Consider the following 144,179-nt stretch of genomic DNA (forward strand, 5'->3'; position numbering starts at 1 on the left):
AATGTATTCCAGAATTTATTTGTTCCTGGTAGATAGAACAGTTTTATCAAATGTCCAATCAACTAATATTGGGCTTTTGACTTGGTCAGATCACGCTCCAATTGACCTCATGATTTCTGACAGGTTTAACACATCTCAGGGTTCTGCCTGGAGACTGAACTCCTTTCTTTTAAAATCCTCCTCCCTTCAGGCCTCTGTATTAATCTAAAAAAATTATTTCAGGGAATTTCCTATAAACACGGTCTCTTCTCCGGAGGACCTTTGGTGTGCTCATAAAGCTTATGTCAGAGGGTTATTTATTCAGGCGGCTTCTAGAGCGAAAAAAGAACGAAATAAGACTTTGCATTCTCTTCTGGCTAAGATCAAAATTACAGCTCCTTGTATAACCTTAAAGATGACACCTCCCTTCCTGTCATTACTAAGGACACAGTTAGTGCCTTTTTGGAAAACCTGGATCTTCCTACTCTGTCGGACTCCCAACTGTCCCAGTTAAATGCACCTATTTCCCTAGATTAAATTCACAGAACCATTCTTCAATCTAAACCTAATAAATCGCCAGGTCCAGATGGCTTGCCTAATGAATATTATAAATCCTTTACTGAAAGTTTACTCCCTCATTTACAAAATACTTTTAGGGGCATAACATATAAATTACGGCCTCTTCCAGAGTTATTACAGGCTACTATAGTTACTTTACCTAAACCAGGTAAAACACCAGACACACCTGCTAATTTTCGCCCCATATCTCTATTCAATTGTAATATAAAGTTTTATGCTAAAATTTTAGCGATTAGACTGAAGGAGTGTTTCCCTTCTTTGATTGCATTGGATCAGGTGGGATTTGTGAAGGGTCGGCAGGCAAGTGAAGGAACGAGACGAATTTTGGATCTCATACAAATAGCTAACAAATCTCTGAATCCCTCTGTCTTTATTTCCCTGGATGCTGAAAATGCATTCAACAGGGTTAATTGGAAGTATTTGGAGGGTATATTGGACAAATTTGGGTTTACCTCCTTCATAAAAAATGCTGTCCTTGCTCTGTATTCCTTGCCATCGGCTAGGGTCCTTTCCTCGGGATTTCTTTCACAACCCTTCAAGATAACAAACGGTACACGTCAGGGCTGTCCTTTATCCCCTCTCATATTTGTTTTGTGCATGGAACCTTGGCTGAAATGATTCGGAATTCCCCGAAAGTGACAGGTATTACAGTAGGTCAATCAGAACATAAAATTGGACTATACGTAGATGATGTTATCTTGTCCTGTACTTTGTCTGAGAAGTCATTAGCTGAGATTCTATACACAGTCTCCTAATTTCCTCTATCTCATATTATAAGCTTAATGTCTCCAAGTCCCTGATGCTAGCTCTTAATGCTGATCCACTGCTTAAATCTCAGCTATCAACTCATAACTTGGCCTGGGCTACCTCGGGTCTCCATTATTTTAGGAATACTCCCTCCCAGGTACTATCCGAAAACTATACGGAGCTTTTAGCCTGTCTACGGTCAGAATGTGAGAGATTGGGTAAATTCAATTTATCATGGATTGCTAGGATTAATTTCAAAATTAAAGGTCAAAATGCTGTTGCTCCCCAGATACCTCTATCTATGTAGAACCATACTTTTCCTCATACTTACACATCACCTCACAGATACATAAATTGTTTCTTAGTTTTGTATGGAACCATAAACGGGCAAGGGTAACGAAACACACATGCTTTTTCGGGATGGGGGTTGCAGACGTAGTGGCGTATAATATTGCGTCCATTATGGATCAACTACATCCTTTATAGTGCTCACAGTCTACTGCTAAGTGGTCCCAATTAGAAAATGAGGTGTTACCTAATTTCCGGATGAAGTCGGTATTGACGGCTGTGTATATGGGAGTTCAAATGCCGACATTGCCTTTACAATCCATGATTGATGCATTGAAGACTTGGAAACTATATGCCTGTAGATTTAATTGGGTGTGCATTCCCTTGGAACATATTCCTATATAGACTATCTCCCTCCTGTCCCCTCATATACCTGTAGCTCCCTGGCATAGGGCAGGACTAGGGTCTTTCTCAGATTTCTATGAAGGTGAGTCTATCCGATCCTATGCAATGTTGGCTGAACGTTATGATTTATTGGGGATTCTTCATTTTCGTTATTTTCAAATAAGACATTTATTACAATCATTGTCATTCCCTCCGAAACTGCTTTCTTTTTCTGCATTTTATACATTTTTTATTTCATTAGCTTGATTTTCAGAAAGGCCTTTCCTGTATTTGTTCTTTTGCTGTCTAAAGGAATGGAGGATAAAACCCCTTATATGGTAAAGTGGGAAAGAGAGCTGGGGGTATCTTTTTTCAGTGGATGAATGGGCTAAGGCATCTAAATGGATTTTTAAGCATACTAAGTGTATTAATCATTTAGAACTCACTCTTAAAATCCACCTCAGATGGTATTTGACTCCAGCCCGTGTATCACAGCTTTTTGAAGGAGCGTCTAATATTTGTTGGAGGGGTTGCGGTAATCTTGGCTCTGCTCTTCATATGTGGTGGTCCTGCCCGACCGTAGTTCCTTTGTGGACAAAAGTGTTTCATTTGATTTCTGAAATTGCTGGTATTCCAGTACCTAGTAGCCCGGAAATGGCAGTTCTAGACCTAGGTCTAGAGAATATCCCCTCTGTATTTAGGACGGTTGCTCATCATATTTTATTGTCAACCAGAATTTCAATTGCTAGATCTTGGAAATCTCCCAGCTCTCCACTCATTTCTGAGGTTCTGAGACGAGTTAATAGTAATTATCACCATGAAACTTTGCTTATTTACTCTGTTGGGGGACATGAGAGAGTTGTGAACTCCTCGCGGCCTTGGAGTACCTCCCAGTATCTTCTTTAAATATCTGTCATTGTCTTTCATAGATTTGTCTACAAATTTTTTGCTTTGTACATTGGCACAGAACATCACGAATACCATTTCACTAAAGTAATCTGTTTTGTCTTCGTTGATCTCGCATTGTTTAGAGGTCATCGGTTTGTACCTTTTGATTGTAAAAACTTTGGAAAATCAATAAAAATGTATTGTTTAAAAAAAAATTAATAAAAGGTGGCTCCACAAAGTATTGACTTTCAGGGGGTGAATACCTTTGCACATTTTTATGTATTTTCTGTATAAATTATTATTTGTGTCTCAGTAGAAAATACGTTGCACCTTCAAAGTGGTAGGCATGTTATGTAAATCAAATGGTACAAACCACCCAAAAATAAAAATCTATTTTAATTTAAGGTTGTAATGCAACAAAACAAGAAAAATACCAAAGTGGAGGGGGTAAATACTTTTGCACGCCACTGTATGTCATTTTGCCATAAATTCTAAGTAGCAAACAAACAATACTGGATTATGCTCAGGGAGAGTATTTTGTTCCAAGAAATAGACTCTGTTCAGGTTGGGTTAGCCAACATACACCAATGACATGCGCAGGAAGTCAAAACTTTTAGCAGGCCCTTTATTCTAATGGCTAGGCTTCCAAGTAGAACTGTTAGAGCAAACAATATACACTCCCATGCCAGGTTACTATACGCATCACATACATTTATGTTGTACAGGCTTAGCCAGAAAAACTGGTGATCAAGAGGAACAATAAAATCAGATACGAAAAAGGACTCTGTGAGATAACAAGTCATATGCATTTAAATTGAATTGAGCCAAATGATTACAATAAAATCCTGTCTATTTAGGGAAATCCAGGAGACTTTTTCAAATAAAAGTTCACAAAATATACATTTGCAATCATATGTATTATATTTTTTGTACAGTCATGTATTACAAAATCCCAATTTTATTATAAAAGTTCTTTAAATATTTCTTGCAGTAGGTTTGTAATCTAAATGCAAATATAAATTTTACCAAAATATGTTACAATAAGGCTACATTTAGAGAATGGTATCTAATATATATAATCCAATATAACACTGCAAAACATACATAAATACATTTTCAAAATATCCTAAAAAGCTGCATATAAGGCACATGGCAGTATTTACATGTGGGTGATGTCAAGGCTATGTTTTAAATATGGTTTTAAATAAATGTTGTATACTGGAGGTATGGCTAAAATATAGTGATCTATCCACTGCATCCAAATATATAAAATATAAGTTGACCAATATAGAAAATGTATGTTATTGCTTGTTGGAGAATTATTAATATATACGTACATAAATCTATCTCTATATATCTAGGGGGGAGGGAGAGCAGTCTACCTTGACAAAATCCAATATATTAATTATTATATTTATTGTCTGCAAATAAGCTTTTCCAAGTATTTTTCACACTCAAAAGATTCCTCTTTGTTAGGAAGGCAAAAGTTGCACTATAAAATAGCCCCTAACACAGAATATATTGCACTCCTAGTTTGTTGAATTTATGAGGGGGGTGCCCCGTCTCTTCCTCCCTACTCCCAACCCCTTACTATTGATTTACTGTTCGCCTTGTATACACCATCTTGGTGTACATATAATTTATTTATTAACATGTTTGGTGGCAGGGAATAGAAAAACTCTTTTTTTGGGTCCTAAACTTGCGCCATTTACCGTGTGGTATAAATAACAACAACTTTATTCAGCGGGTCGTTACGATTGCGACTATATCAAATTTACATAGTTTTCTTATGTTTTACTACTTTTACACAGTAGAATTTTTTATTTATTATTAACTTTATTAAACTTCTTTTTTTTTTTTTTCCTTTTATTCCCACTAGGGGACTTCACTATGCGATCGTCTGATCACTTTTATAATACACTGCAATACTGTATTGCAGTGTGTTATTGCCTGTCAGTGTAAAACTGACAGGCATCTGTTAGGCCATACCTCTGGCATGGCCAAACAGGCATTCACTAGAGGCAGATCTGGGGGCCTTTGTTAGGCCCCCGGCTGCCATAGAAACAATCGGCACCCTGCGATCGATTCACTGGTATGCTGATGGGGTGATTGAGGGCGCACCCTCCCTCTAAAACCACTGAGATGCGGTGGTCACTATTGAGAGGTTAAAGGCGCCCGCTCGAGCAGGTCTGCTGGAAGCCCTCCGCTACAGGGGCAGGAAGCTTTAACTGCTACCGGCGGCGCTGCTTTATTCAGATAAAAACGCTACTGCATCAGAATAAGCACCGTGAAAAGGGGTATTGGCGGTCACTAACGGGTTACAAATCGTTTCCCTATATGTTTGTTTTGAATGTTCTATCTGTTGCCGTTTTAGAAGACAAAACTCAATATAAATTGTAAGCTTGTTTTAGCAGGCTTACTTTCTTATTGTGTTGTGTCAGCTATAGGCAGTTATCACTCTATAGTGCAATGAGAAATGGTAATACTATAATAATAATAATTAATATTCTGAATTGCCAGGTCTCTCTTTCATGGTGAGTTCAGACAAGATGGAAAAAAATCCCCAGCAGATTTTGCTGCAAAACCGGCAACAAGTCTGTGGCAAACTCTGCATATGTTATTCATGCAGATTTTGCTGTGGATTTACCACGGAATTCACCTTTTAATATTGCAAAGGGTAAAGTCCACAGTGAAAATCTGCAGCAAGTCTGTAACATAATAAGCAGGCTGCAGATTTGTAGCCCCACAGTAATCCCTCAATTCCGTGGTGGAAAAATCTGCTACATGTGAATTGAGCTTCAAAAACCCCATTTGCACGTTTGTACTGCAGTTTGTTGAGAATTTTCGGTGCAGAATCCACAACAAATCCGCCTTTTTGTAGGAAGTTGGCAAACCATTCTAACCACCTTAGTGAATGATGTTGGTACTAGAAATATAATGTTCTTTCTGCATACTATGGGCGCATGTTAAACATGTTCAAAATAAAAATTCATAAGAGCATAACCACCTCTCATGGGTCAAACTCAGGCCACTGACTAAATGGTTTTGTATTGCAAAGACACGCTTAGTATACAAGTCATCCATGACCGACGAAACTATTAGTGATTTTGTTTGCATCTGATATTATGACAATGCTGAATGCAGCCTCACAATTCATCTCTCAACCTCTGACAATAAGCATTAGATGCTGATCCTAAGCGTACATGTGCCGTTACCTCATATTAATAATAGGTTTTAGATTGCCTTCTCTATCCAGCAATATCACCAACAATGGAGTGAGTGTATAGAAGCTGCCAGCAGTGTTATCAAGCTAGCTGCTACTCTGTTAGTTTTTTAACTCTTATATCATATTTGTTTTCACCTGTGACCTAATATTATACAAGGAAAGATGTGCTGCAGCAGTCCTGTCACCTAATATTATTGTCAACTATCAGGAGTGTAATGAATATTTAATAATAAGATTTCCACTAGCTTCTAATGTGATTTTACTCCCTAGCAAACTCTTGGTTGTAGCTTTATACCCAGAACTTACACATAGTAGTCACGAAATATTGCAGAACACTGAATATTGATAGAGGTTCATTAACGTCATCCATATGTATATAATACCAAAGACATGGCAGTCATTTAGAGTACACCGCGAATAAGCAATGGCCTCTGTACAGTCCAAAGTACTTGATTGAGATTCTTCTTGTCGTTCATTAACAAAAAAAAACCTTATAATTTCACCTGCATTATTATATTATTACATTGCTTCTTTACAGCATATATTCTTACACTGACATCTATCCCAAGAGGAGCTCAGAATCTAATTTTACTTTAACTCTTTCACACAAACACGGTAAGGACAGACAAACAACAAATGCGACCCATATACTTGTTAAATAGAAAATTCCTAAAATATTGTTAATGGGGAATGTTATGTGCGGTGATGGAGTCCATTATTTTCTCACTTTCATTGTATAAGACATATCTTTCCTGAATCATTCCCTTGTCCATCTTTTAAGTTATGTTATGCTGGTCTATTTAATTTCAGGCAGAGATTCATAACACAATATATATGACTTAAAAGTATTCTTTAACTTCAGGTCAAATAAACTTTTACTATTACAGTGTTAATAAGGCACGTCCGTTCATGAAAATACATTGTTCACATATGTTCTATATCTCATATGTAGGAGCCAGTGTAGAGACCCGCTAAGTATCGGTGGCAGACCCAGAATTTGAATGGTGCCATGGCCGCAACTTTCGATTGCCAGGAGTTATATAGCCGAACCGGTGGCAGCCCCAGCTTAATTTTAAATAGGTTATCTAATGAAGACAACCCCTATTTAACTATATTTGTACCTTGTTAAATCAGTGCACTCCCGTCGTTTCTAATCCTGATTTTGCATGGAACGCAAGGCCGCGAGCTCTCTATTGCTTGTAGGTTTCAGCTGTAGTAAGTCATTTTTGATCAGGAGTTATAAAGCTTAATAGCATATATGTGCAGTTAAAAGTATACAGTGCAGCAATGAATAGTGTATACAGGAATGTCATCTCACAGTGAAGTGCATATTATACACATAAAAGATCAATATTGCGCTGACAAAGACGTATATTCTGGATCCAAAGTGGAGATCAACAAAACGCTGTTTCTTGTTATTGATTCATACCTGAATGGTAATATACAAAGAGCTAAAACACCACGCAACCTTCAAATCCCATTTTGATGTTTCTCAGATCATTTTGGCAACTGATGCAAAATCTTACAGCTTCTAAAATTGTAAAACGGTCTTGCTGCAATTGTCTGCATGTTCCGTATTGCTGGGTTATTTGTGGTAAAACACTTTAGTTTTAATGTAGAAGTGAAGATTTTCTGTGGAATGTTCTTTTCCTCTTGAGTAATCTCAAATTTAGGACACTTTATTCTTCATACTTTGCTCTAGGACTCTGGCGTAAGGGGTGTATGATCTTTGAGGAGGTCCTTTGGTGTTAGGTTCTATGCTGTTTGCTTGACAATCATCAATCCTATTAAAAGGGAGAAAACGGTTGTTATATAAAAATTGTATAATAGTTACTAACGAAAACCTTTACCACCAGTCTTGTTACTTGTTTTCAAAAGAAGAGAATGAGTCCGACTGTGATCGCTGTTATGAAAAAATAATTTGCATCATACTGATCCTTGTAATAACATTATTTTGTAACATAATACAATATCATAAGAATTGTTCACAGTCAAACTAATCAGATTGCAAATTATGCAAAAAATTGCAAAATTATTCTATGGCTGTCTTCTAAGAAAATTAATTTCCATATGTCCTATTAAAGCATATGCACGTCATAAAGTGAGATCCCGCCTTGAGATCCACCTCTATGGGCCAGAGCGGATAGCTGCTAACAAAGAATGTCTTTCACTCTGGTGGACCCACACTTCTTTGCATTACATGGATTGCCATTCATCTGAAGCTGGATCATCTCCGATCAGTTGATCACAAATCAGCTCAATTTACAAAAGGAGTTGAGACAGCCCCTTTTAATTCTCATTTAAATCCGCTTTTGATTTAACAGCAGGGGTGCACTTATGTGGGGTTTCTTAGTACCTGTACCCCCTAGCAGTAAATCCAGTAAAATATAAATTCTTATTGCCACTCACTGCATATGAATTTATTATTGAGTTCAGTAAGAGCTGTAAAAATCCCTCTGCACTATGGATGTTAGAAGGGAACCAGGGGATTTGAAGTTCTTTAGAAAAAATCAAAAACAGAGCCTCAACTATTAAAAGAATTCTGGACCTATTTATTAAATTAAATAAAATTATAGGTACACTTTTCTGTCCGAGACCACCACTAACCCTTGCACCATCCTAAACAATATAATGTTATATAAAAATATGATTACAATAAATGGTTAAGTGTTAGACACTAAAGCACAATAAAAATTGTATAATAGTTACTAACGAAAACCTTTACCACCAGTCTTGTTACTTGTTTTCAAAAGAAGAGAATGAGTCCGACTGTGATCGCTGTTATGAAAAAATAATTTGCATCATACTGATCCTTGTAATAACATTATTTTGTAACATAATACAATATCATAAGAATTGTTCACAGTCAAACTAATCAGATTGCAAATTATGCAAAAAATTGCAAAATTATTCTATGGCTGTCTTCTAAGAAAATTAATTTCCATATGTCCTATTAAAGCATATGCACGTCATAAAGTGAGATCCCGCCTTGAGATCCACCTCTATGGGCCAGAGCGGATAGCTGCTAACAAAGAATGTCTTTCACTCTGGTGGACCCACACTTCTTTGCATTACATGGATTGCCATTCATCTGAAGCTGGATCATCTCCGATCAGTTGATCACAAATCAGCTCAATTTACAAAAGGAGTTGAGACAGCCCCTTTTAATTCTCATTTAAATCCGCTTTTGATTTAACAGCAGGGGTGCACTTATGTGGGGTTTCTTAGTACCTGTACCCCCTAGCAGTAAATCCAGTAAAATATAAATTCTTATTGCCACTCACTGCATATGAATTTATTATTGAGTTCAGTAAGAGCTGTAAAAATCCCTCTGCACTATGGATGTTAGAAGGGAACCAGGGGATTTGAAGTTCTTTAGAAAAAATCAAAAACAGAGCCTCAACTATTAAAAGAATTCTGGACCTATTTATTAAATTAAATAAAATTATAGGTACACTTTTCTGTCCGAGACCACCACTAACCCTTGCACCATCCTAAACAATATAATGTTATATAAAAATATGATTACAATAAATGGTTAAGTGTTAGACACTAAAGCACGATAGACATCTAGGGATATTAGATATTAACCCATAAGCACCATGTATAATGTATATCAATATTAACCCCTTTTTCACCTTAGACCACCAGATGTATCAGGTATTAACTGCTAAACCAATGTAAATCACCAGGAGTATGACATGAATACTGTTACTAACCCCCAAAACCACCCCATGTAAAAGTGTATTATGTAATTTACGTAAAAAATTGGAAAAGTCCACATAATTGAATGCATTTTGTTGTCTCAGTTGTGGGCACGAACTTGGAAACCCCACTTTAAAAATCCTGTGTTTGCCCCACATAGCCCATAGTGGATGGCTCCTCTTTGGAGCCATGGTAATGGCTAGCTATTATTCAAGAGCCTCAGTAATATTAGAAAATATTTCCAATAACATAGCGCCCACTTAGTAGTTACTGCTACAACATTGTCCAAACAAATGTGGCTGCCACAGTGCCCTGATAAAACAGCATATTAATCTCCTCCAGGACAAGATCTCGCGCTTGTTCCCATGAGGTTGGATAGTAACAAGCTGAATAAAAGAGGCCTACAAGCTGAATGTGGCTCTCGAGCTACATCGTGACCAACCTGGTCATAGACTATGGCAGATACATAGAAACTTGGGAAAATAATAATTTGTAGCCTCATAATAGTTGAACTAGCACCGTCTATTCATCTTTTATTATATAGCCCTAAAAAGTGTACACAATATTGCATTTCAGTGCAATCGATTAGAAGTGTCCATTATTACCAAGTAGAATCTGATATATTGTACATAATCTGCATTATAAATTACACACTTACTCAGTAGTGTTTAGACTTGTTGGTGAATCCGAGGGAAAACTGGGAAGAGAAAATACACAACACTGTTAAATGATCAGGTTTTTCCACACATTAACCTTTTTCCATTACCAAATACAACTTCAACAACGAGTTTAGACAATCTGAGTAAAGAAACACATGTTGAGCAGTTTTGGGCTTTGGGTGGGACCATTGTATGCTTTGTTAACGTTGCTTACTACAGTGGAGAGAACAGGATGTTGATCTTACTACACAATACCCAGGGGTCCTTAGAACAAAAGGTTACCAAATGCACGGTTACACTAAATTGCTCAAAGGTACAGTACATTATACCAGTTTTATGGACACATGGAACTATATTTTTATATCTGACTATAACAGTACTGCTATTCACAGGGAAAGCTGTGTACATGGTAATAAAGAACATTTGAAGTTACATTCATATACCATATCGTCATTGTTCTTCAACAGAATAAGCATTTTTACTTCTGTGCAAATATTGAACAGGTGATAAGTTAACACAACACAAAACGATCAGTCGTATTAAAACCTCTGACTGGGGAAGTGAATAACTTTGGTTATTTTGTTATAATGGCATCTGTTAAGGCATGGGATATATCAGGCACCAAGTGAACAGTCAATTCTTGAAGATGATGTGTTGGAAGCAGGAAAAATTATCATGCGTGAGGATCTGACTGATTTTGACTAGGCCCAAATAGTGATGTTTAGACGACTGAGTTACATCATCTCCAAATGAACAGATCTTGTGGGGTGTTCCTGGTATGCAGTACCTACCAAAGTTTGTCCAAGGAAGGACAACCAGTGACAGGGACAAAAGCGCCTGAGGATCATTGATGCACGTGGGGAGCAAAGGCCAGACTGTACGATTCCACAGAGGAGCTTCTATAGCACGAATTGCTAAAAACTTTACTACTTGCTATGCTAGAACGGTGTCAGGACAACAGTACACAGCAACCTAAACATTATTGCAGACCAAGTACACCCCTTCATGATCTAAACATTGTTGGAGACCAACTATACCCCTTCATGACAATGGTGTTCCCTACTGGCAATGGCATCTATCTGTAGGATAATGTGCCATGCCACACTGCAAAAATTGTTCAAGAAAAATTTAAGGAATATGACTGAGTTCAAGGTGTTTTGAGTTTCCCGCCAAATTCCACAGATCTCAATCTGATCAAGCATCTGTGGATGTGCTGGATAAACAAGTCCGATCCATAGAGGATCCACCTCGCAACATACAGGACTTAAATGATCTGCAGGATACCTTCAGAGGTTTTGTGGAGTCCATGCCAAGTCCATTTTGGCAGTCACATGGGGGACCTACACAATATAGGGCAGGTGGTTTAATGATATGTCTGATTGATGTATACATACCTGTAATGCAATCTACATTAGATGCCCACCTTAAATGTTTACTCAGTGTTTCCTAGGCAGCTGGTATAGTGTGCAGTTCTTACCTGCCTACCTCTGGATTGTAGTTATACAGTTTCTTACTGGACTGAGTAATTGCCAATACTATCCGTGGTTGTTGGGGCTGCACTTTTTCCCTGAGTAACAAGGGGGAAAGAGGGTCAAATCAGTAGCATTAGGGTTACAACATTTGAAAAATCCAGCTGCAGGATAGGTAAAAGATAAATGCCCAAAAAGTTTATATAATGATGATGTTTAGAAAGCCTAATAGAAATGTTAGTTATTACCAAGTAGAATAGTCACAGTACTGTTTTAGTCATTGTTAATACCCAAACTATACAGTATGAATACCTGTCACAAATCTCTGATTTCCTATAACTTAAAGGGTAACTAAATGTTTGACAAACTTCTAACATGGCATAGTGACATGTCAGAAGTTTTGATTGGTGGGAGTCCGAGTACTGAGACCCCCACCAATGGTTCAAACTAAGTGTCAGAATCGCTCATATGAGCGCTCAGCCGCTTTGTGTTTGTTCGGCTTTTTCTGGAAATCAATGTATCGGAGTACGGGCTCCATAGAAAGTCTATTAGCCCGTACTCCGATACATCGGCTTTATGGAAAAAGCCGAACAGACACGAAAGCGGCTGAACTCTCACATGACCGCGTCTGCCGCTTCGTTTGAGTGATTGGTGGGGGTCTCAGTGCTCCGACCCCCACCAATCAAAACTTCTGACATGTCACTTTGACGTTCATTTGTTTGTCAAACGTTTAGTTACACTTTAATATAAGTCTGGCATTGCAGATGTGTGCATGTGTAGTCCTACAACCAAGAGCTTTGTTATGCATGCTTTCCCAATTTTGTTATGTTCAGCAAGCGGTTATAAATAAATATATGCTGAAACTAGGAGTGGCATTTAGAAATGTTTACTAGCATAATATTGATTGTAATAAGCAAGACACAAGTTTATGGAAAGGAATGCAATAAAAATAGAATAAACACTTCACAGCTCTATGAAAGCCAGTACATCCGGTTTATGATACTCTTTGAGTTTTTTCATTCTTCTTGAAGATTGCTTATAATGCATGTCATGTTCTGCACAAAAATTCAATCTACGCCAATGGAAAAAAACCAAAGCGGCGTGTCTAAAAGTAAATGTTGTTCTACATATCAACACTCTGTCATGTTCTAGGTACCTAGATACTAGTGTATTGTCAAACTATAGGTCAGTGGTCTCCAACCATTGGCTCTCCAGCTGTCCGTGAATGCTGGGAGTTGTAGGATTTCAACAGCTGTAGAGCCACAGGTTGGAGACATAGGCTATATCTAAATGTAACTACCTAGAAGTGCTGTCTTCATGTTATTGCTCTAGTGAGGCATTCTGAAATAGGGCCATTTCGTGACCCTACAAGAGAACAAATCATTTACTCTATTTAACAGAAAAACAAGCACATTTAGGATGATTTAATGTCAGTTCTATGACTGGCAGCTCTTCCTACTAGAAACGTGCTACTGTTTAAAGTGCTAAATAGCTCCCATTCTAACTCCTTAAACGCAAGGTGAAAACACCCTGTTGCAAATGTAACCATACGTAAAGGGTATCTATCCTCAGAGAACAACCAATTGTGGTGTTTGGTTGCTTTTTTCCATGTTTACTATATTTAAAAAAAATTCTAAAAAAGTGCAGTTTTCACTTATTACAAAAGGCTGACACTTCCTGTGCTTGTGCCGTGTACACGGAGAGCAGGGCCCTGCAGTTATCTTATTTCATCAGAACAAGATAACCATGAACTGTAACACCTATATTATAAAGCTAGTGGCAGATAACAGAGGATCACACAATTGGAAATAGCAGATAGACAGCTCAGCATCTACTCTACCTTTCCCCTCCCTGAACAGTGATCTCTGCAGGTTACACAGCATGCTCACAACACTCCTATAGAAGAGCTATTTTCTTACTGAGGTTTCTTAATTCCAAAACTGCAATAACCCTTTCCCTGCCAAGGACGTACGAAGAGCAGGGGGTAAGTCTAAGCATGTGACTAATGCAGGTTAGTGATGTATAACATAGTAATACAAAGCTTACTCAGCCATCACTCAACTATAAGCAAATACAGACATAGGACTTTGGTCGATTACACAGGATAAAAGACAAGAAGAAGAAAGAGAGTAGAAGGGGAGGGGGAACACTGAGCCCACCAGCACCAAGCCCATGCAGTTCGCTAGTAAGGGTAACAACTTTGCTGAGGAACGGGGAAAAGAGCAGGTTGAGCAAAAGGTGTATTACTGACATAGTCCGCCCATGGGGACAATATAGATTGGAACTTGTCTACCTTATCCTGGAGTATGGTTGTCAAGAGATGACTTCTTCCATAACATTGCATTTGTTTTTTTCACAGGCAAGAAGACAGAGGAAATTAAAACATGGAAATGGTGGGCTATATTGGATTTTTTTTATTATTAAGAAAGGCCTCCCAGGGATTATCTTTTTCCAAAAATGGGGAAGTATGCACATCCCAAAACTTTCACGCTCTAGGACATTGCCACTATATATGAAGCATGTCCCCCGGTACCTGGCATCCTCGAAAGCAGTTACCCTGGTACTGCTATACGAGCAGGGGTCAGTACCACCTTGTAAGGACCTTGAAATTGTTTTTTAAGCATCAGACTTTTCAGCATTCCTCTAGCGCTAGAAGACCAAATTTGTGAGCACTCGGCTTCAGATAACCCTGTGCCCAAGTTGGCCTCCCACTTGCACACATACAGAAAATGGCATCTAGACTGGGCTTGGGAAAGACAAGTACAGGGGGATTCAAAAAGGATGGTGCAAAAATAAAGGCCTGTAGTTAAAGTAACATCAGTGGTAAATCGACAGTGACTGAAAATCAAAGTAAAACTGGCATAGTAACCAATCACAGCACAGCATTCACTTTCAAGAGGCAAATTTGAAATGTGCTTACATAGTGTGACATAAGATGGCGACATTGAAGCAAGAAAAAGCTTTTTGCGTGTTGGAATTTGTAAGAACGGAGTCTGTTGTTACAGTACAGCGAAACTTTGAGAATAAATTTGGTAAATGTGCTCCACATAGAAACTGCATTTTGCGTTGGGTGAATCAATTCGAAAATCACTAGGTGTTTATGTCATGGGAAAGAGTCCGGGCCGCCCCAAAGACTTCAGAAGAGACAGTGAACAGGATTCGAGCTGTGTACGAACGTAGTTCTAGAAAGTCGACCAGGCTGACTAGTATGGAACTACAGGTGCCACACACTACGGTATGGCGTATCTTGTAATCTGCATGGCTTACATGCAGACGTATTTATATCTTCAGGAGCTGAAATTAGATGACTAACCGATACACCGTGACTTTTGCATTCACTTGCGGGGCCGATTGGAAGAGGATGAGTTTGCTGACAGGCTGGTGTTCCGCGGTGAGAATAACTTTCACCTTAGCTGGATGGTCAAATTGCCACAACATTAGAATTTGAGGTTCAAATAAAAACATGTGCTCTTGTCGAGGACCCTAAGTAAACGTGTTCTGTGCAATGAGCAGGCAGAAAGTCTACGGTCCCTTCTCTGTTGCCGAGGATACGGTCACTGGTCACTCCTACCTGGACATGTTAAAGGAATGTCTTATTCCAGAGATAGACTACGTTTGGCAGGTTTTCCTCTATCAGCAGGATGGTGCACCTCCACATTTTCATTTGGACGTAGTGTGCTTACCCATATTTCCGTAGTGTAGTGGTGACCCAGAGGATAAGGTAGCGCCCCGACGCGCGTTTCGCGTGTAGCTTTTTCAAAAACGCGCGTCGGGGCGCTACCTTATCCTCTGGGTCACCACTACACTACGGAAATATGGGTAAGCACACTACGGAGGCTATGTTAGGTTATTTAGACATTATCCACGTTGTTTATGCTTATTTGGTATAGACTTCAACTACATTGCTTGTTGTACCTGACAGATAGTTTCTGTATCTGCATACCTGCTGGCTTAAAATATATATGGATGTACTCTTTGGTATAATATACAGTGTTTACCTATATCTGATATGCTGTGATCCAGTTAAAAAGATTTGTTTTAGATTCTCATGTTTTTGATTTTGCAATAAAGATTTTCTATTTTTCAAACTTTTTTGATATTTATGGACTTCTTGTTTCTCTTGTTTATATACTAATGATTTGGAGTCTTTATCTTGTATAAAGTGGGTGGTTGCTACTCTTGTTTCCCACCCTTACATTTATGTGTCCTGTGAGACTGTTCTGTTTAATTAAGGACTCCGTGTACCCCCCCCCCCCCCCAGCTTCAGGATCTGAATGATCTGAGACAAGGCATCACTGAAACAGTGGAGTCTATATTCGGGGAAATGCCGGCACGCGTCTGGACAGAACTGGACTACCGCCTAGACATCTGCTGTGTTACTAATGGAAATCACTTTGAACATTTGTACTGTATAGAGAAAACTTGGATAGATAGTGTATCTTTTCATGTTAATAAATTTGTGTTATGTTCTCTCGATTATGAATACCTAGGCTATAATTTTGTACCATCCTTTTTGAATCATCCTGTATACAGGAGCATGATGGTGCCAGGGCAGTGACAGTTCTGACAACAACTCTGCTCAAAGATAGAAAGTGATTAATCTGCAAGTATTAGAATAGTTCTCCAACTGGCAGGGAAAACTTATCTTGGCAGGGAAGGGTTTGATTCCCAATATAGTGAAGAAATTATGCACTTTCATGAGTCCCGCTTTTAAACCGAGCTTGGAACAGCTGAGGGGACCCAAGTCCCGGGGGGAAAGTACATTGCCAAAGAGTGGAGCCAGTAGTAGGAATGGAGAAATTCGTTTAGCCCAGTACTTCACGGAGTCCCAGATTCAAAGAAAGTGAGTCAAGACTGGGTTGATAATGAAAGACCACTGAGAGGGTAGAAGCCAGCTGGGCTGCTTGATATTTCATCACACTGGTAACTCTCAACCCACATGATAGACTTAGATACAGGGCACCACCATTAAGTATCCGTGTACTTACCCTCAAGGGCAAATTTGGCATTTATGGGGTCCTAAGCAAAGTTATGTCAGAGGGTTCTAATCAAAGGCACCTATAAAGAGTTCCCCACACAGTGCCCCCTGTATATAGTGTCACACCCTACCGTATGGTGTCACACACACGGTCCCCCTGTAGATATTGCCACACACAGTGCCCCCTGTAGATAGTACTCTATGACTAATAGGGCTGCAGAGTCTCGCGGCCTCCTCATGCAGTGACATCATCGCGCCGGCATGCACAGGGTTCCTGTCCCAGCATCTTATAAGCTGCAGGCCTAACGTGGCTTGTAGCCTGGTGAATAATGTAGCAGGGAGCTAATAGTTTCCTGCTCCACCGGGCCAAAATCACTGTTTAATGCAAAGTTGCCAGAAGGCTGTTGCGTGTACAAATTATTAAGTTGTATTTTTATTCAAGGCATGCTATGTGTGCTCCAAATTGTTTTTGATTTTAGTAGCTGTTTAATAGTTGTTTGTGGTGTACATTATATATTTTAATTTCATTTTTGGATGACAGACAAATATTGCATGGCCACTGTTTCAGTGTTTGTGAGAGCACAAGCACTTGTTGATGTGGATGTTTGCGATGTGATTTTTGCATACCTTGATCTATTTTTTTTACATTGTTTTTGTGTGTAAACCTCCTACAAATAACTAATAATTTGTCACAAAGTTACATAAAGGTGGACATGGCTGCAATCGTCAGGCTGACTGCTTTCAGGAAATATATAGGGTTTGGGGTGATTTACTTTTAAAGGTGTGTAATTCCTGTATTTCATAAATTGTTACTTTTAAAAAAAAATTCCATCTTAAAACCAGATTTTTGGATTTGGTGGTTTTATGAAATTATGGGCATGTTGATATCCTAAGTGGCATGTAGGAAATCTGCACATTCTTAACCTTTTTAGGATGTGTCGCGTGTCTTATTTTCTGCTTGGGTCGTACTTTTAGCCACAAATATACATTTTAAAGGAAAAATTACACCTTGATGCAAAACTGCATGTGCCTGTGTATATAAAGTGCTGATTGGCATTTTGACAAGGTGCCAGGTGTCTATTTTCACAAATTATTTGGGTATGGGGTGTTAGTTGTATTTTTTTATTTTGTCATTTAGGTTTTATTTGTCAAAAGTGAAAACAATTGTCCTGGCGACTAGAAGTGCAAAATGTCCAAAAACCTCTGGCAGCGAAAAAAGGTAAAAGCAAATCTCTGAAACTTCCTGTTGCAGCAATTCAAGCAAGATGGCTGCCTTCATAAAAAAAGAAAAGAAAAACATATACAATAATAAAAAAAAAAGGTTTTAGCATATATTTTTTAATGGAAAATAGTAAGTTGATACATTCCATTTAAAAAGGACCTGTCACCTCTCCTGACATGCCTGTTTTAGTAAATACTTGTATTCCCCATGAAATACCAGGTCTTCTTTGAAGGGGATGTACAACAGTAAATAAAAGGTTCTTTTTTTTTTTTTTCCTAAAGAAATAGCTTAACTATTCTTCATGAGCTGTATCTGGTATTGGAGCTTAGCTCTATAGTTCTTGTAAGGTACTTACATTTGTGGGGGTTCACAGGAGGTTGAAGCATCCTTGGTTTCTGGGCCTTCCTTTGGTTGGTTTTTCATCAGATATTCCATTTTGTCTTGTAATTCATTATTCTACAATAGAATACAAATTATTCAGACACCCTTATACTGTTTTCATTCTTTCTAGCAAATAGAGATCAACACAGTCAAGTGTGCTAGACACCCCATAAAAATCTAGGACTTTTGGGGTTTTGCAGAACTGAAATAAACACCATCTAATATGCAGAATTCTCTAGTAATGATATAGATTGTAGGAAACAAAAATGAGGCACCTTTCAAAGGTAAAATACCACTTCACTGTTTTCTTACCATAACCTAACACGGCAATATAATAGTCTATGTCACCCCTTCACATGTAGCAGACATACTCCTACAGAATGTCATTATATTTGTCTATCTCCCACAATCATCGGTAAAAGACACACTATTATATGGGACAGAGAGGAATATAATGTACCTAGCTACTAAAAACTTGGAGAATATTTAACCCTTTAGTGACCATCCTATTGTGGGCCTTAATGACCAAGCAAATATTTTTTTTTCAACATTTTTGGTCGTCCCATTTCAAAAGCCATAATTTTTTTTTTCCATATACATAGCCATGTGGGGGGACAAGTTATATTTTTTTTAATGCCACCATCTTGCGGTACATATAATTTATTGATTAACTTTTTGGGGGTTAATGGAAAAAAACCTGAAATTTCAATGGGGTCCATCGAGCGCAATAGATCAGTCATGCCATTATTTTTCTTAATCTGCTCTCTATTGGCTGTCTATTGAGGGCCATGATTAACACAAGTATATTTAGTACAGTATTACCAATAACTGGATTGTGCGCTAGATCTTTCAGGATATATTGAGACAGAGATTTGCAAATACGTTCATATAAAAAAATCTAAAGAATATGTAAAATATCAGAACTCTACATTAGAAGAGGAATAGTGGTGTATTTTTGTATAGTTTTCAACAACAACATTATAGTTCAGAACATTTTTACATGTAGATATCCTCTAAACAATTACATTAATCTGATATTCAGAAAACCCAGTGAAGGTCCACTAAATAGGAAAATAATAAACTTTAGAACATACTCATCATATTCTAATCCGTCTCCCACTGCCACCTTACATCATCCTTGCCACATACCAATGATTGCGTCTTGGTGCAATGACATGCTGTCTTTAATGGCGACATGTGATTGCAATGGCCAAACGCTTCCATGAAGCATTCTGTCCCTATGTAACAATATGTCATTATGGACTCAGAAGGGCGTAAAACTTCATAGCTCCGGGACCAATAGAAGGGATCATGACAGAATTAGGTATTTCTCCTTTGTCATAGTGCCAGGCAGTAGTTATTTCCTTTCATCTCACTCTTCTTGCCAGGTCATCCAAAGTGGACTACTGAACAGGTGGAAACAGTAAGTATACGGGAAAGCAAATTAAAGTATAAAATATATTTTTAAATCTTTTGGCCATCCTGCAACATGAGTAAGATTAAGAATGAAGGGGCATGTATATAAATAGTTTATTCTAAATTAATGCATCTGGCCCAGTCTTTAAGCACTTAAGGCTTCCTGCCATACAAGTACGTCATAGCGATTGTGCAGCACAACGACCCGGCTATGAAACCTCAGATCCCGGCAGTTAACCCTTTAGATGCCATAGTCCATAGCGAGTGCGGCATCTAAGGAGCTTCATATAGGGAGAGGTCTCCCTTTGTCTGCCGCAGGCGATAAGTTACCATGCAACCAGGGGCCTAACAAAGGCTCCTAGGTCTGCCATAGGTATCTGTCTAATAGTCCATGCCAAAGGCAATAATCTGTGGGGAAATCTGTAAGCAAGTGTTAAATTTCCCTGCAGCACTATTAACGTAGAAATTAAGGATTGCACAGTGCCCATTCAAATCAATAAGTTGTCTATGCAAGACAGGACAGGTCCTCCAGAGCAAGATAAATTCTTTGTAACCGTTGACCACTCTGGCCAAGAGGATCCTGAACAGAGCACCCACTCTATTTACTCAGAAATCTCTAAAAGGGTATATGAAAATAGGCTTTCTAAAACGTACAACCCCTTTAAGGTTTGACATTTTGTTAATATGTGTTTATGTAATCTAAAAAGCTATTTTCTTACCTCTCCTTCCAAAATTGCTATTCTTTCTAGAAGCTGTTGAATAAGTAAATCCTTGTAGTGGACCTTTTTCCTTAAAAGCTCAATCTAAAATAAAAATAAAAAACAGAGAAGAATGAGAATAGATTTAGATAACATCTGGTAGTTAAAGGGTTATTCCTATCTCATATATTTATGACATATCCACCGGATGCGTGGCCACCTCTCCACATAGTCTCCAGCTGGAATCAGCATCCGCCTCACCAGGTGAGATGAGGACGGGTGACCCCCTGCTCTCAATATAGGTTTCGGTGCCAAAGCTAGAACTCGTATCTACCAGACATTTATTGCATATCCTCTAGATATCTCATAAATGTCTGAGATGGGAATAACCCTTTTAAACAATCGAACTCCTTGTTTGATTTAGAAAACATTGGATTTTGATGTCAGTACACGTTATAAAAAAGTATTTACTAACCCAGTGAAACAAAATTATAGTACCTACAGTGTGTGTGTGTGTGTGTGTGTGTGTGTGTGTGTGTGTGTGTGTGTATAATTGTGTGTGTGTGTGTATATATATATATATATATATATATATAGCACAAGAAGAGCAGCACTTCAATCGGCTTAGTCAAAAAATATAAATATCTATTCACCCATAGTGAGAGGGCAACGTTTCGACTCTACCATAGTCATTTTCAAGTTTTCGACTAACCCTATTGGAGTTCCGGTCTTCTGGTGCCATATTTTGTAAAAAGTCCGGCTTTCGAGGTCAACTTGGTGAGTGGAGCACCCTAACATTGGATCTGCAATCCTTTGCACATTCTAAATCCAGAGGCATTTATATGGAGTCGGTCCCCTTTGCAGCTAAAACAGTTTCCACTCTTGGGAGTGTGTGTGTGGGAATATTTGCCAATTCATCCTGAAGGGCATTTGTGAGGTCAAACACTGATGTTGGACAAGGGGGCCTGGCTCGCAATCTTCATTGTAGTTCATGCCAAAGATGTTCGATGGGGTTGAGATCAGGGCTCTGTGCGGACCAGTCAAGTTCTTCCACACCAAACTCACCCAACATGCCTATAAGAACCTTGATTTGTGCACTGGGGCGCAGCCACTTTTGAACATAAAAGGGCCTTCCCTAAACGGTTCCCACAAAGTTGGAAGCAAACAATTGTCTAAAATGTCATGATATGCTGAGGCATTAGGTTTCCTCTCTTCACTGGAACTAAGGGGCTTAGGCCAACCCATGAAAAACAACTCCATAGCATTATCCCTGCTCCACCAAACTTTACATTTGGCACAATGCAGTCAAAACAGGTTTCATTCTCCTTTCAGTCGCCAAACCCAGACTCGTCCATCAGACTGCCAGATAGAGAAGCGTGAGTCACTGCACAGAACACGTTTCCATGGCTCCAGAGTCCAGTGGCAGCGTGATTTAGACCACTCCATTCAACCGTTCAACGCTTACCATTGTTCTTGGTGATGTAATGCTTTTATGCAGCTGCACGGCCATAGATACACACACCATGAAGCTCTGGGCGCACCGTTTATGTGCGGATGTTAATGCCAGAGGAGGTGTGTAACTCTGCAGTTATTGAGTCAGCAGAGCTTTGGCCACTTTTATGCACTATGTGCATCAGCACTCGGCGACCCCGCTCTGTATTATTACGGAGTTGCTGTGGTTCCCAAACGCTCAACAATGAGGTTACTGACCTGAGTGTCCAGTTGCCAAGGCAACCAGATGCAAACCAATTCCGTCATCCTATTTAAACAGGCAAGGGTTTCCTAGCCCTTGCCTGAGTGTCAGTTCCTGGACCCTCTAGGCCAGGGTTGGGGAACCTTTTTTTCTGCCGAGGGCCATTTGGATGTTTATAACAACATTCGCGTTCCATACAAAATTATCAAATTAAAAATTTGCCTACTAGATTTGATCAAACATTTACTTAACTCACCCCTAATGTGATGGCTGAAACCGCTTCTCTGTGGTGAGGCGTCTGATGTTAGCCAGTATTGATGATGTTGCTACTGCATCGGTCAGCCTGGAGCGCAGTCGTCTCTTTGGTATGTTTTGAAAAGAACTCGCAGCAGTAAGTTGTTCCGACTTACTTAAAGGGGTTTTCCCATTAGGGACATTTATGACAACCTCTGGGACCTGCACCCATCTCTAGAACAGGCCCCCTAAACCCCGTTCTACCTCTGTATTCCTGCTGATTTCCGACCATGAAGAAGAAAACAGCGTAACTCGCTTAGCTGCGCTGTTTCCTTAACTTCCATAGTAGTGAAAGGCAGTTATGGAAGCAGCGCAGCATGCTAGTTCCGCTGTTTCCGTAACTACCATTCAGTTCTATGGGACTTGGGAAACCGCGTAGCTCAGCGAGTTACGCTGTTTTCTTCTTCATGATCGGAATTCACAAGCTTCAGCACAACACAAAGAGGTAGAACGATGTTTAGGAGCCCCGTTATAGAGATAGATCTGGGACCCAGAGGTGGGACCCACATCTATCGGACATATATGACATATCCTGTGGATATATCATAAATGTCCTTGATGAAAAAAAAAACTTTAAGTCACTTGGATCACACTTTGATTGAGTAGGGGGCACGGACGGAGCCAAGGAGGGAATGATGTGAGGTCAGGTGACTGGATTGCGCTGGCCCGGGAGTGGACCAGTCTGGTCACCTGACCTCACGTCACTGACTCAGGTCAGGTGACCGGACTGATCCACTCTTGGGCCGGCACAGTCCAGTCACCTGACCTCACGTCACTGACTCAGGTCAGGTGACCGGACTGATCCACTCTTGGGCTGACACACACCAACCACACTTAATCCGCCGCTACCGCCGCCATGCTTGGCTCCATCCGCTCTTTTCCTGCTCCTACATGGGAGTGAGTAGGTCGGACGGAGCCAAGCAGCAAATGACGCAGCGATAGCGCGGTCTGAGTGAGTCCGGGCCGGACCAAATGATCCCACGGGCCTTATGCGGGCTGGACGTTCCCCACCCCTGCTCTAGGATATATATATATATATACACCTGTGTGTGTGTGTGTGTGTGTGTGTATATATGTATGTATGTATGTATGTATGTGTGTGTGTGTATATATATATATATATATATATATATATATAGAGAGAGAGAGAAACAGCGTAGAATATAGTAACGGCACCAGGACTCCAAGACAGATAAAAAACATGGTGGATTTATTCACCTCAATACACAGCAACGTTTCGGTTCAACAGGAACCTTTCTCAAGCTATCCTGTTGAACAGAAACGTTGCTGTGTATTGAGGTGAATAAATCCACCCTGTTTTTCATCTGTCTTGGAGTCCTGGTGCCGTTACTATATTCTACGCTGTTTCTCCATCTTAAAAGAAGGGGAACTGATTCATCCCCTGGTGACGAGCACATGGCCTGATTTCCTGGAGTTGTGGTGTGCTGTGTTTACCTGCTCCTGTTTCGTGTATGTGTATATATATATATATATATATATATATATATAATAGCCTGTGTGTGTGTGTTTGATCCTGCCTTCCTTCTTGGACTATGCCTCTTGTGTTGCCCTTTTTAAATCCTTGCCTTCTATTTGCCTCCTCCGGTTAGACTCCAGGCCTGGACCCCTGACTCCTCCTCTGGTACGACCTCTGGATTTGTAATTTTAGGCTAACCTTAGGAGTCCGACCCACGGCACCGTCTGACACAGTGTCATCTGACTAATTTCCGGTTTCTACATCGCTGCCGCATCCTACTGCCAATTGGTGACCACTCTGAGGACTGCAACCTAGTAATCCTGTTAAGTCCAAACTTTTTCATGGGGTCTTTGGTGAGGATTGAGAAGATCCTTTAGATTCTGTAACTCACTAGTGAGCGCCAGACCAATTGCAGACCAAGACTCTACCTTTTCATTGTTCGCCTACTTCACAGGAATATGGCAAGCACAGCTCACAATTGTCACACTAATTATTGCTTGTCAGTGCAGTCCACCCATGTCACAAAACTACAATGTTATGGGTACAGAGCAGCAAGATTACACTTTTTTTTATTCTTAGATGAAAAAAACAGGAGTCCAGCTACAAAATTTCCCAAAAATAGTGCCAGGCCCTACTAAAATACATATATTTATATATCTTGAGGGGAGGGGGCAAGATATACAGGATGAAAACAAAATAGTATATATGGCTGTCTGGGATTCTGGGTTATCTGGTGGTTGTTCTGCATTAGAATTAGCAAAGTAGCTGTGGCAAACTGACACTGAATGGCTAGCCTACTGAGATATGCTTAGGTCCCTGTCCACACTGAAAAAGGGGACCAGGACAATGCTATACTGATTTATAAAGTGAGATTATGTAATGTGTCAAATTATTTCTCACAGCACTCCTGTTTAGTTCCGTGATACGCCGCATTCAATGTGCTACCCATGTCGAATCATTCTAACCGCTGGTTTTGCCTTCAATCTCAAACTCTGTCGATTTTTATCAGTCTCTACACATGTTATTTGGTAAAAAGGAATAAAAAAAGAATAGTGATGCATTGAAAGCTCAGATAACGCGAGTAACAATTCTCATTTTGAACCTTGTTTGCCAGGTCCACTCTGTTTTCCTTGTGAAGACAGTCATGCAATATGTGTGAAGTGTACTGAAAGTATCTTATGGATAACCAGACTTTTCCCACATTTTGATCAATAATCTACAGTCCACGTTTTAGTTGGGAGCAAAACACTATGTGCCGGCTGGAGACCACCAGATCAATGTCACAGCTGCCCAAAATAAGGCCAGTATTCTCCAAGCCATACTTATATTTTGCTGTCCCTCACCTCTTCAATCATATGCTTTACTTTCTTCTGTTGGCAGTGAACCATGTCATCTAGGTGTTTAATGCGCTCCCGCAAACCGGTTGCAGCTTCCTCTAAATTTTGGGACCTAAAGAAAAAAAAAATCATAAAATAAATGTTAAGTCCAAAATATAAATGTGCTTGATCCTGATATTACTATATTTATCTTCTACACAGTTTGTATTTAGGCCTATTATTTGGACTGTACTTGAGGCATTTGATAAGGACACAGTCGGTACATGGAAAGATTGGTGTGATAATTCTTGAAAACTGTAATCTCGCTTGTATAAACCTGGCCATATACAGAATTGGACAGATATTGAGCTCTTCTGAGGATTGAAATTGGTTTCCACCTCAACAGTTTTCTGTGATAAAAGGGAATGATCATGTCCGATGCTCAGGAACACCGACGACGAAATGTCTCACCAAATTGCTCTAAATACAGCAGGTTTAAGAAATATATTGCTCCTGCTAAGAATATATTGTACAGCAAATGAAGGCTTTAACCCCTTTAGAACTATTTGAGGTCTTAAGGACAAAGCATAGTTTTTAGCTTTTTCATTGTCTCATTCCGAGAGCCAAAAAGTTTTTTTATTTTCCATTGACGTAACTGTATGTGAACCGTCCGTCCCCCCCCCCCCCCCCCCCCCCAGAAGACTTCACAATGCGATCTTCTGATCGCTTGGATAATGGTTTGTAGAAGCTTATATTGGTTGGTGACACTGCCATGCAGTCTCTTGGGCACGGACTAATAGGCATATAGACATGGCAGGCCTTGGGGCCTTTGTTAGGCCCTCAGTTGCCATGACAGCCATCTCATACCCTACGATACTGTACAGAGCGATCCATCTGTTATTTCCTTAGATGCCATGGTCGCTATTGACCACGGCATCTAAAGGGGTTAAACAGCCACGATCTGAGTTTACAACTTACAGCACTGAGGCAATGGATTCAATCCTTGGCCTGCACAATATGAGAGATTTACTAAGCAAAATGCACCAGAATACTGGTAGAAACTGTGCCAAAAGTGGGGCACATGATGCATGCCAAATTGATGTGTTTCAGACACTTTTTCAGCCTTATTCGACAGTTTCAAAAAGTGTGTAGAGAAAGGGTCAGGGCTAAGAGAAGTTGTAAAATGCGGGCCATTTACTGCGCCATTTTTTGGCACAAAATACAAATGTAAAGTTTCCCAACTATGAGATAATGTAAGGAAAATAAGTGTCTAGTACATAATTTATCATGCCATGTGTGCTGTTGTGATAAATTTGGTGCAATTTGTTTAATTTTTGGCATAATTTAATATGCCTTTTTTTTTTTACACTGTTGTGAAACTTCTCCCAATATCTAAATGGTGTTGTTATGCCATATATTTATGAATTCATTGTTTTCATTGGTTTGTTCTGGGCACAAAGGCACACATTTCTCAATGTATTTTCACCTATTTTTGGGGTATTTTACTTTAAAATAGTGTCTTATCTGCTGTATGACATATTTATTAACCATTGAGCAAGAATTTAGAGCCATTTGCACATCATGTTCGTCTTGCACGTCACGTCAGTTTCTAAAAGTGGAGTGAAAAGTAAATGTGGCTGACCGCTCAACCAGGATTTGTATTTTAAAGGGGTTGTCCAATTAGGACAATCTTTTTTTTATATACACTGATTAAAGTTTGTCCCACTGTGGGGGGCACCCAGCAATTAGCTGTAATTTGTGGAGTGACCCGGCGAGTGTTTGTTTTCCCTGCAGCGCCACCACAGGAGTAATAAAGCATTACACGGTTACTATTGAACTCAATAAGCTTTCCATGCAATGCATGGACATGCTGGGTGCCTCAGAGTGAGATACACTCTTTGTAGCAACACCCTGCTCTGAACAGAAGACCCTCATATATTTATTCAGAATTCCCTTTTAGTATATTTAAAAAAAAATGGGTTTTCTAAACCGGACAGCCCATTTAAAGAATATGTGCTGCTAACTGTTTAATGAGATTCTATGTGTAAAACAGTAAAATCTTGCAATTTTTATCTAGACTGGCAAGAATTTACCTTGCCCGTTCTGACGCTGTTATTTCCATCTTTTGATCAAGTCTCTGAATTCGCTCTTCATGCCTTGTTAGCTGCACCTGAAGTTGTTCCCGTTCCTATAAAGAACACTTTGTTATATACTTCCAGACATCGGTGGCATGGTAGTGTGAAGTGTAACAAAACATCATATTAAGAAACAGTACAGGCATGTATGAAACCACAGAACTAAGTTTAATATCAAGGCTGTACCTGATGCATTCTCTGAACTAGTTTGTCAAGTTCTCCAATTTTTGCATCTCGTTCTTCTATTTTTGCTTCTGCAACTCTAACTTTCTCACTGGCATCTTCAACAGCCTTGAGATACAGTTTTGCTTGGCCCTGAAAAACAAATGCTGTAGTCATTATTTTTTACTGGGGTAACTAGCTGAGCAGGGGATAGTTACATGTTTATCAATAGTTGGCTATGTCTTTGCACTGTCTGATTACTCAGGTACAAAATTGCTTGTGATATACACAGTATATACCTCAGTTCTGAGCGGTGTAATAACGATCTTTTTTTGGCCAGAGATGCTCTTCCTATCTTCCATAGTCAGCCGTTTTGGATGGTATAAAGAGATGCCTTTGGTCATAGTTTTATAGAATCTTCATGGAAGTATACACACACCTCCCTGCTCTCTCCTACTCCACTCTTCCGTGCCTGTTATTAGTATTTTACTTATAATGCCTTGGTCGATTGCCTTTATTTAATCACTTGGATGAATGTACAAGAAAGCAAGGAGGGCTACAATGCCCACATGACCAGGGCTGTCATCAGAAATTTCGGGGGCCCCATACCGTGAGATTGGTCAGGGCCCATGGGGATATACCGTTTGAGGCTTTAAAGGGAGGGAAGTAAGCTAAATGGTCAGCGGAAAGCATAATAAGCAGCGACCACTGGGGAAGGTTGTCAAAGGGGTTTCTGAAATATTAAAATGAGTTTAATAGGACTTTAGGTTAAAATAAATCAAATTGTAATGTACTTATCTTATTAATTCTGTGCCATTCCCGCACCGCAGGTACCCGCCTGTCCCCAGTCATCTCTGTTTACCTTACCACCGAAAAAGGCCATACTTACCTTGCTTATACAATGACCAGATGTGTTCATATCACGTGATTGTGCCATCCAGTCACCGCCATACTAAGTAAGGGTACTCGAGGTGTGGGATCGGCACAGAATTTACAGTATACACAAATACAATTACGCTTATTTTAAAAGTTCTAGCCCTGTTGAAGTTAATTTAAATGGAATCTGTCACCAGGTTTATGCTGCTCTATCCTAAGGCAGCTTAAAATAGTGCCGGAAACCCTGATTTCATTGATGTCACTTGTCAATATGGCATAGTTTTCATAAAATCACAGTTTATCAGGTGCAGCGCGAGACAAGCCAGGAGTCTTCCTAATGATGTGCACGCAATAATTCTTCTGCAGTCCTCCATATTCATAATATGCCCGGTTAATCCCACCCACCTCCGCTGATTGACAGCTTTCTTCTCTATGCACAGTAATAGGGAGAAAGCTGTCAATCCGTGGCAGGGGGCGCACTCTGCACAGTAATTTTATGAAAGCTACACTATATTGACAAGTGACAGACCCCTGAAATCAGGTTGTGTGTCAATACGTTATGCTGCCCTGAGATAGAGAAGAATAAATCTGGTGACAGATTCCCTTAAAAAGTCATAAAGAACAACATCAACCGTGTGTGTGTGTGTGTGTGTGTGTGTGCGCGCGTGTCCATACATACACACACACATACATACATATATTATTGCTCGACCAGTCCGCAATATTTTGCTATTGACAGCAGAATGAATTGGCTCCCCTTGCCGGGTTTCTCTTCTTCAATGCAAACGCAGCTCACAGCAAACATATTTTAAAAATATGGCGTGCCCTGAAGACTCCCACATATCTTTTTCATAAACTTGTATTACGTAGTGACGCAACATTGGCACCACATTACATCACTAAGTCACCATGGAGATGGAGGCAGCGGCTGGAGCCAGGGTGGGCCTAGGTGCAGGGGCGTAGCTAATGGCTCATGGGCCCAAGTGCAAAAGTTCTTCTTGGGGCCCCCAACTTCTTCTCATGGCCGATGGGCCTCAGCTTTCAGCTTCATCGCTGGGTCTTCTAAGTGACCCAACGATGCGGCACTAACAGCAAGGGGCGTCGCTAAGGATCCTATAGCTATGGATAGGTTTAGATACAGTGGCTCAGCAGACAGTATCACATATGATAAGCTTAACAAAAGGGCCCAGCTCGCTGACATTGAGGCTCCAGCGCTGGACCCAGGAAAAGGTAAGTATAATAATTGTTTTGCTTTTTTAAGTGTTACAACATTTTTCTGTGTTTGTGTTTTTTTACAGGTTCGGTTGTTGGACTATGTCGGATTCGAGGACTACTTCGATGACACATGGCACGATCCTGTCTGATGGGCCCTGTATCTAAGCCTACCACATGATAGGCTTAGATACCCAGCCCACGTGTTATCCTGTCTGATGGGCCCTGTATCTAAGCCTACTACATGGTAGGCTTAGATACAGATCCCCAGCAGACAGTAATCTTATACAGTATAAGATTACTGTCTGCTGGGGCCCTGTTTCTAAGCCTATGATTTGGTAGGCTTAGGTATAGGGTCCATCAGACAGGATCACACATGGGCCATGTATCTAAGCCTACCACACGGCAGTCCTAGATACAGGGCCCATGTGTGATCCTGTCTGCTGGGGCCCTTTATCTAACCCTACCATGTGTGATACTGTCTGTTAGACCCTGTATCCAAGCCTGCCACAAGGTAGGCCTAGATACAGGGCCCAGCAGAAGGACCACACCATGTGTGATCCTGTCTGATGGGCCCTGTATCTAAGCCTACCACATGGTAGGCTTAGATACAGGGCCCCAGCAGACAGTAACATTATACTTACCCTCCTCTTCGGCTCCGGGTGCAGAGGAGGTCCTGACGCCATGTAGTGTTGCAACATTGTGCGCGGCACACAGCGCCATGACGTAAAAGACATCGAGACCTCCGCTGCACTGTGAACGAGGAGGGTAAGTATACTAATACTATAGTAACAGGTGCCCATGTAGTTTATTACATAGACCACAATTCCGACCGTTGTTTATCCCGGGCCTCTGACAGGAGTACCATCTGTACTGCCCTGATGGTGGCCCTGCACATGACAACCCACATGCATCCGGGGAGCAAATTTCTATTTTTACGTTTTCCATTCATTTAATTGAATACAGCCTGGTGCACCTTTTAGAACACATATATGAAAATATAATTTAATCTTCAATATAAATTACTTCCTAATTTACTCATTGACAGACACAGCTGGTATGGAGTTCTAAAGGGAATCTGTGATCTCCGAAACCCCCCTAAACTACAATAATCCGTAAATAGTTTAAAAGATGGTGATTCCCAATCACTAGATGTGGACGGGTCCTCCATTATATCGCTGAGCTTAGGAGTCCTCTTTATTCATCAGCATGCAGTGCATGACCCATTTGCTGGTTTACAGTGGGGGAATGCAAGTGAGCTGAAAGATACAATTGCAAATTGCAGGAATTGGCATCTTTCAACTATTTACAGATTACTGTAGTTAAGGGGGGTTTCAGATGTGACAGAGGCAATGCTCTATGGGAAAAGATATACAAATTAGCTCTCCTCCAGAAGAAGCAAAACCATTTTTCTAGTGCCACCTACTGAAACATAATTTCCCTGTAAGTCAATGTCCGACCCATAGAAGAGCATTAAAACATCACTAGGGATTTTAGTGCTGCCAGTCCCCCCCAAAAGGAAGAGATCCCCATCTGTAGAATGCTGTGTCATGTTTTTTCCACTTGTCAGTACAGAGCGGGGTATTTGCTGGGTGTGAGGCTTTTGATATAGCGCAAGAGCACTAGATAGATGGTTTTCCTTCTTTGGAGGAGAGCGAATATGTATACTTTCCTAAATCCACACACATTGCAAATACTGAACCTTTTTACTGGCATCGGGTAAACTATGAATTTTCTTTAAGACTAGGGCTACACAGCAACAGGGATGTTTTTTTATTTTTGATGGTTGCAAGGTCGTATGAAGCCTACTAAATCAATGTTACATGATTGGAAATAAATAGTTAATAAATGATTATTGAATACATACAATCATGGCTTCTTTTTCTGTGTCGTATTTCATTTCTTCCTCTTGGAGCTTCAGCTCGTACTGACTGTATAGCTTTCGTGTCATCTCTCTCATGACATTAGCGTTCGCTTCTTGAGAGGATTCTATCTGTTTTACAATGAAAGTAAGCAAGGGTAAAAAAAACATTTGAGTCATTTTCTAAATCTGCTAGATGAGGACAAGAACAATTGATCTGATAGCTGTAAAATCCCCAAATCTTTTTACATATTTTTATATATGCCTCTGAGAGGAGTAACTAAGAGTGGGAACAGAATTGGAAGGAGTCCAAGACACGTATGACTAGTTAAAGATTGAAGGGAATGTTACAGTAAGGAAAACACATTAAATGGACAACAAAATAAAAGCCTTTAGAGGAAATTAAGCAATGTAGTTTTTTTAGTTTAAGGGTAGGCCTAGATCCACATATTATTTACCGATATATTCAATAGCAATCTTTAATTTCGGTAATCTGCGCTTCTGTATAAACACAACTGTTAATTCACATCAGTTAAAAGGTCATATAAACTTTTTAAAAAGTGGTTATTAGGTATATATTTAAAGCACAACCCTATTTTGTGGCGGTATAAAATGTGGCATCCTTATGTGTACATGTTCAGGCAGACAATTGTATGGTTACTGGTTTACAAAACTTGTGCAAAATATCAGGGTGGAAGCTTATGTTACATGTAAGGTACAGTTTTCTAAAAGAAGGCTAAGGAGCCACATTGTTCGCATTGTTTTTCATGTTTTTTTTACATGCTACCTTATGTTTGCACATTTGCATCCGTTTTTATGTAACATTCTCCTAGTAGATAGTGGAAGATGCATGTAGCCTCTTAAGGGGGTTTTACACTAGGCGATGATCGCGCAGACGAGCGTTCATATAACGCTCGTTGCCGATAATTGTCCTGTGTAAAAATGGCAGCGATCAGAAGATGATCACGCAAATGATCGATCATATGCTGGTCGTATCGTTTTAAAAAAGTAAAAGATTGTTGTCGACAGCACATGTGTAATCAGGGAGACGCGCTGCCGACATGATAATAATGTATGGGGATGAGTGATCGGAGTAACGACTGCTCGTCCCCATCCATAGCTCCGTGTGACAGGAGCAAACGAGCGCCGATCAACGATGTCTCGGCGCTCGCTGCAGCGGCCATGAGTCGGCCGGTGTAAAAGGGCCTTTAGCCACTTATTATCTCATAGAATGGTAATCTTATTAATGTCACTGTTCCTAAAACTACAGCTACATTTTAACCTGTTCTATTTTTCCTGCTTTTATCTCTACCCAGTGTTAGTGGACAGATTTGACGCCATAAATGCATTTATCAGTTTTACTACAATTACAGTAGCTAAAGACAAAAACTAAATGGAAGAGATTAATCAGAACTGGTACAAATAAAAAATGGAGTATTTGCCTACTTTCCCTTTGCACCAGTTATGATAAATCTCCCCCAGTGTTTCTGCCAATGCATGTTAGTGTAACAGGTATTGTTTAATACAAAAGTCTTTCTTTTGTATTAAAATGATGCCCCCTTTCCTTCCTAAATTGGATTTTTATAAGATCTACATGTACCCTGAGTGCCATGACCGCTTCTTTGAAACATAGACACAACCCTTGAATATTCTAGTATTCTTGTCGTTATACTAATGGGGTTTAGTGTCCTAAACACACCCTTCTCAAAGCTGTCTGGTAGAGCATTTTGTCTAAAAAGAAGTTATAATATCTGTACGTTACCGGTAAAGAGTCCTAAAAAGGGTCCAGCAGCATTCTGCACCCGCTAAGTACACCTTGCTTCACTTCGCAGGCGCCGGATGATTCTGGACTTATCTCAGGACTCTTCTCTGGTAATTTACAGACAGCGTGTGCTGTATCATAGCTTCTTTTTAGACATAAAGCTAAAACTGATAGTTTGGAGAAGAACATGTTTGTCGCTAAACCCCAGCAGTGATACAACATACTGGTAGTTTAGTGCCCTAAAATCTAGTGACAGTTTCCATATCAGGCCAGTCTTATCACATTGCCCATAATTCCTGCCTTACAATAGTATCCATAGTGCCAGCCACATAGTAGCCCCTACAGTGCAAGACTTATTGTAGTGCCCATAGTGCTGTCCTCATAGCAAAGCACAACACACCCTACAACACTCTTCGGGTGTGTTCACATCAGCGTTCGGTTCTGTTGATGGGTTCCATCAGGGGAACCCATCAACAGAAAGGCAAACGGAAACCATATCTTTCCGTTAGCATTAGGGTATGTTGACACGCAAACGCAAAATACGTCCGAAATTACGGAGCTGTTTTCAGGCGAAAACGGCTCCTGAATTTGAGACATTTTTGCAAGTGCACGCGTTTTTTGCGGCGTCTTTTACGGAAGTTATTGGAGCTGTTTTTCAATGGAGTCAATGAAAAATGGCTCCAATTACGTCCCAAGAAGTGACATGCACTTCTTTGAGGCAGGTGTCTTTTTACATGCCATCTTTTGACAGCGACGCGTAAAATTACACCTCGTCTGAACAGAACATCGTAAAACCCATTGAAATCAATGGGCAGATGTTTGCAGACGAATTGGAGCCGTTTTTTCAGGCGTAATTCGAGACGTAAAACGCCTGAATTACGTCTGAAAATAGGATGTGTGAACATACCCTTACTATTGATTTCAATGGTAATGCTTCCGTTGCTAATGGCTTCTGTTTGTCTCCGTTCCGTAAGGTTTCAGTTTTTTTTTGGCCGAAACAATAGAGTAGTCGACTGTGACAGCTGTACAGTCGACTTGTACATCTAACTAACTGGAAAATGCAGCAGGAGTTACATACCGTTTTTATATTTAGCACTCCTAAAGCCTGAATCAAATGTAGCAGCTTTGCATAGTATGACCGTGGTTAGGGAATGTATTTACCTTAACTTTTAACAACTGGTTTTCAGAATGGGCCGCTTCCAACAGATGCTGTTTTTCTTTCAATTTATCTAAGGACTCATTATAGGAATGTTTCAGATTCTTCACCTCATCTTTAATGTTGCAGTTTTCCAGAGTCATATCCACTAGTGTTTTCTGAAACAAAGATGAAAATGAGCAATAATGCTATTGAAAGTGTCATTTAAAGGAGTAAAAACCCATTAAGCCCATGCACTGGTCCCCACATCTTTAATCATGTGACTCACCCAATGACGATTTTTGTGACACATTAGTTGTTAAAATACTAATCTAAGCAACAAGGCAAGCCTTGAATAAATCTATTAAATATCAAATGATCTGTAGTTCATACATATTGTCTAATACATAAAGATACATGTCTCCTATAAAACGTAGATACTTGAAACTCATCCAATCAGTCACGGTGACACAAAATGAGCCCTGTGATCATCCTGCTTGTAAATTTCATTGAGCCTTTACATAAACATTTGTTTCAATTGTGTTAGGTAACAATATGGACATATTTATTTGTAGAACCCTTACATAGGTAAATAGGTAGTGGGCTGAAAAAGACTTCTCCATCAAGTTCAATCTTTTATATTTACAAACCCTGACGGATGCAGAGGAAAAACTACACAGCTTAGACCAATATGTCAAAGAGATGAAAAGATTCCTTTCTGACTTCTCTCAAGGAAGATGTCCAACCCTTTCTTAACCCCTTATCTATGTCTTGGCTGGACTTTGTGGTTGTGACGTAATGGGGAGTATGGAGCGGGCTCACAGGCTCCATACTTGGCAGGTGTTGGCTTTATGTGACAGCCGACACTTCCCAGCATCGACCAGGATCGGAGATAACTCTGATCCCAGCCGTTTAACATACTAAGTTGTCGCAGTCAATAGTGACTGTGGCATCTAAGACACTCAGTAATTGTGATGGCAGCCTGGGGGCTTATGAAGGCCCCCAGGCCTTCCATCTTTATGCCCCTATTGAGCCCGGCCAGAACACAAAGGATGTCTTCTTTTCGGAAGATGGCTCTCAGTGTACAATACATTTGTATACAATTATCGGGTATATGGTAATCAAATTAACAGGATATAAAGAAATTCAGGACTATTGTATGGTATCCCCTATAAATATAGGAGTTGGCTCACTTTTCTATGTGTATTGGATGGTTTTAAATATATAGACACATGGGAGAGATATGACATCATTTACCAAACTAATTCATGATGCCTTTTGCCAATCTGTTTTAAGTAATAACTTTAAATACCTGTATTTCTATTGATGATGCATTTAGGGAACTATTGATTTCCCCAAGACTGTCTAAAGCAGAAGCTTGTGCCTGGGTGTGGTTCTCCAAAAGTTCTTGCTGTGCTGATGAAACCTAAATTTAAAAAAAAAAAAAACTTTGAATAGGGTTTTTGGCCAGACATCTGTAAATGTAAAGATTTATGATAGTCCTCTAAACAACCTAAAAGCCTGTTTACATGTAACAATGTATTTGTTTTTATTTACTTGTGTCTAACGGACAATTATTGCCTAGTCTAAGGCCTCATGCACACGACCGTAGTGGGCCGCCCGCAAATCACGGACCAGGCCCGCATTCATTTCAATGAGCCCGGACTGCAAAATGCAGCCCATATAGAGCATGTCCTTTATTTTTGTGGACGAGGCTCCTGGCCAATGCATGGACCGTGGAAACCATGGTCGTGTGCATGAGCCCATAGAAATTAATGGGACCGCAATTCACCCGCAGATTTGCGGGTGAATTGCTGCCGCAAAATCACGTTCATGTGCATGAGGCCTAAAAGCACACATACACATACATTAATATCATCGCTAGTACATATGACGCTATGATTAAACTTGCATTCTAAAATGGTGGCATATGAACGATGATTGTACTAATGGAAATATACATCAGATACTCATAACAATTTTTAAAACCACTAGTCATTTGTCATGGTTTAAAAAAATTGCTATATGTAAAAGATGCTTACAGCAATTTTTAATAAAGAATAATGATCAGAATACCTACCAAAATTTATTTTAAATCTAGAATAAAAATGGAGGAGTATTATGTTTTATATTTAGAAGACGTAGCTTATCAATGCCAGTGCAAAGTCATTAAAGTAGTAGACTCATTACATTGCTTAGTTCAGAATGCTGGTTAGATAGAATTTTAGGCATGGAGTGACCGTAAAAACCATAATCTCAAGAAGGGTATCAGCATTTACCTTCATTTCTTGAGTTAGACGTTTAATTTTCTCTTTCATGTCATCATATTCTCCAAACATTCTCTCTCTTATCTTTTCCAAGGTCACTCTTACCTGCAGTGCAATAAGAATTGTACATTTAATAGGTTAATAAAAGGAAATCGGTTTGTACTTAAGGAGTTGTCCAGTTTAGAAAACCCATTTCCATATTTCAGTAAATAGAGGTTGGGTCCCCTGTTCAGAATCCTCATCACTTGTTCAGAGTGGAGAGTGGTCAGATAGAGCGTCTCTCACTCTGGAGGACCTGTCCTTTCCCGCATTACAGAGACAACCCATTCATTTGAATGGGCACTGTGTAATGCTTAATTTCCCCTGTGGTAGTGTTGCAGGGAATTTGAACAATTGCTGCCAAATTTTCCCACAGATTATAGTTGATTGCTGGGGGTCCCAGCATTGGGAGACTTTATAATCTTCTTATTTTCAAGTGATTTTTTTTAACAAGTAAGAATTCTCCAAAGCAAACAGCCCCTTTTAAAGAAGTCAAAGGTAACACGGCTAATCCGAAGAATTAAGACTATTAACACTTAGTTCTTGATCACTTACCGATCCTATAAGTAACATTGAGTTTTGTTCCCCTAACGTATGTAAATTACAAGATCTCAACATCTTTTTTTTCAAGTAGAATTTTCCTTTAATACGTTTTTTTTAATTTAAGACAATTGTTGTTGTATCAGTCCCAAGAGAAAAAGCCTTTGTTGATCTTAAAGGAAAACTAAACTTAAAAAATACACAAAAAAAAAATTACAATTCTTCCCTTAATCTCTTTCTCTCCTTTCATCCTAATTTGTCTCATATTGAAATTAAAACTGAGAAATATATAAAGAAATCTCTCTGTGTCCCAGTAGACCAGCCATATTCCACATCTTCCTCACAATCCTGTTACTGGAGCTAAGACAACTGGCTGCAGAAGGAGCCTTCCTCCACTGCTCTGTCTGACTGCAATAGGTCAGAAGGATTATTGAGCCCCATCCCCTTTGCAAAGCCCCACCCCTTAGCTGAAAATGGAAGAGATCAGTAGGACGGTAACACCTGTGTTATCTGGAGAATTTCTACAAGTCTCCTTGTTTCAGGGGTATGCAGAAAATCCTAAAGCCAAACCTTGGGGGCATGTATACCTTCTGTTTACTTTCATCATTCATTTCTAGAATTAGTTTTAGGTCTAAAAATTACTCATATGGATAACTATACTATACTTACATCTTTAATGTAATTCATTTCTTCTTTCAGTTGATGAGAGGACCATTCATAGACCACAACCTCATTTTGGTGGTTGTTTTCAGTCCTTTGTACAACACCATAAACCACTCCATGTGAGGCTGGTCCTGATGGTGGATTACCTTTGGGTACAGAATAGAGGTGCTGTAAATGCAATCATAAGAAGAAAATATTAGAATAACCCGTTAAATATCTGCAATGTTTGTGTGTAAAATAAAGTGTGTGTGTATATAGTCACATAGTAACTGTGCCTTATAGCTTTCTTAAACTGATGACTTTCGTATAAATGACAAGTTGTACAGAGCAGTCGTACTTCTCGTCATACATTAGCCAGGAAAGCCCTGGCAGAGGAGCAGTAAAGAACTATTTAAATATAGGTATTTATAGTAATATATGCATATTAATTACTAAAGGATTCCATTTATTATAAAACCTGTTCTTTCTATACAACCTTCTGCTTTGCACATTTACAGTTTGAAATTAAGAAATGAAGTAAACACATTAAACACATGAGTAAACATCCAAAGTGCAGGAAGAAAAAGTAGGTGAACACTTGAACTTAAAGGGGTTTTCCACTTTCTGAAAACTGATGACCTATCCACCTTATAGGTCATCAGTATATGATCGGTGCATGTCCGAAGCTCCAACTACTGCATAGCGGCTGTTCGGCAGAACTGAAGCTCGGCTCCTATTTACTTGAATAGGAGTCAAGCTGCAGCTCGGCAGCTATTCCTTGACCGGAGCCATCTGCTTCGGGCAATATTGTCTGGTGCCCGGAAACAGCTGGAGTGGCAGATCGGTGCAGGTGTCGGACACGCACCGGTGCGGGTGTCGGACATGCACCGATCATATACTAATGACCTGTCTGGTAATAGCTTATCAGATGTCAGAACGTGGAAAAGCCTTGGAGTGATCTTAAAAGGATGCCCACTCCTAGGGAAAGTAGCAACAGTCTAGTCCTTTATTTGCAGAAAATTAGTCTAAACGTGGATTGATGTACACCCAGGTATTTAGCAATGCTTTTGTAGCTTTTTCGAGCTATAGCGTCTCTATAAGGCCTTGTTCACACAGAGTTTTTTTGCAGGAGGAAAATTCTGCCTCAAAATTCAGTTTGGGATTTTGAGGAAGATTTTGTCCTTCCTGCATGTCGTTTGCCACGATTTTCGCCACGTTTTTCGCTCGCGCCCATTGAGTGCTACGGGCAAAAAACTCAGCGAAATACGCTTTCTCTGCCTCCCATTGATGTTAGTGGGAGGTCAGAGGCGTAAACGCACGAAGATAGGGCATGTCCCTTCCTTCAACGGGAGAGAACCGCCCCGCCTCCCATTGAAATCAATGGGAGGCATTTTCGGCCGGTTTTTGAGACGAGTGTGCACAGGGCCTAACACATCTTCTGAAAGTTGTTTTCCTTGAGGCATATTTTACCCTAAACAATGTTTCTTGAGAAGAACAGATTTTGCTGTAAACAAACTTTGTGTGCATTTATTTAGAGGGCAAAACACCTGTGAAACCCACACTTTTAATCTCCTCTCCTTAATTGAAACACATTTTGCCAATTAGCTGTTAGAGAATCATTATCACAGAGGTTCACTTACTTTTCCTCCCTGTACTGTGGATGTTTACTCAATGTGCTCAATAAAAAACATGAACAGTGCAACTATTTGTGTGTTATTCGTTAAATTGTGTTTGTCTATAGTTGTGACTTAACAACAATTAGACCATGTTTTAATAGTAATTAATGCAGAAATCCAGGTCATTTCTAAGGATTTACTTAATTTTTCTTGCAACTGTATTTAAGTGACATGGTTCAGTTCACAATTTTACCACCTGCTTCTGTGAGTGATGAGCGTATGTTCTTCAATAACACTATGAATAACTATGGATAGGAAGAGGATTCTTTTTGTTTCTTTCTTACTACCCTCGTCTCTCCCCTATCAGACCACATTTTTTTCTCACATTCTCCTCCCTCTTCTCTTCAATTGCCCCCCCCCCCCCCTCCCCGCAATCCACAGAAAAGCACAACTCTATAAAAACCTTAAATCTCTCTATATTCGTACACTTTCATAATACCCTAATGGGGTTTTTACATCTATCTTCCATTGACATATTTTTTTGGGGTTCCACAGAAACCTGTGCAATTGTACCTATATACTGTACATTGGTTTTGCTGTACCTTTTTGACTGTACTTTTCAGTCTTGGTGTGAGCTATATGAACCAGACTTGAAAGACTGATGTATTGGCCATTGCTTAGGTTCACAGAATGCTAAAAGAAAACTACCAAATTTAGCTTTGCTACATCTCTTTGCTTGGAATTTGGGAACTGTTGATATAAGACTGCACCATATATAAAATTTAACTTTCTTATAATTTGTTTATATATTTTTTCTTATATTAATGTGAGGTTGTTGAAATATATTTCTCCAAATCAAGTTCAGGGAACTCTGACGATCCTCTCCCTATTTTACCTGTAAAGGCCTAAACATTTGCCTTTTTATTCCTTTTTTTGTATAGGTCTTCGACTAAAGTCTGTCTAGGGGAGAGTCCAGAAATGTGCTTTTAGTAGGGTAGGGACCATTTAGGGCCGCACGGACCATGAGGCGAGATGAGCATCTCGCCTTATGGTCCATGCACCCTGCTGCCTCTCTGAGGGGGTGGCGGTGCGACTGAAACCAGCCGCAGCCACCCCCTCCTGCACTATAATTGTACCTGCGTCTATAGGACGCAGATACAATTACATGCATAAGCGCTGAATGGCACAGAACTTTCCCCCCTATTCAGCACCTTTCAATAACGCATGTGGCGTTGATTGACAGGGCAAGGCAGCCTGCCAATCTTCGACTTTCAATGATGCAACATTGAAAGGCGCTGATTAGCCGGGCACAATGACTTGTCTTGCCACTCAACGCCTTTTAATGATGCAAGCGGCACGATGTCATTAATCTACAGAGGATGGTGGCTATACGTGGAACACTATCTACAGGGGGCTATATGTGGAGCACTATCTACAGGGGGTGGGGGCTATATGTGGAGCACTAACTACAGGGGGCTATATGTGGGGGCTATATGTGGAGCACTATCTACAGGGGTGGGGTTATACGGGCAGCACTATCTACTGGGCGTGGGGGGCTATATGTGGAGCACTATTTATGGGGGTTACGGTCTACAGGGGGCACTATCTACAGGGGGTCACTGTGTGTGTGTGTGTGTGTGTGTGTGTGTGTGTGTGTGTGTGTGTGTGTGTGTGACACAGTGTATGGTTCTATTAGAATTAGAGTTGCAGTGTACGGCGCTTTTATATTTAGGTGCATTGTTTGTGGCACCATAAGAATTTTATCTTCGTTTATAGGTGCAGAAATGTTTGAATAGTGAGAAGCTGAAGACATCTGAGCGGAAAACTGCAGAAATGGGACATGGCCGGGAGAAGTCATCATAGTGAGTCACTTAATGTAAATGTTTATTCTGTCTCTAGTCAGTACTATAGTCACTGTATGCTCTGCAGCGAGATAATGGGTGGTATGATTTATTTATTTTTTGTGTGAAGCTGCTAGTGATGTAGAACAGCCAGGGGGATGTCAATCAAGATCTGGGGGGCACCATTTCAATTTTCGCCTCGGGCAGCAGAAAAGCTAGGAACGGACCTGGGACCATGAACGAAGTCTTAAAGTGAAAGGAGAAGTCCAACCAAAGAAGAGGCAACATGTTAACATTTGCATTTTTTATTAAAATTCCAAGCCTCATTAATTTAGCAAAAAATATCCACATATTTTCACCTTGTTTATTCTGTAGTTTGAATACACAAAGACAACCAAGACACAGGCAGCAGAAGGGCCCCGTGCAAGAACATTTTATAGGCCCCTTCTCTCCAAAATTCTCTCTTCTGTCTCTCACAATTTAACAAGTAAACATGTCATGAAATTCATTCGCTCAGTCCCTTATGTGCAATCTAATAGACTGTAGGGAGCTGCTTTTATGGTGACAGTGGGCACCCATAACTACTGGGCCCCTATCCAACTGCACAGTTTGCACATATAGTATGTCTGCCCCTGTAGGTAGAAAGAACAGATAATCCTGACCAAGCAAATGTAAATAACAAAACGGTCACACACCAGTCCACACACCAACACATCAACCCACTAAGTAAATCATTCACATATAACCTTTCACTTTAATCTACTCTCTATTTTCTCTTGACAGCTGCCGTCCTAGTCTTATACTTTTGATACCTTCTGCTGTAGTTTGAAATGCTACATAAAACCTCAACTGCTCTGTCACCAGATTATAAGTGCCGTATCTCCTACATAATCTGGTCGGCGCTGTAATGTAGATAACAGTGGTTTTTATTTTGAAAAACTATAATTTTTGAGCAAGTTATGAGCAATTTTAGATTTATGCTAATTAGTTTCTTAATAGACAACTGGGCGTGAAACTAATTAGCATAAATCTAAAATTGCTCATAACTTGCTCAAAAATGATAGTTTTTCAAAATAAAAACCACTGTTATCTAGATTACAGCGCTGATCAGATTATGTAGGAGATAGGGCACTTATAATCTGGTGACAGAGCCTCTTTAAGTCAATTGAACTTAGTTAACTTCACAATGTCATCCTGTCCGAGTGCAACAGTCTTCTCTTGTAACTGTATGTATGTCCCCTTTAACATAAATTTAGAAAATGTGACAGTGAAGAGACATGGTAGGAGATATTTAATGTATGTTTAAAAAGTGTTACGCAAATTAAGCTAATTTATTGTATAACAAATACATTTTGTCATTAATATATTATCCTTTCAATGTCTCCCATTTTTCAAGATCTCTGTCAGTGCATGGAAACCTTCTTACTTTCACCCAGAGGCTACAAACTCATCCTTATCATGTCCAACTGACAATTGTTACATACTGTAGCTCTTATACTAAATGTACGCATCTTTTTTTTTTTTTTTGGGTATAAGAATATTAGAGGTTACCAACGAGTTCTGTGACCATATAAAGCAGAAGGGCATAGGCAGAGTACAAGGTGACTGCTCATATTTTTAATTATTTTTATTAGGGGTATATCATTTCTTATAATATACAGCTCAGTTGCTGCAGAAGAGTTATGTTCTGACTATATAGTGTCTCATTTTTGTACAATCGTCAGGTTCTAACATCAGAATGTGAAGTTTCTAAAAATATTACTTGACAATGGAAAATTTCCATTAAACATGTATTATAAGATCTACATTATATTAAAGCTTTACAAATGTGAACATTATTCTTGTGTCACGCTATCAGTGATTGAAGTTACAGGCCTCCCTCCTGTGAGAAGGGCTTCTATGTATAATTTCCCATGACAACTCTTCTAGCGCTTGTGTGCGGCCCTTTCAATGTTAGCATAGTGATATTCAGCCTCATAGCAGACTTTATATCTTTTATATCTTTTTCAGCACAGGTATGATAGTATAAGTAGATCTCTGTTTAAATGTTTGCTATAAGGACTAGTCTCAGTCTGATAGTATTCCAGAGGTGCCAGGGCACTGGGGCATTAAGTGTTGTCATTTGGACACTTCAACCACTGATACAGACGTTATGTACATTGGGGGAGATTTAATAATACTGTCTTAACCCTTTTAGGGCAGCTCTTAAATTGGGCCTTAAAGAGAGCCTGTCACCTGCCTAAAAAACTGCAGTTGACATCTCTGTTAGATTGCAGGCGCCTCACAGATTCTGATGCTTTTTATTTTTTTCTTCTAGCCCCCCACCGTTGCTGTTATATCAGTGCCGTTCGTTTTGGTGCCTGATATGCAAATGAGGCCTTTGACTGTTGAGTGGGCAGGTAACACTTGTCACTTGATAAGGGGTAACTGCCCACTTGACAGTCAAAGGGCTCATTTGCATATCGGACACCAGAACTAACGGCCCCGAACTCTCAGGAACGGTGGGGGGGCTAGAAGAAAAAAATAAAAAGCATCAGAAACTGAGGTGCCTGCAATCTGAGACGTCAACTGTACTTTTTTGGGCAAATGACAGGTCCTGTTTAATGACGCAGCAATTTTTTTAAGTTTCATTATTCCCCAATTTCCGAAAGCCATTACTTTGTTTTTGTCGAAGTAACGTATGAGAGGTTATTTTTTACGGTACCAGTTGTATTTTAAACTTCACCATTTTGGGTACATATAATGTATTGTATAACTTTTATACATTTTTTGGGGGCAGTAGAAAAAAAAAGTAACTTCGCCATTGTCCTTAGTTTTTTGCTTTTACGACGTTCACCATGCGGTATAGTTAACATGATCACTTATAACTTTATTCTGTGGTTTGTTACCATTACATCAATACTGATAACGTTGGCACATCTTGCTAGACATTAGACATTTTTCTCTTCATAACCCCACCTCACAGCTTGCGTACTTTACATCAATTTTCTTTGCGAAAGAAATGTACACAGTACAGCAGGGTGCATGCACTTTATGGCAGCTAAAATGAGTGGGAGTCAATTGACAAGAAATCTTATGGATGTTTACACTCTCCAGGAAGTGATGGAGTATAGCCCCCTCCCCTAGAGACCAGGGGAGCTCCATACAGAGCCGTATCTGTGCGTAAATAATGTATAGCGTTGCTATCCTCCCTTATCTAGGCTTCCAGTAGTACAATGGAGCTGTCATTATCTTGCCCACCCTCTAATGATAATGAGATAATTCTCCTCATCCGGTGCCTGTATACACAGCAAAGCTGACAAGTAAACTCCAGAGAACAGGAAATATCAGCTTATTGTGACTGCTCTAGTGGCCAGTGTGAAAACTGCAATATTTCAAGATTTTTGATGAGTCACATAAAAAAACAAAACACCACTAACAATTAAAAAAAATGTGTATAGAAAAAAACATGATAACATAGTGTAATTTTCTGTCCACACATTGCAACACATGTAAAGTTCATGTTTAAAGGGAATGTTACAGCAGAATAGATGTGAATATGACTCACAAGAGTTTGCGGCTCTGATGCTTTTCTCTCAGAAATGAATCCATTTCGTTTTCTTCTCCTGTCAGATGTAGGTTTGAAGTCCACCTTAACAGAGAAAAAGAAAGTTATTTAATAATGACACAGCAAATGTAAATAGGAAAAGTTTCCCCTAAAGAATAGATTTGCTCAATAAATATCAGCTTAGGCACTGACGGCAGATGTCACATCTAGACTGTAAATGTAGCTGAAGGCTTGCAATTAATGGAGAACTATTAAAAAAGGAGTTTGTGGTTGATGTTGGGTCACTGTAATAAAATAAAAGTGCTCTCATGAACCTCTGTTTTGATGAACCTATTGTAAGGGTTAGACTTATGAAGCGTAGTCGACTCCGCTATTGATTCCGTCGGAAAACCGGAAACCTGCCGGAATGGTGACGAACGGAAACCATTAGTGATGTTTCCGTCACCATTGATATCAATGGGGACTGAAACGGAAGCTGTGGTTTCACTTTCACTTTCCGTTGCGGGGTCCACCCGACGGAAACCTCCGTCGGAACCCCGGAATGGAAAGCGAACGGTGATGTGAACAGGCCCTTAGATATGAATATAATAATAGCTATTATAGTGGCCTATTAGTACCTGGAAAAAATTTATCAGTACTAGTGCAAAGGTGGTAAACGCATAGCAGCCAATGGGATTCCAGCTCTCAAAAAGGGGCCTGAAAAATGAGAGCAGCAGCAGCAGCACCCTGATTTGCTGCTATGGCCATATACTAGACTATACTATACTCAAAATCTGCAACAAAAATCTGCACAATGTAACGTGTGAACTAGGCCTAACATTTATTAATGACATGTTTTAGGACAACTCTATAATAATTATTTGATCACAGCATTTCTGATGAATAAGCATTAAAAAATGGAACTACACGGGTGAATATACACAGATGGTTTGTAATGGAAGCATGCAACATAGAAAACGGAAAACTTGAACATGTATACATAAAATTAGGTGTTCTGAAATGTACATCACACTGCACAATGTAGCTGGATCCCTGACAATAATAACTACATACATGTACCCTGTTATTTTCAGAGGACATGCAATGTTTACAATGTAACGGAGGTGCATTTGATCATATAAAGTCATAGAAATGTATTATTAGCACTGACTAAAAATACAGCGAGAAATCGCTCCAAGTTTATATTAAAATAAAGCTGAACAGAGGACAAAGAGTCATATTAATATGAAGGATAGGCTTGATGGCATGTGGTATGTACAACACATTGATGTGAAAAGTCAGGGAGTGCCATGTTTTCGTCTTTAACATTTACTAAATACTTTATTGTGTAAAAAGATAATGCAATGGATTTATATTGTGCAGAATTATTGTAGGTCCGGAAAACACTGTCCATAAGTGTCCACAATTCCCCTTTATCTAAATCTATTGTGTCAGAGGTTAAATACAAGCATTTCCATTGCACATAGAACAAGGCTATGCATTATTTATTATAGAATACTTTTTTTTAACTTTTGTATGTAAATGTATTTCTTTAATCTGAAATAATCTGAAAAATGAAATGTCATAGATACTTTCCCTAATAAGTATGCGTGTGATTATATTGCTAATTCTCTAACAATCAACATCTACTACCTTACATTGTATTATCAACTCTGAACATATCAAGTATCATAGTATTCTGCATTTCCTGCAAACTGATAGTACAGAACACCTGCTGGTCATGGGATAGTGACACTGATCAGATTCTTACCCTGTTGTGCCTACATTATGTCTCTATTATCCTCAATTCCTAAAATAAAATTTGCAAAATTCCTAAACAAAGCTTAAACCTATAATCACTCATTCCCTCATTCATTCCAGTATATCGTGCAAGCGATTCAACGATCAAGTCCCCTAGGGCGACCATGTACAAAGTTTAAAAAAACCTTTTCCCATTTTCCTCCTAAACCAATGTTTTACACAAAAACAATTAAACATAATTGAAATCGAGTGTAAAAGTCAAAACTATTACGGAGAACGCCGTAAAAAAAATAAACCCCGTAAAACTCCTGTTTTTTGGTCGCCTCACCTCCCACAAAAAAAATGGGATAAAAAAGTGATAAAAAAAGAGTCACATATGCCAAAATTGTACCAAAAAATATGTCTCTAAGAATTAGGCAAAACATTTTTTTTTTAACAATAAGTTTTTCCCTTGCAAAAGTAGTAAAAAAAAAAAAATACATTTACATTTAGTATCGCCATAATCGGATTGACCCACAGAAAAAGGTTAACATGTCGTTTTTATTGCACAGTGAACGTTGTAAAAACAAAACCCAAATAACAATGCTGTTTTTTCCCATTTCACCCCACAAATAATTTTTCCCCAGTTTCCCAGTACATTATATGGTACAATAAATGGTACCATGAAAAACTACAACTTGTCCCGCAAAAAAACAAGCCCTCATACAACTGTATTGACAAAAGCGAAAATGAAAATCCCAAAAAATGGCTGTGGCGGTAAAGGGTTGAAGGGGTTATCCAATATCTCCATCCCCTTAAAAAAAAATCTGATCAATCCATTTTCCCAGCTGTAGACATCCTGCTGACACTATGCCTCCATAAAAAAAACACTACTTATCACTCCTCGAGCTCATGCCGCGCACCGCTTTTTTACATCGATTTTGGGGGGGGGGGGGTCTTTGTTTTCTCAGCTTTATCCTGGGACTACATTAGGATATGCATTAGGCTCCTCCCTCTTGCTTAATGCGTGTTGCATACAGAAAATAACAGTGAACCGCGCACGCACGGCCCCCGTAGTGAGAGAAGGCGTCCACATAAAGTAATGTCACTAGTGACGTGATGTATACTGTTCTATGACTATTGGCTCCTAGATCATTTGATTGGTATATAGCACGGCAATGGAGGATACAGAAAGTGTATGTCTCAAGTCACATAACCAGCAGGGTGAGCCGAGACCGGGGGCACCTTAGGAATCGTAAGTACGTTAGAACTTTGTTGTGGGGGAGAGTGTAGAATAAGGGGACCTAAAAAATGTCATTGGAAAACCCCTTTAATTATTATTGAATTTTCTATATATTGCTAACATGTTATGCTGCAATTTGCAATAAAGGAAAACAATGTACATACAAATGATGGACATTGTAGACAATTTACGCCAAAAACCTTTTATGATACACAAGGAGATAAGGTCCTGTGTGCTAGATCTTACAATCTAGGAGCAATGGTGGTCATGATACAATAAGCGGAAGAACTTATTTAGTAACATGGACCAGCCACATTTAATTCTTGGGGTGATACAAATAATGCTGAATGAGCTTGACCCCAGCTGTTATCAATACCATCAGCCAACAAATGAGCAAAAGCTTATTTGTCAGCTGATCACAGCATTTGTGCACCCTATAAAATCACCGTTGTGGCAGCACAACTCCCTCTGTAACCAGGGGATGAGCTGTCGACAATGATGCCAACTGATCGGGACCAAACAATCGTATTAACAACCGTTCCAATATAGAAATCATCGGACAGTGTAAAAGAGCGCCTATCGACTTGTTATAATATCCTCATTATGACCAGAATTGCCTGTGTAAGGCCCCATGCACACGACCATAATTATGGCCCCATTCAGTTCTATTGGTAGCAGTCACCTTTCCTTATTGCTACGGATGGGTGTCCGTGCCGTAGAATTGTGCCGAGAATTATGGAGCATGTTCGGTTTTTCGTGTTTTACGGGCCATGCTCCCATACTTTGTATGGGAGCACAGCCCGAAAATGTGGGCGGACGTCAGCGGCCAGCCGTGCCCACAATCGCGGGCCGTGATTACGGGAACGGCCGTGTGCATGAGGCCTAAACTAGCCTTTATTTCTAGAGGTAATGTATGTAAAAATAATTTACATTTAAGGGGAACATTTTTCTCTGATATACCTCTGGAAATTTCAGGCTGCCCTATGAAGAACATTTTCCATTTTTGCCTACTGTGGTTATAAAATATAAATGATGATGATAATTACCACATTCTGTCTGCCAAACATATATCAATATACACCTGACTGACTGGTGTATATAAATACCAGGAACCAGAGCTATATGTAGTAAGCAAATAGTTCAACCTACACAAAATCTAATGTAAAATATTATGTAACACAAAATTACAGTCATCTATGCACTATTTTTAGACGTAATTCCACATTTACCTCTCAATGCAACCAAACCTAAAGAACAAGCTGAGCATGTGTCCTGAGTACATCATCATAATATGGAAGGGTGGAAATATATTGGATCAGTGTTATACTTATGTAATGCCTCCACCTTTTTTGTGCAGATTTACCAAACATTACTCAGTGTTTCAGACAGCAGTGGAGATCACGACACACCTCATATTGTCCCTAATTTAGAGGAATAGTACCTACTTGACTACTACATCTAAGATGGCTATACATTAGAGATTTTAGGCAGACTCCTTCTAAATGACTTATTGTTCACGGTTGGTCTGCCATGTTGTAACATAAAATATTGAAATATCTCTTTTATATTAGAAGCGTTATTGAATAATCTTTTGTAATGAATCATCTTTGCTTTGTATTTAGTTTTTATTGTTTTTGGATTATCAAGTAATTTTGTGCTGGACAAGAATAATTCCTGGGTTATTGAATGCTGATCATACTTACTATTTCTTCTTAAAGGGGTTGTCCCAAGGTCAACAATTGCCACCTATCCACTTCCCATATACTTCCTCCCATCTCCCCCCTACTTCTTGCTAACCTGCCGTATTTAAGTTAGCAAGGAGTATGGGACAAATGGGAGTATGGCTGTAGGATCAGACTAAATTGGATTTGTTTATAGTTTGTAACCATGGAGACACAAGTTTTAATAGAAGCTGTAGACACAAAACGGTAGAAATTTAATTTTTTATATAAAAAGTGTTACAAAGTTGCTTAATTTTTCATTTTAGATGCATTTAGGCAATCTGAAAAAATTGTTGGGAAGGTGTATATATAGCCTTTAACGGCTTACCGCAGCACATCATAATAGTACGACGCGGGGAAAGGATAGTTCCCACACCAAACCATTAGCAGTGTCACGAAGGGTCTGTAGACCCACTGGGCCGTACCGCCTTGGCGGTAGGGCAGCTGGCCAACAGGGCGCAGGTCACAGTCTATGGTATATAGGGTACCTGTGGCAGCACGGACAGTAGCTTGGCAGGAACTAGGCAGCGGGTGGACGTCAGGTGTGGAGAAGCAGGCAAGCGTGGTATCCAGCACAGCACGACTATAGCAAGCACGGCACTAGATCGGGATACAGGTACAGGAACGGGAACAGGAATACTGGGAGCAGAAAACACTAGGGGGACCATTTGCATATACAGACTAAGGGATACACAACAACGCTCAGGCATAGAACTAGGGGGCTGGACCCCTCTTATAGTCCAGGGTACTCACGGGTCAAAGTTCGTCCATCCGGTGCGCACGCTGCCCCTTTAAGAGCGGGCACGAGCGTGCGCGCGCACCCTACGGGATCCGGCAGAGCTGAGTGGACGCGAGCGCTGGCGTCTCTTGAGGAGGAAGCTGGGGCCAGCGCTTGCCGACTTGTGGCTGCGGCTGTCAGGGGAAGGTTAGAGCTGACAGCCCGCAGCCACGGACATTACAAGCAGCAAGTGTTTGCTGTACCGAACAACTGACACAAAAAATACAAACAAACTTTTGTTTAATTTTGGCAAAAATAACAAAAAACTATCCAAAATTGGTATTGATGCAACTGTAATGACCCGTACTATATAATAAACAGAATAAAGTTAACATGTTATTTATACTGTATGTTGAACATCATAAAAACAAATTCCCGCCCAAAAATTGTGTAATTGCTATTTTTTTCAAAGTGAGTATATAATGGCAGTCAAATGAGCATTTACTTTGGATTCCAAATTGGATTTTTAAAATAATAAAATTAAAGATGACCCCATGAGGTGATCGATGAATAGTTCATGATTAACATATTTGAGTAAAAAATTGTTATCTTAGTCACAACAGTACAAAGTGACACACAAGTCTTATGCCCAGTCAAGGACAACCGCATTCCATCTCACAGACATGTGGCAGAAAGACGTCCTAAAACATGCAGGATTGCCAAATAATGTAGTGCTCAAATAAGTTAACAAAAAAAAACTATGAATGACTAAAATAAACCCATGGGGAGTTTTTGCCTTTTTCCTAATCCTACCATTATAAAATATTAAAACTAAAGATATAATTTTAGGCCAGCATTTTTTTCCAAGACTTTGCAGTGTCCGAAATACTAAAGATTAAAAAAACAAATTTTAAGTCATTAATGTAACTATAAAATCCTACTAACTTAATACTTAGCCAAGATTTGGGCGGTCTCCATTCCCTTGCTGTTTTTTTTTTATATACCAGGGACCTTACTATGTTTGCCTAATGATAAGATATGAAATGGCGTACCAGCCATTGGTAAACAGAATATAAAGCATTGGTGAAAATGAGCAGTGAGTGACCCTATTATGATTTGTTTGTTAAAGCTATATCACATTGGTCTGATATATTAGATACTGTATAATGCTGAAGTCTTTATCGCATATAGGGGGCGCATAACATCCATACAAAGCTGAGGTAAGCAGAATTCCTCAAGAATTTTGCTTTGTACAACCCAACAACCACAATTTTAAAATTGACCTGCCCATTCTACTATGTACTAAAGGACATGGCCAAATAATAAGTCCTGTTTACTCGTAAGTGTAATAGTAAATATTTGTTTCTTTCCAAATAATCCTAATGATTATCGCCAAGTCTACAAGAAAAGATTGACAAAAGATAAAAATATTGTTTATTCTTGATCACAATTAATTGTGTATACATACAGTAAGTGGTATCGATAAATGTCTAAAATGTACAATTCATATGATACTACTATCATATGATAGATTAACTTGGGTTAAAAAATGGCGGCATGTCTGATCAATTTTCATTTTCTTTAGTGTGAAAATGGCCAGTCTGATCAACTTAGTAGTAGAGGATTCTAAAATTTTGTTCAACAAACATATGGGGCATATATACTTCTCCTGCGTAGTGTAACGTGTGCCATATTCCTCAACACTCGAGCAAGCAGATTGTTAAATACGGCACAGCTACTAAAATCTTTAGTAAATAAGTCACAGAGTTATGAACTTGTAAGTCACGTCCGCTTTTCCTGACCCAGAAAAATTGGCAGTGGTGGGTTTTGATAAATATGGCTTTAACCCTGTGGACCATGCTGTTAATTTGAATTATTCAAAAAAAAAAACTGGCTCAACTGACATGTGGCAGCAACAATCAAAATTTGGCCAGTTGTTAAGAACAAAGTATTTTTTTTTTCCTGTTAACCTAGTTTATAGAAAATGTTGCAAATGTTATTTTTTAGATTATTGGCATGTCATCAAATGGGTAAAAGCATAAGGTGGTGTGATTGTAGACCCATAAAGCCATTTCTGACAGGTTGTAATTTTGTCCTTTTATAGTTACGATTTAGCTCCCTGGAGTAAGAGTCGCTTCTATAACTAAATACCTGTAGCAGCCTCAGTTGTTGTAGTTGTACTGCTGGTTTTCTCCAAAACCAGGGCTGCATGATATTTACAGCATCAATTTTATTCTTTTAAAAATATCACAATATAAATCTACTTAAAAGTTGGCTGATCTTGTAGTACTTTACTGTGTAGGAGTTACTTACTTCATGTTGTTTTCTCCAGGCGTACATTATATTTAGCTGCGGTCAAAATGTTTTCTGCTTGTTGCCCTTGAAAACATAAAGTGATTTTTCTCCACTCCCATCAGACATGTGACTTAAAGGAACAGTGTCATGGCAAATAATTTTTTTTATATGTTAAAGATGTTAGTGCTTTAATAAAAACGTTTTTATTCATTTGTGTGTTTGTGTTTTACTTTTTCTTATTTTTACACTTTTTCTTCCCTATGGGGGCTGCCATTTTTTGTTCCATTTCTGTGTGTGTCGATTAACGACACACACAGACATGGAGTACGGCAGCCACAGTCCCATAGGGACTGCGAACGGCTCCCGTCCCATTGACTGCCGTGTACGGCGTCTGTGTGGGAACTGCGCATGCGCCGCTCCCACACAGTCCTATTCGAAATTGGCGCCGTCCGGCGCCATTTTCCTGTGGACCGGAAGTCGCGGCCGGACAGTAATATTACTACTTCCGGTCGCGGCTTCCGGACTTGTGCACATGGAACAGCGGCAGCAAAGGGAGCGGACGGGCCGGAGGGAGCCGCGGCGGCAGGAGCAGGTAAGAGATTTCAATGTATGTTAGTGTTTGTGTGTGTTTACTACTGTATGTAAACCTACTACACTGTGGGTTACCTCCAAAAAATGGCGACACACAGTGTAGGAGGTTAAACCTTTCAAACCCCTCGTTTATCCCGGCACTAGCCAGGATAAAGGAGGGGGGGATGCTGAGAGCTCACTAGAGCGAGGGCTTTTAACCCAATGTTGCAATGCTGCAATTTTGGGAACTAGCTCCATCTAGTGACCAAAAATGGGTAGTATTATAAATTAGAATTAATTTATAATATTTCCTGACTATTTCCTGACTCGTGAAAAAAATAAAAAAAATTTGAACCATGTTTAATCACCCACACACTAAATGTTTAATTTTTAAAAAAAAAACATGTTTTTCTGGCAACACATTCCCTTTAACAGCTTAGACCTTCCTCACATCAGTGTATTGGCTTTCGTCAGACATGATTTAAAATGCCGGAGTTGCCAGGCTGAGCATCAGAAGCACTCTGCTCCGGGACTCCGGCCCTGGAGAAGCTCCTGACGACACAGTCCATGTATGGACAATGATGTTAGGAGCTTCCCCAGGGCCGGAATCCACGGGCCGAGTGCTAACTTCTCAAGACTCTGGACCTACGGTAGCACCCTGATGTATATAGTACATTTAACGTATACTGTGACGAATGCCATACAGGAAAAAAAGGCATACTCACGTATACCAACCCAATGGAGGGCAAAAGGATACTCTATTGGCCTCTGTTGGGATAATGGTAGTCCAATGGACACGTTAAGCGTTAACATCCTGGATGTATATCCGTGTGCTGTCCGTGTTTTACGCATCAAATACATTGAAAAAAAAGTGCTTGCGAGTGCGTGAAAAACACATGCCACTCGCAAAGCACACTGATGCATAACGCATCACACACGGACAGATTTAACGCGCGTCTTTTATGCGCGTAAATCTCACGCTCGTGTGAATGTAGTCTAAGGCTTCGTTCACATCTGCGTCGGGGCTCCGTTCAAGGGTTCCATCGGAGCTTTCCGTCAGGGAGCCCATGAACGGATACCACACGGGAACAAATGGAATCCATGGGGTTTCCGTTTACATCACCATTCACTTCAATTGTGACGGATCCGTTTCAAATGGTTTCTGTTTCTCACCATTGTGTAAGGGTTTCCGTTGTTTTGACGGAATGAATATGACCATGAACGGAGTCCCGAAGCAGATGTGAACGAAGCGTAACACTGCTAGATCATATTAACCCCCCCCCCTTCCCCTATGAGAGAGACTGCCTGCTTTGATCTGTGTCAATGCTGCTGTAATCACAGGACATATTAGCTGGCAAGTTTTCTCTATAAACACACAGAAAGCTTGTAATTCCATGTTTTAGTAATATATTTAAGTTATTTTAGCAACATCTCTATTACACTCTTGATCTATCTATCTATCTATCTATCTATCTATCTATCTATCTATCTATCTATCTATCCATCTAATAATTCAAGTCTCCTCCTACTCTGCCCCATATTGAAATGAATGGCATGCGTAGCCTGCAAGTGAATAAATAAAATAAGCAGCAGAGAGCACTTATTCTTTAATTCTAAATTAAATATTAGAGACTTAAAGAGGCTCTGTCACCAGATTATAAGTGCCCTGTCTCCTACATAATCTGATCGGCGCTGTAATGTAGATAACAGCAGTGGTTTTTATTTTGAAAAACGATCATTTTTGAGCAAGTTCTGAGCTAGTTTAGATTTATGCTAATGAGTTTCTCAATGGACAACTGGGCGTGTTTTTACTTTTTACCAACTGGGTGTTGTACAGAGGAGTGTATGACGCTGACCAATCAGTGACCAATCAGTGTCCTACACTTCTCATTGTTCCAGCTCAGCATGATCCACAGTACAGTGTGATTGTGCAGTGAAAGAAGCTTGGCTGGAACAATGAGAAGTGTATGAGGCTGACTGGTCACTGATTGGTCAGCGTCATACACTCCTCTGTACAACACCCAGTTGGTAAAAAGTAAAAACACGCCCAGTTGTCCATTGAGAAACTCATTAGCATAAATCTAAACTAGCTCATAACTTGCTCAAAAATGATCGTTTTTCAAAATAAAACCACTTCTGTTATCTACATTACAGCGCCGATCACATTATGTAGGAGATAGGGCACTTATAATCTGGTGACAAAGCCTCTTTAAGAGACTTATGGTTACACACTGAGGTTCTTATTCTAAAAAGGTTTTTAATTGCATGGCTGAAGGTACACTTTACTTAAAGAGGCTCTGTCACCAGATTTTGCAAGCCCTATCTGCTATTGCAGCAGATAGGCGCTGCAATGTAGATTACAGTAACGTTTTTATTTTTAAAAAACGAGCATTTTTGGCCAAGTTATGGCCATTTTTGTATTTATGCAAATGAGGCTTGCAAAAGTACAACTGGGCGTGTTGAAAAGTAAAAGTACAACTGGGCGTGTATTATGTGCGTACATCGGGGCGTGTTTACTACTTTTACTAGCTGGGCGTTCTGATGAGAAGTATCATCCACTTCTCTTCAGAACACCCAGCTTCTGGCAGTGCAGATCTGTGACGTCACTCACAGGTCCTGCATCGTGTCGGCACCAGAGGCTACAGTTGATTCTGCAGCAGCATCAGCGTTTGCAGGTAAGTAGCTACATCGATTTACCTGCAAACGCCGATGCTGCTGCAGAATCATCTGTAGCCTCTGGTGCCGATGTGTCCTCGCTCGTCTGACACGATGCAGGACCTGGGGAAGTGACGTCACAGCGTGATCTCTCGAGAACACGGCTGTGTCTGCACTGCCAGAAGCTGGGCGTTCTGAAGAGAAGTGGATGATAATTCTCGTCAGAACGGCCAGCTAGTAAAAGTAGTAAACACGCCCCGATGTACGCACATAATACACGCCCAGTTGTACTTTTACTTTTCAACACGCCCAGTTGTACTTTTGCAAGCCTCATTTGCATAAATACAAAAATGGCCATAACTTGGCCAAAAATGCTCGTTTTTTAAAAATAAAAACGTTACTGTAATCTACATTGCAGCGCCTATCTGCTGCAATAGCAGATAGGGGTTGCAAAATCTGGTGACAGAGCCTCTTTAAAGAGGCTCTGTCACCAGATTTTCAAATCCCTATCTCCTATTGCAGGTGATCGGCGCTGCAATGTAGATAACAGTAACGTTTTTCTTTTTCGAAAACGAGCATTTTTGGCCAAGTTATGAGCATTTTTATATTTATGCAAATGAGCCTTTCTTATTGACAACTGGGCGTTTTTAATCTTATTTTCAACTGGGCGTGTATTGTGTTCGTTACATCTGAGTGTGTTTACTTGTTTTACTAGCTGGGCGTTGTGAATGGAAGTGTATGATGCTGACGAATCAGCATCATCCACTTCTCTTCGTTACCACCCAGCTTCTGGCAGTTCACAGACACACAGTTAGTGTATAAGTGATTAAACATTGTTCTAATTTTGTTAATTTTTTCACGAGTCAGGAAATATTATAAATTAAATTCTAATTTATAACATTTCCCAGTGCTTGTCACTAGATAGAGCAATTCCCAAAATTGCAGCATTGGCATGTGGTAAAGCAACCACATTGCTTTATGCTGCAAAATTTGAGAAAACTCACTCGCTCTAGTGAGCTCTCAGAATCCCCCCTCCTTTATCCTGGCTAGTGCCGGGAGAGACGAGGGGATTGAACGGTCAAACCTCCTACACTGTGTGCCGCCATTTTTTGAGCTAACACACAGTGTAGTAGGTTTACATACAGTAGTAAACACACAGTAAAACACGTACATACACAGACCTAACTAACCTGCTCCTGCCGGTCCGTCCGCTCAGTCTGCTCCGTCCGCTCCAAGTGCACAAGTCCGGAAGCCGCGACCGGAAGTAGTAATCTTACTGTCCGGCCGCGGCTTCCGGTCCACAAGAAAATGGCGCCGGACGTCGCTCGGCCGAAGACCTTCAATTTGGACTGTGTGGGTGCGGCGCATGCGCCGTTCCCACACAGACGGCGTACAGCATAGTGGATGGAACGGGCCCCGTTCACATTCACTATGGGGCTGTATGTGCCGTATTCCATGTCTGTATGTGTCGTTAATCGACACATACAGAGATGGAAAAAAAAATGGCAGCCCCCATAGACAAGAAAAAGTTAAAAAATAAAAAAAAGTAAAATGCAAACACACAAATAAATCAAACATGTTTTAATAAAACACTAAAAGCAAATAGATATAAAAAAATTTTTTTCCGTGACACTGGTCCTTTAAACACAAAATAGATATTGTCTCATACTGATTAGAATTTACTACACACTCTTAAACTGGCCATCGATGCTCATTGGCTTGATAACAACTTACCATGGCTATGCTGGTGAGATTGTGTCTGTACAACTCCAATGAATGAACACTATACTGTTGGCCATACATGCATGCAGTTGAATATACATTTGTGATGTATAATGGAGCCAAAAATTTGAAGAGGTTTTCCAGGATTTTACCTTCCAGTTCAGTCCATGGATGATAGGCAATTAATGTATTCCCACCCCTGTACATCCACTAATTGGCAGAATGTGGGGGCAAATGTGTTTGAAGCAATATCCCCCTTTCTCTGCAGTACCTGACACAGCGATGTCTATATGCATGGTGCTTTTTCTGGTACTAGAGCCCATTATTCTGCTGATCATGGTGGTCTTGGGGACCCACACCAGTCATGCTTTGATGGCCTATCCTAACTAAGGCCATGGTTAGAATTTGTGCATTCATTACAAGTCACCCGCAACTTTTTCCCCTATAAGGAAACATGGATGTTTTGCAATTGTCATGGTAACGAGTGATTTTACTGCACCGATTGTGCAAAGAAAGTCGCCGTAATAATTATTTTGGATACGAACTTACACATGGACAGTAAAGTGAAACATGCGTAAAGCTGGTTTAACTGCAAAGTAGTTTGGCTCTACAAAGTCTTAATAACAGTCCTTAGAACAAATTTATCTTCCTAATATGACTATGTGATAACCACTTCTGTCATGTCCCTCGACTTAGGTTTCTATTCACTGTCATGTTATGTTATATGCTCCTATTGCAGTTGCTTTGCTTTATTTAGTTTGTCCCTGCTATCTCCCTGTAGCTAGGCTCTGAGGTAATAGCTCCTCCCTTCTTTCTGTGCTTAGTTGTCTTTCCTCATGGTTCCCATACTGTGTAGTCATCTCCTGCTCAACTCTGGCAAAATATCATCTTTTCACCTGCTGGTTTGTGTACATTACAAGTATTTCAGCCTGAAAATAAACTTCTCTGGAAACTTCCCACGTGCCTCTTCAGCTGAGTTGACGCTATCTGACAGTGTCTTGGTGTAAGTACCGGTTCAATACAGACATATACAGTGAGATTGTCTCAAGGGCCCTACAACTTACAGCCTGGTCATGGAGTCAGAATAGTGAAAAGATGATTATATATCTGCCAGATCCAGCTGTATAGTCAGTGTGCAGCTCCTGCAGAGATAGTCTCAGACAAGCAACTGCCTGCAGAAGAAATCATCAGTGTGTGTGACCCCACAGCATAGACCCTTCTAGCAAGCTAGCACCCCCACCTCTGTATTATCCACATCCTGTCTGTGAGGTGTCATGTCTGAAGAGAACATTGCACAGTCTTCTCAAGGTGAACAGTACCTACAGTCAGAAGAAAGTATGGATCCTAGTCTGCAGTACAGTGAGAGAGCTAAACGCTCTGCTAAGCCTACATGGAAGGTTACAGAGAATCTAGAAGGTGCAAAACATGAACTTTCTTCTGCTGTCTCAAACTTCTGGCAAAGATTGCTGAGTCACATCTCCACCATCTCACAGCCTGCTCACAATGTTTCACCACTAGAGGGAGCTCTAGAACAGCTTTGTACAGCATATGAACATTATTCACTGAAAAGCCAGGAATATGTTGGCATTTTGAAGAAACTTAATACAAAGGATTCTTTAGAAGAATTTGAAAGCTTCCAGAAACTTAATTTGGAACGAGACAGCCTAGTATGCAAAATTAAGTCTAACACAGAGGCAAGAATCGCGCAATTACAGGAAACGTCGTCTCGCATTTCTAAGTCTACCAGTCGTTCAAAACTATCTTCTAAGTCAAGATCTTCAAAATATTCCACGCTCAGCGAACAGCTCATAAGAGCGCGGGCTGAAGCAGAGGCTACTAAAATACAGGCCGTCTTTGCGCAAAAGAAGGCAGATATGGAAGCCGATGCAGCGCGCCAAAAGGCGGAAATAGAAACTTTAAACAAACAATGCGAGCATGCCACAGCTATGGCAAGGTTAAAGGTTTTAGAAGAAGCTGCCAGGGGAAGTGAAAGAGACAGCATCAGTGTATGTGAAGTGGAGGTAGAAGATCCTCTTAAGCGCACAAGAGACTACGTACTAAGCCAAAACAGTGAACCTGTGATTGCTGCTAATGATCCTGACAGCGCAAATATTTCTCCAGAGCAACGGGGCACAGATTCTTCTGCAGCATTCTGCATCCAAGGTCAGTACAATGCATTACCAATTTGTCATCCTTACCTTTCTCCACATACCACATTGCACCAGAACCCTGCACCTCAGCAAGCTCATTACACAGACGCCCAGGTGAAATCCAATATGCTAGCAAGTCACCAGACTCCTGACAACCACATAGTTCCAGTTCCATGTGTAGCTAAACCTATGGACTTTAAACTATCTCCTGGATTGAACGCCCGTGCAGACCCGTATTTCCCTATGTCTCTTAGCCAGAACACCGCAAATAATATGATCAGCACTACTCAGCCAGCAATACTCTGCCCAAAGTCAGAGAGAACTGACATGACAGAGTTTGCAAGATACATGGTTCGCCGCGAACTTACTAAAACCGGCCTCACAAGGTTTGACGACCAGCCTGAGAACTACAGGGGCTGGAAATGTGCCTTCAGAACCGTTATTAGTGACATTGGCATTACTGCTGCTGAAGAACTAGATCTGCTGATCAGGTGGCTCGGTCCACAGTCTACAGAACGTGTCAAGAGATTGAGATCTGTCCACATTGAGAATCCAACTGCAGGCCTCATCGCTGCTTGGGAGAGACTGGAACAAAGCTTTGGCAGTCCTGAAGCCATAGAGAATGCTCTGTTTAAACGGCTGCAAGGTTTTCCAAAAATATCTGGCAAAGACAATGAAAAATTCCAAGAGCTCAGCGACCTACTCTTAGAGCTCCAGCTGGCCAAGGCAGACCCACACCTACCTGGCCTCAGTTACCTAGACACAGCTCGTGGGGTAAACCCAATAGTTTCCAAGCTGCCGTACAATATTCAAGAAAGGTGGACTACACTTGGGTCGAGATACAAAAAAGAAAAGCAAGTCTCCTTTCCTCCATTTTCTTACTTCTGTGAATTTATCAGGAACATTGCAGAATCCAAGAATGACCCAAGCTTTACCTCCAGTGAGTCCAGTGGTCCTGGTTCACCCCATCCTAAGTACGACAGCCCACGTTCTAACTATAGAAACCACAGAGGTCCAATGTCAGTGAAAAAGACTGATGTCCTTCCCACACCCTCATCAGCTCCAGACAAGTACAACCAAGGTGAAAAGATTGAAAATCCTAATCGCCTATGTCCTATTCATAAGAAGCCACATCCTCTCAAGAAATGCATTGGCTTCAGAAAGAAACCGCTCCAGGAACGCAAAGAGCTTCTAAAGAAATTTAGGGTATGTTACCGATGTTGTGCGTCTACTGAACATTTCGCTAAAGACTGTAAAACTACTATTAAATGCATAGAGTGCGGCTGTGAGGACCATGTGCAAGCGCTCCATCCATCTCAATTCAGTCCTGCTCCACCTGCACATTCCACTCCTGCGATAAATCATGGCGGGGAGAATGCAGAGCAAGCAGCAAATCTTACTACTGTATCTTCTTCATGCACAGAAGTCTGCGGAGACGACCTTTGCGACAAGTCCTGCGCAAAGATATGTCTAGTCAACGTATACCCCAAGGGTCAACCGGAAAGGGCCGTAAAGGTGTATACCATCCTGGACGATCAGAGCAACCGTTCACTCGCAAGATCAGAACTCTTTGACCTGTTCAACTTAAAAGGAGATGCTTACCCTTACACCTTGGGTACTTGTAGTGGCATTACAGAGGTCTCCGGAAGAAGAGCCAGTGGACTTATAGTGGCTTCTCTCAACAATCAGGAGATACCCTTACCCACACTTGTTGAGTGCAACCAGATACCATCCAACAAAGATGAGATTCCTACGTCAGAGGCTGCTCTTCATCACACTCATCTAAGGGCTATAGCGAAAGAAATACCAGCCCTTGACAAGAGTGCAGAGATCCTACTTCTGCTCGGTAGAGACATTCTCAGGGTACATAAGGTACGCCAGCAAATCAACGGACCACATGATGCTCCGTTTGCCCAACGCCTTGATTTAGGTTGGGTTATCATAGGCAACGTCTGTATAGACAAGATGAAGAAGCCTACCAAGATTTCCTCATTTAAAACTCACATTTTGCCAAATGGTCGCAACACTTATTTTCAGCCATGCCCACACCATTACTGGGTGAAAGAGAAGCTGAACAACAGTAAGTGGCAGCTTGACCACCAAGATAATATGAACACATTCCTGTCCTGGGATGACAGTCTTGGAGCAACAGTGTTCAATTCTACAAGTGAAGACAATAAGTTGGCACTTGCAAGAGAGGATAAAGAATTTCTCAAGGTTATGGACAAAGAATTTGCTCAGGATGAGTCTAACAGCTGGGTAGCACCTTTGCCTTTCCGTTCCCCAAGACCAAAATTACCAAACAATCTACAGCAAGCAGTTTCGAGATTTTCCTCTTTAAAACGCACCCTAAAGAGGAAACCAGAGATGGAAAAACATTTTGTAGACTTCATGCAAAATATATTTGATAGAGATCATGCAGAACCTGCACCACCACTAAAGGAAGGAGAAGAATGCTGGTACCTTCCATCCTTTGGCGTGTATCACCCTCGCAAGCCTAATCAAATCAGAGTGGTGTTTGATTCCAGCGCTCAGCATGAAGGCGTTTCTCTAAACAACCTGCTCCTCACTGGGCCTAACCTAAACAACAACCTCATAGGAGTACTCATCCGCTTCAGACAAGAACCTGTTGCAGTAATGGCTGACATCCAGCAAATGTTCCACTGCTTCATTGTCAAGGAAGACAACAGGAACTACCTCAGGTTTCTATGGCACAAAGACAATGATGTCAACAACAAGGTCACAGATTACCGGATGAAGGTACATGTCTTCGGCAACAGCCCCTCTCCTGCTGTAGCAATCTATGGATTGAGAAGGACAGCCCAGGAAGGTGAGAAGGGGTATGGATCTGATGCTCGTCAATTTGTTGAGAAGAACTTCTATGTAGACGATGGACTTAAATCCTTACCCACAAGTGAAGAGGCAATCGATCTCCTCACCAGAACGCAGGCAATGCTGTCTGTAGCAAATCTCAGACTTCACAAGATTATCTCTAACAGCCAGAAGGTAATGAAAGCGTTCCCCTCTGAAGATCATGCAACCAACTTGAAAGACCTCGATCTTGGTTCTGATGTTCCTCCTATACAACGAAGCCTAGGTTTGCTGTGGGACATTAAGCAAGACACATTCACCTTCCAAGTGTCAGCCAGTGACAAACCTTTTACCAAGCGAGGAGTTTTATCTGTTGTGAACAGCATCTATGATCCTCTTGGCTTCATAGCCCCCGTCACCATTCAAGGCAAGAAATTGCTGAGACAGTTTACCACCGAGAACATAGACTGGGATACTTCTCTGCCTATTGAGAAACAACAAAGGTGGAAGATATGGAAGGAGTCTCTGAAAATATTAGAACAACTCCAAGTCTCACGTTGTTACGTTCCCAGCTCTCTTTCAGCTGCCATCAGAAGAGAAATACACATTTTCTCTGATGCGTCTATCGAAGCCATAGCTGCAGTAGCCTATCTGAGAATCCCAGGAACCAACAAGCCTCACTGTGGATTTGTCCTGGGTAAGGCCAAACTAACCCCAAAACCTGCACACTCTGTGCCAAGACTTGAGCTTTGTGCAGCTGTGCTAGCAGTAGAGATTGCTGAAGTTATTAAAAACGAAATGGACATTGCAATTGATTCATTTGCTTTCTACACAGATAGTAAAGTTGTGCTTGGTTATATATACAACCAAACAAAACAATTCTATGTATATGTCAGCAACAGAGTAGAACGCATTAGAAGTTTTTCTACTCCTGGGCAGTGGCAGTACATCTCCACTGACCTTAACCCAGCTGATCGTGGAACAAGACCTGAACCGGCAGCAGGCCTATGTGACATGTGGTTGTCACCTCCAAGATTCTTGTATGAGGATCCCTGTTTAATTCCTACCAACACCACCTATGAGATGGTGGATCCCGAGTCTGACAAGGAAATCAGGCCTACAAATACCACGCTCTTCACTTCTGTAATTCCAAAATTGAAGCTGAAGTCACATCGCTTTGAGCGCTTCTCAAATTGGTCATCTATTGTGCGAGCTGTTGCTCACCTAATTCATATCGCTCACTGCTTTGCTAAGGACACATCAGAGTGTCATGGCTGGCATATCTGTAAAGAACACCCTACTGTCGCAGACATCGAACATGCTGAAGAAGTCATTACCCGTTGTGTGCAACAAGAAGTATACAGTCAGGAGATTGACAATATTACAAAGGGTATCAATCTTTCCAAGAGCAGTGCACTCTTTGAACTGAATCCAGTGCTTGATCATCACAAATTGCTGAGAGTGGGCGGCCGTATAGTGAGATCTGATCTAAGTAGCAAGGAACAAAATCCTGTCATTATACCAGGTCGGCATCATATTGCTACACTATTGGTCCGACACCATCATGAAAGAGTGCAGCACCAAGGCAGACAGTTTACGGAAGGTGCCATCAGGTCAGCCGGCTTGTGGATCGTAGGGATGAAGAGATGCATCTCTTCCGTGCTCCATAAATGTGTCAAGTGTCATAAGTTAAGAGGAAGACACCATCAACAACAAATGGCAAATCTCCCAGCAGACCGACTAAGTACGGAACCGCCCTTTACTTATGTTGGGGTGGATGTCTTTGGCCCATGGTCAGTTGTTACACGAAGGACCCATGGTGGAGTCGCAAACAGCAAACGGTGGGCTGTGCTGTTTACATGTCTCAGCATCCGAGCAGTACACATCGAAGTGATTGAGTCTATGGATTCTTCTTGCTTCATCAATGCCCTCTGAAGATTCTTCTCTATCCGAGGACCCGTCAAGCAACTGAGGTCTGACTGCGGCACTAACTTCGTGGGAGCCAGCAAAGAACTGCAGTTAGACAATTTCTTGTCTAACAATGGGTGCACATGGGTGTTTAACCCTCCACATTCGTCTCACATGGGAGGATCATGGGAACGCATGATTGGAATTGCACGCAAAATCCTTGACTCCATGTTGCTGGATCACAAGTCTTTGCTTACTCATGAGATCTTGGTCACCTTTCTTGCAGAGGTGTCCGCCATAATCAATGCAAGGCCACTAGTCCCAGTATCCTCGGACCCTGATTCCCCAGTTATTCTTACCCCAGCTACGCTTCTTACCCAGAAGATCGGGACTGCTGCAATCCCTCCGGGAATCTTTGACCACAGCGACATTTACCGACGCCAATGGAAACAGGTACAATACCTGTCCAACGTGTTCTGGCACCGCTGGAAGACAGAGTATTTGCACATACTTCAAAGCCGTCACAAATGGCAGACGTCGAGACCTAACCTCCAGGAAGGTGACCTTGTTCTTCTAAAGGATAAGGAAGCCCATCGCAATGAATGGCCAATGGGTCTTGTTACCAAGGTTATGCCTAGTGATGATGGAAAGACTCGAAAGGTAGAGGTCAAGGTGACCAAAGGAGGCTCAGTGCGAGTTTTCTTCCGCCCAATCACTGAACTAGTGCTTCTTCTTCCAAAGAAAGAAGGCACATAAAGGACACAGCCCCCAGCTGGCTGCTAGCTGTGTTATATTTGGAACACCTTACCATTTGGAATATACAGTGGGTTGGTGGAAGTGTTGGCAAGTTGCGGCTTCCCCGATCCGAAGATGGGTTTCTTACTTGGAACTTGTACAAGCGGATACCTACTGTTGTGGACTATCGGCAACAGACTTGGACTATAACTATTGTCATTGTTTGCATGTTCCTTTTGTCTTTCAGGTTCCAGGATCCACTACTGGACATTATTCAAGGACATTCTTTCAAGTTTGATTTTATTGTGAAATCTAAAGATTTCAGACGGGGAGTGTCATGTCCCTCGACTTAGGTTTCTATTCACTGTCATGTTATGTTATATGCTCCTATTGCAGTTGCTTTGCTTTATTTAGTTTGTCCCTGCTATCTCCCTGTAGCTAGGCTCTGAGGTAATAGCTCCTCCCTTCTTTCTGTGCTTAGTTGTCTTTCCTCATGGTTCCCATACTGTGTAGTCATCTCCTGCTCAACTCTGGCAAAATATCATCTTTTCACCTGCTGGTTTGTGTACATTACAAGTATTTCAGCCTGAAAATAAACTTCTCTGGAAACTTCCCACGTGCCTCTTCAGCTGAGTTGACGCTATCTGACAGTGTCTTGGTGTAAGTACCGGTTCAATACAGACATATACAGTGAGATTGTCTCAAGGGCCCTACAACTTACAGCCTGGTCATGGAGTCAGAATAACTTCTAAGAAAGATTCCTTGACTGGACCTCAGCCTCACTTAACATTCCATTCACTGCTTTATGTTTAACTTCTAAACTACTTAAAGGGGTTTTCCAATACTTTATTTTTTTTTTTAAATCAATGCAATGTTCCTCTATTAATATATTAGTGCACTCTGTCTAGCTTTTTCTTGATAATAAATGGTTTTAGTAACATTACTCCCTATTGTTTACCTGGAGAGGTTTGTTTTGCTCAGTAAGTTCATTCCTCTTCTCTTCCTGTGTTTCTCCTCCCTGCATGCACTGCTCTAGTCCCAGCATGCAATGTGCATGCAGCAGTGCACTTGCTCCGCCTACTACACCCAGCTCTACTAACTTCTGCAATCCCAGTCTTCATTTTGGTGCTCTCATTCTATTACTGCTAGCACAAGCTGAAATCACTGGATATCTGCGTTTTTAAACAACACTGACCCTATATGATGATACGTAAAGTTTGGTCTTTATAATTATAAGTTTTCTAAATGTATATTAACTGTTTATACAGTCTTAGTTTTAAATACTGTATTTTATATATATATATATATATATATATATATATATATATATATATATAAATAAAAAAAATTGAATTCTAACATGTGAATTGGGATAAAAGGAGCAATACCTGTGGATCGCCGCTGCATCCTGTGTCGGAGATTCACAGTGAGCAAGAAAAAACTAAAGGGAAGCAGCGCTCCTAACTAGCCATCGATGAAAAATAATTCCCCTTCATGTAACTCTGCTACCTGTCAACTGAAAAGTCATCCACCACAGGGAAAAATGTTAGTCCATCATGTCTGATTCCCAGGTGTTTCTTTGCGGTACTCCTCTGTGTGGAAACATTTTTCACTCTGGCAGCTGATTTTTCCATTGACAGGTAGCAGAGTTACACAACAGGAAAACAAATTCCCCATCATGTAACTCTGCTACCTGTGAACTGAAAAGTCATCGGCTGTTTGAAGGGGGTGCACCGCTCGTATAAGCGCTGCTTCCCCTTACTTCATCACACTGTGAATCGCTAACTAGTTCGTATAGAAGCGAAGTATTGCCTAATTATTTTTTTTGGGCTTCCAGTTCAGTTCTGAAGTGGCTTTGAGGGGCCTATATATTAGACACCCCTATGAAACACGACATTTTAGAAACTAGACCCCTCAAAGTATTCACAACAGCATTTAGAAAGTTTATGCACAAAATGTTTTACCAGAGAAACGCAACTCAATACTTATTGTCCAGATTCTGCAGTAGAAATATCCCACATGTGGCCCTCGGGCGGTAATGGACTGAAGCACCGGCCTCAGAAGCAAAGGAGCACCTAGTGGATTTTGAGGCCGCCTTTTTATTAGGCACCATGTCCGGTTTGAATAGGTCTTGTGGTACCAAAATAGTGGAAACCCCCAAAAGGTGATCCCATTTTGGAAACTAGACCACTTGAGGAATACATTGTAGTTTTCTTGGGGTGCATGCAGCTTTTTGATCAGTTTTTATTCTATTTTTAAGTGGCGCGGTGACTAAAAAACAGCAATTCTATTGTTTTTTAATTCTATTTTTGTTACAGCGTTCACCGTGCGCTATAAATGACATATTCACTTTATTCTATGGGGCGATACGATTAGGGCTCATTTACACGAGCGTATTATACGTTTTTGCAACGCGCGTCGCAGGGACCTATGTTACTCTATGGGGCCGTGCAGACAGGTACGTGATTTTCACGCAGCGTATGTCCGCTGCGTGAAACGCACGACGTCCTATATTTGTGCGCTGTTCGCGCATCACGCACCCATTGAAGTCAATGGGTGTGTGAAAACCACGCATGTCGCACGGAAGCAATTCCGTGGGACGCGCGTGATTCACGCAACAGCACTGTAAAGGATGAATGAAAACAGAAAAGCACCACGTTCTTTTCTGTTTACAAACATCCAAACGGAGTGTCATAATGATGGCGGCTGCGCGAAAAGCACGCAGCCGCGCATCATAAAGGGCTGACACACGGAGCTGTTAAGTGCTTTTTGCGCACGCAAAACGCCGCGCTTTTTGCTTGCACAAAACGCACACGCTCGTGTAAACTCGGCCTTACGGTGACACCAGATGTTTATAGTTTTTTTATGTCTTATGGCGTTTGCACAATAAAATACGTTTTGTAAAAAATCATTCACTTTTTGTTACCTTATTCTAAGAGCCAGAACTTTATAATTTTTCCATCAATAAAGCCGTGCGAGGACTTATTTTTTGCGTAACGAACTGTAGTTTCGATCAGGACCATTTTTCGGTAAATGCAACTTTTTGATCTATTTTTAATACATTTTTTGGGAGGTGAAGTGACCAAACAATTGTGATTTTGGTACGGTATATTATTATTTTCTTTTACGGCGTTCACCGCGCGGGATAAATAACGAAATAATTTTGTAGTTCAGGCCGTTACGGACGCGGCGATACCAATTATGTATCGTTTATTTATATATTTTTATTAATAAAAAAGGACTGATAAGGGAAAAAAAGGGGGATTTTTTTAACTTTTAATTTCTTATTTTTACACATCTTTTTGTAACTTTTTTTTTTACTTTATTACTTTGTCCCACTAGGGGACTTGAGGGCAGGAGGCCCTGATCGCTATTCTAATACACTGCACTACATCCGTAGTGCAGTGTATTAGAACTGTCAGCTATTCACTGACAGCAAGCATAGTGGGTCCTGACTTTGTCAGGACCCACTAGGCTTCCGTCGATGGCATAGCCGGACGCCTTTGTTTGGTGTCCGGTTGCCATAGTAACCATCGCCGGCCGCTATCGTGTAGCAGGCCGGCGATGGTAACTTAACCCCTAAAAACCCGCGATCTCTATAGAACGCGGCTTTTAAGGGGTTAGACAGCGGGGACACAGCGATCGGTCCCCGCTGTAGGAGCTGCGGCAGCTGCTGTACGAGACAGCAGCTGTCACAGCTCCTGCACCTGTCGGGAAGACGGCCGAAACGGCCGTTATTCCTGCAACTTCGTATACACACCGCTACACACCTTCAACCTTGCGCATGCGCAGTGTAATATACACGGCCGCTGAAGACGCAGCCACATAATTTCACAGAGCATGCGCGGTGGAGTGTGTTCACCACGCATGCTCTAATTCAATAAAGAAGCACGTGGTACGGTTACGTCATTTTTGACGTAACCGTACAGTGTGAAAGCCGGAAACCGGAAGCAAGGCAGAAGACCAAATGGACGGGTCTGCACAGGAAGTGCAGATTTTGCATTGCTAAGGGGACGGCGACGGAGGAGGATATACGACGCTACAGCCATCTGATGAAACGTAAGTACATTGGAAAGTTATATCTTTTTCATTGTTTTATTTAAATAAATGTAATTTTTTAGTTCCGGAATACCCCTTTAACCAGAAGCCAGTAGAATATTGTCAGTCTATTTTTTTTTAATGTTTCTATGTATTTCATTAGAATGGTTCTCTTGACCCAGACCACCTTTTCCCAAATGCCATTTAAGGATATAATTAACTATGATGACTCTAAATGCAGAATAGGCCTTTCCATACTAAATGCAGTAGTAATAGTTAAGTCAGCCCCTGGGGCTGTCATCTGCGGCCCGCGGGACACAGAGCCGCTAGTATCGGCTCTGCTCCGAGACCCCGGAATTCCCCGACATCGGTGTCCACATATGAACAGCGATGTCTGGGGCTTCCCCAGAGCCGGAGTCCCGGGCAGAGCGCTAGTACAGGCTCTGCTCCGGGACTCTGTGGAATTCCCTGACATCGCTGCCCATATATGGACAGTGTGTCAGGGTCTTCCCCAGAGCGGAGTCCCGGGCAGAGCGCTAGTATCGGCTCTGCTCCGGGACTCTGTGGAATTCCCTGACATCGCTGTCCATATATGGACAGTGTGTCAGGGTCTTCCCCAGAGAGGAGTCCCGGGCAGAGCGCTAGTATCGGCTCTGCTCGGGGACTCTGTGGAATTCCCTGACATCGCTGTCCACATATGAACAGCGATGTCTGGGGCTTCCCCAGAGAGGAGTCCCGGGCAGAGCGCTAGTATCGACTCTGCTCCGGGACTCTGTGGAATTCCCTGACATCGCTGTCCACATATGAACAGCAATGTCTGGGGCTTCCCCAGAGCCGGAGTCCCGTGAAGAGCGCTAGTACAGGCTCTGCTCCGGGACTCTGTGGAATTCCCTGACATCGCTGACCATATATGGACAGTGTGTCAGGTTCTTCCCCAGAGAGGAGTCCCGGGCAGAGCGCTAGTATCGGCTCTGCTCCGGGACTCTGTGGAATTCCCTGACATCGCTGCCCATATATGGACAGTGTGTCAGGGTCTTCCCCAGAGCTGAGTCCCGGGCAGAGCGCTAGTATCGGCTCTGCTCCGGGACTCTGTGGAATTCCTTGACTTCGCTGCCCATATATGGACAGTGTGTCAAGGTCTTCCCCAGAGCGGACCAGCTGCTATTGTCTGCTTGATATCCAGGACCGCGGACCAGGTCTATTTGAGGCGTGCACCCACTTGCAGTCCAGTGCTGTGGAATCTTTTCGTTTTGTGGTATTGTGGTCCCATCCACGTGGCACGGACAGCCCTAGCCTTTGAGCACAAGTAAGCTTCATTATGGCTACATCACCTGCAGTTTTCATGTATACAGACGACGACATTGAGCGGATCATGCATGGCATTTCTGGAGATGCATCTTTTCTCAGCGTTCCATCTGTTGACCACGTCAAAAGGAAATGGGAGATGGAATCCAAGCGAGCCATCACCGTATATTTACACCTAGTCACCTTGGGGGAATACTTCAAGGTGGACCGTATCCCACGTGGTATGAGATCAAGTCTAACGCCTAACTTGTTTCCAAACAACTCCGAATTCTGTCAACGCTTCTGTCAAATTTCAAACAGGTACGCTCGTGACATCATTCTGTTGAATGTGGAATTCCTACAGGTTGAATTGCAGAGTGTGAACGCTCGCATACAGGATCTTGAGGGATCACTTATGGCTTTGTTACCTGTTGATGAGTTACAGAAATACAAGGAAAGTGCCAAGGAGTCCTTTGATAAATTTAGGATACTGCTGGAGAATACCAAACGTCAAAAATGGGTACGTGATGTCGAGGATTACATGGATGGCCGCATTTACAATTGGCAAAAAGAACCCCATATTGTAAAAGGAGTTGCACATGGCAAGGGTGCAGTGAACAACAGGAGACGTCTGCAATCTACAGTGAATGTGCCCACAGATCTCTCTGATCCCGCTTTTTTAGGGGGGACTTTCGACGCCCTAGGCGTGGAGGCCGCAAGCACAGAAGGCGGTTTAAACCCAAGACCGGAGAGAACCAGACGACATTGGCAATCAACACGAAGCAAAGAGAGGAAAAACAACTAGAGCAATTGGCGGTAAATATATCCTCACGTCCTTTATCCGACACTCAATTGAAATTACTGAATAAGGGACTTTCATTCTGTCCGGCCTCTAAAGTCGACTGGTTCCAACTAGAATTAGACCTACATTCTTTTTTTCGCAGGATAAAATTAAAAAAGTTTTTTTGCGATCACACTGTGGGTCAAGATAATAGAGGATCCTGTGAATTTGCTCTTAGCAAAGTAGGTCTATTCAAAAAATCAGGGTGGCAGCCGCATATTAGTGATCCGATTATAGAGGCTTTTATTAGCATTGTCAAAGAAAAAGTATGTCGGTTAAGAGAAGAAATTGGGGATACATCTCTATTACATCCCAATTTGACTAGTGGGGAGTTGGTTGCCCTAAAAGAATTAGCTGGTGATGCATCCCTGACGATCAAGCCAGCCGACAAAGGGGGAGCCTTGGTCGTCATGGATACATCGCTATATCTTGAGGAAATTAGTGGTCAAGTCAACGATACTAATGTTTATGCCAAAGTGTCTGGGGATCCGAAGTTTAGAATCCAGCGTAAGATTACTTGTATTCTTCAGAATGCGTTAGCTGGGGGTATCATTGATAAAGATTTGTTTGATTTTCTTGTTGTCACACATCCAGTTACCCCTGTGATATACTGCCTCCCCAAGATACATAAATGTTTACATAGACCGCCGGGACGCCCCATTGTGTCTGGGAGGGACTCCATTTTTAATCCTATAGCAGTATTTCTTGATAAAACACTGAGAGATTTTGCCATTTCTGCAACATCTTACATTCAAGACACCACAGATTTTCTGGTCAAATTAACACAAGTAACTTTGACTGGAGACATCATTTTAGCGTCTTTTGACGTTTGCAGTCTGTATACGTCAATAATCACGATAGAGGACTCAATGTAGTGAGGGAAGCCTTGGACACGTCTGAATACTCTGAAGCTGGTACATTATTCCTCATGGATCTGTTGGAATTAATACTTACAGAGAATTATTTTCTGTTCGTTGATTCCTTCTACATTCAAAAAAGAGGAACAGCCATGGGCTCGAATGTGGCTCCCACTTACGCCAACATGTTCATGGCGGCCCTTGAAGAGCGTCACGTCTATGTGTCCCACCACTTCAGGCATGTACTGAGGTGGTGGCGATACATAGATGATATGTTTGTTATTTGGACCGGCACTGGGTCACAGCTAGAGGAATTTTTTGAGTTCCTCAACTCTATTGATCAGGACATTAAATTCACAATTGAGTTCTCTACCACACATTTGAATTTTTTGGATACTATGGTATATAGGGTTGATGATAAACTAGTCACTGATCTATATCATAAAACCACAGATCGCAACAGTTTGTTGCGATTTGATAGTCAGCACCCCCGACGGATGATAGAATCTTTACCTTTCAGTCAGATGTTGAGGGTCAAACGTATTGTGACAGAACCCCAACATCTTACATCACGTTTGGATGACATGGGTGAGAAATTCGCCCAACGTAAATATCCCCGAACACTCCTACGCAAACAGAGAGATAGGGTTGAATCTGTCGCTAGGGATCAGTTATTGACATCACAAAGTAAAAATACACCAAACAGAGTAGCATTTGTCTCAACTTTTTGTGACATTAGCTATAGGATCTCTAATATTATACGTAAGGAATGGCATATCCTTGGTAATTTATCGGGTGAGGTTCCCGAATTTAGCAATCCCCCCATGATGGCTTTTAGGCGTCAAAAAAATCTTAGGGATCAACTGGTACACGCGGATGTGGGGTCTTCGCAATTGAGTCGCCAATTAACTTTGGCCCCCAAAAAATTGGGATGCTTCCCATGTTTGAATTGCGTGAATTGCAACATCATGGTGAAGGGCAATATATTTAGACACCCGACGAATGGGAAAATATTCCATATGAAACAATTTTTAACTTGTGCATCAACATTCGTTGTATATGTACTACAGTGTCCATGTAAGTTGCTATACGTGGGTGAAACCACACAGGAATGCCGCTTACGTATTAATAAGCATAGATCCACTATTAAAACCAACAAACTGGATCTTCCAGTTCCAGCACACTTTTCTTCAGCGGGACACAGGGTCAGCGATCTGAGATTTTGGATCGTTGACCATGTGCCCCTACATAGGAGGGGCGGCGATAGAATTGCCAAATTGAAACGTAAAGAACTGGAGTGGATTCATAGATTAGATTGTTTACATCCAAGGGGGTTGAATGTTGATTTTAAAGTTGGGGTGGTTCTCAACTAAATGGATACAGTGATTGTGTTTTCTCTCTGTTGTGCCATGCATGGTCTTTCACTGTCGTTTACTACTATATATTTATCTGTGAACACATTCAATATGACGACATTGTCATTTCAATATAAAATAATAAATTTTATTAATATATCCATAAATTCTCTAAATTTTTGTCATTTTTTCAGATTCCGACATTGGGCTGGATTCTTTCCTCTGGGTTTTGGAGTCCTTATAGAACTGTTTTCATCATCTATATGCGGCCATTTACATCTGGTCAACTTGGTCCGTTTTTTTGTTTCAACAATGGGGGCAGTATAACATGACTTTTTGACATCCTTCCAGGGATAGCTACTATGGTAGTGGGCTTATAGTATATTCAGGGGAGTATCTACATGTATACACACATTGTGACATTATTACATTGTTCATTTTATATTTTGAGGCGTTATGCCTCTAATACTTATATATTTAGATGGACACATATTTATTGCATATATATAATAACATAATACAGTATAAGCACTTTTTTACAATGTGTGTTGCTGCTGATTAACTCCCCTATTCTAACATTTTCGGACTATGTATCCGGATGTATACCTAATAAATATACATAACTAACAATATATGGCCATATTATTAATCCCATACTAAATGTTTATTGCTGATAAAATCCTCTGTTTGAAACATTTTCTGACCTGTTGTTCCATTCTAGTTTCGTTCCTGGACGTGATATGTTTTTCCAGGTTGTAAAATGGGCGCCGCGTACTGGAACTCATACTGCGCATGCGCGAAATCAAGATAGCAAATTCTGGTCAAGATGGCTGCCGTGCTATCGAATGCGCATGCGCGGGAATAGCCACCCGCGATCTCGCGGGATTTCGCTATGCATTGCAAATAGGAATGATAGTCTCATTACACAGGTGTGCAATACATTTGTACACATACTGGACAGCTGAGACCTAGAGGAACGAGCCCTGGTTTCGGTTTTCTGCTATTGACAACTTTGAATGTTTTTATTGTATACATCTGGGTGAGTCATTATGTCATTAACACTTTAATGTACCTAGGACTGTCTTTTTTCTGTACCAGTCCCTTATTTATCACTTTGTATATTCACATGTAAACTGGCATTCATATTTATCTTTTAATATTGTATTTTGTTTTTTGTATCATCTATTTTGTATTGGATTTTGTCTTAATCACTGTTTAATTTCAATTGGGCTTTGCAAGCCTTTATATACTTATGACTTGATGTGTGTTTTTATGCTTGAAAAAAGTCCAGTTGGACTGAAACGTCGCATGGGTGAATAAATAGCTCTTGCTCTTTTTGGAAGTGCTGCCTCTGTCCATTTTTTGTCTGCTTTTCCCCAGAGCGGAGTCCCGGGCAGAGCGGTAGTATAGGCTCTGCTCTGGGGAAGCCTCTGACATCGCTGTCCATACATCGACAATGATGTCAGGGGCTTCCCCAGAGCAGGAGTCCCAGTGATGTCAGGAGCACAGCTGGAGTCCCAGGAAGAGCCTACTAGCGCTCTGCCCGGGACTCCAGCTCTGGGGTTGCCCCTGACAGCTCTGTCCATATATGGACAGTGATGTCAGGAGCAGAGCTGGAATCCCAGGCTGCACTCACAACTCTACTATTATATCATGTACTTTTCTCCAGTCACATCCAGAGCTGCAGTCACCACTCTACTGTAACATGTTATACTCCAGTCACATCCAGAGCTGCACTCACAACTCTACTGTAACATCATGTACTATACTCCAGAGACATCCACAGCTACACTCACAACACTACTGCAAGATCAGTAGATGCAGATGCAAAACATCTTGTTTTATACTCCAAACAAATCCAGAGCTCCAGTTACAACTCTACTATTATATAATGTGCTATACTCCAGTCACATCCAGAGCTGCAGTCACAACTCTACTGTAACATCATGTCCTATACTCCAGTCACATCCAGTGTTGCAGTCACAACTGTACTGTAACATCAGGTCCCATACTCCAAACAAATCCAGAGCTGCAGTCACAAATCTACTGTAGTTCGAGTGCTAGAAGAGGCTCTGCTCCGGGACTCCAGCTCTGGGCAAGACCCTGACATCACTGTGGTAGCATCTGCGGAGGGCACTGTGGCCTTATCTAGGGGTGTGTTGCATTATCCACCGAGGACTCTGCGGCAGCATCCACCGAGGGCACTGCGGCAGCATCCACCGAGGGCACTGCGGCAGCATCCACTGAGGGCACTGTGGCAGCATCCAAAAAGGGGCTGCCCAATCTTGACATGTGTGTCTGCCAAACGCTGCGAACTGAGCCTCCGGACTGCATTTAGCGACACTTAAACTGGAAAGCTGGATTGTTGAAATAAGCACGTGGAGAAATATCTCACATTTTAAACCTAGCGGTATTATTATAGTAATGTAGTATTAGGGTATGTGCACACACACTAATTACATCCGTAATTGACGGACGTATTTCGGCCGCAAGTACTGGACCGAACACAGTGCAGGGAGCCGGGCTCCTAGCATCATACTTATGTACGACGCTAGGAGTCCCTGCCTCGCTGCAGGACAACTGTCCCGTACTGTAATCATGTTTTCAGTACGGGACAGTTGTCCAGCAGCGAGGCAGGGACTCCTAGCGTCGTACATAAGTATGATGCTAGGAGCCCGGCTCCCTGCACTGTGTTCGGTCCGGTACTTGCGGCCGAAATACGTCCGTCAATTACGGACGTAATTAGTGTGTGTGCACATACCCTTATTATTATTATTATTATTATTATTATAGTAATATAGTGTTATTGTAGTTCAAATAACTAATTGATTAATAATAATTTTGTATTGTATCAAATTTCAAAGTAATGCGGCCCGTCAACTTCCCATTTTTTCTATATGCGGCCCACTTACCCGGCCCAGTTTGAGACCCCTGAGTTAAGTCATCATTTTAATGATAAAATAGCTGTACGTCATCCACTAAAATGAAGGGGTGAAATCAAAGCAATGGGTTTTTTTTTAGTGGTTTTGATGGCATCTGTAATTGAATTAGATACTTATCTAAAGGTTTGTTCTGTTTGCCATTATTTCCATTTAGGGTACCCACACACATGCCTTTAGCGGTATGGTGCAAACTGGTGCAGTACAATGTGCTACGACTGTTTAGATAAAGCTGCGGCAGTAAATGCATAAACGCTACAATCACTGTATTTTTAAGGAAGCTGTTCCAGGAAATTGTGCCTAGAGCTGCTGCTATGAAAAACTGCATCATGGATTTACAATCAGTTTTCAATGCTGTTTTGCCTTCATTGTTTTATTGAAATCCCATTCACTACAATAGCAAGTTAAGACATTGCAGTTAACTACCGCAGCAGCCTAAACTCTGTCTCAGATTTTGTTTTTGCTTTTCTCTAGACATACAATAAAATAATGTGTTGGACTTGGAAATCACTGAGTAACAAAACGTGGCTGCATAACCGGAAATAACCGGAAATAACCTCCAGGCCAGTTTATAGCATAAATAGAGCAATATATTTTACCATGTAAAAAGCATGTTTATACTCTTACTACAAGGCTATACGTAACATAAAGGCAAACTATGTGGCTGCTATGGGGCCCATGGGCAGAAGTTTGCCTGGTTCAGATTGTCTTCATCCCTTTTTCTCAATGGGGAATGAGAATCTATGAAGGACTCCTATCTCCACAAAATTCCTCCCGTTGCAGTGGGGTGTCAGCTGTAACATACAGCTGACACCCATTTAGTATGGAGCCCGCTCAGTCTGTGAGCGCGCTCCATATTTTCCCTTGGCAGCTGTCACGTACTGCTACGTGGCATGCCGCTAATGGGGTTAAAAAGGAGGAGTCTGCCACCAGACTCCCTCCGAAGCTGCTTACACCACTAGACAGGTATAGAGTAGAGCAGTGGCCACATACCTTAATTACATATGATGGGGCTTTCAAAAGTGTAAAAAAGTAAATCAATTCCTCCAGGCACTGTATGCTAGTTATGGACAAGGTGTCCAGCGAACTAGGATATGTCTTGCACTTTCATCCCTAATGCCTCCCATCCCCTCTGGACTCGACTGACGTCTCCGCTCGTCTGCTGCGTCATAGATCTCTCCAGATGAGCAGAGAAGTCAGTCAAGTCCAGAGGGGGGGGGGCACAGGAGAGCAATTAGGGATAAAAGTGCAGCTTCCCAGTTCCGCGGAAACCTTGTCCTTAATTAGCATATGGTGTCTGGAAGAATTAATCTCCTTTTCTACACTTTTGAATGCCCCAAAATATGTAGTAAAGTTATATAACTTTTTCCGCAATTTGCTACAGTAGCTCTTCTGCTGGATCGACCAGACGGCTTAGCCTTTGCTACCCACATCCATCAATGAGGCTTGGGCAACCATGTCCCTGTCACCAGTTCACTTGTTGTCTTTCCCTGGAAAACTTTTGTTAGGTACTAACCACTACATACCGGAAACACCAAACAAGTCCTACTGTTTTGGAGATGCTCTGACCCATTCATCTAGCCCATATAAAAAGTTGCTCAAGTACCCACTGTTCACTTGAGGCCTAATATATCCCACCCCTTCACAATTGCCATTGTAACAAGACAAGTTATTCACTTCGGTGGTTTTAGGGTGCTTGCACTCAATATTGCTAAAATGCGGTTAGTTCCGGCTTCTTAGCACAATTTAATCGCGATTCAACACTTCTTTGTGATACAATTATCATATATATACCATACATACAGACCGGAGTCTACCAAGAACTTTTATTTATGATACTGGCAGTATTTCGTAGATTCAGTGACACAATCTTCATGATTTTGGCTCTGCGTGCCACCACATTGGATTTGAAATGAAACAACTGAGATGCAATTAAAGTGTAGACTTTCAGGTTTAATTCAAGGGGTTGAGCAAAAATATCCTGTAAAAAGTTTAGGAATTGCAACCATTTAACACTGGGTTGCTTTCGCAGTATGTTTTGGGTCATCGTCCATCTGTATTGTGAAGCGACGTCCAATAAACCTTGCTGCATTTGGTTGAATATGAGCAGAAAGTAAATCCCTGAACACTTCACAATTCATCCGGCTGCTTCCGTCTTCAATCACATTATCAATAAACACTAGTGACGCAGTGCCTTTGGCAGCCATGCATGCCCATGCCATCACACTGCCTCCACCGTGTTTTACAGAGGATGTGGTGTGCTTTGGATCATGAGCCGTTCCAAGCCTTCTCCATACTTTCTTCCTCCCATCATTCTGGTACAGGTTGATCTTAGTTTCATCTGTCCAATGAATGATGTTCCAGAACTGGGCCGGCTTCTTTAGATGTTGTTTGGCAAAGTCTAATCTGGCCTTTCTATTTTTGAGGCTGATTAATGGTTTGCACCTTGTGGTGAACCCTCTGTATTTGCTCTCATGAAGTCTTCTCTTTATGGTAGACTTAGATACTGATATACTTACTTACGGGAGAGTGTTCTTCACTTGTGTAGATCTTGTGAAGGGGTTTTTCTTAATGATGGAAAGGATTCTGCAATCATCCACCTCTGCTGTCTTTCGTGTACATCCAGGCCTTTTGGAGTTCACGAGATCACGAGTGCGCTCTCTTTTTTCAAGAATGTACTAAACTGTTGATTTGGCCACTTCTAACATTTGTGCTATATCTCTGATGTATTTCTTCATTTTTTTCATTCTAACAATGGTCTGTTTCACTTGCATTGAGTGCTCCTTTGATCTCATATTGTGGGTTCACAGCAACAGCTTCCAAATACAAATGCCACACCTGGAATCAACTCCAGACCTTCTACCTGCTTAATTGATGGATTAACGAGGGAATAGCCCATGCAACCCATTAAATAGCTTTTGAGATAATTGTCCAATTACCTTTGGTCTCTTGAAAAAGAGGCAGCTACATATTAAAGAGCTGTAATTCCTAAACCCTTCCTCAAATTAGGATGTAAATACCCTCAAATTAAAGCTGGGAGTCTGCACTTTAAACCCATATTGATTATATAACTGTATATTCAATACGTTTTGGTAAACAGCTAAAATGCCAAAACTTGTGTCACTGTCCAAATAATTCTGGACCTAACTGTACATAGTGCTGATCTGTTTACCTGTGCAGTTATGAAGCCCAGAATTTTATTTTACACATTTCAGTGATGTGTTGTGCATTCACTACCAAAGTAATCTGAAACATTTCCAAGAATAGTACTGCTTGTGTGTGTACAACTTTAACTACAGGTTTGAGGAGGTGGCAGCTGCAGAAGTAATACTGTTCACACCAACTCTGTTTCTGAATTATGTTCCCACACTGGAAAGATCTGGAACTTTAACTTTCTGATAAACAGTTGATAAATTATTCTTATATTTAGCCTTCATTTAGCAGTTACAGGAGGCTAGGCTGATAAGAGTTTTTTGGTGACGTGTTTTGCCTGGGAACATGATCTCTGATTCATAGATACATATAAATCAAGTAACTGTATGGCGTTCAGTGGCACAAGTAGTGTGGTGCTATGACAAATCACTATAAAAGGATTACTTTACTATATAAACTAGTACTCATTATTGTTGGATCGATAACGTTCTTGACTGGACCTTCTATGTCTGCAGATCCTTCTCATTGGTTTCCTTCCCTAGTTCCGGTTTTCTAGCTCACGCTATCACATTGTCTGACATCGCTGTCATTTTCCTCCTCTTTTAATATGTCCAACCTAGGATTAAGGCTTAAACTTCCCCCTATTTATCAATGGAAAGAGGGAGAAGTGTCTTGCAGCAGCCTATTTTCTGTCAGGACAAAGGATCAGGCATGACGAAATCCAAGATTCCCAATCCTCATTTGCCCTGTAAGGGAAAAGTCATGAGGTTCTACTACAAAAGATTCATTGGGATCTACCGACCTTGATCTGATGTTTGGGCAGCATTAAAATGAATGTTCACCTTTCAACACTAGGTCATTTCTAGGGTAAAATTTCTGTGCTGATTAATATCACAATATTGGTTTATAGTGATAAGAGCTTTGTTTTTGTTTTTTTTATACGGAGCTCCAAATCCTTCATAGACATAGCTTTAAAGCATATTATTCTGAATACCTTCAACTTCCACTAGGGTGAGCTTTGGAGCTAACTGCATACTGTTCAATTATTGAGTTCAATGTATAACAGAATACAGTAAACTCCCTCTACTGGTGGCAGTATGAGGCCAAAGGGTTATCTTTAAAATCCCTATCTATGCAGGGGATTTGGAGCTCTGTATTAAAAAAAACAAAGCTCTGGTTATAATATATACACATATACAATTTTTGTTACTTTTTTATTAAAGGATATTATTTATTTTCAATGTCTACCTCCATACTACCAGTACTCAGACAATGCTCTATACTTCATCTAGAATTATAAAACAAACTTTTTACAAAGATTGGCATGATAGTGGCAGAAGACATGGTAATATAAATAACTATTCCTCAGGCTGTTAGATGTGAGCTGTGTACTCAGATATCAAATGTGTGTATCAGCTTTGTTGTGCATGAATGCGTGTGTTTGCTTTGATGGCTGTATTAGCTTTACTATGCATGCAAGTTAATTACTAACCCTTTAAAATGCCATGTACCTACTTCCCCTTGTATTGTTATCAGTGACTGCCACTGGAATAATAAGGTATCAGCAATGTCTCTATCTTATTATCATCATCCTCATCATTGCGATCCTCCTCACAGGGTTTGTGGGTGCACACTTTTAGTTTAGTCCATAATACAGTTTTAGGAAATTGGATAAGTAGCAGTGTGGATGACAGATTACAATATTACAGTAGGATATATAAATAATAGTAATGCCTGTACGCTACGTAAAAAGATGTAGACTGGTTCTTTAGGGAAATTTGTATTTATCCTATTGTCTTGGTAGTAATGTGTTACACATCATAAATGCCAAAAATAACAAACAGAATGGCAAGGACACATAAATATTATACAGGAAGAAAACTGTGCAGAAAAGCAAACATTAGCATGTTGCCAATAAATACACAAAGCGCTACTTGTACGTGTCTTGTTTTAGATATCAAAGTTCTAGGTTATACAATGCCAATGCTGATAATCCAGATACAATGTATTCTGTCCATTAGTTTCCTAAAATTTTTACTCATGATGTAAAAAGTTAAAATAAGTAATAATAATAAATGGAAACACTAATGGGAAAAAAGTTAAAATAAGTAATAATAATAAATGGAAACACTGATGGGATTGCCCAGTAGTCAGAGCAATAACAGGTGACATTTTGGTGAGCACAATCCACCATTATTAGGCATGTCAACGAAAATGTTGGTAAAAAAAAAATAGAACAAATCCCTTTAATGCTGGAAGTTAGAACTTAAGATGTTTTTCAGGACTAACATTTTAGTCATAAAATAAAGAAGTTATCAAGATATGCCCTATGGGGTTTCTGCATTCTTACCTTGCTATATTGTCCTAGTGACATCACGTCCATGCAGCCATGTGAGGTCATCATGTGACTTCATTGTGTAATGGCTCTTGTGTGGTGACAGATAATACAAACGGTGTCACAGCTGATGGACAATGCAACGATGCGATTATGGCCGCATATTATCACAGCCTTTGCACGTCAAGGAGCAGAAGCACAAACTCAATGGACCGCAATATGCGGCTGAAACTACAGTATGGACATTGCAGTATTATGTGAACAGTGCTCATGATACACCACTTCATGGGCCTAAAAAGTTACAAGAAAACATTTCCCAAACTATTACACTACTAACATTAACCACTAAAACAAGGCTGAATAGATCCCGGGGTTCATTTGGTTTATTTTGGGGATTTCAGCAGAAACTAAGATCAGAACAGGCAGTTGTCTAGTTATGGTAAACCTGTGCCCATTCGTGTTCCAGTTTCCAATTCTGAGCTGTCAGATGTTTCGGTTTTGTTCGCCATTCTCTGTAAACTCTACAGACTATTGACAGTGAAAATCCAAGGAGGTTAGCAGATTCTGACACGGTTTTATGTGCATTGAGCTGCTTGCACGCTATTGGCTGATTAGATATTTGCATTAAAGAGCAGGTGTACAGATATACCTAATAAAGTGGGCAAACAAGTGCTGTTTGTTAGTATAGGATGGGATGGGATAGCCAAGTAAATAAAATAAACATGTAATAGAAGAGTGCTGTTTACCCATTAAATTATTGCCTGCACTGCTTGTCAAAGGCAGCATCACACGGACGCTAGCCGCCTGGGACCAACAGGCAATACCTATAACACAAGAAGACAGCTAAGTGTCATGTGACGCTGTCATGTAACATAGAGGCTTCTAAGCCCCAATGTGAAATCTGTCAAGGGTGAATTCACATGCAACAGATTTGTTGCAGAAATTTCAACGACTGTCCCATTCATTCAAAAATTGGTGTTTTTGAAATCTTTGCATATGCTGCAGAAACAATCCCAATAAGATGTATGGGATGTATTTATTTGGTCAAAGAAATTTCTGTGATGAATTTGCCTTGTGTGAGTCTGCCCTAACAGGACCCTCAACTTCCATGTGCCATTTATATTATTGGTGTCATCTTAAGTGGGGTCTTTGGGCCCTTTTATGCAACATGGCTCAGGGGCATCTGCTATCTTTATACACCCTGTTATAGTCATAAATACAACATATAATCAGCATTCTTCACTCTTTAGCCCAGCATGACTGGCAAGAACCAGAGACGCAGTTCTCTAATGAAGAGAGATATTATACCACTATGCATAAGTATTCGCCAATTGAGTTTCACATGCAAACCCAGAAGATCTTTTTAAAAACTGAGTCAACATGTGTTTTTTGGGGACTGGGTGATTTAACACCTCTGCAGATTTTGAATGTTAAGGCTTGCATTGCGGAGGTTTGTGCACTGTGATTCTCAAAGATCAACTAGAACGAAAAGGCCACAGTGGATGCATTTTACATTGACGTGAACTGTAAATTCCAACCACAGACTTGGAGATCCGTAGTTCTCAGGCCACAAAGGAGATTTGCAGCCCCTTCTTTTTAGAGATCAGTTATGGTCACAAGGCACAAACCCCCACGATAATGTTTTCTGAAATACGTTAATGACTTGTCAGAAGATGCCTAAGGCCGCATTCACACGATGCGCATTACGTACGGATTTGCCACGTGGATTTCCTGTGTCAAATACGCAGGATAATACGGTACCAGCAAAGTAAATAAGATTCCGAGTAATCTCATCTTCATATTGCGGAATTTTTCTGCACATAAATTGACCTTTTAAAATTTTAGAATCCGCAGCCCGTCAATTTATCTTGCGTTTCCGTCTTAGAATTGTATGGCAAATTTAGTAAAAAAAAAAACGCATAAAAATCTGCAGCATAAAATCCGTACCTGTTTCCGCGTGTGCATGTAGCCTGGAGATGAAACTTCACTGTAAATCGTTCGTTATATAGTGCTATTTTGTTTTTCAAAATGCTCACCCTTATTTCAAAAGATTCTTAATTATTGTCGCTGACAGTTCTGAACTGTAAAATTTTTATTATTTTAAGAGCAAGTCGAATATTATATATGAATCATAAAACTACTTTGGGTGGCCACAGATCACAATTAAAGAATAGTGAACACAGCCGAGGAATGTGTTTTAAACTTGTAAACATTTTATATGTTGAGCTGACGCACAAAGTTGCTGCTGAGCTACTCGGCATGTTGTGTCAGTGCTCATAGCCAACGCTTTAAGTTTCACCTTTAACTATTACTTAACAATACTGGCATTATAGTGCATACTTTGTAATGTTCCTGAAGCTTCAGTTTTGCCTGAATATTAGAAAAGAATGATAAAAAAAAAAAAATTAATCATCTGTTCTGATGGATCTATATGTCCGGGTTATAAATAGGAAGGACGTAGGGTGTTGCGGAAAGGCCCTGAAATTTGGATTTTAGTCCTTTGGAGATATAAATAAATCCAACTCTTTTTTTTCACAGAGGCTCTTTGTAAATTAAAGGCTGAAATCTGATTGGTTGGTATGGGAAACTACTCCAGTTTTCAGATTAGTATTTATTTTATAATTCTTCCCTTAGGCCTTATTCACACGAGTGTGTACGATTTGCATGCCCATATGCATATTAATGTCCATGTTGTATCCGTGTGGTTTCCGTCTGTCATCCATTTCTCTACTCTGAATGAACTGGTTTAACTTTTATCTGTATTTCTTTAGCAACTGATCCATGGAAAACAGACCGCACACGGATGTCGTGTGCTGTTCGTTTTATCACGCACCCGTAGACTTATATGAGCGATTCTGGTACGCAAAAAGGAAACTATATTGAGAGCTTCTCGCAACGGACACACACTCCGTGAAAAAAAAAAAAGGAAATGTGAATAGTCCCATTGCATTGCATGGGTCCGTTGTCCGTTGTGTGGAGTCCGTTGTCAAAACAGACAGCACATTGACAAGAAATACAGTCGTGTTAATAAGACCTAAAGGGAATCTGTCAGCAGTTGTGAGGCCTTTAAACAGCTTACAGCGCTTTATAGGGGAGGAGGGCATTGTAATGATACCGGTTGTATCGGTCATGCAATTTGCATAACTGAGAGATCGATGTTTAATTCCCCCGGTACCACAGTTGCAAGTGTTGCTAGAGCCGTCACTCAGAACTAAGGGGTTCGGCTGGCAGCTTTCTCTAAGGAGAAGCCAGGAGGACTTGTACTTTAAGAGGCCGCCTCAGTAGCACTTTCTGCCGGGGGAATTAAACATAAATTTCTCGATCATGCAACATCTATATAAATTGGTTGAATTCTAGCAGCGATTAAACATATAACATGCTAAGCTTGAAATGTATTTACTCAAATGTTCTGTACCTTTAACGGTTCAAAATTAAAATTGACTTACATGTGATTTTGTTTCAGTCTTCAAATCTTTCTGTTCTGTTTTTGATGTATCTTCAACAGGTAATGTGAGACGCAGCCGACATATGTTCCCCTGTAAATTACAAAATTATAACATACATTATATTGCGTCACATAATATTATGTCTTTCAATGCGGTATGTGCATTTATATTATTTATTTGCCTCACTTGTTAATAAAATATAGTTCAGGAACATTCTTTGGTTATTAACAGATGTTTTGTCCCTTTGTAAGTCACAGGAAACCCTTACGAACTTAAATTACTTGTGGTAGACCCTGCATTTTCATATAAAAACAAACCATTAAAAGGGGTTGTTTTAAGATTAAATATTACCCCCTAACCACAGTATAGGTGATAACATGCTGATCGGTGGGGGTCCGACCGCTAGGACCCCCACCGATCACAAGAACGGGGGGCGCGTTCCTCCGAATGAATGGAGCTGTAGGTCGCGCTTGTGCACTGCCACTTTATTCACTGTCTATGGGACTGCCAGAGATAGCCGAGTACAGCCCAAAGGAAAGTTTTTAAAAAGAAAAAAGAAAATTGCTGCAAGATTAAAAAAACAAAAAACAACACATTATTTATCTTTTACAGACTTACATCTAAATAATTAAACACAAGACACATTTCCTTCAAGGCTTCATGCATATGGCCAAATTACGGTGCCTATATACTTCTATGGCCCCTACTGTACCTCTGTATACCTCCAATATTATACCGAGGTTTGTGTAAAATCGGAGAGAAAAAATCGTGGCATACTCGTTCGGATGCCATATTACGCAGCATTGTTTCTAGGGGAGAATAAAGTGTCTGATAGAGACACCATACAATGGCATACAGAGTGCCTACGGGTCCCTTATACGCATGATTCCCCATGTACATGAACCCTAACAGCATCAAGGTAAAGACGCAAACAAACTACATTATTCATCAAACTAATCTCCCAAACTAGAATAAGATGTAAAATGAATCATATTCAGATGAATAGAAAATCTTACCGACCACCTTCACAGAGACACTGCTTGCAAGATAAATATATGAACACATGGATGGGCTTTGGGTCTGTCTGCTTGCATTCAGTGATCTTTAGAGATGAATGTGATTTGCTTCCATATTAGTAACAAGACACACTTAAGGGGATTTTACACATGAGGATTATCGGCAGACAAGTGTTCATATAACGCTCGTTGCCGATAATTGCCCTGTGTAAACAGGGCAGCGATCAGCAGATGAACCAGCAAACGCTCAATTATCTGCTGGTCGTATCGTTTTAAAAAAGTAAAATATCGTTGTCGGCAGCACATCTATCTCCCTGCCGACATGATAATTATATATGGGGAAGAGCGATCGCTCGTACCCATCCATAGCTCCGAGTGCCAGGGCATTACAGGGTAAATTCAGCCTTATTTCAGTAAATGTGGCCTTTTGCAGGTAAAATAAAACAGCTGAAATTCCTACTTAAAAGGGTATTAGGAATTCCTTTAGATTAGCTAATGAACAATGTTTTCACACGCTGTATTTTTTAGACCGTGTCTAAATATGTTTAGCTTGCTGCCTAGCAACAAGCACCACAGCCAGAGGTGACTACACTGGACCTTCATGCTCCTATAGAGACCAGTGTAGTCAATCTTTTCAGCATGCACTCACTGCTGTGATTTGTATTGCTCACGGTGTGCAAAAGAATCTGCTAAATTCACGGACTTGGAATTTTATTTTAACCCTTAGTGACCAGCCTATTTTAGGCCTTAATGACAAGACCTTTTTTTTTTTTTTTTCCATCGTCGCATTTTAAGAGTCATAACTTTTTTCTTTTTCTATAGAAATAACTGTATGAAGGCTTTTTGTGGGGTGAGTTGTATTTTATAATGGCACCATTTTGGAGTACATCTATTTTTTTATTATCTTTTATTAACTATTTTTGGGGGGAGAAAATAAAAAGAACAGCAATTATTTTGTTTTTGCATTGCCGCTTTCCAAGATCCATAACTTTTTTTATTTTTGCGTCAATGTAGTCTTATGAAGCCTTATTGATTAGCTTTTAGTATTATTTTTGGGGGGGACAATAGAATAAAATAGCAATTTTGCGGTTGTGTGTTGCGTTTTTTTTTTTACGGCGTTCACCTTGCATTATAAATAACATGTTAACTTTATTGTTTGGGTCATTACGATCACAGCTATACCATATATGTGTATTTTTATTGTTTTTTACACTTTTAGAAAAGAAAACCACTTATGAAAAAAATATATATTATTTTTTTTTTTTTACTGTTCACCTTTTTTAATAAAAAAATGTTCACAATAATTTTTTCAGTCCCACTAGGGGACTTTACAGTGCAATCTTCTGATCGCTTATTTAATACTTTTTATATGCTTAGTATATCATAGCATTATCGGCTGTCAGTGTAATATGGTCTAATAGGCATACAGCCACGTCAGACCTGGGGGCCTTTGTTAGGCCCCCAACTGCCATGGTAAACCATCAGGGGCCTACGATCGCATTTGCAGGCCAACAATGCTTGAAAGACTGTGGCATTTAAAGGGTTAAACGATCGCGATCAAAGTAAACTTTAATCGGGACTGTTAGAGAAGGAGCCTCGCTGTCATCAGACAGCCAAGAACCCGCTCCTGCCTGCACGGGACACCCGTGCAGGACTTAGACAGTGGCCTAGCCTAAGGCCTATTAGGGACTGCTGTGAAAAGGCATATTGGTGGTCACTAATGTGTTAATTAAGACTATTCTACTGTTATTGTCTAACAACTTAATGCAGGAATTGTATTGTCCAAGAGTTATATTATTTTTAGTAACCTAAGTAAACAAATTGCCAGCGCTGCACAAATGATGTGCATTATTTAACCGTCGCTGAATAGATTATGCTTTCATAAAGTTTTCATTGGCATGTTTTAATGTTTGTATTTAGAGATATTGGATTAATAGGCTCTGCTATGAATTTACATAGTATACCGCAATTATTGTTGTTTACAAACAAATATGATCATTTGAGCTTGAGACGGCACGATTTATTACAACAACTTCTCAAACAAACCTAATTTCAAAGAATATAATCCTCTTGTCAAGTTTACTGCGGGTGACTTATATTGAACCCTCTGTCAACAGCGTACAATTTGGAAAAAGCCAAAGCTGCTACAAGACTAAGATTTATCAAAAGATTTATCAAAAGACGGAAGGTAAAGTCTGCTGCAAGTACAATTATGTAACAGGGACATTCCAGGGTGTGCACTCCGTTCCAAGAGCCACATGCCACAGATGATTAATATGGCAAACGACAGGCTTGGCAAGGTATGTTAATAGAAAAAAAAAATGCATCGCGGAATGTGATATTATCAGTACTGCAACATGCCGGCCTATTTGGTATTCAAATTCATTTATTCTGTTTTTTATCATATAAAACAATTCTAGTGTCATCCTGTTCACACACTTTTCTTATACTTCACTATTAGTGAGGGTTGTTTTACATGGCCAGGTAGACAAAACAGCATGTCCATCAGCACTCATTTGCTCCATCTACATGGAGCAATGATCAGTGTTTACACAGGGAGATGTGCTGCCGGCAAACTATTCATTTTATGGCGGCATAAAAGATGCTATCAGCCGACGAACAAGCGTCATCAGCAGAACCCTGATTTCTGATTCTATGGGCAACGACTTGAAAGGGTATTATTCTTTGTATAATGAAAAGTTATGCAATTTTCCCAATATACTTCCTGTATCAATTCCTTTATGGTTTTTAAGATCTCTGTGTGCGATTATTCAATAGGACAATTTATTGTTACTTCCAGTGGATAAAATCTTGTCCCTGGTCATGTGATGGACACACTGTTGCTGGGATTGTAAGAAGACACAGCTCTGATACACATACTGTAACTGTAACAATCCCAGCACCTGTTTGTCCATCACATGACCATGGACAGAATTTATCCACTGGATGTAAACAATGAAGTTTCCTTTTGAATGAGAGCAAACCGTTATTGAAACCTGTTGCCAATTGATACAGAAAGTATATTGGAAATATTGGATAACTTTTAATTATTCAAAGAATAGCCTTTGTCTTCTGAAACCAGACTATCCCTTTAAAGGGTTTTGCGTAAGTTTAAAAAAAATTGCCTATTGGAATTGGGACCCCAAAAAAAGAACCAATCCTCACCTGTTAAATCACCCGCCGCTCCAGCGCAAATGCTCCAGTGGTCCCCACCGGTCTTTGTTTACTTGTCCTACATCCACGTGACCGCTGCAGCTAATCGTTTACCTCAGTGATATCATGCCATACATGCAAGCATCACCACTAAGGCCAGTGATTGGCAAAGTAAACAAAGACCGGCAGGTACCACTGGAACGTTGGTGCTGGAGCGGTGGGGGATTTAACAGGGGAGTATTGGTTATTTTATTTTATCACATTAGCTACTGTCAAGTTAATTGAAAACCCCTTTTTATTTTACTGATTTTGAGAAATCTTCTCCATTATCTTGCTATTGGTCTATGAGATCTTTAAAACTGTAACTAACTTCATTTAACCCGATGGAGACTCTTTTAAAATGTTCTACTTTTATTTTTTTTTAATGCTGGCTACTGCAATTTCTACCAGGGTGCAAGATAAAGATGTTTCAGTTTGAGGACTACATTATTGTTATGAGAGGAGTGTGCAGCATATGACTTCTGAGAATCAGTTGTGGAGAGATCGGTCCATCATTTCCTTTTGCAGGGCTACCAATAATACAAGTAGTCCTGATCTTGTATAAGGCTAACTTGGTTCACTAGCCACCATAGAATACCTACAGTTAGGTCCAGAATTATTTGGACAGTGACACAATCTTCATGATTTGGGTTCTGCGTGCCACCACATTGGATTTGAAATGAAACAAATGAGATGCAATTGAAGTGTAGACTTTCAGGTTTAATTCAAGGGGTTGAACAAAAATATCCTGTGAAACGTTTAGGAATCGCAACCATTTTTCTACACAGCCTCCTCATTTCAGGGGCTCATAGGTAATTGGACAAAATTACCATTACCATAAATAAAATGTTTTTTTTTTATACTTTGTAGAGAATCCTTTGCAGACAATGACTGCCCGAAGTCTGGAACCCATGGACATCACCAAACGCTGGGTTTCCTCCTTTGTGATGCTGTACCAGGCCTTTACTGCAGTGGTCTTCAGTTGTTGCTTGTTTGTGGGTCTTTCTGCCTTAAGTTTTGTCTTAAGCAAGTGAAATGCAAGCTCGATCGGGTTGAGGTTGAGATCTGGTGATTGACTTGGCCATTGCAGAATATTCCACTACTTTGCCTTAAAAAAACTCCTGTGTTGCTTTCGCAGTATGTTTTGGGTCATTGTCCATCTATACTGTGAAGCGACGTCCAATCAACCTTGCTGCATTTGGTTGAATCTGAGCAGAAAGTATATCCCTGAGCACTTCAGAATTCATCCGGCTGCTTCTGTCTTCAGTCACATCATCAATAAACACTAGTGACCCAGTGCCTTTGGCAGCCATGCATGCCCATGCCATCACACCGCCTCCACCATGTTTTACAGAGGATGTGGTGTGCTTTGGATCATGAGCCGTTCCAAGCCTTCTCCATACTTTCTTCCTCCCATTATTCTGGTACAGGTTGATCTTAGTTTCATCTGTCCAAAGAATGATGTTCCAGAACTGGGCTGGCTTCTTTAGATGTTGTTTGGCAAAGTCTAATCTGGCCTTTCTATTTTTGAGGCTGATTAATGTTTTGCACCTTCTGGTGAACCCTCTGTATTTGCTCTCATGAAGTCTTCTCTTTATGGTAGACTTAGATACTGATACACCTACTTCCAGGAGAGTGTTCTTCACTTGGGTAGATGTTGTGAAGGGGTTTTTCTTCGATCATCCACCACTGCTCTCTTCGGTGGACATTCAGACCTTTTGGAGTTCACGAGATCACCAGTGCGCTCCTTTTTATAACTGTATATTCAATATGTTTTGGTAAACAGCTAAAATGACAAAACTTGTGGCACTGTCCAAATAATTCTGGACCTTACTGTATGTCAAATTTGAATGTATGACACCTTTATACATTTTTAATAATAAGTACATCCCTGCCCCCCATGTGTTTTTTTTAATCGACAGAAACAAAAACTCTTTATTGTTAAGGTGTGAACAATTCTCAACAAAGTGACCTATAGTCATTGTGACTAATAAATATACAATAATTGAAGGTAAATTATTCACCACGTCCAAATTAGTATTGAGGGGATATACCCTTCACCAAGATTCCAACCTTGAGTTTGTATGAATACCACATATAAGTAATGCCATTTTTCCAAATTTTTCTATGTAAAACTATCAAGCTCTGTTACTAGGGGATCAGGAGTTTACAGCTACTTTTACGTCCAGCTACTAATTCTTAGTTGGAATGAGGTCTGGATCCTGACAGGAACAGTCTAGGAAAATGTATGTTTAACTTTGAACACTGGTTCACATAGACTTAATCTAAACAATTTAGTATGTCTCAAAATTATTTTTTTTTATGTATCTTGTACTGATCCGGTGTTATAAACAAATCACTGAAAAAGAACCATATTAAATAAAAATCAGACCATACTTAAGGGGGTTTTACACAGGACGATTATAGGGCAGACGAGCGTTAATATAACGCTCATTGCTGATAATTGCCCTGTATAAACGGGAACGATCAGCAGATGAACGAGCAAACGCTAGATCATATGCTGGTCGTATCGTTTTAAAAAAGTAAAAGATTATCGTTGTCGGCAACACATCTCCCTGTGTCAACAGGGAGACGCGCTGCCTACATCATAATAATGTATGGGGACGAGCGATCTGAGTAACGACCGCTCGTCCCCATCCCTAGCTCATTGTGACAGGAGCAAACGAGCTCTGATCAACGATGTCTCGTTGATCAGCGCTCGCAGCACCAGCCGAGTGTCGGCCGGTGTAAAAGGGCCTTTGGCAGGGCACCGAAGAAGCGTCGGTAAAATTCATTGAATACCTCAACAGCATCTGGCCCGAGCTGCAGTTCACATTAAACTTTGATAGGTCCCGGATCAGTTTCTTGGACACCATGGTCATTAAGGATAGTGGAGGCCACCTTAGCACTGATCTATTTACAAAAGAAACAGACAGAAATGGCCTCCTGCATTACGATAGTTGCCACCCAATAGCCACCAAGAGAGCTCTTCCTAAATCCCAATACACACGCATATCCAGGATAGTGGACGATACCGATAATAGGGCAGTGCGCATGGCCAGCATGACTCAAAAATTTAGGGACAGAGGCTATCCAAGCCAAACACTAAGGGAAGCACAATCAACATCAACTTCCGACAGAAATAGGGATAAACCCAAAAGTATACCCTTTGTACATACATACCACCCCTGTGCCTACAAGGTGCACCATATCATTTGAAAACACTGGTCGCTCCTCAAAGAAGCGTATCCAAAGGTCGTTGAGTTTCAGACTCCATTCCTTCCATGCTCCAAGAGACCCCAGAACCTCAGGGATAGGTTAATTAGAGCAGATGTAGGATCAACAAAGAAACCATTAAGACAAACCTTTCTGAATACCCCAAGAAAAGGGACATTCCCTTGTCGATCCTGTCTACAGTGCTCCCATATCATAAAAGGTGACATATTACGACATCCCCAGACTGGCGAATGTATACCGATAAAGGAATATTTTACATGCAACACGAATTATGTCATCTACCTGATAAAATGCCCGTGTGGGCTAGCATATGTGGGGGAAACGACGCAGCGCATACGGGACAGAATAGGCCAACATAAGAGCAATATTCGATGCAATAAGACCCTATTACCAATTCCGGAGCATTTTCTATCCAGAACACACAATGTCTCGCAAATACAGTTTCAGGTAATTGAACACATTCCTGCCCCACGAAGAGGAGGAGATAGGATTAAGACACTAAAACGTAGAGAGGCGTACTGGATCCATAGGTTGCAAACACTGGAGCCCTAAGGCCTGAACAGGGAGTACGAAGTGAGCAATTTTTTGTAAACATGCAACTAATAACCACAACTTAATATGACTAATATCTCTCTTACAGACACGCTGACCCAACACGGGGCATAATACCTGCCTACATGCCGGACAAGGTATCCTTTAGAATATTAATTCTCCTGTACAACAGGGGATGTAATAACCTATACCTAGGTATTTTGACAGAGATATTTATCAAATGTCTATACACATAGACAATTTTGCATCGCATCTATTTACAACAGACAAAAAAATAGGTACCACCGTATAGATAGACTTTTGCCCATTGTCTTATCATTTCCGTTCTCTAATATATCACTGTACTATTCTATACTATACTAATATATCACTGTACTATTCTATACTGTACTAATATATCACTGTACTATTCTATACTGTACTAATATATCACTGTACTATTCTATACTATACTAATATATCACTAATATATCACTGTACTATTCTTTACAGTACTAATATATCACTGTACTATTCTATACTGTACTAATATATCACTGTACTATTCTATACTGTACAAATATATTGTCAGGGATCATTACTATGTATATTGTCTGAAAAATATTATCCTCACACATATGTATATACATTCACTGTACTTTTTTTCCCCCAATCTTTGATGCTTAGAACAGAGAAATGTTTGGACTTATACAAACACAGTACACATAACCAATAACTGTGGTTCCCTTACTATCTATTCATACCAGCTCAGGGGATTTACAAGTCTTTAAAATCACGAGCATGACAAGCTACTACTAGCTACCTCCTCTAATATATTACGTCCGAGATATGCTGTCCCTTCGATGTATACTCCCTAAAGATGCCATCTAATCACAATAACATGCACATCATCTATGTTTCCCTACAAATTAACATATCTCTAGCACGGCACAAAGTGCATTTAATTACGAGACCAGCCGAGACCTGACAGCAGGGATTCCCCTTAGCCACCACACGTTCGATAATGTGTGGGCGGTACTAGGGACGCCACTGTCCAACCAGATGCAGGGGAGGCAGGGTTTGAGAGGAGAGGACACGAGTGTCCTCTGACCAGCAGAACGCCCATAGCATGACGTCTACAGACGCGCGCTAAGACACGCCCACTGCCCGCCCCGCACTGGGATATTTAAACCTGCAGTGTATGCCCCATTTTAGCGCCGGATACACCAGAAACCAGGGTAACGAGGTATGCCTGCAACAATCCTATACCCAACATGATACAACCGTGGTCTTATGTTATACTAGTTAGCATTGAACTGTTAGTCTTTACATACCTTAGATGTCTGCCATACTATGTTATTATACTATCATGTGATTGTGTCATTATGCTACTATGTTGCCCCTAGGGCTGTGTCTATTTTACAGTAAGAGATACTGCTTAGTCTTTCTCTTTTTCCTTAACGATTTAAGTATAGACATCTGTAATTTTTGACATAGTCTCTGTAGAATTGCTGCCTATATGAGGAACTCGCTGCATTATCGTATACCTGACTATATTGCTGTACATGGGATGAGGATGTCGTCCGTATATACATTCTGTTCTTGCTTCATCATTTATCCTGTGATATTTCGCAACACAATTCTGTTCTTTTATTTTATCCTAGTTTCTACATTTTATTTTCCTTATTACGTTATGTTTTACTTTTCTTAAAAAAATTATTTTTGACCAATGAACGTATCTGATGCTAATATACCAATGTATAAATATTCTGTATACCTATAGTGCCCGACGAAGGTCCTTTGACCGAAACGTTGCACCTAACCCTTGGCATCAAAAATAATAAAAATTTCAAGAATTCATCACTTACGACTCAGTGTGCCGAATACTTTTTACAATACGATTGGGTTGGGACCCTATTCGTGCACCTACCCGGATCTAGTGCATTCCGAACCAATTTCTACAACTCTCCACCTACTATTCACATGGGGGTGGCTGCTTAGTATTAACACTGTACACAGATATAGCTTTTATTAAAATGTCAGTCACATGGTCACATATAGTGCACCACGCTGGCATACTGTAACGTCCATGGTCGCTGACCACGAACTCATTCCATCCAGTCGACGCCCTTCTCTCCAGAGATGTCTGCACATATGGCCGTCCTGTTCCACAGTGACCACCAGGGTGCGCTCGCGAGCTCAGTCCAGACTGAGAAGCCAAAGCGCACGCAGGTGGGAGATTGAGCTGATTGCTCCAAGAACACCCTGGGCTATAAGAAGGGCTGTGCCCCTCCCTGCAATGCCTGAGCGTTGTTTGTCGTATCCAAAGTTTGTCTATGCAAATGGTCTCCTAGTGTTTTTCAGTTCCCAGTGTTCCCCGTACCTGTATCCTGTATCCCGTGCTATCCTGGTCAAGTGCCATGCTGAGCTGTAGTCGTGCTGTGCTGTATTCCACGCCTGTCCTGCTGCCTAGTTCCAGCCGAGCCTGCCTTGCTACTGTCCCAGCTGCCACAAGTACACTGTACGAACTATAGTCTGTGACCTGCGCCCTGTTGGCCAGCTGCCATACCGTCAAGGCGGTACGGCCCAGTGGGTCCACGAACCCAACGTGACAAATACAGCCTATTAGTAACGCCCATACCATTAGACCAGGCAGGCTAACCAGGACCATTCAAATGCACTACACAATTTACTGACACACTATTCTCCCCCAGCATTAAGAGGTCCAGCTGCATCCTGAAAAGATATCCATGATAAACGATAAATGTCAATGATTAACATGAGGTATTCATTGATATTTTAGCCAAAATACGCAAGCTCGCAAGCCGCGTCAAGGGTCCCCATCATATTGCGAGTCCCTCCTATTACAAACAAGTCACTGAAAAATAACTATATTAAGTTAAAATCACTGAACAGGCCATACTTACCTATAAGGACAAGTAAACACACCAATTCCCAGCAGGACGTAGACAAACCACAATGCTACATAGAGGGAGATTACACAGGTGAAATATACTGATGAACAGACACTCTCCGCCTACTATTCATCAGCGGGGTGGCTGTTTAATAGTAACCTTGCACACAGATATAGCCTTTGAAATGTGTGTCAGTCCCATGGTTACATGTAGTGCACCACGCTGGCATACATCCTATTAGTCACGTCCATATTATTAGACCAGCACCTTCCAAATGCACTACACAATATACTGACACGCTATTCTCCCCCAGCATAATAGGCAGCATGATTCACTACATGTAACCATATGACTGAATAGTAAGCAGAGAGTGTTTGTTCATCAGTATATTGCACCTGTGTAATGTCCCTCTATGTAGCATTTTGGTTTATCTACGTCCTAATCCTATATTATAGTTCAAAGCTGCATTCATAATTTTGAAGGCTTTAGAGCTGGAATCTCTCAGCATTCTTTTTTTAGCTCATTGTCTGCAGAGACTGATTTGTGTACTAAGAAGTATCGTCTGTACTCCATGGCTGGGCCAGGCTGACCATATGGCTAGTGCCTGGGACACTTGGAAACCCAGGTAAATTAAACACTCACAGCCAGGTTTCCCCACAGATCATAGCTGATTGCGGGAGTCCCAGCAGAGAGACATGGGACCCTTCTAACAAGTAGAAATTGTCCAAAGCCAATAACCCCTTAAAAACTGCCCTGTGTTAAAAACATCAGTGTGGAGTGCCACCAAATACGATGCAACGATCATTGGAATTTGCAATTGTTTCTTCGTCTTACAATACTATCACAGAGATGCTTCAGATAGGGCAGCATGGAGTATTGCTACAGCTTCATACTCTGTGGCAAAAGTTTCCAAAGGTCTTTTAACATGCAACCCTGAACATTCAGGTGGGCTCCATACACTATACTGCTTAAAAAAAATAATTGTTGCATTTTTAACTATTGCCAATGTAATGCAGTTAAAGTTCTTAGGTTATGTGATAATACAGTTTTGTAAAAATATAAATATGCCAACAGTATACGACCCTGCAGCTATTGCTGCATTGAGTAGCATATATTCCATAAAAAGTCTGTATATAAAATGATCTGCTGTATATAAAATGTGTTCACAAGACAGTGATGCTCTCTACAAAAGTGATGGGTCCAAGGACCATAGGTACTTTTATAATTTTGACAAGTGTTATAGGGGCTAGGAGTGTCCTTATTGCAGCTTATTAAAAAAAAGGACATTTTAAAAAGCTTCGTTCACATCTACGTCAAAGCTTCGTTTATGGGTTCCATCTGAGCTTTCAGTCAGGGGAACCCATGAACGGAGCCCTGACTGAAACAAATGGAAACCATAGGTTTCTGTTTGCATCACCATTGATTTCAATGGTGACAGATCCGGTGCAAATGGTTTCCGATTGTCACCATTGTTCAAGGGTTCCGTCGTTTTGACGGAATGAATAACGCAGTCGACTACAGTATTGATTCCGTCAAAATGACGGAACCCTTAAACAACGGTGACAAACGGAAACCATTTGCACCGGATCCGCCACCCTTGAAATCAATGGTGATTCAAACGGAAACCTATTGTTTCCGTTTGTTTCAGTCAAGGTTAAGTTCATGGGTTCCCCTGATGGAAAGCTCAGACGGAACCCATGAACGGAGCCCCGACGCAGATATGAACAAAACCTAAATGGTTCATTTATGTACAATATAAAAGATTGTGAAATTAGAGTTACAATATCTGATGGTACTATGGTATTATAATTCGACCTAAAACATAAAAATCGATGAATTCATAGGCTAAATCCTATCCCAGATTACTACTGACGTGCTAATCCTATAATAACGCAACCCAGCTCTTCTCCTTATTCTTGCTGGTATTTTGTTGGTCACTATGTTGCCTGTATGATGGGACACTGTGTGAGGAGCGAGTGGGAAACATTGGGTGAATTACTCCTTGAGATTTTACTTGTATCACAGAATAGAGAATTTCTCGCACTGTGACTTTGATTTGAGGGATTTTATTTTGACTTATTGCTATTTAAGGATATGGAGCACTTCCGTTTTTAGGTGACATCATTATTTCACTGACCTAATCTTTATCTGAAGGGAAATTCACAGTTGTAAATCAATGAGTTATTATGTGAGGACTGAAAATAAAGGAACTTGGTTGTATTTGGATGACTGGAGATCTTGTACTTTACCAGTCAAATGAATCCTTGCAGAACACTCTTCTTAGTCAAATCTCACATGAGGGTTTCACTAAAACCGTGCGCTGTGTCCTAAAGCAGAAAGGTGACATTACCAAACCACAGGCTGTGACCTGATCACATACAAGAAATATTCACACAGGAAAAAGCTGCTTAGTTTTACATTCCTTAAGCCGTAGTCCACAGATGTCCATTGTTCAAGAACAAACTACTGTAACAGTCCAAAGCAAGTTTATATATATTTCACCGGACGCACCATAGCCTCAATTTACTAGTACAGCATGGTATTACCATAACAGTATATGAAGCCTTTGGTATTGGAAAACATATATTAATCATTTATTATTATTAACCAAGGAATACTAGGAAAATAAATAATAGGAAAGATTATAGAAGCTGAAAACAGGAATCCCTGACCAATGACCAATGAGTTTGCTGTGCATTAATAAGTGGAAATGGAAATATGTTCTTCTCTATAAACTCTAATGATACAACGAAATGCAGTAAAAGCAGTAAAGCATCCTGCACAAGTGGATATTGAAATACGGAGATTAATACGGACATGGAATTTGAGTTCCTTTGTTCATATTTACTTTTGTATTGTGTCCGTATTCTGTATATTCATTTTTTAAAACGTATCAGTGCTCTATCAGCGTTTTATCAGCCATATTTAACTATATTCTCCCCATTGCCCAAGTAAGGATCAAATACTGACATATGGAACAAAATAAAAGGCGACATATATTTTCATGCAGGTTTAATGCCAAATGAAGTGTTCTTCAGCCAGACATTTTTGACGTTTTTGAACTGTCCAGATTTGATGATCCTGTACCCACCGTAGCTTCCGTTTCCTGTTCGTAGCGGACATGATTGAAACCAGTGTTGTGTTCTTCTATTGTTACTCTGTTCATTTCAAGATCTGATGTCCTGTGTGATCATATGCCTTTCTGAATATTACTGTAATGTACGATTATTTGAGTTACTTTTGCCTTCCTGTTTGTTTGAACCAATCTGGGCAATCTCCTCTGACATCATTTCTTGACATCATTGAAAAAAAGGCAGTACATCTGTAGATGAAGTGAAATAATGAATTTATTCACCCATGTTCGCAGATATGATGTTTCATCTCCCCTTGGAGCTTCTCTCATTGGCAAACCATTTTCACCCCCAAAACTGTTACTCACTGGAGGCTTTTAAATTTTAATGTCTTTCTCTGTAAACTCTAGAGCCCTGGTGGTCAACTTACCACATTATGGAGGCCTCAGATGTAGCCCTTGTTTCCAGAAAAGGGCCAAACAACATCCCCAATATGCAATCAGGAGGAGAAGGCATATGCACCGTTAGGCCTTATTCACATGAACGTGTCCGTTTTACAGCTGCAATAGCGGACACATTTGTAATGCGTTGCAGTTCCGTGTGTCATCCGTGTGTGTTCCGTGTGGCATTAGTTGTTGATGTTTTTATGTGCACATTTCTCTTTTTTTTTTCTCTTAATTTCTTATGAACTGGTGCGTGAATCACGAACAGCACACGAAGGTGCATCCGAGTGCTTCCGTGATTTTCACACACCCATTTACTTCAATGGGTGCGTGATGCGCTTAGAACGAACAAGAATAGGACATTACAGTGAGTTTCATGCATTGAATTGAATTGCATAGGCCCGTGTGACGGGCGTTGTTTTAATGGCCGTCACACAGACGTATTACACGTTCGTGTGAATAAGGCCTAACTCTATGGCAGATACGGGCACAGACAAGAGCAGGTTGTTTGCCAAAGCCATGAGTGGATACAAATGGAAGGAAAAACCACTCCTGGCTGTGACTTCTAAAACTACACTGCAACTGCACCCCAACTGCATGTGTGAATCGAACCTAAAGTGTCTTTTGAAATACTCCTTTGCCAACATACTTTTCGTTGTCACATTAACCCATGTTAAGCAGAACACGGTTTCTGTATTTGTAAAGTTCCAATAACAAATAGATCACAGTCCTGCACTTTGACTTGCAAATCTGTCAAGGATGACACGTAGTTCAATGTTCACGTGAATTTTACCTTTAGAAACACTCTTACATCTTACATTGTGAAATATATTTTCTACCTATTCCATTTAAAATGTTAAAATCATCTGATTAATAACATCCGATTAATAAAAACATACATAAAATAAGCAATTAACCCCTTGAGAACATAATTTTTTTTATCTTACCGTTTTGCATTCCGACGGTCATAACTTTTTTTTTTAACTTTTTGTTGGACGTAGCTGTATGGGGCTTTATTATTTTTGCAGGATGAGTTGTACTTTATTTAGGTGACCATTTTGGGTACATATGCATTAGCGTTTCATTATATTCAATTTTATTTAGGCAAAAAGGCTGAAAAAAAATGTACATTATTTTTTATTTACACCATACACTAATCACCATAAATGATGTTAGAACTTTATTGTACAGGTTGTTACGGTCGTGATGGGACCAAATATTATTTTAGGTCCTGGGACTTTTATTTAGTAAAGTCTATTTACTGTAAAAAAAAATAAAATAATGCATTGGTGTATATATTTTTTTAACTTTTATTTTTAATCTCATATGGAGATTTTTAATTTTTATTTGTTTAACTATAATATACTGGCTAAGTATGCCCTAACAACAGAGAATGTGGTCAGAAAGTCGTGGGGTCTTTCAATGGACTTTTGGCTGTCTGCCCATACAAGGTAAGGGCCCAGATCGCGTTACAAGGGTTCCCAATTAAAGGGACACAATTAAAGGGGGCTTGTCATGATGCAACTATTCCGAATAATTTACTCTGGAAGCCCAAGGCACGCCACTTCAACAATGGGAAATGTCATTCATCACTTCTGAGAACATGTTTTCACAGAGTCCAGTCGCACCATAGTTTACACCACTCAAGCCGACGCTTTGCATTGTGCATGGTGATCTTAGGCTTGTGTACAGCTGCTCGACTATGAAAAACCATTTCATTACACTCCAGGCGCACAGTTCCTGTACTGATGTCGCTTCCAGAGGCAGCTTGGAACTCTGAAGTGAGTAATAAAACAGTGGATAGAGGTGTTTTTTTTTACACGCCACACACTTCAGTACTCAGCAGCCTCACTCTGTGAATTTGCGTGGTCTACTCCTTCGTGGCTAAGCTGTTATTACTCCTAGATGCTTCCACTTCACAATAATAGCACTAAGGCCTTATTCACACGAACGTGTCTGTTTTGTGCGCGTAAAAAACGCAGCTTTTTTTCCTGCGTTGCAGTTCCGTGTGACATCAGTGTATGGTGCTTGTCAGCGTTTTTTACGTTTGTATGTCCGCATGTCATGCATTATTTACGTCAGTAAAATAAAATGAAGGAGGTGGTTTTCTTTTTCTTATAATTTCTTTAGCAACTGTTGCATGAATCACTCACAGCACACGGATGTGCATCCGTGTGCTGTCCGTGATTTTCACGCACCCATTGACTTCAATGGGTGCGTGATGTGCAAAAAACGCACAAGTATAAGACATGCAGCGAGTTTCATGCAGTGGACACACGCTGTGTGAAAAACACTGAATATCTGAATGGCCCCATTGAATGGCATAGGTCCGTGTGACGTGCTTTATTTTCACACGCGTAACACGGACGTGAAATACGCTCGTGTGAATTAGGCCTAAGTTAACTGGGGAATATCTAGAAGATCCGAAATTACGTGAACTGACTTGTGTCAAAGGTGGGATCCTAAAACAGTGCCACGTTTACAGTGACTGAGCTCTTCAGTACAACCCATACTACTACCAGTGTTTGTCTATGGAGGTTGCATGTTTGTGTGCTTGTTTTTATGCAGCTGTTCACAATGGGCGTGACTGAAAAACCTGGACTAAATAGTTAGGAGGAGTCTCATATACAGGGAATATGCTTAGCATAACCTATAAGCAAAAGATATATATATATATATATATATATATATATATATATATATATATATATATATATATAATATTTGAAGTTTATAATTGAAGATTTTTCCAATCTTGCATATATACACTACCGTTCAAAAGTTTGGGGTTACCCAGACAATTTTGTGTTTTCCATGAAAACTCACACTTATATTTATCAAATGAGTTGCAAAATGACTAGAAAATATAGTCACAACATTGACAAGGTTAGAAATAATGATTTTTATTTTGAATAAAAATTTTCTCCTTCAAACTTTGCTTTCGTCAAAGAATGCTCCATTTGCAGCAATTACAGCATTGCAGACCTTTGGCATTCTAGCTGTTAATTTGCTGAGGTAATAGGAGAAATTTCACCCCATGCTTCCAGAAGCCCCTCCCACAAGTTGGATTGGCTTGATGGGCACTTCTTGCGTACCATACGGTCAAGCTGCTCCCACAACAGCTCTATGGGGTTGAGATCTGGTGACTGCGCTGGCCACTCCATTACAGATAGAATACCAGCTGCCTGCTTCTTCCCTAAATAGTTCTTGCATAATTTGGAGGTCATTGTCCTGTTGTAGGATGAAATTGGCTCCAATCAAGCGCTGTCCACAGGGTATGGCATGGCGTTGCAAAATGGAGTGATAGCCTTCCTTATTCAAAATCCCTTTTACCTTGTACAAATCTCCCACTTTACCAGCACCAAAGCAACCCTAGAGCATCACATTACCTCCACCATGCTTGACAGATGGCGTCAGGCACTCTTCCAGCATCTTTTCAGTTGTTTTGTGTCTCACAAATGTTCTTCTGTGTGATCCAAACACCTCAAAGTTCGATTCGTCTGTCCATAACACTTTTTTCCAATCTTCCTCTGTCCAATGTCTGTGTGCTTTTGCCCATATTAATCTTTTCCTTTTATTAGCCAGTCTCAGATATGGCTTTTTCTTTGCCACTCTGCCCTGAAGGCCAGCATCCCGGAGTCGCCTCTTCACTGTAGACGTTGACACTGGCGTTTTGCGGGTACTATTTAATGAAGCTGCCAGTTGAGGACCTGTGAGGCGTCTATTTCTCAAACTAGAGACTCTAATGTACTTGTCTTGTTGCTCAGTTGTGCAGCGGGGCCTCCCACTTCTCTTTCTACTCTGGTTAGAGCCTGTTTGTGCTGTCCTCTGAAGGAAGTAGTACACACCGTTGTAGGAAATCTTCAGTTTCTTGGCAATTTCTCGCATGGAATAGCCTTCATTTTTAAGAACAAGAATAGACTGTCGAGTTTCACATGAAAGCTCTCTTTTTCTAGCCATTTTGAGAGTTTAATCGAACCCACAAATGTAATGCTCCAGATTCTCAACTAGCTCAAAGGAAGGTCAGTTTTATAGCTCCTCTAAACAGCAAAACAGTTTACAGCGGTGCTAACATAATTGCACAAGGGTTTTCAAGTGTTTTCTAATCATCCATTAGCCTTCTAACACAGTTAGCAAACACAATGTACCATTAGAACACTGGAGTGATGGTTGCTGGAAATGGGCCTCTATACACCTATGTAGATATTGCATTCCCAGACGTTTGCAGCTAGAATAGTCATTTACCACATAAACAATGTATAGAGTGTATTTCTGATTAATTTAAAGTTATCTTCATTGAAAAAAACTGTGCTTTTCTTTCAAAGATAAGGAAATTTCTAAGTGACCCTAAACTTTTGAACGGTAGTGTATATTCTATATAAAAAAAATCCTAATATATATGCAAGATTGGCACATTTTTTAATTCAGAGTGTTGTAAAAAGTTGGTGGCAGGTCTGTGCTGCATTTATTTACACACGTTCATATTGTAGCCTCTATGGACCCACAGTATGTGGCGTTTGTCCACTGTCTCTGCTGTATGGATGTGGGTAAATAAACTGCAGCACCAGTCCCCCACGAATTCAGCTCAAGGCCAAGTTTTCACAGAATATCAAAGTTTCTAAGGGCTTATTTAGAGGAATGTGATATACGTCCAGGCAACGCGCGTGATTTTCACGCGCCTCGCACGGACCTATGTTAGTCTATGGGGCCGTGCAGACTGTCCGTGAGTTTCACGCAGTGTGTGTCCGCTGCTTAAAACTCACGACCTGTCCATTATTTGTGCGTTGTTCGCGCATCACGCACCCATTGAAGTCAATGGGTGCGTGAAAATCACGCGCAGCACATGGAAGCACTTCCGTGTGACGCGCGTGATTTGTGCAACAGCAGTAAAAACTATGAATGAAAACAGAAAAGCACCACGTGCTTTTCTGTTTACAAACATACAAACAGAGTGTCATAATGATGGCAGCTGCGCGAAAATCACACAGCATCATACGCGTCTGACACACGGAGCTGTTATGGACCTTTTACGTGCACAAAACGCTGCGTTTTTTGCGCACGCAAAAGGCGCAGGCTCATGTAAATCCGGCCTAATAGTTAGAGTCCTTAGTTACCTAAACTCCATTTGCGAAATCTTTATAACAGCTGTAATAATTCTGTAGAATAAGATCTTTAGGATCGAGAAACATGTAAAGAATTCTGCATAACCATAAATATTACGAAAATATTTTTAGCATCATACTAGCCCTAAAACCAGTTTACTGTCCCCGCACACTTTATTTTAGACAACTAAGTTAATGTAGATATAATTTGCGTTCTAATAAATATTATAGTAAGAATAAACACAGGTTTATCATAACTGGACAGCCGTACTCTCACATACTTTGATCCTGACTGTTTATATGCAGGAAATCCTTGTGCCCACTTCCCTTCTATACTTCCACAAGGAGAGTACACAGGAGTCATAGCGACATGTCCAATCTGGGCAGTTATCACTGGGTTTTTGTTGGAATTCCTTAACGGTCATAATTCAATATCTACTACATATTATATAACACTAAGGGCCCATTCACACAAACGTGAATATCGTCCGTGTGCTGTGCATGGAAATAACGCAAAACAAATTGCAGCCAGATGTTATATAGAAATCACTAGGGAAATATAAACCGCACTACACACATACCGTTTTTTAGTTGCCGTTTTTTTGGCTCACTGGTGTTTTTTTCAATCACAGCAAGGCTGGTTTTAGTGTTTTTTTAAAATTTAGTGTCGATTTTCTCCCATAGACCTCAATATGCTTTTTGGTTTTTTTGTCTCTTCAAAAAAAAATAATGCATGTGTTAATGTGTTTGCCTTTTTTTGGGGAGGGAGGTTGGGTGTTTTTTTAGAATAAATTATATGTTGCAAAGAGGAATCTGCGCATCACATAAAAAAAAGGCACCAAAAACGCCAAAAAAAAATGCAAGTACAATTTACATTCAATGTTGCAATGCAGATGTGCGACACTCAGTGACCCTTTTAAAGCACATTAAAAGAGTTCTATATCATTAGAAAAAAAAAAAGTCTGATTTTTTTTACTGAAACATTGGATGTGTCTGGTGCTGCAGCTCTGGCCTGTTATGGGATTTAACTGCAATATAGGACACAACCCATGGACCCTTTTTTTCTAATTTCAAAGAACCACTTTAAGCGCAGAAACCACAGGGAACCCCAAATAAGCTACTTTTGCAAGATGGGAGAGTAAGCATTATAGGTTATCAGGTGTTACTTTCCTGTCACAGCAGGCCCTGTAATTCCATCACCCAGAAGGCTTGTGAACCGGCAGGGTTAAATCAACACAGGGAAATCCTGAAGGAAAGCCTGCTGTAGTCTAGAAGACATCTGAGATTTGGCAGAAAGTTTATTTCGAAATACAACTGGCCCAAATATAGTCAAAGCCACAAAGAATTGGCTTAAAACAACAATGATAATATCCTGGAGTGGCTGAATACAGACCTCCATAAAATTCAGGTACACCGCCCCCCCCCCTTTATGATAACACTTATAGGGCATAAAGAAATGTATTGTCGAATGTACGTCCACACCAAAGTAGAAAGTAGGGATTCTCCATATGAGTGGAAGTGAAATCCCATTAGCGACCCATAGCCCAATCTTGAATTTCTGTAATCTTTTAGTTAAACAAAATGCATATGTTCTAGGCTACCGCCAATGTAATAATTATCAATATATCATATTTGTGCTGGCAAATATAAAATAGTGAAATCTTTACAGCGGCATCAGCTGATAATCTTTCCTTTGTTAGCTTTGACGTTCCTTGTAGTTGTGTGTTTTGAGTATTAGGCTGGGTTCACACACCCTATTTACGGACGTAATTCGGGCATTTTAGCCCCGAATTACGTCCGAAAATACGGCTCCAAGGCATCGGCAAACATCTGCCCATTCATTTGAATGGGTCTTACAATGTTCTGTGCCGACGGTCATTTTTAAAAAAGACGCCCGCGTCAAAGAAGTGCCTGTCACTTCTTGAGACGTAATTGGAGCCGTTTTCCATTGCCTCCATGGAAAAACAGCTCCAATTACGTCCGTAATGGACACAGCAAAAAGCGCCTGCACATGCCATTACGGCTGAAATGCCTGAGCTGTTTTCTCCTGAAAACAGCTCCGTAATTTCAGCCGTAACGGAGGCTGCCATGTGAACATACCCTGAGGGCTCCATTTTTGACGTTGATCACAGCTCACTGACCTAAGTTCTAATTGAAATACATAATAAATGCTGATTATATCAACTTGTGACAAAAATCACATTACTTCAGTAACAAGAAAAATTCTAGACAATTAAAGTACTTATTAAGACTTTGACTGAGCCTCTGTCCTCCGAAGATACAAAGTACAGAGCAGATGATCACAGCAGCTGACGTTCTTACCCGTCATTTGATGAACAATCACAAGTCTTGTTTTATCTACTCAACAGTTATGGTTACATGTTTTACATATTTGGAAAGTTTCATTTCCGAAGCTTTGTACATAATTGAGGAAATTAACCCTACAAGATTTGCTTGTTGGTAATTTGCGTCTTTTGAAGTATGATTACCATTGAAAGACACGGATTGTAATATTTTATTAGTTATGGCAGTAATCAAGATGCTGAGACGTCAAAATCATAAGAACTAAGGATTTTCTATCTGACCTCGATATGCCTTATATAATGTTATCTTCAATAATAATGTAACATATTTGTTCCATAATTCTACTAGTGCTGCTAATCTAGATCCCTTCTGTGGGCTCACACCAAAGGGGAGCTTTTGAAATGCATTCATATTGCTACATAAGGTCAAAATATTTCTGTAATGCACCTTCACATACCTATAGAATATAGCTTAAAGGGATATTTCAGTACTAAAACATTACTGGCTTATTCTTGGGATAGGTCATCTATGTTTGGCGGGTGAGGGTCAATCTTCTGGGGCCCCCGTGAACATTACTGGAGAATTGTGGCCCCTTAAATGTTTATCCAGGCACTGCGACTCTACTGCACATGCAGCTGTACCTGGTACTACAGCTCTGCCCTATTTGCAGTCAGAACCCTACTGATCAAACATTGATGGATTATCCTAAAGGAGTTTTCACACTGCCATATTTCCTGGCCAGTAAACAAGCGCCGATTGATGATATAGCACGTTGATCAACGCTTTTTAGCTAGATTCACATGGGACAATGTATGGGGACTAATGATTGCTATTACGATCATTTGTCCCCATGCATTTGCATCTTGTCGGCAGTACATCCCCTGTTTACACAGCTAGCGGCCGCATAAAAGGGGCGATCAGCTGATAAACAAGCATTTGCTTGTTCATTGGCAGATTCCTGCCCCCTGTTCACAGGCCTACGATCAGGAATGAGCGTTTGTATGAATGCACATTCTCCCGATCATTAGCCCGTGTAAAAGGGCCTTAAAGAGGCTCTGTCACCAGATTTTGCAGCCCCTATCTGCTATTGCAGCAGATCGGCGCTGCAATGTAGATTACAGTAACGTTTTTATTTTTAAAAAACGAGCATTTTTGGCCAAGTTATGACCATTTTTGTAGTTATGCAAATGAGGCTTGCAAAAGTCCAAGTGGGTGTGTTTAAAAGTAAAAGTCCAAGTGGGCGTGTATTAAGTGCGTACATCGGGGCGTTTTTAATACTTTTACTAGCTGGGCGCTCTGATGAGAAGTATCATCCACTTCTCTTCAGAACGCCCAGCTTCTGCAGATCACGCTGTGACGTCACTCACAGGTCCTGCATCGTGTTGGACACATCGGCACCAGAGGCTTCAGTTGATTCTGCAGCAGCCTCGGCGTTAGCAGGTAAGTCAATGTAGCTACTTACCTGCAAACGCTGATGCTGCTGCAGAATCAACTGTAGCCTCAGGTGCCGATGTGTCCTCACTCGTCTGACACGATGCAGGACCTGTGAGTGACGTCACAGCAGTGATCAGGCAGAAGCTGGGCGTTCTGAAGAGAAGTGGATGATACTTCTCGTCAGAAAGCCCAGCAGTAAAAGTATTAAAAACGCCCCGATGTACGCACATAATACACGCCCACTTGGACTTTTACTTTTAAACACGCCCACTTGGACTTTTGCAAGCCCCATTTGCATACCTACAAAAATGGTCATAACTTGGCCAAAAATGCTCGTTTTTTAAAAATAAAAACGTTACTGTAATCTACATTGCAGCGCCTATCTGCTGCAATAGCAGATAGGGGTTGCAAAATCTGGTGACAGAGCCTCTTTAAAGAGGCTCTGTCACCAGATTATCAAATCCTTATCTCCTATTGCATGTGATCGGCGCTGCAATGTAGATAACAGTAAAGTCTTTAGTTTTTTTTAAAAACGATCATTTTTGGCCAAGTTATGAGCAATTTTATATTTATGCAAATGAGCTTTGAAATGGACAAGTGGGCGTCTTTTTTATTCATATTTCCAACTGGGCGTGTATTGTTTTTAACAACTGGGCGTGTTTATTTGTTTTACTAACTGGGCGTTGTGAATAGAAGTGAATGATGCTGACAAATTAGCATCATACACTTCTCATCGTTCCCACCCAGCTTCTTTCACTAAAGACACACAGAGTGACGTCACCCATAGGTCCTTCAACCTTGTCGTCGGACAAAGAAGATACATCGGCTGAAAGGCATCCAAAAGGTTAATATGCTCGTCTCTAGGGAGTTTACTATGCTTACCTGCATATGGTGATGCTGCTGCAAATTCAACTGTACGCCTGGAGCTGTGGTTACATAGTTACATAGTTAGTACGGCTGAAAAAAGACACATGTCCATCAAGTTCAACCAAGGTGTCTTCTCTCTTCCGACGCCAAGGTTGAAGGACCTGTGGGTGAAGTCATGCTGTGTCTGCAGTGAAAGAAGCTGGCTGGGACTGATGACGTCACCCACAGGTCCTTCAACCTTGGTGTCGGAAGAGAGAAGATACCTCAGCTCTAGGCGTACAGTTGAATTTGCAGCAGCATCACCATGTGCAGGTAAGCATAGCAAACTCCCTAGAGACGAGCATATTAACTTTTTGGACGCCTTTCAGCCGATGTATCTTCTTTGCCTGACGACAAGGTTGAAGGACCTGTGGGTGACGTCATGCTGTGTGTCTTTAGTGAAAGAAGCTGGGTGGGAAGGATGAGAAGTGTATGATGCTAATTTGTCAGCATCATACACTTCTATTCACAACACCCAGTTAGTAAAACAAGTAAACACGCCCAGTTGTTAAAAACAATACACTCCCAGTTGTCCATTAGAAAGGCTCATTTGCATAAATATAAAATTGCTCATAACTTGGTCAAAAATGATCGTTTTTAAAAAAAAAAAAAAAACGTTACTGTTATCTACATTGCAGCGCCGATCACATGCAATAGGAGATAGGGGTTTGATAATCTGGTGACAGAGCCTCTTTAAAATTACGCCATACATGTTTTAGTACTGTAAAATCCCAGTAGTTTGCATTAGATTTACCAGGAATAATGTCATGGTTTCTTAAGCCTAAAAGATGAAGATGCACTATTGAGCATTTTGTCTCTGAATTGAAAAGTATAATACATTATATATACAAAATACACTTTTACTTTGTAATTTTTATTCTCTTTAGAATCTATTCCTGCTTTTTCCCAAAAAATAAAGTAAGGCTATACTGCATATAAAACTGCGCTGAATTGCACTGTGTAAAACTGATCAGATTGTCTTAATCTAACATTTATTTCATGAAGTTGCAAAGGAAAGTGTAAAATCTATATCATAAAATAAGCTACATTTAGTAGCATAGATCTATAAAGTACTGTAATATATCCCTGTGACAATATAAATGCATTTAATGTACAGATATTAATAGTAGGACTTTGGGACCTTACAATATTATGTCAGTACAAAGATGTCGATTTAAACTAGAAGTCCCAATCATTGAGATATCAGCAATAACTTTATCAATAACTAATCAATCAATCAATTGGTCCATATTGAAATCCAGTTGATTTCTGATTTTCATCATTGGTACCAGATAAGCAGATTGTTGACTATTCTACCTGTAGAGGATGAGATTTGGGAAAGCTTCAATTGTAGTTTCTTGGGTAGGATTGGATTTTGGTCTGAACAAAATAATATATAGGGACCACTACTAGGCATGGCTCAAAATCATCTTGGTCTAAATAGAACTGGAGGGGTTCCAGGCCTATTCAATCCCAGCGTAGGCCTTGTTCACATGATGTTTTTTTGTTTACATTTAGCATGTACGTTGGGAAAGTTCCCGATGTACACGCTAAACATGTCCTTAGGGCTCCATTGTCAGATGGAGGCCAAAAGAGTGTCCTTTTGGTCTCTGTCTTTTCGGTATACTGTAAAAAGGGGTAACATGATAGACTACACTATTACATCCTACAAAGTCCAGTAAAAAAACAAAAACGTATACTAGGGATGACGTATGGCATCCATCACAGGTGTCCATTAAACATATATGTCCTGAGCTTTTCAATAGTTTTTCATGACGTATCTGTAAAATGGATACCATAATAGTCTATAGGTGATGAACGCATTAAACAGATGCCTAAGAGAGTTTATGACGTACCCCTTACAAGGATACTATTATAGCTTATGGGTGACAGATGCCACTGTAAGTATACTTTGGGAGCCTTTTCCGGCATATATGTCAAACATAGGCCAAAAAATGGGATGTGAACATAGCATTATTCTGTGGTCTTAGTGCCCATGACTTTCAATGTTTTAAAAGTTGCACATTAGCTCCATTGAATTACAACGTGGCTAATCTGCGTGCAGATCCAGTGGCCAATCCACAGCAAAAACTGACTTCTTTTTTCTAATAAAATCCCCAGTGGATTTGCCTATGCAAATTCCGTGCCATGTGATTTCTACCTTACGGTGGCCTGAATAGTGGCGGTCCCAGGAAGAGTGACCTATATATTCCTCCTATAATTCAGCCCGAGAAAAAAACAAAACCTTTTACACCACGTTAAAGAATAATAAAAGCCGGGGTATGCCAGAAAGCACCTGATTTTCTGTCCCTTATCTTTATAAGTTAAATCAGGAGAAATGCGGCACTCCGCTTCAATGTTTACTCATCCAGGCAATGTTTCATCTCATACCGTTGCCCTTCTAAGCAAGAATCGCTTTTCAAATCCAACATTGTTCCAGAAACGGAAGAAAATACTGGTAAAATAAAAAATGCTGTGTGGGTTTTAGAACCTTGTTGTAGTTAAAAAGTCAACTGTCGTATAGTAGATTTGTGTAGAATGTAAATGAATATTTACATATCACTTGATATTTCAAAGAAAAATAACAAAGTATAAGTCTACACTTTAGGAACGCTTCAAGCCAATATTTATTCTGCTAAAGTTGCCTGCGAACTATTATGTGGAATTATTGTCATTCTCCAAACTTATTAACCTGAGGGCCCACAATTATGCTAGCTGGTCACTGTCCTTTGTCACTGCTTACTTGGGAGATTTTTACACTTATGTTTTGTAAAATAATAAAATTTAAAAAAAATACCTATATAAAACAAACAAAAAAAAAATAGACTAAAAACTCTGGTGTATACAGAGTTCAGAATTCAACCTAATCCTAAAAGTTCACAAATCAGTTTGGATTAATTATAAAAAAAATAAATTAAAATAGTATGCAGCAAAAAATATTCTTGTCAACCGAGTCATGTGCATGTTTACTGAATGTTTTTTGTTTTTTTTGCGGGTAAATTGCGGGTGCAAAAATAAGTTTGTGTGCATGGGGCCTAATAAAATAAAATGGAAACAAAACCAGCAGTGATGGACAGAGCCTGGAGCAGGTATGTTGATCAATTTTTTTCCTTTTAAAGAAACTAAAAAGCAAATAAAAAACAACGATGCAAATAGATGTCAATATGTCATCAGTTTTACCAATCTGTTTATATTTACTGTAAAAAGAAAGTAAAAAGAAAAATGACCTAAAAAGCCCCGCAAATGTGAACCTAGCTTCATGCCAGGACAACAGACATTGCCATATTGCCATCAATCGACTTCTTATAAAAGGACCTGCTAATATCTATGAAACATACAACAATTTCCGTCTTCTCATACATATTACATAATTAAAGAAAAATAAAAAAATATATCAGCATTATAATGCTGTAGAAACAAATGTTGGCTTAGTTGATTTTTAAGGAAAACTCAGGAACTTTAAACTCTTGACATGGAAAGATGTATACCCACAGGCGTGAGTGTTTGTATGAGTCTGGTTTTCCGTTGACATAACTCCTGCCTCTTTGAATGATATTATGACCTACTGTATATGCTTATTTCTAAGCCGGAGCAATGCGGCACTAGAGAAGGGAAGGTAGCACCCAGCTGCTCAGCCGAATTGGTGTCCCTTGTCCCATCCCCCCCACGCTTACTAATCTGTGACGTCTTGTCTGCTCAGGCCTAGAGAGAGCAGTACAAAAATGTGGACCAAGTGTTTAGATGGCACTACAGCTGTGCTTGTGGGGCACTGTAGCTATTACTATAATGAAGAGTTTTTATGCATAGCATTATAGCCCCTCTGTCTGGTATTGTGGAGAAGTATGGTTGATAATATGAATTGTAGCTAGTAGTATATGGGCACTGTAGCTGGTATTATGGGTTGACTGGTATTATGTGGTACTGTGACTGGTATTATATTTGGACTATGACTAGCATTATGTGGGCAGTATCACTGATTCATGTTTATTGTGGCTGGTACTATACTGAGACAATGGCTGGTGTTATGTTGCTAATATGGTAGATTATTATGTGGGCAGGGACTTTTAATACATTTGCTCTATGGCTGGTTGAGTGGGTTACTGTGGCTAGTATTTGTGGCACTGTGACTAGAATTACATATGGTGCATGTATGGTATTATGGGGGGACTGCAGCTGGCATTACACATGCATAATGGTTGATGCTATGTGGGCAGTACGGCTGGTGGTGTTATGTGAGCAGTATGGCTGGTGTTATGTGGTATTTGTGGATAGTATTATAGGAGGACAATCACTTTTTGTTAATAGGGTCACCTGATAAAAAGTTGAAAACAGCTGCTGGGACCCCACCAGACAAATGTAATCTAGGGAAATTAAACATTACGCAGTGCCCACTGAAATCAGTGCAAAGATTGCATTTTAGCTTTTCACATTTTAGCTTGCGTGCAAAATTACTCGGTATTCATAGCGCATCAATTAAATGTATTGTGATCAAACCATGTCTTAGAGTAGGCAAATGTGAAAATATTATACTAAAATATAATATCAGGCTACATTCACACCTATATTGGTGTGTTTCATTGTTCTGCTCTGTCAGAGTTGCAGAACAAGGGAATATGGGTAGCAAATGTTCTGTTGTACAACGGGCACCGTGGACGGAACCCATTGACTCTAAGGCTGGGTTCACACGACCTATTTTCAGACGTAAACGAGGCGTATTATGCCTCGTTTTATGTCTCAAAATAGGGCTACAATACGTCGGCAAACATCTGCCCATTCATTTGAATGGGTTTGCCGACGTACTGTGCAGACGACCTGTCATTTACGCGTCGTCGTTTGACAGCTGTCAAACGACGACGCGTAAAATGACTGCCTCGGCAAAGAAGTGCAGGACACTTCTTTGCAACGTAATTTGAGCCGTTGTTCATTGAAGTCAATGAAGAGCAGCTCAAGATTTACGGGCGTCAAAGACGCCTCGCATAATACGAGGAGGAGCTTTTACGTCTGAAACGAGGCAGCTGTTTTCTCCTGAAAACAGTCTGTATTTTCAGACGTAAAGGCCACTTCTCGTGTGCACATACCCTAATGGGTTCCGTTGACTTTCCGTCGGGGTGTCCGTGATATTACCGGAGACAATAGCGCAGCATGCTGTGCTATTGTCAGCCGGATCTGCAACGGAAGCCCCTAAGGGAGCCTCCAACGCAGATGTGAACTAGGCCTTAATTAAATGATATATGTGATATACAGTGTACAAAGGTGATACATATCAATGACACACGAGCCACAAACCAATGTCTAAATGACTAAAACACAGATGGTATATTTTATATGTATCATTTTATTATTTTGTGCATTTAATGAAACAATATTTTTACATAATACAGTGGGGTGAATTAATAATGCAGAAGTGAGGAAATATTCGAGTCATCAGTGTGAGTGTACACGGAGCGATGCAGCACTCCAGCATTCTAAAATTAAAAATGCTTGTTTGACAGGTATTTATCAGAAGTGGAGGAGAAAAGCTGTCACAGCCGGGGTTTATCAAGATCTCTATGAGCTATTTCAAGAAAGCTGAACTGTCTGAGCCCTCTGTAACTTCGGTGAGCTATTTTAAGTGGAAATTACAGAAACATGTGTGTTATATTTAGAAAGTATGTTTTTTTTCATGTTTTTTTTTCGATTTTCAGTTTGGAGTTATGGTCAAAACTACAGAAAGCAAAAAGTAACCTCCAGAAAACTGGCGTAATTACATGATAAATCTACTCATTATGTTTTTGTGTTGTAAGGATCAATAATCCTTACGGACACCTGCATTTTTGTTGTATATTAAAGCAGATCTATTATCAGACTATGCTGCCCTATGTAAGGACAGCATGATGTGAGGACTTGTCCGCTCTTCTATTAGCCCAAACGGCACAACAACATATTGTGCTGTTTGGCTAATAGGAGCAAACAAAACATACACCAGACTCCTAGTTAGGTTGGCTCTGTATTCATAAAGGGATGGCTCCCTCCACTACTTCCCACCTCCCGCGTCCCCCTCTGCAGTGACGGCTGCTGTGTATCTGCATTCATACACACACCCGCTATATTCTTTGATGGCTCCTATTATACAATATTTTTTGGTGCCATTTGGGCTTAGGAGAGCAGACCTGTCCTTACACTATGCTGTCCGTACATAGAGTGGCATAGTCTGATGACAGATCTGCTTTTAAGGCCGCCATAATGCATCCATATTATAGCCATAACACCCAGACCCTATGAGGATCCACTGAACCAAACCTAAATCCCCATAGGGTTCTGGGGAAATACATGAAAAGCTTAGCCTATTTTCATTATAGTTTAACAAAATATAACAGTATCAACCAAAACAAAGTCTACATTCTCAATGCAACACAGTCTTTATACACCAATATGAAGTAGTGTGGGATGTTTTAGTAAAACAGGTAAAATAGGTTATGTTTAGTGGCATAGCTATAGGGGATACAGGGGTAGCAGTTGCAGATTTAGTATTGGGGTCCAGGTCTTTAAGCAACACCTCTGGTTGTATAGTATACATTATTTATTATTTTATCAGTATTCATCTCATATAATAGCTAAACTGTTATATAATTACCATATTATTATCTGATCTACTGATGTGAATATTCAAAACCTGAAAGTGAGGAGCTAAATATCAATGCAACAGGTTTTTTGCAGTCCAGCTGGACAACACCTGAGAATAAATCTGATCACAGCGATCAGTTGTAACCACCCGGGGAAGTTCAGTGCAGCCGCTGCAGGGAAAATGTAGTAACATGGCACCAATTGCAATGAATGAGTGACCATATAATACACCGTCACGTTGAGTCAGCCATAGCGGTAGCCACTCTTTGCAATGGCTCTCTGCTCTGGCTCATAGACAAGGGTCCGGAGTGGCAGACCCCCTCTGTGTGGTCAAACTGCCCTCAACAAGTTCTTTGAAACAACTCCATCATTTGCTGGCACTTAGAAACCAGGACCTGAGAGCAGATCTTAAGGACCATTACTACTGGGACAGGGGCATTTATTTACATTCAGTGTGTTCATGGAGGGGTGTATGTATGTGGAACTCTATGTATTCTTTTTGATAAATCGGTGGAGATAATGTTCGAATTTACCTGTGTATCTATAAAACTAAACTGTAGAACCCCTTTTAATGGCACCTTACAATGAAATAAATGTTATTATCAGTAAATATGTATCTCAATAGAAGTATTCATGTATACTCACTGATTTCGGGGAAGTCTCTGAGGTTGTTACAGTTGACGCTGTTTTATATCGCATCATCTTGTTCTGGTTAATATCTTCCAAAAGTATCCCAAATGTCTGAATCTCGTCTTTAACTCCGGTGTCTGTTCAGCCACAATTCACATCTATAAGCATGTCCAAAGAGTTTCAGAGACTGTCTGAGAAAGGATTTTCGCAGTGATCAGTGGAAGTCCTGTTAATTCCTCTCCACCCCTTTCCTGCTGCTTCCAACGTCCTCGACTAGTAATCCTCAGCACACAAGTGTCTGCCCTTTACCCAGCATAGTAGACAACTGCTCAGTACGCTTTAGTGCCGTGGCCTTTGAACACCTGTACTGACCACTGACCTGTTCCCAAGAAACACTCTGGCATTGTTTTTCCTCCAGGACATCTCACGTGTAGTTTCCTACTCGACTTGTCAAGCAGCATTCATATTAGATCTGTTAACTGCTTACCTGCACATACGCATGTAGCAGTCACAGACAACACCCTCCCAGTATGAAGGTGGAGCATTGTCGTGTCAATCGGTCATAATTATTAACACCTCCAATGCCAAATACTGTCTTGGGAGGTTCACCCAGGTTTAGGATAATTATGGCTCTTTAGCTACTTCTAGTGGTAATAAAAGTCAGAATACGCAATGTTACAAAACATTTTTTTTTTTTTCAAGATTCAACCATAAGCATTGCATTAACAGCGCAGACAGTCAAACTACAAGATATCTCTTTTTTGCTTGCAATTTCAAGAAAATATTGAACCTCCCAGTTTGTGAACCACAATGGCCAAAATTTATATTTTCTAACTTTTTTTATTGATATTTTTAGAATGTTTATCAAGTTAAATTCAGAAGTGGAATGATCACATTGGGTAAGTTTGTACACAGCGGGTCACGCTGGCACACCCTTGAAGAAGTTGACAAGGGATGCTGAGCATGCAGGCAGCACTAAAGGACAAACACACAATACACAGTGACAGCTGATAGCACAGGCAGCTCCTGTTACCAGTCCTTCCTCTCACACACAGGGAGGTGGAGTGTTCATCCCAGCTGACACCGGCAGGCCCACATCAACCCTTTATTTGCCAGAAACCAGTACACTGTATAGTTACTGTATTTTGTAATTGTATTGTAATTATTGCAGTTGTTAAATGCCTCCCAAAATGTGACATGTACTTGAGCAGAAGAGAACAGAGAGTGTATTGTGAGTCATTACACAACTCTCACAGTGACAATATGTGACAGAGTACAGCGTGCGCTGTCATGTGGCTAATTGGTGAGGGTGTGGTGTGGACACATCCAGAAATACATATCTAGAATTCATTGCTATAAATGATCAGCTATAAGTATCAATAACCGGAGCGGACTATGTTGTTATTCTTAGTGCATAGTGGAAGCGATCCGATTTATGTCCTGCATGAAAATCTTCCAGATATGATCACTGCCATTGTTATGATTACAGCCTATAAACAGGAAGGAAAACCACATTTTCAGGAATTGCAGAAATTTATTTTGCTACATTGTGAACCTTGTTTACTGTTCCCATGCAAGAGATGTAAGGTGTGGAAGGGCTAATGGACACCTCGTTGTAATTATGTTACTGTGCCTTTAATATATGTGCTTTTAGAGAGGGGTAGTTGTACTGTACTACTACCCCTCACTGAGTCCTCTCTAACTCACTGATACAAAGCAGGAATATAGTTTGCCAGTGCTAAAATATATTAATTGAATTTTTTTAAATGATCATTGGTGGACTCCCTCCCAGACTCTCTCGGACAGACTGAGACAGACTGAGTTGCAGTCAGTCCTCCTCCTATTGTTGTCTAATAAGACATGGAAGAAGTTGATGACGGAGAAGAGACGCGGCCGAGTACACAGCCTGCTGCCCCTACTCACTCTACTGCCACTGATGTTCCGAGAACAACTACGCTGTGCGCTGGTGTGCCGCTCCTGCCCATTGCTTCCTCCTCCTGCCGATGACTTCAAATGCAGACAGTAGGAGGTCAGGATGATGATTTGGTGCTTTACTTAGACCTTGCGCCGATGCCTGACCCTGCTATTATATGCAGCAGTGATGCTGGGGCATGGATATTAAATAAAATAAAAAGTCCCATACAATAATTTTTAACTAAAGTATCTAAGGAGCGGTCCAGACACGTTGGACTTCCCCCAAACCCTCCATTCCACAGGGCGCACCATAGTGACTGACTTTGCTGCCATTCTTAATGCTGCTTCCCTGTGTCCCATGGTGTTAAAGGAGTTGTTTCCCTGAGCCTAGGGCGCAGGCTAGTGGCGGAGGTGTAAGTACTGTATTAAGTGAAGACTGAGTTTAACAGCCACCACAGCTGCTTGAAGGAGGCCGCACTCTGCTTGTTGGAGTCTAAGAAGACAGCTGCTTGTAGCACTGCCACCTCCAAGCTTCATTTAACAATTAGTCTATATCAGTTTGCTGCACCCCCCCTTCCTTCTCCAAAGAGATGGCATCCCGGGCTGTAGCACCCCCTGCCCTGGAAGAGGTTGCTGGCTCTCACAAGAGAAAGCAAGGAGGCGCCCACTGGATAGGCTGAGAGACTGAAAGGCCAAAGGATAGAGAAAGTACACCAGAAATGTCAAACTTCATTTACTGTGATGCGTATCACTGTGACAAAATATTATTTGACCGACCAGGGGCAGACGATCCATCCCCCGCGGCACAATCTTAAGTCAAGGCCAGTGGTGTACTGATCAGGGTGACAGGGGGTGTGATCAGGCCCGAAGGGACGACCCCGATTTCCCAGGCAGTCCCATCAGGCCTTGGCAAAGGTCTGTGCCGTAGGGCATACAAAGTCCTGCCACTGGGCAGCGCCAGGACCTTGTATACGACACAGCACACAACAGGACCAGTGACGCAAACCTGGCCTGATGGGGATCTGCGGAAAAGAGAAGGCAGTGAGTGTATATATATATATATTTTTTTTCTTTAATGTCCGGTCAGGGGGTTCGATCATGGTGGTATATGGGTCCCGCACGGGCCTGTCTGTAATTTGTTACACCCCAGGACAAGGCCCCATCACAGTGTTTTACCATTTTGGTTATACTGAAACCACGCTGTGGTCTTTGTGAGAGTAATCGCTAAGCTTGTACTAAGAGACTGTAACCAATACGAACTGTGCCCATTTGTGAACCAATACACATGTGCCTCAAGAATGTAAAAGTTAGTGTTCTGCAGTTTACAACTAGCTGTCATCTTTTATTTTCACGGCATCATTCCTCTGCGGGGCGATCACCAACTAACCCCTTGTGTACCATCTGATTTAGAGTTTACAAAGTGATGTCCCAAAAATTTTATATGTCGACATCTGTATGCACTTCAGTTTTCTCTCTTTAGTAGCGAGATCTGCATCAATAACATCCCAAAACATGCCCTACAACATGCCCTACAACATTGCCACCCACAGTAAGAGCCCACATAAAATTCCCGACAACAGTTAGGCTGAGTTCACACGGGGCGTATACGCTGCGTAAAAGCACACAGTGTATCCGCCCTGTGTGCCGCAGGGAATTCCAGGCAAAAAAACGCACTAAACTGTGGTGCAGTTTTTCGCCCGGAACGTCTGCTGCGGAATACTGCACAGCTTGACGTTTTATCCCAGGAAACCACTGCAGCCTCTCATTGGCTGCCGCGGCGGTCACATGGGATGAAGCGTCATCTCAGGAGGCTGCCCCTCTGAAGTCACCCATGCCGGTCTCCTGGGATGATGTTTCACCCCACGTGACCGCTGCTGCAGCATGTGATTGGCTGCAGCGGTCACATAGGATGAAACGTCATCTCAGGAGGCCGCGCTGGAGGGAGGAACACACACTTCTGGGTAAGTATGATTTTTTTTGGAATCGCTACAAACCACAACAACTGCTATTTGTTGCAGGATTTACCTTCCCATTGAATTCAATGGGGAAAACCCACAACAAATAAGCAGCGTTTACGCAAATACAGTTGACATGCTGCGGAATAAAATATTTGGATGAGATTTTTTTTATCTCATCCACTTTGCTGCTACCGTATTTGCTGCGGATTTTCCACAACTAAAAAATCCAGTATTTATGCAACGTGTGAACTGACCCTTAGGGTATGTTCACATGCTTAGCAAAAAATGTCTGAAAATACGGAGCTGTTTTCAAGGGAAAGCAGCTCCTAATTTTCAGACGTTTTTTAAGCCACTCGCGATTTTCGTGGCGTTTTTCTCTGCCGTTTTTGGAGCCGTTTCCAATAGTCTATGAAAAACTGCTCCAAAAACGTCCCAAGAAGTGACCTGCACTTCTTTTTCGCGACCGTTTTTTCACGCGGTAGTTTTTCCGAAAAACGGCCGAAAATAGGCCGTGTGAACATACCATTAGGGTCTTTGTAACATCCTAAAAACACAAAAATTTGAACAGCACATTCCAACAAAATGAAACAAAACGTGTATACAGGTGCAAGAACGCCTGTGACTGGAAATGTATACAGCACACAAGAAAATGGTGACCGCACACTGCGAACACTAATGCCACCTAAACCGCTAAAAATAAATAAATATGCATTACTGCTAAAGCTACTTACAATAGGGAGGTTCTTGGAGCACATTTTGAACAAAATGTGTGGGCACACCTGCCACTACAAGGTGCCCTCTGTAGGTGGGGACCTACTCTGCACATACACCCAGAACTGGGACTAAGGCTACATATATCTAGGGATGGTAGGAACCAGCATTAAACATAGAGTAGCAGCACGCTGAATGCGCTTGGTAAATGTGTTTTCATGGTGCTCACAAGAGAAAAAGCATAGTCAAGCACATTAAATTTAAAACACGTGGCAATCCAGTCTGCTGCCCAGAGGGTGAACTCAGGTGCAAGAACATTGGGTGGAACTTCTCAACCTTTCTATGCCAGTTTTCTGGCGAAAAAAACGCCAATAGACGCAAAACTTTTGCCAGTATTTGGGAAAGGGGTTGTAGGCATTATAGTAGACTACAAAAGGATCTGAGGCCACTGCAGCCTATCAAATCCATTGTAATTTACACAAGAAAACTGGCATAAATTATAGCGAATATCTATTTCACTCTGTGCAGCGTAGCAAGGTAGAGGCCCATGCCAGGCCCAGTACCTTCACCCTCCAGATCAGACTATCCCCCCTTCAAGCTACCCACCCCCCATCGGACAATAAAAAATAATTAAATATACACTACCGTTCAAAAGTTTAGGGTCACTTAGAAATCTTTGAAAGAAAGGCACAGTTTTTTTCAATGAAGATAACATTAAATTAATCAGAAATACACTCTATACATTGTTAATGTGCTAAATGACTATTCTAGCTGCAAACGTCTGATTTTTAATGTAATATCTACATAGGTGTATAGAGGCCCATTTCCAGCAACCATCACTCCAGTGTTCTAATGGTACATTGTGTTTGCTAACTGTGTTAGAAGGCTAATGGATGATTAGAAAACACATGAAAACCCTTGTGCAATTATGTTAGCACCGCTGTAAACAGTTTTGCTGTTTAGAGGAGCTATAAAACTGACCTTCCTTTGAGCTAGTTGAGAATCTGGAGCATTACATTTGTGGGTTCGATTAAACTCTCCAAATGGCTAGAAAAAGAGAGCTTTCATGTGAAACTTGACAGTCTATTCTTGTTCTTAGAAATGAAGGCTATTCCATGCGAGAAATTGCCAAGAAACTGAAGATTTCCTACAACGGTGTGCACTACTCCCTTCAGAGGACAGCACAAACAGGCTCTAACCAGAGTAGAACGAGAAGTGGGAGGCCCCGCTGCACAACTGAGCAACAAGACAAGTACATTAGTCTCTAGTTTGAGAAATAGACGCCTCACAGGTCCTCAACTGGCAGCTTCATTAAATGGTACCCGCAAAACGCCAGTGTCAACATCTACAGTGAAGAGGCGACTCCGGGATGCTGGCCTTCAGGACAGAGTGGCAAAGAAAAAGCCATATCTGAGACTGGCTAATAAAAGGAACAGATTAATATGGGCAAAAGCACACAGACATTGGACCGAGGAAGATTGGAAAAAAGTGTTATGGACAGACGAATCGAAGTTTGAGGTGTTTGGATCACACAGAAGAACATTTGTGAGACGCAGAACAACTGAAAAGATGCTGGAAGAGTGCCTGACGCCATCTGCCAAGCATGGTGGAGGTAATGTGATGCTCTGGGGTTGCTTTGGTGCTGGTAAAGTGGGAGATTTGTACAAGGTAAAAGGGATTTTGAATAAGGAAGGCTATCACTGCATTTTGCAACACCATGCCATACCCTGTGGACAGCGCTTGATTGGGGCCAATTTCATCCTACAACAGGACAATGACCCAAAGCACACCTCCAAATTATGCAAGAACTATTTAGGGAAGAAGCAGGCAGCTGGTATTCTATCTGTAATGGAGTGGCCAGCGCAGTCACAAGATCTCAACCCCATAGAGCTGTTGTGGGAGCAGCTTGACCGTATGGTACGCAAGAAGTGCCCATCAAGCCAATCCAACTTGTGGGAGGGGCTTCTGGAAGCATGGGGTGAAATTTCTCCCGATTTACCTCAGCAAATTAATAGCTAGAATGCCAAAGGTCTGCAATGCTGCAATTGCTGCAAATGGAGCATTCTTTGACAATAGCAAAGTTTGAAGGAGAAAATTATTATTTTAAATAAAAATCATTATTTCTAACCTTGTCAATGTCTTGACTATTTTCTAGTCATTTTGCAACTCATTTGATAAATATAAGTGTGAGTTTTCATGGAAAACACAAAATTGTCTGGATGACCCCAAACTTTTGAACGGTAGTGTATACGTCACTAATGCTTCTCAATGTCAGGACCTTGCATAATCTGCAGCATGCTAAGGAGACCCAGAGGGGAAAAGAGGAGCAGGGAGGTGAGCATCCTTTTTTTTAATTTTATGTCTGATCGGTGGAGGTGGATGGCACATGGCCGCAGTCATTGCACCGCAATTGTGGTGCACGGCAAGTGGAAAGATGCAACAGATTTTTAAAGAGACATGCGCCTCTTAATAAATCTGTTGCATCCTACTCCAGCGCAGCAAATAGCTAAGACTTGTGTATGAGATTCCAGTTTTAGTAAATCTGCTCCATTGTTTCTTTTTTTTTGTAACACAGCATTTGTGGGTAAAAACAAGTTGGTGTCTTTCCGTTATCTAGCACTCCCATGTGGGTTCTCCTATGTGCAGAGGATCTGATATGACATTACTATCCAATCCGATGATTGCTGCTGATAAAAATTATTATTATGCTGATTGCTTTAGTACAGTTCAGTTTACTGTCAACTAGGTGGTGGGGGCCCATTCTTTATTTTGCTATGAGGTCCCATGAATTCTAGCTATGCCCCTGGCCAGTAAGACTATACAACTACAGCTTTCACATGGGCGTATGTTGATCAGTATATTGCATTAGTATTTGGAAGCCAAACCAGTATAATATAAAGTTTTTTAAATCTTCAGTGTTTTGGACAAACTCCAAAAGGTCTGATAATATTACTTTAGCTACCAGTTTATATGTTTGTCTTATTAACATTATACATAAAGAAGAATTCTTCAGCATTTCACATTTCCTCAAGCTCTGAAGTTTCATTCACGTTACTCCTGGTTAGGTGAAGCGTGCGTATGTTTTACCTGGTGTAACTATTCAAACACAACATATTTATTTTTGTATTGGGTTTCAGTCGGCCTTGCATTAATTATGGTCTGGTGCAGTGTACACCATATGCTTTTCCAATTAAGATCAAAACATAATAGTGACTCACTCAATTATTCATTGTAATGCCAAGGTCCATGTGAGATGAAGTACAACTTAAAGCAAATAACAAGTGAAATAACAGAGCTGTAGCAAGTGGGTAGAGCTTCACCCTAATGTTAACCAGGGCTTCACCTTTGCATAGAAGCTTCGTTAAAAAAACAACAGAATTGGAATTGTTATGGGGTCTTTGCTGCAATGCGGCCCAGCATCAGGCTAATAAGTTCTTCCAGTTTAGCCAACTGCTGCCTCGCTAGCCCGCAACTGAATCCTAGGTACCACAGATATGGGTTTTAAAAAAAAAAAAAGTTCTAAGAACATTTTATCCAATGTCTTCTGACATAATGAACCACTATAGCACCAAAAACACAATCAGTATTAGGGTATGTGCACACGATATCGACCATTACGTAATTTCAGACATAATTGCTCGTTTCGCAATTTGCGAGGCGTCATTGACGACAGTAATTTAGAGCTGTTCTTCATTGAATTCAATGAAAAATGGCTCAAATTATGTCCAAAGAAGTGTCCTGCACTTCTTTGACGAGGCAGTCATTTTACGCGTCGTCGTTTGACAGCTGTCAAACGACGACGCGTAAATTACAGGTCGTCGGCACAGTACGTCGGCAAACCCATTCAAATGAATGGGCAGATGTTTGCTGACGTATTGGAGCCGTATATTCAGGCCTAAATCGAGGCATAATACGCCTCGTTTACGCCTGAAAATAGGTCGTGTGAACCCAGCCTAAATAGTGACAGATAGAAGGGAGAAAATGAAGAGGAAGTTGGAGAGATGACTAAATACAGTCCAATTCCAATCCAGCATTAAAAGGACCTGACAGGATCACAAACATTCCAAATGATCAAACCATATAAAAAACAAATTAGCAAACAAACATTATGAAGGACATTGCTGAATGAAACCAGTGTGGAGTCTCCCATTTTATTATCTCCACCAGATCTTCTTATAAATTTCTAGATTATCAGTGAAAGGAGATTCACAATATTACAATCCCCCAGTCTGATATCTAGAAGTTTGGAAATCATGTTTTGGAGCCAATAAAACGGAATATTCTCATGTTTTAAAATCTCTTTGTATTGAAGTTTCTCATCTACAAATAGAAAAGAGATCCTCATCTTAAAGATGAACCAATGACCATTTGTGCATAGGGAGAAAGCTTCCAATTAGTAGCAGATGGACGTTGCTAGCTGCAGCTCATGAATATCGAGGACTAGATCGCACGCTTTGCTGATTGGCAGCTTTCTTCTTAGGGTCCATTCACACGTTGCGGTTGAGGTGCGGTTAGAACCACATCCAATAACACATCCAAAAACCGCATGTGTTTTTAATGCGATTTGGTGCATTTTTTTATGCCGTTGCCTTTTTACCGCAACTGCATCAAAAAATGCACCAAATGTTGGTAAAAATGCATGCGGTTCTCAGGTGCATTTTGATGCGGTTCTAACCGCACCTCAACCGCAACGTGTGAATGGACCTTACAGATTCAGTGTCGGCAGGTCCTGCGATCCACCTGTAAACTATCACATCTAAGTTTAACTTTGACAGTTTATAGCGCTAGATACAGCTGCTCTGTATAGAGAAAACAGAGCAGTTGTATGTAAAAAAGTAAAACTAATTTGAAAAAAAAGTATTTACAAAGCTACATAAAACATACTGATACACTTTTTTATTCAAATTTTTATTTTTTTGCCTTTCAAATGTTTACATAGCCTTTAACCCATTAGTGACCGCACCAGAGTGTTTTTACGGCAGCCACTGACGGGCTTTATTCCGATGCAATAGCCTTTTCACAGCGGTGCATCGGAATAAGTAAACAGACCAGGGAGCCGTTAAATCTCCCTGCTCTCAGCTACCAGAGGTAGCTGGGGGCATCCCTGCTCGAATGGGTGAGATCGATATCAGTATCGATCTCACCCGTTTAACCCTTCAGCGCCGCATCTGAATGGTTTTGGAGACTCCCTCTCATCCCACCGACACCCGGCGATAAGATTGCCGAGTGTCTGTGTCTCCGAGGGCAGCCGGGGGCCTAGTAAAGGCCCCCGGGTCTGCCTGTAGTGAATGTCTGCTAGGTCAAGCCAGAGGCATGGCCTAGCAGATGCGAGTCTGTTTTACATGGACAGGCATAATACACTGCAATACAGAAGTATTGTAGTATATTATAAATGTGATCGTAGCATATTAAAGTCCCCTAGTGGGGCTAGTAAAAAAGTTTTAAAAAAAAGTTTAATAAAATAAATGAAAAACCCACTTTTTCCCCTTACAAACAGCTTTATTATTAAAAAACAAAATAAAGTTAAAAAGTTACACATATTTGGTATCGGTGCGTCCGTAACGACCCCAACTATAAACTTATTACTTCATTTAACCTGCAAATATGTCTAAGGCAGGCACTGCATATATGCTGCCACATACCCTGTAAAATACAGTAATTCAGAAACAACGAATGGGTATGTATAAGGCAATAATATAACAATCATCAAATGACCATGTGAATATCCAAAATATATTTATTTATTAGAACTCAGTATGCTACACAGAGGTTAAAAACATTTAAAATCGGAATAAAGGATGCCATATACAAATCAAAAGGAGGGGGGAAAGCACCATGATAAGTGCCAAACAAATTGTAGCCCCCACTCACTCACCTAAACCCCTAGAGCAGACGTTCAATGCATGAGGTCATAGAAAAAGGACAAAAATTATTGCATCAAATAAGCATGAGATCAGAATGTCCTATGTGAGAACCGTTTTAGGGGAGAAGGGAATAAAAGCCCCACGCGTATCGCCAACAAGTGGCTTCCTCAGGGGTTACTAACATACTGAGTTCTAATAAATAAATATATTTTGGATATTCACATGTTCATTTGATGACTGTTATATTATTGCCTTATACATACTCATTCGTTGTTTCTGATTGACATCAGTTAACCTGCACGGTGAACGTCGTAAAAAATAAAATAAAAAACAATGCAAAAATTGCTGTTTTCTTTGAATCCTGCCTTAAAATGTTTTTTGATAAAAAGTGATCAAAAAGTCGCATTTACTCCTAAAAATTACAACTTGTCCTGCAAAAAACGAGACCTTATACAGCTATGTCTACGCAAAAATAAAAAAGTTATAGCTCTTTGAATGAGATGATTGAAAAACGTAAAAAATGGCTTGTCATTAAGGTCTAAAATAGGCTGGTCATTAAGGGGTTAAGGTCCTATTACACAGACCAATGATCTGGCAAATGAGCGTTCACAGAACGCTCATTCGCAATCATTGCCCTGTGTAAACAGGGCAACGATCAGACGATGAACAAGCAAACGCTGGTTCATCGGCTGATCGTATAGTTTCTGCAACCTAAAATATTATCGTTATCTGCAGCACATACCCCTGTGTAAACAGGGAGACGTGCTGCTTTAATGATAGAAACGTATAGGGACGATCGATCAGAGTAACGAGCGCTCGTCCCCATACATAGCCCCTTGCGGAAGGAGCAAACGAGCGCTGATCAACGAGCTGTTTCGTTGATCGGCGTTCGTTTACACTGCCCGTGTCGGGTTGTGTAATAGGGAATTAGGGTGTCCTTTTTAACATGTTTTGTGCCCATTTGTAAAGTGATGATATCATGTTACCACATGTTTTTTTGTTTTATTCTTAATGCTAGTTCTACTATGTTTGCCACTATTCTTCAGGCTTCTACATTCAGTCTCAGTTCTTAAAGGATAGTAGAGTTTTTTGCATGTCAGACTACACACAACCTGTAGCAATGACAGAACTTCCCATTAGACATTGCTTAACACTGCCCAAGAACTCTGCAGACTATATATGGAAACGTAATGTGACATGTTTAGTAAGAGTGGAAGCATTACAATTATGGTATATGCCCAAGGATCACAAGGGAGGAGGGAGAAGACCCCACGCATCTGGCAGTACACCTACTTTAAATGCCTGGGGTAGAAAAAAAAAAACGAAGACACATTGATTATTGTTGATAATATACGATTGTTCGGCTGGTCTGCACACACTTGAAGATAATTCAGTGAATCAATCTAAGATTTAGCAGTCAGAGCAATAATCTCACTTTTCGGGTTGTTTATACAATTGTTGCAGAAGAATGTAATAGATTTCTCCAATATTAAATATTACAGTCTTGGCTGCTACTTACTAAATGTAGGTAATGGCTTATAAAACTGGAGAAATTCCATGTGGAGAAATTATTAATGATTTTCTAAGGGTAGATAGTTTTGATTGTAGTAAAATATCTTAGACTTTGTTCACATTTGCATTGGAGCCTCCATAGCAGATTCCACAAAAAAATCCCAGACAAAATAGTGCAGCATGCACTTGATGGGTTCCATTGGGTGCCAATGGTGTCCGGATCTGGCACTTTATTTTAACATTTTCTGTTCCTATGTGTAATGATAGCCTTAGGATTGGGCTGTAGTAGAGCCAGCAGGGGGTGGTGTGAACCCTCCTTGTCACCAAGGGATTTGACTTGGGACTATTCCGGGGAGTAGTGAGTGTAAGGCAGGGGTGGCTGGGGGATCATTTGGTCCGGCCCGACCTCAATCTGAATGCACGCTGCTGCCGTGAGTCCACCCTACTCACTCACATTTGGGAGCATGAGAAGGGCAGACGGAACCAAGTACGGCGGCGGCAGCGGCAGTTTGAGTGAGGTCGGTGTGTGCCAGCCCAAGAGTGGATCAGTCCGGTCACCTGACCTGAGTCAGTGACGTGAGTTCCGGTGACTGGACTGTGCCAGCCCAAGAGTGGACCAGTCTGGTCACCTGACCTGGGTCAGTGATGTGAGGTCAGGTGAGCGGATTGACCCCCACCCGGGCCGCCGCAGTGGCGTAGCTATAGTGGTCGCAACGGTCGCAGTTGCATCGGGGCCCCTAAGCCTGCATTCACTGTGCCGTGAGCACCTGTCTGCGTTGACTCACAGCACAGTGCAGAGGAGGAGAAGGATCTCCTCCACCTGTCATGGGAACGGGGATAGGTAAGTAATTATGTTATTATTTTTCTATTAGGTACATACATATGGGGGCATTATACTGGGTATGGGAGGGGGGGCTCATATGGTAGCTGCTGATGGGGCATTATACTGTATGGGGGCATCATACTGTATGGGACTGCTATGGGGAGAATTATATTGTATGGGGGCATTATACTGTATTGGATAGCTATGGGGGCAATATACTGTATGGAGGGCATTATACGGTATGGTGCAGCTATGGGGGGCGTTATACTGTATGGGGCAATATACTGTATGTGGCAGCTATGTGTGGCAATATACTGTGGAGGTAGCTATAGGGGCATTATACGGTGGGGGGCAGCTATGGGGGCATTATACTGTGGTGGTCAGCTATGGGGGCATTATACTGTATGGGGGCATTATACTTTTTGTGGCAGCTATGGGTGGCAATATATACTGTGGGGGCAGCTATAGAGGCATTATACTGAGGGCAGCTATGGGGGCATTAGACTGTGTGGAGCAGCTATGGGGGCATTATACTGTGGGGGCAGCTATGGGGCATTATACTGTTTGGGGGCAGCTATGAGGGGGCATTATGCTGTGTGGGGAAGCTATGGGGGGCATTATACTGTGTGGTGGCATTATACTTTATGTGGCAGCTATGTGTGGCAATATTCTATGGGGGCAGCTTAAGGGGCATTATACTTTGGGGAAGCTATGGGGGGGCATTATGCTGTGTGGGGGCAGCTATGGGGGGCATTATACTGTGGGGTCTGTCGGACAAGGCAGCTGGGCATAGACGTGCGCAGGGGTCTTGTGGTGTTGGGGAGGGGTAGGGGGCCCATGCTGAATTCTTGCACCAGGGCCCATGAGCCTTTAGCTACGCCCTTGCGGGCCGGCATAGTCCAGTCACCTGACCTCACGTCAGCAATGTGAGGTCTGGTGACTGGACTGATCCACTCCTGTCACAGCACACCCCGATCTCACTCTGACCGCCGCTGCCGGCGTGTCATTCCCTACATGTCTCCGTCCGCAGTACTCACTCACATTTAGGAGCAGGAGAAGGGCGGATGGAGCCAAGCATTGCAGCAGCGGTATGAGTGAAGTCGGTGCATGCTGGCCCAAGAATGGACCAGTCCGGTCACCTGACCTGAGTCGGTGACGTGACATGTGGTCGAGTGACTGGACTGGTCCACTCCTGTCACAGCATGCCTCAACCTCACTCTGATCGCCGCTGCCTGGGCTCCATCCGCGCGACCCTACTTACTCGAAGTGAGGTCAGGTGACTTAAAGGGGCTTTTTTTCATCAAGGACATTTATGATATATCCACAGGATATTTCATAAATGTCCGATAGATGCAGGTCCCACCTCTGGGTCCCAGATCTATCTCAAGAACAGGGCCTCTAAACATCGTTCTACCTCTTTGTGTTGTGGGTGAAGCGTGTGATTTCCGACCATGAAGAAGAAAACAGCGTAACTTGCTGAGCTACACGGTTTCCATAAGTCCCATAGAACTGAATAGTAGTTACGAAAACAGCGTAACTCGCATGCTACGCTGCTTCCGTAACTGCAATTTACTACTATGGGAGTTATGGAAACAGCGCAGCTCAGCGAGCTACGCTGTTTCCTTCTTCATGGTTGGAAATCAGCCGTAAAACAGAGAGGTAGAATTGGGCTTAGGGTGCCCCATTCTAGAGATCGTTGCAGGTCCCAGAGGTGGGACCTGCATCTATATGACATTTATGACCTATCCTGTGGATAGGTCGTAAATGTCCCTTATGGGAAAAAACCTATAAGTAAGTCGGAACAAATTACTGCTGCGAGTTCTTTTCAAAACTTACCATTGTTAAGAGTCGACTGCTCCAGACTGACCGCAACATCATCAATACCGGCGAACATCAGACACCTGACTAAAGAGAAGCAGTTCCAGCCATCACATTAGGGGTGAGTTCATTAAATGTTTGACCAAATATAGCAGGGTAATTTTTAAGTTGGTAATTTTGTATGGCCCGCGAATGATGTTATAAATATCCAAATGGCCCTTGGCAGAAAAAAGGTTCCCTACCCCTGGTCTAGGGGAACCCTCGATCTTCACCCTTTAACCCCTGTCACGGGGGAACCACAGGTCGCTACCCCTGGAGTAGTCTCCCTTGGTGACGGCTGACGTTGGTAAAGGCAGAGTGGTAAACGTAGCAATAGGTCTGGGCAGGCAGCAGAGGTTCAACACGATAAACATTGTATTGTTAATCAGATCAGGAAAAAATGTAACATCTATGCTTACAGTAGCTTAAGGCTTGGGCTCCACAGAAAATATAGCGAGTCACGGTAAACCACGGCATGTTGGATTAATGGCGGTGGTTGTAAGTTTGCTTGGGACTTTTTTCCTTGGGAAAGTCACTGCGTGAGTTGCAGTAACACAGAGTCTTTAACCCCTTAAGGACACGGCCAATTTTGGCCTTTTGGACAGAGCAATTTTTTTTACATTTCCCTCTTTGCATCCCGACGCTCATAACGCTTTTATTTTTTGTACGACGTAGTTGTATGAGACTTTGTTTTTTGCGGGACGAGTTGTACTTTATGTACGTACCATTTTTTGGTACAAATACATTATCGTTTAATTTCTATCAATTTTTAATTAGATTAAAATGCAGAAAAAAAGCAGTTGCGCAACAGTTTTAATATTATTTTTTTTACACCATACATTGATCATCATAAATAATGTTATACATTTGTTGTTTAGGTTGTTACAGTCGTGGCGATACCAAATATGTCTATATTATTTCATGTTTTGGGACTTATATTTTAAAAAGTTGATTTATTATAAAAAATGTGTGTTTCTGTGTATTTTATTTACTTTTTATTTATTTATTTACCATTATTTTTTTTTTACATTCATTTAACTTTTTTTTTTAATCCCATAAAGGGATTTATCATTTTGATTTTTATTTTGTAACTGCAATGTACTGGCATAGATCTATATGCCAGTACATTAGCCTGTGTACTGATTGTACACAGGCAGTTGTTAGGGCATACCTCAGTATGCCCTAACAACAGGAAATATGTTCAGACAGCCCTGGGGTCCTTCAATAGACCCTGGGCTGTCTGGCCATACGAGTTGTGGACTTTGATCGCGTCACAGTTATTTTCTGTGACGCGATCAATGTGCAGTCCCCTCTCTTTGAACGCCGCGATCAGCTGTCATCGCGGCGTTCAAAGGGTTAACAGCGGAGATAAGATGTTTTTCTCCTCTCCGCTGTCAGAGCGGGGCCGTGGCTGTGTATTACAGCCGTTGCCCCGCTCTCGATCGCGCGCACAGACGCGCGCAGAGACGGCTGTCACACAGGACGAGTATGCTCGTCCTAATGCGCGAAGTGCTCGCCGCTCAGGACGAGCATACTCGTCCTGTGTCGGCAACCAGTTAAAGACATGATGCATTAAAGTGAAAGAGTCTAAAATAAATATTTCATAAACTGGAGTCGCTTGGTCTATTCACATTCTTTGGTCCACCTTTTCTTGTTAATCTGCCATCAAATGCTTGTCTCCATGGCCATCATGAAAAACAACTTCTGCTGCATACTTAAAGGGAAGCTGTCACGTTGAACGTGCGGTACAATCTGCAGGCATCATGTTTTAGAGCAGGAGGAGCTGAGCAGATTTATATATAATTTTGTGGGAAAAGATTCAGTTTAGCTTGTATGTTAAATCTCTACACACTGTGGGTTTAGGAGTCCGGTGAGCGGTCTTACACAATGATTGACAGCCTTAGGGTATGTTTAGACGGCCGTTTTTCAGGCCGTAAACGCCTGAAAAACGGCCGAAAAATCGGAAGCAGAAAGCCTCCAAACATCTGCCCATTGATTGCAATGGGAAAAACGGCGTTCTGTTCTGACGGGCCGTTTTTTTACACGGCCCTTTTGAAAAACGGCCGCGTAAAAAAACGGCCGTGAAAAAGAAGTGCAGGTCACTTCTTGGGACGTTTTTGGAGCCATTTTTCATTGACTCTATTGAAAACAGCTCCAAAAACAACCTTAAAAAACGCAGCGAAAGGCGAAAATCGCGAGTGGCTTAAAAAATGTCTGAGGGTATGTTCACACGGCCTATTTACGGACGTAAATCGGGCGTTTTTGCCCCGAATTACGCCCGAAAATAGCGCCTCAATAGCGCTGACAAACATCTGCCCATTGAAAGCAATGGGCAGACGTTCGTCTGTTCACACGAGGCGTATATTTACGCGCCGCTGTCAAATGACGGCGCGTAAATAGACGCCCGCGTAGAAGAAGTGACCTGTCACTTCTTTGGCCGTAATTGGAGCCGCTATTCATTGACTCCAATGAATAGCAGCGCTAATTACGGCCGTAATTGACGCGGCGTTCAAGCGCCTGCACATGCCGGTACGGCTGAAATTACGGGGATGTTTTCAGGCTGAAACATCCCCGTAATTTCAGCCGTTACGGACCCCCGCCGTGTGAACATACCCTGAAAATCAGGACCTGTTTTCCCTTGAAAACAGCTCCATATTTTAAGAAGTTTTTTGCTAAGCGTGTGAACATACCCTTAGGCCTCGTGCACACTTCCATCACCGTTTTCACGGCCGTTTTTGACGGGTCCGTGAGCCCGTTTTAGCAGGCGTGTGATTTCCGTGTGCACACCCGTGTGCACTCTGTGTTTCCATTTCCGAGCGCCGAGCATGGTACTATCCAGGGTGCTGAAAGAGCATGGTTGTTCAGCGCTAGTCACTGTACAGGGTGCTGAAAGAGTTAATGGGCTGCACTGATCGGTGGTAACTCTTTCAGCACCCTGGACAGTGACTAGTGCTGAAGAATGACCATGCTCGGCGCTCGCAAAATACAATTTATGAAATAAAAAATACAAAAAACAGTTCATACTTACAAAGAAATCCCTGCATTTTCCTCCTGTCCGGCCTCCTGGGATGACATTTCATCCCATGTCACCGCTGCAGCCAATCACAGGCTGTAGTGGCGGTCACACAAGTCTGGATGACGTCAGAAGGCCAGCCTCCAGGGATGACGCTTCATCCCACCTCTGCAGCCAATCACAGGCTGTAGCGGCCTCTGCAGCCAATCACAGGCTGGCGCGTCATACAGGAAGCTCGGACTGGAGGAAGAAGAGGGACTCGTCACCAAGACAACGACCGGGGTACGTATGAACTGCTTTTTATTTTATTTTTATCAGCAGCCTCTTCTCTCTATCAGTGATTGATAGAGACAAGTGGCTGCCGATTAGTGTAATATATCTGTAATGTACTTCTGCCCGCCCGGCCGTTGCTAGGCAACGGCTCCGTCACACAAGGACTTCAGTTTTTTTGACGGCCCCATTGACTTGCATGGGCCTCACGGAATCTCGGACCAAAGTAGGACATGCTCTACTTTTGTCGGAACGGAGCAACGGTACCGTAAAAAAAACTGAAGTGTGCATGGCCCCATTGAAATGAATGGGTCAGGGTGCTAGCCGTCAGAAAAACGGCTAGCACCCTGAAGAAAAAGACTGAAGTGTGCACTAGGCCTAACTTGTATAAGTGTGCAACAGAGCTAGCTGTCAATCACTGGCTAGGACCACCCACTGGACTCCTAAGCCCAGAATGAGTAGAGAATTATATATCAATATATTATAGTTATACTGAATCTTTTCTCACAAAATGATATAGAAGTCTGCTCAGCTCCTCCTTCTTTACGGCATGATGCCTTGCAGATCGGACTGTATTTTCAGTGTGACAGGTTCCCTTTAAATCTTATTTTATATTTCAGTCATTACAAAAGCTAAGCTAAACCATTTATTATTTTGTATAGATCATCTGGAATGTCAGCTCCATTATACAACTCTATTTCCTTAGGAAAAGTAGCGGTAAACACACGGCATGTTCTAAATTTATCCTTCTTCTATGTCATATCCAGCACTGAATTTACATCACTGCAGCCTAACTTAAAACATAAAATGCTTTGCCTCACCCATTAACCCCTTAATGCAAAATCACATAACTGTACGTGATGAGGGTTAAGGGGAAGTATGGAGCGGGCTCACGGACTGAGCTCGCTCCATACACAGCGGGTGATGGTTGTTACACACAGCCGACACCTCACTGCAATGGGCGGAATCAAAGTTCACTTTGATTCCGCCCGTTTAACACCTTAAATGCCGCGGTCAATCGCGACTGCGGCATTTAAAGTGTGAGAATCAGGGGGTGCACCCTCAAACACGCCATCGCACCACCCACGGTGTGATCAGCCTGTAACAACGGTTGCTATGGCAGCCTGGGGGCCTAACAAAGGCAGGGCTTCAAATGAGACAGAATCACAATATACTGCAATACATTAGTATTGTAGTATATCATGCAAGCGATCCAGCGATCGCTGCTTCAAATCTCCTAGGGGGACTAATAAAAAAAGTAAAAAACAGTTAAAGTTTTTTGTTATGTTCCAAAAAAACGAAAGTATTAAAAGTTTAAAAAATTTTTTTTTCACATTTTCGCCCTAAAGCAATGTTAAAAAAATGTAAGTTAACATACAGTAACTGGTATCACTGTGTCCATTAAAGTCTGAACTATCACAATATAGTGTTGTTTAACCCGCTCAGTGAATGACATAATATATATATATATATATATATATATATACATGGCCGGCCTTAGCTATGTGCGACAAGTGCGGTCGCACAGGGCGCCGGCCGCCATGCTGCAGGGGGGCGCCAGTGGGTACGAGCAGAAGAGAGGAGAAATGTTCCTCCCTCTGCACTGCTGCGTGAAGTGAGCGCTGATTGGAGGAGCAGCAGGTGCTTCTGTCTGCTCCACCAATCAGCACAGCCTGTACTGCAGTGTCACAGACACTCAGCACCTCACGCAGCTCCTTCCTGCTGTGCTGCTGCCCCAGTGAAGACTCCTCCACGGAGCTCCAGAGTCAGGTAAGAAGAGCAGCAGCTTTAGCTTAATCTATTTCTATTTATGTGCAGTGTGAGGGAGGGGGAGAGGGTGGGCTTTATGTGATGTGTAACAGGATGTTTTCGTTTTTTTTACAGATCGATTTTGTGGGGGAGGGGAGACTAGGGGTACTTTGAGTGTATTTTTTACAGATCGATTTTGAGGGTGAGGGGATATTGCCCTAAATGCTATAGGAGTGTGGGGGATTCTTTATAAATGTATTTTGTGGGGAGGGGGACTTCTGTATAGGACTTCTGTATAGTTTATTTTGTGGTGTAGGAGCTTATTATGAATCATGGGGGAGGGGAACTTAGCGTTATGTATGGGGAGAAAGGATTCTTTAGGGTACGGCCACACGGAGCGGCCCTCACACTGTCGCAACGCGGCCAACAACCGCGCTGGCACTATGTAGGAGCGGCTGTCCAATACCTCGTTAAGGGGTATTCCAGTTACACGCTCATGCGTACTGCCGCTCCATTCATTCTCTATGGGAGCGCCGGTGATAGCCCAGTGCAGTGTTCTGCTTTTTCCGGCGCTCCCATAGAGAATGAATAGGAGGTAAGTTGTTGTAATTTGCAAAATCGTGCGGTCATAAAGGGTGTATTAATTCATGGCCGCACGTTAACGCGGGTAAACCATCCCTTTATCTGCAAAATCGTGCGGCCATGAATTAATACACCCTTTATGGCCGCACGATTTTGCAAATTACAACAACTTACCTCCTATTCATTCTCTATGGGAGCGCCGGAAAAAGCAGAACACTGCACTCGGCTATCTCCGGCGCTCCCATAGAGAATGAATGGAGCGGCAGTGCGCGTGCGAATGTAACCGGAATACGTGCGGCCACTAACAGGCTGTTTGACAGCCGCACTGAACATGGTGCCGGCGTGGTTGTTAGCTGCGTTGCAACCGTGTCAGGGCCGCTCCGTGTGGCCTTACCCTTAGGCTGGATTCACACGAGCGTGTGCCTTTTGCGCACGCAAAAAACACGGCGTTTTGCCTGCGCAAAATGCATTTGACAGCTCCGTGCGGCAGCAGCATATGATGCGCGGCTGCGTGCTTTTTGCGCAACCGCCATCATTATGACACTCCATTTGGATGTTTGTAAACAGAAAAGCACGTGGTGCTTTTCTGTTTTCATTCATCCTTTTGACAGCTGTTGCGCGAATCACGCTGTTCGCACGTTAGTGCTTCCGTGCGGCATGCGTGGTTTTCACGCACCCATTGACTTCAATGGGTGAGTGATGCGCAAAAAACGCTCAAAGAACGGAAATGTCATGACTTTTACACAGCGGACTCACGCAGCATAAAAATCACACACATGTCTGCACGGCACCCTAGACTAATATAGGTCCGTGCAACGCGCATGAAAATCACGCGCGTTGCACGGACGTATATCCCGTTCGTCTGAATAAGCCATTAGAGATAATATGTGTGGGGAGAGCAACTTGATTATAAGGGTAGGAACACACAGGGCGGATACGTAAAACTACACAGTGTATACGTCCTGAGAACCGCAGGGAATTTCACCTGAAAAACAGCACCAAATTTTGGTGCAGTTTTTTGGGCGGAAAGACTGCAAAAATAAATTAAAAAAAAAGCTAATACTCCCGGCCGTAGTCCCTCTCTCTCTCTGAGCGTAGCCCGGCCTCCTGCGATGACGCTGTAGTCCATGTGACCGCTGCAGCCTTTGATTGGCTGCAGCTGTCACATGGGATGCATCGTCATCCCTGGAGGCCGGGCTACGCTCAGAACAGAATACGCATCGCTATGACTACGGCCGGGTGTATTACCTTTTTTTTTTTCTCATTAGAGATTAACGATAAGCAAAGTTTTTATCATTGATCTTCCCCTTTGTTAACACTGACCAAATATCATTATAATTGGTCAGAAACTGGCGAATCATGATGATAATTGGCTAAACTAAATAGGCCTGTAATGGGGGTATATTCAGGCTTAGTGCCTAGGGCAGCGTGAGTTGTAAATACGGCCCTGCTAAAGACGCAGATACTATTGAACACTATAGCGGAGCAGGGAGGTATCTCACTGCTCTGTGATCTACTAGGCTGGTGGTTCCCAACATGAGGTTCCCATGAGAACCCTCCAGGGGTGCCGCGACACTCCTCTGGACAACTGCCACGGACGTGCTTTCTCTCCTCCTCCTCATAGCGCAAAGTGGATGTGAGGAGGAGGAGGAGATTTTTTTGCAGAACCCCTGTAGATGGCACCCCCCGACTAAATGGACAGAGACGTCAGGGGCTTCTCCTGGAGTGGAATCCCCGGTCACAGCGTCGGCAACGCTGTGGGCGGGGATTCCGCTTCAGGAGTTAGTTGCCCGATGTCACTGTTCATATATGGACATCAAGCACTCCGTCAAGGAGCGGAATCCCCAGCCACAGGGAGCTACAGTGGCGCTATCTACAGGAAGGGAGTGCTACCTACAAGGGTGTGTGTTTCACAACCTACAAGGGGGCTGTGCGGCAAGGGGGGATTTGTGGCACTACTTACTAGGGATGCACACTGCATCGAAACTTCGATACTGTGCATCCCCATATGGTTCGAGCCACACCGGTAAGTATAGTAATACATGATGAATGAGAGCGGGGCTGCGGCTGTGTAATACAGCCATTGCCCCGCTCCTGAGTCCTGACAAGAGCGCGCCGCGAGGATGATGCGATGCGGCCAGCGCTGCACTAATGAGCGGCGGCACTGAAAACAGAACATGGCGGCCACACTGCAAAACACCCCCATGTTCTGTCTTCGGTGTCTGCGCCGCCGCTCATTAGTGCAGCGCCGGCCGCATTACCTCATGCTGACTGCGCACGCACTTCTGTCAGGAGCGGGGCAATGACTATTACACAGCCGCAGCCCCACTCTATAACGGCGGAGATCAGAGAAACCGCTCATCTCCGCCGCTATTCTCCTGAATGCTGCGATCAAAACTGACTGCAGCATTCAGGGGAAAGTGAGGAGGGGGATGCCCCTTGGATCGCGTCACAGGGAATTCCTGTGACGCGATTGAGGGCCATACCATATATGGGCAGACAGCCCAGGGTCTATTGAAGGTCCCCAGGGCTGTCTTACCATATTTCCTGTTGTTAGGGCATACTTAGGTATGTCCTAACAACTGCCTGTGTACTATCAGTACACAGGCTAATGTACTGGCATATAGCTGATATATGCCCGTACATTAAAGTTTAAAAATAAAGTAAAAACATAAAGTAATGTTAAATTTAAAAAAATGCACATACACCTTTTTTTTTACAATAAACCTTAAAATAAGTCTCAATATATAAAATATACACATTCGGTATTGGCGCGGCCGTAATAACCTGCACAACTATTTTTTTGCGTCATTTATGATGTGTACGCTGTAAAAAAAAACTTCTTTCACTTATTAATGTGAGGCACGAGGTGCGATGATGAATTTAACCTCCATGTGCCTCAAATTAATAGTAATTAACCCCATCATGTACCTCACACATTAACCCATTATGACTGAGAAACATGATGGGGTTAATTACTATTAATGTGAGGCAAATGGAGGTTAAATTCAGCATCACACCTCGCGCCTCACATCAGAAAATGGAAGAACTTTTTTTTATTACTGTTGGCAAAGTATCGTTTTGGTATCGAAATTGCAATACTACACGAAGTATCGGTATTGAAGTCCAAATTCAGGTGTCGTGACATCCCTACTACCTACAAAGGGGCTGTGTGGCATGACCTACAGGGGGCTGTGTGGCACTACCTACAAGGGGGCTGTGTGGCACGACCTACAGGGGGCTGTGTGGCACGACCTGCAGGGGGCTGTGTGGCACGACCTACAGGGGGCTGTGTGGCACGACCTACAAGGGGCTGTGTGGTACTATCTACAGGGGGCATCTGTGAGTGGCGGGCTAATGGTCATTTTACTGTGAGTGGGGGGCTGATGGTAGTTTTACTGTGAGTGGGGGGCTGATGGTAGTTTTACTGTGAGTGGGGGCTGATGGTAGTTTTACTGTGAGTGGGGGGCTGATGGTCATTTTACTGTGAGTGGGGGGCTGATGGTAGTTTTACTGTGAGTGGGGGGCTGATGGTCATTTTACTGTGAGTGGGGGCTGATGGTCATTTTACTGTGAGTGGGGGCTGATGGTAGTTTTACTGTGAGTGGGGGCTGATGGTAGTTTTACTGTGAGTGGGGGCTGATGGTAGTTTTACTGTGAGTGGCGGGCTGATGGTCATTTTACTGTGAGTTGGGGCTGATGGTAGTTTTACTGTGAGTGGGGGCTGATGGTAGTTTTACTGTGAGTGGGGGGCTGATGGTCATTTTAGGGTATGTTCACACGGCAGCGTCCATTACGGCTGAAATTACGGAGCTGTTTTCAGGAGAAAACGGCTCCGGAATTTCAGACGTAATGGCATGTGCAGGCGCTTTTCGCTGCGTCCATTACGGACGTAATTGGAGCTGTTTTTCTATGGAGTCAAGGAAAAACGGCTCCAATTACGTCTCAAGAAGTGACAGGCTTTTCTTTGACGCGGGCGCAAAATGACATCGTAAGACCCATTCAAATGAATCTGCAGATCTTTGCCGACGCTTTTGAGCCGCATTTTCGGACGTAATTCGGGGCTAAAACGCCCAAATTACGTCCGTAAATAGTGTGTGTGAACCCAGCCTTACTGTGAGTGGGGGGGGGGGGCTGATGGTCATTTTACTGTGAGTGGTGGGGGGGGGGCTGATGGTCTTCAAGTGGTTTCCACCTCTGACCTCCAATTGAAATTAATAGGAAGAAAATAGCTTTGGCGCTCTTTTGGAGCTTTTTTTGCTGCGTCTTTTGCATTCGCTTCAACGGCTTAAAAAAAAACGCTAAAAAAACCCCATCAAATAACGCTGTCAATTCAGCAGATTTTTTCTACCTTCCAAAAAACGCTGTGTGAACATACCCTAAGAATGTAGTGCTTATTTTTAGCTATTTTCTGTCTTTCTCGAAACAATTTTTGGTAGGGGGGCCCTGAGGATTTTTTTTTTTCCAGGGGTGGCTCAAGTCCGAAAAGGTTGGGAAACTCTGTAACAGGCTACAGAGGTGCCTGCAGCCTATGAGGCGCAGGGACAGGATCCCTGCGCAGTCGGCGTGATGACATCTCTGGATCAAGCCGGCCTACGCAAGGATCCTGTCAGGTGGAGGTGGGGGGCAGTATGTCACTTTCTACAAGGGGGCGGTGGGGGCACTGTGTACAAGAGGGAGGTGGGGCTGTATGACACTACAAGGGGCAGATGGGGGGCTGTATGGCACTACATGGGGCAGATGGGGGCTGTATGACACTACAAGGGGCAGATGGGGGCTGTATGGCACTGTCTACAAGGAGGAGGTGGGGGCTTATGGCACTGTCTACAGGGAGGCTGTACGGCACAATCTACAGGGGGAACTTTCTACTAGGGGGGCTGTGGGGGCATTATACTCTGTGGAGGACATCATACTGTGTAGGGGCACTACAGGGGGCAATATAATGTGTGTGGCACTTAGGGGGCATAACACTGTGTGGGCACAATTAGAGGACAAAATACTGTGTCCTTGAAGGCGTAATAATATATTACATTATTAAATATTATTATTATACTGTGTGGGGGCACTATATAGGGTATTATACTGTGGGGAGGAATTATGCTTTTTTATGGGGCATTTTTTATAATGGCGTGGGGCGCCGAAAGATAATTTCGCACGGGGCGCCATCTACCCTAAGGCCGGCCCTGTATATGTATGTATATATATATATATATATATATATATATGTATATATATATATAAAACACGCAAATTGCTGTTTTTTGGTCTTCTTAGCGCTCAAAAAAAAAAAAAAGTGATCAAAAAGTTGCATATACCTCAAAATGGTATTGGTGAAAATTAGCCCTCACGTCGCTAAATTGATTTTGGTTTTATTTTTTTAAAAGTGGTAAAACATAAAACAAAACATATAAATGTGGTATCACCGTAATCGTATCAACCTGTAGAATAAGGTGAATATGTCGTTTTTACCGCCTGATGGATGCCATAAAAACAAAAACCCCAAAGAAATGGAGTAATCGCAGTTTTTTGCCCATTTCACCCCACACATTTTTTACAGCTTCCCAGTACATTATGCGGTAGAATAAATGGTGCCATGAAAAACTACAACTTGTCCTGGGAAAAACAAGCCCTCGTATGGCTTTATAGATGGAAAAATAAAAAAATTATAGCTTTTGGAATGTGGGGAGGAAAAAAACAAAAGTGAAAATCTGAAACAGGGCTCAGGAGGGAAAGAGTTTAGGCCATATTCAAAAATCTGTGACATATTACAGTACAATACATGAGTGGGGTATATACAATCACAATATACTTACTAATCAAAACTAGCAGGCAACAACAAGGCACCATGCATATGATACATAAACAATTCAGAGAAGGCAATCAGCAAAATAAGGAGTATCACATCACAGTATTTACTTCGGTTAAGAAGGAAAATAAGGTGACCACAGTCATTGCCTAACCCAACTAAGAAAACACACATTCATACACCATTTAACCAAGCGCTCCAGTCATCCCTCATTGCTCCCATCCTAAACAGTAAGACAAACAAAAATTATACTGCAGTGTCCGAGGTCTCCAACCACCTAGACACCCAACAAATGCCCTATCAAATGGCCTTTTTACAACAAACAGCAACAAGGCATATACTTGAGTAAGAGTCTTGGGAAGGTCCGGGGTGCCAAGCAGGTCCTCCACTTTAGAGAATCCCAAAGTAGGTGATAGCCAAACTGGGCCACGCAGGCATGTCGTAATTGGTGATAGTGAAAGAATGCCTTGCTCGAGACCCCAAACCGCTCCTCAAGCTTAGAAAATGAGACAAAACCACTATCTGCACAGTACAATTGACCCAGAAACCGAACCCCCACCCCAGCCCACATCATCGCTCCCGGCAGTGACACAAGGTAGGATAACCAGGGATTGTTCCATAATGGGGTCCTGGGGGAATAAGAGGAAGCAGCAACACCACTTCGTAATATGTGCGCCTTCCTCCTGGCACTAGCTATAGTCTGTAATGGGAGCTGCGCATGACATGGGGATTTAAACCTATATAATAAGTTTGTAAGACTCTCGTAAGAAGTCATAAGTGCTCCTGCCAATGCAATGGCTGCATCAATGTCAATCCACCAGTGTGCCCTCACCAGCTGCGAAGCCAAGTAGTAGAAATAAAGGTTTGGCGCTGCCACCCCCCATTCTTTTAGGGGCCTGTAGAAGACTAAGGCTAAACCTAGGCGTGCCCCCCTGCCAGTAGAACGAGCGTAATATACCATCATGTTGTCCAAAAAATTGTTTGGCTAATATAATTGGACAAATATGAAATAGATATAAAAATATAGGGAGATATATAATTTTGAAAAGATTAATCCTACCGTACAAGTAAAGGGGAAGGTTTTTCCAAGCATTTAGCTGTTTTTCAGTAGAGGCTACAAACGGGCACAGGTTAAGTTCCTGAAAGCATAGTAAGTTAAGGGAAACCTGCACCCCAAGATATGTAAATTGAGACACTATTTGTAATG

General features: G+C 41.3%; 1 protein-coding gene and 1 long non-coding RNA gene across 8 annotated transcripts; one reads left to right on the plus strand and one right to left on the minus strand.

Annotated features, from left to right (window-relative positions):
* Positions 1–3,476: 3,476 nt before the first annotated feature.
* MYZAP (myocardial zonula adherens protein) lies at positions 3,477–117,424 on the minus strand. Of its 7 annotated transcripts, XM_075857946.1 has the most exons (17): positions 116,929–117,424; positions 85,530–85,619; positions 45,035–45,118; positions 38,058–38,219; positions 36,822–36,914; positions 35,855–35,968; positions 34,569–34,721; positions 31,652–31,777; positions 27,721–27,849; positions 27,493–27,587; positions 25,427–25,532; positions 20,641–20,724; positions 18,480–18,580; positions 11,933–12,022; positions 10,455–10,493; positions 7,942–7,994; positions 7,758–7,875 (listed from the first exon to the last, which is right to left on the minus strand). In XM_075857946.1, exons 1-17 carry the CDS (start codon positions 116,983–116,985, stop codon positions 7,847–7,849), a joined length of 1,605 nt encoding a protein of 534 aa, XP_075714061.1. In that variant the 5' UTR covers positions 116,986–117,424; the 3' UTR covers positions 7,758–7,846. The 7 variants fall into 7 exon arrangements, with proteins under 7 accessions (XP_075714059.1, XP_075714063.1, XP_075714064.1 ...); XM_075857944.1 differs by lacking the exon at positions 7,942–7,994 and having other exon boundaries at positions 3,477–7,875; XM_075857948.1 differs by lacking the exons at positions 7,942–7,994; positions 116,929–117,424 and adding an exon at positions 109,657–109,824 and having other exon boundaries at positions 3,477–7,875.
* LOC142748081 (uncharacterized) lies at positions 88,680–95,243 on the plus strand. The gene is made up of 3 exons (XR_012882129.1): positions 88,680–88,845; positions 93,615–93,663; positions 94,976–95,243. It is a non-coding gene; the product is annotated as an uncharacterized LOC142748081 (long non-coding RNA).
* Positions 117,425–144,179: the final 26,755 nt, after the last annotated feature.

Source organism: Rhinoderma darwinii, chromosome 3 (assembly GCF_050947455.1).
Source record: "Rhinoderma darwinii isolate aRhiDar2 chromosome 3, aRhiDar2.hap1, whole genome shotgun sequence".
Classification (NCBI taxonomy): Eukaryota; Metazoa; Chordata; class Amphibia; order Anura; family Rhinodermatidae; genus Rhinoderma; species Rhinoderma darwinii.

Excerpts from the sequence above, each read along its gene's own strand:
- MYZAP (XM_075857944.1), bottom strand. The coding sequence starts at position 116,985 with ATGATGCGATATAAAACAGCGTCAACTGTAACAACCTCAGAGACTTCC. Across the intron at positions 85,620-116,928 it reads CAGAGACTTCCCCGAAATCA|GGGAACATATGTCGGCTGCG; the intron begins GTGAGTATACAT and ends TGTAATTTACAG. Across the intron at positions 12,023-18,479 it reads TCCTGTGAACCCCCACAAAT|GGAAAAAGTGCAGCCCCAAC; the intron begins GTAAGTACCTTA and ends CTTGTTACTCAG.